The sequence below is a fragment of the Choloepus didactylus genome, chromosome 10, assembly GCF_015220235.1.
Source record: "Choloepus didactylus isolate mChoDid1 chromosome 10, mChoDid1.pri, whole genome shotgun sequence".
Lineage (NCBI taxonomy): Eukaryota > Metazoa > Chordata > Mammalia > Pilosa > Megalonychidae > Choloepus > Choloepus didactylus.
Genome location: NC_051316.1, coordinates 100069027 through 100210213, shown reverse-complemented (window position 1 = coordinate 100210213; position 141187 = coordinate 100069027). Strand labels below are relative to the sequence as shown.

The following is a 141187-nucleotide window of genomic DNA, read 5'->3' as shown; positions in this document are numbered from 1 at the left end:
TTTGTACATTTTATCACAATTGTTGAATACTCTAGATTTCACCAAGTTACACAGTCCCAGTCTTTATCTTTCCTCCTTTCTTCTGGTGTCTCACATGCTCCCCACCTTCCTCTCTCAACAGTATTCATAGTTATCTTCGTTCAGTGTACTTACATTGCTGTGCTACCATCTCCCAAAATTGTGTTCCAAACCACCCACTCCTGTCTTCTATCACTCTGTAGTGCTCCCTTTAGTATTTCCTGTAGGGCGGGTGTCTTGTTCACAAAGTCTCTCATTGTCTGTTTGTCAGAAAATATTTTGAGCTCTCCCTCATATTTGAAGGACAGCTTTGCTGGATATAGGATTCTTGGTTGGTGGTTTTTCTCTTTCAGTATCTTAAATATATCACACCACTTCCTTCTTGCCTCCATGGTTTCTGCTGAGAGATCCGCACATAGTCTTATTAAGCTTCCTTTGTGTGTAATGGATCGCTTTTCTCTTGCTGCTTTCAGGATTCTCTCATTGTCTTTGACATTTGATAATCTGATTATTAAGTGTCTTGGCATAGGCCTATTCAGATCTCTTCTGTTTGGAGTACGCTGCGCTTCTTGGATCTGTAATTTTATGTCTTTCATAAGAGATGGGAAATTTTCATTAATTATTTCCTCTATTATTGCTTCTGCCCCTTTTCCCTTCTCTTCTCCTTCTGGGACACCAATGATATGTACATTATTGTACTTTGTTTCATCCTTGAGTTCCTGGAGACGTTGCTCATATTTTTTCATTCTTTTCTCCATCTGCTCCTTGGTGTGTAGGTTTTCAGGTGTTTTGTTCTCCAGTTCCTGAGTGTTTTCTTCTGCCTCTTGAGATCTGCTGTTGTATGTTTCCATTGTGTCTTTCATCTTTCGTGTTGTGCCTTTCATTTCCACAGGTTCTACTAGTTGTTTTTTTTGAACTTTCGATTTCTGCCTTATATATGCCCAGTGTTTCCTTTACAACCTCTATCTCTTTTGCAATATCTTCTCTAAACTTTTTGAATTGATTTAGCATTAGTTGTTTAAATTCCGGTATCTCAGTTGAAGTGTACGTTTGTTCCTTTGACTGGGCCATAACTTTGTTTTTCTTAGTGTAGGTTGTAATTTTCTGTTGTCTAGGCATGGTTTCCTTGGTTATCCAAATCAGGTTTTCCCAGACCAGAACAGGCTCAGGTCCCAGAGGGAAGAAATATTCAGTATCTGGTTTCCCTGAGGGTGTGTCTTAGAAAATTGCTCCACCCTTTGATGCCTCAGGTCACTGTGCTTTTCTGCCCAGCAGGTGATGCCTGTTAGCCTGTAATTCTTGACTGGTGTGAGGAGGTATGGCTGTGTTCCCCCAGGCTCTGGGGTCTGGTTCTGAATGGAAAGGGCCCCACCCCTTTCCTCCTAGAGAAGACAGACCCGCCAGGTGGAGGTCATTAGCATTTCAATGGTCTCACTCTCTGCTTGTGCTGTCTCCACCCTTCTCTGAGTCACAGCCCTGGGAACTGAAAATGACTGGGGCTTTCTCCACTGAGCCAAAAAAGAAACAGAAAGTCCCCTTCAGACCTAGTACAAGGCAACCCTCCAGCTCTCCAAGGTCAGTCATCACCCAAAGCCTATGTCTGTTTTTTGGGGATTTGTACCTGTAATGAGCAGTTCACACTCACTACTTAAAACCCCAGTTGGAGCTCAGCTGTCAGTATTCATGGCCTCTGATTCTGTCTTGACCATGAAACAGAAATGTTTAACAAATAACTGCTAAAAAGTTTATGAAGGTGTAGGCTCAACAAAGGAATGTAAACAGCAACAACCACATGTGGAAAAAGGCATTTGAACTTTAACTGTAACTTGTTCCTTTAGGTTCATTTGATAAAGACAAAATCTACACTGAAACCTTTGCTTGGTGAGCTCAGTTTTTCTCACTCTCTGGTAATTCCCTTAAGTGTCCAATACAAATTTTTAACAACATGCTTAAAAGTCCTTTTAGTTAAAGGTTAATTGTGATCCTCATTGTAACATTTTACAAAATGCATTCCTTCCTTCCACACCTCCTCAAAAATTATCTCCATAGAGTACTGATAACTGGACTGTTATCCTGACAATTGGATCCACAATTGATGATTAATGTTATATCTAAAATTAGTTAAGTAAAATAATTCCAGAGTGCCACTAACAGAGATCATACAGAAATGAAATGAGGGACTTTCAGTGCTATCTTATGGAGAATAGATGGGTCTCCAAAGCATGAGAGTTCGAACAGGGGCCCTTTAAGTAGGTAGATTTTTAATGACTAATGTATTCAATGGGAGACCTGTAGGCAAAGACATTCAGTGATTAAGCAGCCTATATACAACTTACAGCTTTCCTCAAACTGTAAGAGAAAACCTATTTTAAAAGTCTCTTAAGTATTTTCAATGGTTTCTGAATTACCTGCAGGAAGCTCTGACTTCGTTGTATAGAGTTTGATATATGTGTCCAACAGTAAATCTAGATCATGTTTCATATCAAAATTTATGTTAAGCAAAGCAAAGTTGCTTGATCTTTGTTCTGTCAAAGTGTTCCTCAGGTATGCTTTGAGATGCTTTAGTCCATTTTCAGTGTCCATTCTCCACCTTCATCACGGGAAGAATGCATAAGACCTTCAACAAAGCATAAACATTAGGAAAAAACTTGATACCAGGCAAATGGAGGGCTTCATAAATGGTGGATGGAAGCTCTACTTCTTTCCCTCTTCATTTCCACGTGATTCTCCAACAATGAAGCTCAGCTAAGAGTGTACAAGGATTGGGTAAGTCACTTCTGTACATGACAGCATGGTGTTCCTTCGACGTACTGAATTTGAGCTGTCCCATGACAGAGGGTACCAGAGATAAGCATTTAAGAGTTTTGAGGTCTGTTCTGAAAATATTTAAGTTCCTGAATAATGTGCTACACCATTGGAACATTTAGGGTTTCTTTATAGTAACTCTCAGAGGTTGAGATTCCAGGTTACCTTGCTGAGCTCTGTGGAATTTGCCAGGGAGTTTCATGTGAATATCAAGTTTAGTTGCTGTGCTGGTTTATATATATTATGTCCCCCAGAAAATCCATATTCTTTAATGCAGTCTTATGGGCACAGACATATTAGTGTTGATTAGATTGGAACCTATTCGTTCAGTGTTTCCGTGGAGTTGTGACTCAATGAACTGTGGATGAGAACTTTCATTGGATTATTCTATGGAGGTGTTGCCCCACCCAGTCAGGGTAGGTCTTTATTGGATCACTGGAGTACTTAAAAAGAGCCACACAGGCCCAGATGCAGAGCAACTGAGAGTGACATTTTGGAAGAACTGCAGCTAAGAGAGGACAAAACACCCCAAGAACAACATTTGGAGAATGCAACCTTGGAGCAAGTGGATGCCAGCCACATGCCTTCCCAGCTAACAGAGGTTTTCCGGATGCTAGTGGCCTTTCTCCAGTGAAGGCACCTGTTGTTGATGCCTTACCTTGGACACATTATGGCCTTAAGACTGTAACTTTGTAACCAAATAGATCCCCTTTATAAAAGCCAATCCATTTCTGACATTTTGCATAATGGCAACATTAGCAAACCAGAACAGTTGCCAAATTTGTGGCTTCCTCAAACCAAAATTCATGAAAAACTTCAATATTTTCTATCACTTCATTTAGTGAATATAGCACTGCAGTCAATCTGCTGGCTGCAAAGAAGACATCAGAGGTTTGCCCCTGGAGATTTTCCCCAAAGGATCTTATAAAAGATAGGACATTCTTAAGAACAAGAATGGTAACAGTGAAATCAACTGCACAACAGAGTACAAATGCTCTGCCAGCTATAAAGTTATTCCATCTAATATTTGTGTCACTATTTATTCAATCTAAACATAAAACAAGTACTTGCTGGCATTCCAGCAAAATTTCAGAAGCATCATGCCTTCCTGTCCAGCGAGAATGGCAAGTTTCCTTCAGTTCATTACCCCTTTCTTCATCACTCTGAAAAAGGACCAAAATTACATTGTCAGGTTCTAAAAGTAGTTGCAGAGGTTGATAGAAAGAAGAAGAAATGTCTTCAATCGTTCCCAATGTAACAGATACTCCCATAATAGGCACTGATTTTGCAAACCACTTATTTAAGGCACAGGGAAACCAGAGTGTGTAGATAAGTTGGGGATATTTCTCTAGAAGTCTAGGTGCAACAAGTTTCATCTTGGAAGAAAATCCACCGGACACAATGTAAGCCTGTCCATGACAGTACTCCATATTTAGCCCCCACTTCTCAGTTATTATAGTGTGAAATTCCAGAGCCAAAATTTCTGCATCAGCTTCATAAGGCAGGAAGCCAAAAATTCCTCTCTCAGGTTATGAGATTCATCAGCAAACCTCAACAACACCAGCAGGTGCTCTTTCCCTGCTATGTCCACCATGTCATCAGTGATAATGGGAAAGAAGTGTGAGTTTCTCACTTCCCTGAGAGTTTCTTCCCAAATGCAGCTCTTGCATATCTCTAGCATCTGTTTCAGCTGTGTTTTTGAAGAGAACAATGTGTTAACTGCTGTTGCCTGAAAGCGCTTTCTCAGAACCTCTTTCCCAGAATTTATTCAGCAATCCAGCAGTGCTTGAAAATTATCAGGAGTAAAGAGACCTTCGGGGAGCTCATCAGCCTCATGTCCATCAGAGGTATGCTTTGTTTTCCCATAGGAATCAAAATTTCAAATAAAGACTAGGTATTCTTTTCCGTTTGTTCAAGGTTTCAAGGTAAAATATCTTCATCCTGTTCTTCACCCTCTGCTTCTGCCTTTGGGTTCTTAGCATTGCTGTTGTTTGTTTCTTTATGTTTTTGTTCCCGTTCAGAAGTTTCATCAATTTTTTTTCTGTTTCAGTGTCCTGATTCCATCTTCATTCAATTCTTTTATTTGTTTTCTGTGTCTACTATATGGATTGTTCGAATGACTGGTAAGATCAAATATTGTTGGTGTAGCATTATCTCAAAGAGCTGTCCTGTAAGGACTCTCCCCATGACTTCACAAGTACCTGCTTTAATTAACTTTGTGAAACAAAATAACCCAATCATTCTTTAGTTTTCTGATGCCTCTGCAAAATGTATAGTTCTACAGATCACAGAGGTCTCAAAGTGTTTGGCACATAGCCGACAATGTTTATTTAGCTGACCAGGTGTTTCATCTTCTAAGTTGCTCTCCTACAACTCTCCACCCACTTCTGGCATCTGGCTGGTCCCTATGGAACCTGAAGAAGGCCAGGACTGACCGCGTGCTGTTCTGCATGCAGTTGGGGGCAGCACAGAAGTTCAGCATTGTTGCCTACCTGCCGGCCAGCCCAGTCCTCCCCTCCCTGCTTCCTCAGGGCAGCCTGCCAGCCTGTCGGACTGGGGACAGGAGTCAGGCCAGCTGGCCAGTTCGGCAGGACTGGCATGGGTGTGGGGTGGGGGGACACGGTCCTTTTCCAGTATTCTGAGCTCAGCGGAATCCAAAAGCCTCTGTTTTTATTTATTTATGTATTTTTTTTCCATCAGCCCCGCCTCCTCTCTGCCAGGAGAAAGCGCTGGGTTCCTTTTCTGCTTGCTCCAGGTTAATCTGTGCTCATAGCATGTATTCAGTAGCCCAATTTGTTAATAAAAACCAATTGGAACTTGGTTGAGCTATATTCCCTTGCTCTTGGCAGGGACTGCTATTTTTTCCCACAGTGAAGTTTTCCAACTCAGCCTGCCATGCTGGTGGGGGACGGGTGCCAGCTCCACAGTTTGGGGAGCTTTACTTACAGTTCTATGCTATGAACTCAGCCATTCCACCCATTCTAGACTGGTGTATGATGTGCATTCAGTTGCAGATGTCCCCCATCAGTTGTTACAGACTATTTCCTAGTTATTCCTGGCTATTTACTAGTTGCACTTGACTTACTCTTAAGATGATTGATTGGATCCATGAGTTGTACATGGCAGAAAAATATATTTTATGAGGAAAAGAACCTAGAAGACTTGAATATCCATATTCATCAAAATAGAATTCTAGCCAGATCTTGCCCTATATACAAAATGGAACTCAGAATGAATAATACACATAAATGTAATACCCAAAACAACATTTCTAGAAGGAAATATATGAGAAAAACTGTATGATCCTAGGTTAAGCAAGATACCACTATACACTTGTTAGAATGTTAAAATTAATGAGAGCGACTACACCAAGTGTTGATGAGGATTAGAAGGGATTTGAACCATCACATACTGTTGTTGGGAAAAAACTATACAGCAACTTTGAAAAAATGTGCTGGAAGTTACAAAAATATTGATCAAACACTTACCATATGGCCAGCTATTCTACCCTTAGGTATATAAACAAGAGAAACCAAAGTACATAACCATTCAAAGCTGTTCAAAATGTTCACACCAGCTTTATTTCTAACAGTCCCAAATTGGACACAACCTAAATGTTCACCATCAACAACCTAAATGTTAACCAATTGCTGGAATTTGTTACTCAACAAAAATAAAGAATTGACTCTTAATAAAACACCGAACTGGATGACTCTCACAGTAGTTATGCTTAGGTAAAGAAGTCACATACAATGTAATACAAACTGTATGATCCCCCATTTACATAAAATTTTATTAGAACTCTTAAACTATCTCTAGTGATGGAGAGCAGATCAGTGGCTGGCTGGTTATATAGAAGAGGGTGTGAAGAAATTGTGGGAGGAATGGCTTACAAAATGCAATTCAGAAATCCTTAAAGGTTTAGGGTATTTTTGCTGACTTCATGTGATGATTTCCTGAGTGTATCCATATGTCAAAACTTATCGAATTGTACACTTTACCTATCTGCAATATATTGTATGTCAATTACATGTCAATATAGTTGAAAAAGCTAGTAGAGAAACAAGATATAAGGTAAGATGAACAATTTTACACCTATTAAATTTAATTTTTCATTAGAAACATTGCCAGAAATACCTCCAGGCAAAGATGGCCACTAGTAAATGTTATTCATCATTTGATGAAGAAATGATACCAATTCTATATCAACTCCTCTAAAACACTGAAGAGGAGTGAATACTTCCTGTGGTAGGTTGAATTATGGAGCCCAGTAAAAACCAGGTTCTTATTTTAATCTACAATGTGTGACCCCATTGTAAAGAGGAAATTTTAAAGAAGTTTTTTTTTTGTTAACATGTAAGAGGATGGGTCGTAATCTGGATTACTGGGGTATTTTACAAGCAGAGGAAATTTAGTAATAGAGTGAGACATCCAGGGGAGGAGAGGGAGCCAGAAGTCAAGAGGACCTGGAAGAGAAATAGGCGGATGTTACCATGAGACAGAGAAGACAGGGACCTCCAGGATCACCAGCAGCCAGCCCCAGAACACCATGGTCTCAGGGACAAGGCTTTGCCATGATAAAGCTCTCTCTCTTTTGGTCTTCTCTTAGCCACAAAACCAGGAGCCTCTACATTCCGATTGTTTAAGCCATCCCACTGCATGATATTTGCTTTAGCACTTGGGAAACTAAGACACTTCCCTACTCATTCTATGAGGCCAGCATTATCCTAATGCAAACACCAGCCATACACACTGCAATATAGGATACTAGCCACAAAAGACTCTCACATATGTGGATACAAGTATTCCTACACAATTTTAGCAAATTGAACACAATATAAAGGAGAACACTTAGACATTCTTGTTTTAATAAGCTTTTATATTTCAAAGGCTTTCTGTAAAACCCATCCCATAGGGTCTTCATGATAGCACTTAAGGAATACCTATGTATTTGAAAGTTAAGTGTCATGGACTGCTTTAGACTTCTTAAAATGCGTTCATTTTAATGAAATCTTTTTCATTTTCAATTACTGATGTGTCAGTATTTGGAATGGGAAATTTTCACTTTTTTACTGAATTTATCTGAGTTTTTTTCAAATCTTATTTCTGTTTCCCAATATATTAGGATGATTTTGCCAATTTTTCACATAGCATACTCACTACTTGTTAGTAGAATGTTAGTAAAACATTTACTGTGTGGATTGTTATTTCCTAGTACTTTATCACTTAACTTACATTTTAACATTTTCAAAGTATCTTGACTGTAGACTTGTATATGCAATTCATTTACTTTGAACTAATTGGCCTGGTTGTATGTAAATAAAATAGCACAGAGACACACTAAAATAGTGTCCTAAATCTCTATTAGTTCCCTCTTTCCCTCACACAGTAGGTCAGAGATGGAGAAATAAAATGCCCTGTGGGCTAGGCTGAGACTGAGAGGAGACTCCAGTGTTCTCTCTGGATGTCAGGGGCTGGTTTCAGAATCTTAGAGTTGATGTTCCCTACTGTGTGTGCAGACAGTGTTATTCTTTGAGTGATGAGGGAAGGGGAGGAGTAGAGCACACAATGTCTGTCCTAGTGGTGATTATAACTGCTTGAACCATGGGAAAGATATGTGTCCAAAATGGGGGGGTAGATTGTATATATGATTTTACCCAGAAGTTGGGGGCTGAGGACTGGGACAAGTGGAAAGGAGAGAACCACGAGACGGATCCTGTAAAAATGGCATTTCATAGAGTTAGAAAAGAGTATAGCTAGCGGTCCAGCCACTGTAGTTTCCAGTAAAATGTGTAAAACAAGGTGGAGTAAAATTGGATGGGTGTATCCACTGAAATCTCCATCACATAATGTGTTGGTATTTGTTGACAAGTTAGGTCTTTTAGGAATGGCATGTGTTGTTATTAAGTTTTGTAGATTTTAAAAAGGAATTGTCATTCATTCAATATCAATAATTACATATGTATATGTCTATATATAGAATTATTTTTTTGGCATATACAAAGATTATTATAATTAGAATTAATTTTATTGTGTACTTATGTGCTTTAGTATGCATTATCTCACTTAATTTTAATTATAACCTCATAGATGACAATACCATTATTGTCTGTACTTTTATCTACTGAAACAAGGCTGATAGAAGTTGCTTTCTTGCTCAGGACAATAATTAATTACTGGCATTGTTCAGACTCAATACCAGTTTTTTCTGACCTAGTACATGGGCTACATCAAAGTCGGATGATGTCTGAGCTATTCCTGCTTTCCATGGAACTCTGTGCAGGCAGATATAAGCCCTCTGTGTCCTTCGTACTTGAGACAATCTTTCTGGTGGCTCCACTAGTCCAGTCTCTGCACTGGCTCCTCCCCAGGGGCTGATGGGAAATTGGGTCCCATTAGCATGCTAAATTATGTCTTTGCCCAGGAGCTTAGGAACTTTTTCTGAGTTCTCACTGTTTGGTAAAAAGGAAACCTACTGCTCATTATTCTGGAGCTCAAGGTTATAAACAGAGAGTTCTAGATGTTGTGAGCTCACAATCTTTCACTTAATCTTTTGTTTCTGGTGTCAACAGAAGTGAACACTCAGGAAAGTGGATCGGAAGGTGTTTGAGGTCACCATGGATGGCACAGGTCCGAGTGAGCTGGAATTTTTCAGTTGTCAAGGTGTAACTGTATGATTACAAATCTGCAGATATATATCCAAAGATCTATGTTTATCTGTTTTGCAAGCGCAATATAGGTATATGCATATTTTCTTCAGTCTCTGCCTGTGGTGAGTGTGTGTGTGTGACTGATGGTGTGTGTGATATGTAACTGACTCACAGCCAGGTTTTTTGCCTCTTTGACCCCGATCATACAGCTCCTTATGGGCCCGATTAAAGAAGTGTACCACTTGTGTGCATGATTGGAGTCTCTTAATCAGTGTCATTGGTCCCAAATATTTGGCCTGTTATCCTTCAATAATTCCCACCTTTTCACCACTGGACTGATATCATAGCCAAGTAAATGAGTGTGTGGAATCTGGAGGAAGACTGATGTGCTCCCTAAGTGGAGCACTAGTTTTCTGACTTTTCCTATAACCATTATAAGAGAGAAGGCTTGAAGTCTCTACTTGGTGATGAGTGTAGAATCTCCTTTTTATGAGATACATTTGCCTGTATGAGATGTGTGTGTGTGTTTGTTGATGGTGTTTGTGTGCTTGCCATTCATTTATTTGTAAGAAGTGACTGTGACTGTGCCTGCGAGTAAGTGGGGCCCAAGTGACTCACACTGACGGCCTTCACTTCACTGAGTGTGTGGGGCTGGGAGGCCTCACCTGAAGTGAGGGTGTATGTGCATGACCATGTGAGTTGTTTGTTGCCTACATGTGAAGAGGCACATGTGTGCAATTGGTGTGTTTCATGTATGACTTGAGTGTGGTGCATGTGACATTTTGTTAGTTCACATATGCTGCCTCGTGTGTCTAGACACAGAGTATGTCATAAATATTTGATATGTGACTTGCATGTGTTCCTGGGTGTTTTACATTTCCCTTGTGTCCAAATATTTTTGTTTGTGTGTGATTGTGCTGTTTTTTGTGTCCTGTGTGTCCAATATTTGTGTGTATTATTTGTGTGTTATATTTATATGACTTGTGAGTAACTAAGCCACAGGTTTACTGTGTTGTCACAGGTGGCTAAAATTCCCAAACAAGAAAGTGTGTGTACATGTGTGTTTGTGTGTGCATAATTCAGATATGTGTTTTTGGGTTTCTGGTTGATTTTTATTAAAAAATATTTCTTACATTCTCTTCAAATGGTGGCCATATTTCTTCTAAGGGCTGACCAGTTCCTGTGCATTGCCTCCAGTGGCAGGGATCATATTCTCAGTTTCTTCCCTAAGTCAAATAGGGACTAATGTTCCAGCCCTTGTAAGTTTTGTGAACTTAGGGAGTGACTTCAGCTCTCCTAGATTCAGTTTCTTCATTGGCTCAATAGGGACAACTATTCATACCTCAAAATACCTCTCTGAGGGTTAAAGGAGAAAACACATACAAATTACTCAGCACAGGGACTGGCACATGGACATAGAGACTTTGCAATTTTTGTTCACTCTTCAGGGCTTAGTGCATTACTGGGATAAGGCTGTTATTCAATAAACATTGGTTGAATAAAGAAAAATATCTTCTACCCTCTTGATTATTGTGAGGTCTTAATGCATCATTAGAGCCAAAATGGGAGGTATTTGTGATTCATGTATCAATAGTGTGATAAATAAGCATGTGTACCTAAAAATCAATAATTTTATACTAAAAAGGACATTACTATAATATTATAGCCACATTCACAATTTTTAGGTCCTTGACATTTCCCACTTTTCTTAATTCTCAAGAAAGACAAAAGCAGCATGAGGACTGAGAACCAGAGCAGTGTGTCCAAACTCATTCTCCTCGGGCTCCCCATCCATCCAGAGCAGCAGGGTGTGTTCTTCTCCCTCTTTCTGGGCATGTACTTCACCACAGTGCTGGGGAACCTGCTCATCATTCTGCTCATCAGGCTGGACTCTCTCCTCCACACCCCCATATACTTCTTCCTCAGCCACCTGGCCTTCACTGATGTCTCCTTTTCTTCGGTCACTACCCCAAGGATGTTGACGGACATGCAGACTAATCAGAAATCCATCTTTTATGCAGAGCGCATTTCCCAGATGTACTTTTACATACTGTTTGCTTCTGTTGACAGTTTTCTTCTTGCAGTGATGGCATATGACAGGTATGTGGCCATCTGTCACCCACTGCACTACACTACCATCATGAGGGAGGAGCTGTGTGTCTTGTCGGTGGTTGGGTCCTAGTTCTTCTCTTGTGCCCATGCCCTGTTGCATACCCTGCTGTTGGTCCATCTGTCCTTCTGTGCTAATACCATCCCCCACTACTTCTGTGCTCTCACCACCCTCCTGAAGCTGACCTGCTCAGACACCTCTCTCAATGAGTTTGTAATTTTCACTGAGGCAGTAATATTTGTTCTCCTGACTGTGAGTCCTATTATTGGTTCTTATATCCACATTGGGGCCACTATTCTGAAGGTCCCATCCACTCAGGGTATTTGTAAAGCCTTTTCCACTTGTGGCTCCCACCTGTCTGTGGTGTTTCTGTATTATGGGACTCTTGCCATTGTGTACTTCTCTCCTTCCTCAAATAGTTCCAAAACTGAGGATGTAATTGCTTCAGTTATGTACACGGTGGTGACTCCCATGCTGAACCCCTTCATCTACAGTCTGAGGAACAGAGACATGAAATCGGCTTTGGGGTTGCCTCACAAAAGGGGGATTACTTTCCTCAAGTGATAGTTAGCTATTCATGTTCTTAATTCTCCACTGATGCCGCCTGTGATTTCTTTTTGAAAAATTGTGTAGGTGATTATGGTAGGCTGCAAAATAGCCACAAAACTGTGCAGCCCCTTCTTCACATTAAATCTTGATAGGGCTGGTGAATTGTTTTAACTAACATGTTATGGAAGTGATATTGCAAGAGGTCCATGCAAGACTTCCAACATCTTTGAAGATTCTGTTCCAGCAGCTCTTGGACCTTGAGACCACCATGTGAACAAGCCCAAGCTAGGCTGCTGAAGATAAGAGGCCAAATGAAGGAGAAAAGAAATGCCTAGGAAGCCATCAGCCAGTCACCAGGTGACTTGGTAGTAATTTCAGAGGCATTTGGCCCACTGCTTAGATCAGCTGAGCCTGGCCAGACCAGAAGCCCCATACAACTGAGCCCAGCCCCAGCCCAAAAGGCCAACCCACAACACTATGATATAAACAAATGCTTTTTGTTTAAGTGGTTAAGTTTTGAGATGGTGTGTTATGCAGCAAATTGCGTTGTGTGTCCTTGTCTGTGGTACACTTCAAACTATCCTTTTCAATGTTCCCTTCCTCTTTTTGTCCCTGCTTAAATTTTCTTCCTTGCCTATTTTTCTCGAATCCATAGAATTCAAAACCTACAGGTTCACTGATACTTTGTGATAATCTTCATAACTAATTGCCTTAGCTTTAGTATATTCATTGTTCCCCCTTTCTTTCATAACCCTCAGTGTCTGGCACAGCCAGTGACTCTCATTCTGTCAAGACAAGTGTGAGAATGAGATTCCTAACCATGTTAAGGTACTGCCTTAACTGTTGGAAGAAATGAATGACTTGCTGTGATACCGAAGGACGTAAGCCACCACTTGCTGAAGGAATACGGTACATCAAAAATACATGTTCCCTCTTTAAGAAGAGAAACAATTTTAGACTAAGATTAGAGGTCTGAATAATATTGTATCTCAAAAATTCCATTTTTTATTCTCCTTAAGTTACAGATATCATATTGATAAGATAAGAATTCTCAAAAGTGATATGATACTTTTATTTACATACAAAATAATTCTCATTTGGATCTTTACAGTTAAGTTACTTTCAAGATTTGTTGAATATTATTATATAAATATCATAAATATTGATTAATGTGAAATTTAATGATAAATCATATTGAGTATCTTTTATGTATATGAGATAGTTATTCGATTTTGGTTTCTCTTTCATTTTTAGTAAGCATGCCTCTATGTATTCAAAGCAACAGAGTTCAAAGTGGTTACCTTTTTCATGTGTTGCTAGTTAATACATTATCTGTTGTTTTATTAACATGTAAGTATATTACAAAGAGTTTGGCTCTAGTATCCTTAAATTCATTTGTGTTTGGGTTATGAAACCAAAAGAGAAGTCCAGGGCAGTCAATCCCACTGCTATGTTCCCAAACCATTGTATAATGTACTTTTTCTCATTGTAAGTGTTTCTTTTTGAGGAGAACTGGACTCTGCCTGCATAATTCTAGTTTGTGAACATGAATTATTTTTTATAGGCCAAACAGCAAAGGTGAATTTCAAGTAAGACAAAGCTAAATGTATGCAGGCCATTTATTCTTTTGACAAGTATTTTCTGTGCCCCTGGAAATTTCTAGAAATGAACAAATCCTAGACAAAATTTTTTACTTGTAGCACTCATTTGTCTACCACTGGAGTTATTCTTTGACACCATTTTTGAGAGGAGGAAACTTTCATTTATAGTCACATCTATAAGACCAAAGGGTCCTGACTGTAACCTTAAAACTAATAATCATGCTCCCTTTGCTCTATAGGAATATTATTAACAATTATTTATCTACACAGTTTAGCTGATCGTAAGGTGATGAAAATTTAGCTCCTGTCACTGATAGGTACCAGACATGCAAGGAAACCCTAAAGGAAACCCCTTCTATACCCTTCAGCCACAGGAAGGGGTATAAGGCTAATACTATCAGTAGTATTTCTTTGTAGAGCTATACAGGAACTCTTTCTTAATTTACTGAACTCCACCCAAGGTGAAATTCCTCCACAGTCACACAAATAAATATCAGATAATTGGTACTCACTAATCACAATCAGTAATGCAATTTTATCTCCTAATATGTAGCCCCAGACCTATTCTTAGGTAATCAAATGTCCTTCCTGTATGTACTGCATCAAAATGTAACTGGATCTTATAGTCATCTTTCTTTTCTGAATATTCAAAATATCCTCAGTTATTAATATTTTATTGAAAGTCAAATGTGGTAACTTAAGGGAGTAAGACACAGATTTTCACTGGTGTGTATAAGAATGCCTTTATCCTTTCTATTGTTTTCTCTTATAAACCTGTTTTGCCTTTTTCTCAATGACAGTTGTCTACTGAATGTTTATCCTTTGCCGATCGTAGTAAACCTTACTGTGCTTTAAAAGTAAATCATCTATCTGAGTTATTATTTGCCATCATTTTACAGAGAAGGAAACTGAGAAACAGAGATGTGAATTCACTTCTCTAGATCACAGAGTTAGTAAATTATGGAGCCAGAATTCATATTGGGCAATCTAGTTGTAGCTCCTGCAGTCTCATTACAAGAATACATTTCCAGGTCTTGGGCAAGATAGCGGCATAGAGAGGAGTGGAAGCTAAGTAGTCCCCCTGGAACAACTACAAAAAACCAGAAACAACTAGTAAATAATCCAGAATAACTGCGGGGGGAAAAAAAAGACCATCCACTCATCATACACCAACCCGAATTGGGAGGAATGCCCGAGAACACAGCATAAAATCTGTAAGTAAAACCTGCGGAACCAAGTCGTGAGACCCCCTCCCCCATAGCCCGAGCTGCAAAGCCTAGTGGTGCCAGAGAGAAGCTCTCTCCCAGCAAGCGAATATAGCTCAGCTGAGCTCCAACTGGAGTTTTAAGTAGCGAGTGTGAACTGCTCACTACAGGTACACATCCCCAAAAACAGACAGAGGCTTTGGGTGACGACTGACCTGGGAGAGCTGGAGGGTCGCCTTGGACTGGATCTGAAGGGGACTGTTTCTTTTTTGGCTCAGTGGAGAAAGCCCCAGTCATTTTCAGTTTCCAGGGCTGTGACTCGGGGAAGGGTGAAGACAGCACAAGCAGAGAGTGAGACCATTGAAATGCTAATGACCTCCACCTGAGGGGTCTGTCTTCTCTAGGAGGAAAGGGGTGGGGCCCTTTCCATTCAGAACCAGACCCCAGAGCCTGGTGGAACACGGCCATACCTCCTCACACCAGTCAAGAATTATAGGCTAACAGGCATCACCTGCTGGGCAGAAAAGCACAGTGACCCGAGGCATTAAAGGGTGGAGCAATTTTCTAAGACACACCCTCAGGGAAACCAGATACTGAATATTTCTTCCCTCTGGGACCTGAGCCTGTTCTGGTCTGGGAAAACGTGACTTGGATAACCAAGGAAACCATGCCTAGACAACAGAAAATTACAACCTACATTAAGAAAAACAAAGTTATGGCCCAGTCAAAGGAACAAATGTACACTTCAACTGAGATACAGGAATTTAAACAACTAATGCTAAATCAGTTCAAAAAGTTTAGAGAAGATATTGCAAAAGAGATAGAGGCTGTAAAGGAAGCACTGGACATGTATACGGCAGAAATCAAAAGTTCAAAAAAACAACTAGAAGAATCTATGGAAATGAAAGGCACAACACAAGAGATGAAAGACACAATGGAAACATACAACAGCAGATCTCAAGAGGCAGAAGAAAACACCCAGGAACTGGAGAACAAAACACCTGAAAGCCTACACGCAAAGGAGCAGATGGAGAAAAGAATGAAAAAATATGAGCAACATCTCCGGGAACTCAGGGATGAAACAAAGTACAATAATGTACATATCATTGGTGTCCCAGAAGGAGAAGAGAAGGGAAAGCGGGCAGAAGCAATAATAGAGGAAATAATTAATGAAAATTTCCCATCTCTTATGAAAGATATAAAATTACAGATCCAAGAAGCACAGCGTACTCCAAACAGAAGAGATCTGAATAGGCCTATGCCAAGACACTTAATAATCAGATTATCAAATGTCAAAGACAAAGAGAGAATCCTGAAAGCAGCAAGAGAAAAGCGATCCATTACATACAAAGGAAGCTTAATAAGACTATGTGCGGATCTCTCAGCAGAAACCATGGAGGCAAGAAGGAAGTGGTGTGATATATTTAAGATACTGAAAGAGAAAAAACACCAACCAAGAATCCTGTATCCAGCAAAGCTGTCCTTCAAATAGGAGGGAGAGCTCAAAATATTTTCTGACAAACAGACAATGAGAGACTTTGTGAACAAGACACCTGCCCTACAGGAAATACTAAGGGGAGCACTGCAGGGTGATAGAAGACAGGAGTGTGTGGTTTGGAACACAATTTTGGGAGATGGTAGCACAGCAACGTAAGTACACTGAACAAAGGTAACTATGGATACAGTTGAGAGAGGAAGGTTGGGAGCATGTGAGACACCAGAAGAAAGGAGGAAAGATAAAGTCTGGGACTGTGTAACTTGGTGAAATCTAGAGTATTCAACAATTGTGATAAAATGTACAAATATGTTCTTTCACGAGGGAGAACAAGCAAATGTCAACCTTGCAAGGTGTTAAAAATGGGGAGGCATTGGGGGAGGGATGCAATCAGCATAAACTAGAGACTGTAACTAATAGAATCTTTGTATTATGCTTCCTTTAATGTAACAAAGGTGATATACCAAGGTGAATGCAGATAAGAGGGGGGATAGGGGAGGCATGTTAGACACTTGACATTGGTGGTATTGTCTGATTCTTTATTCTACTTTGATTTAAGGTTATTTTTCCTTTTGCTGCTTCCTAGCTGTCATTTTTTTTCCTCTTTCTTTTGCCTCTCTACCTTCTTTGACTCTCCCTCCTGCCTTGTGGAAGAAATGTAGATGCTCTTATATAGATAGTGGTGAAGGTGGTGAACACATAAATGTATGACCAGGCAGAAAACCATCGATTATTTACTTGGGATGGAATGTATGGTGAGTGAACAAAACCATATTAAAAAAAAATGGGTTGATGACAAAACCTCGAGGGCAATATACTGAGTGAAATAAGCCAGACACATTAGGACAATTATTACAGGGTCTCACTGACAGGAACTAATTGTAATATGTAAACTCATAGACATGAAATATAAGGTACCAAGATATAGGACAAGGCTTAAGAATGGGGAGTGGTTGCTTAATATGAGGAGAATGTTGAATTAGGATGAACTCAAATGTTTGGAAATGAACAGGGGTGTTGGTAGCAAGATGTGAGAATAACTAACAGCGCCGAATGGTGTGTGAATGAGGTGGAAAGGGGAAGCTCAGAGTCATATATGTCACCAGAAGGAAAGTTGGAGGTCAAAAGATGGGAATGTATAAAACTGAATCCTATGGTGGACAATGTCCATGATCAACTGTACAAATACTAGAAATCACTTCATGAACCAGAACAAATGTATGACAATACAATTAGAAGTTAATAATAGAGGGGCATATAGGGAAGAACTATATACCTATTACAAACTATATACTACAGTTAGTAGTATTTCAACATTTTTTCATAAACAGTAACAAATGTACTATACCAATACTACGAGTCAACAATTGAGGGGGGTTGGTTAGGGATAGTGGAGGATTAGAGTTTCCTTTTCTTTTTTTCTTTTTTCATCTTTCACTTTATTTCTTGTCTGGAGTAATGAAAAGTTTCTAAAAATTGAACAAAAATTAAGTGTGATGGATGCACAGCTGTATGAGGGTACCGAGGGGCAAGTGATAGTACACTTTGGATCTTTGGATAATTGTATGGTATCTGAACAATCTCAATAAAAAAAAAAAAAGAATACATTTCCTAAACTTGTCTACACTTGCATTAAAATATATTGAACCAGATTTGAAATAAATCAGGCAGTGGGGTATTGGAATATTATTCCTCTGGAATAATGTGGATGTGTTTTCAATTTGTTTCACTAAAGGAATACTTGAAGCAAGAGTTTTCTTTTCATTGTAAGTTATCTAACTAAAAGTGTGATTTACTCAGATTAGTCTTAGGTTGTGAAAAGTTTTGGGTGGTTCAGATTGATCCTATTGGTACTGTATACTGAACAGAATTTTCATTAGGTGTGAGCAGGGAGGGTGTGCCATAAATGGCATGATTGGGAAAATATTAATAACTGTTAAAAATCAAGAAGTGGACGATTTCATGGTAAAATAAAACATTGATTAACAGTTTGGCATTGATGCTGCTATGAAACCTGACCATGAGGCAGTAACAGCTAACTTTGTTTCTAAAATTTGACTGAAACACTATATAACACACATAGCATTACATTTGGGAAACTCATATAACCCTACATTTGCATAGCTCTCAACAACATATATGTAATAACATCCTAAGAGGTTAGCAGTTAACTCAAAGGAAAATCAGATACGCATTCCCAGAATCTGGTATTGGAATAGATCTTGAACAAGTCTGAATCCAACTTAAAATTATTTCACATAAAAAATGTTCCTTAAAGGGGTTTCCAGTTCCCATTCCATGATGGAGTAACGATATCAGACTTAACCTCCCACATTAAGCAACTTGAAAACTGGACAAAGCATATGAAGCAACTCTTTCCAGATATTTGATTACAGAGAGTGCAGGGACAGATCCTTGTCAGCAGCAAAATAAATGAGGTAATTTCCACATTTGCTCAGTATTTCTTCCTGTGGCAGTTTCCAAACTGTCCCAGGTAGTCCAGTCCAAACAGAAAGCAGCAGATTTGCTAACAGATGAAACAGAGTTCAATATTCAGGATGGCTGAGGCATTTGAATTTGTGGGGCAGAGTATCAAAGCGGAGGAGGCTGTATAGGGAAGGAGCCAAAGGAACCTTCATAGAGGTTCCCTTCAGTGTTTGGCTGAGCACTAAGCTGCACAAGCATAGGGCAAGATTTTGCAAGGCCTAGCAGGGAACTGTAAACAAAACAGTGGAGTTTTAAATACGTGGAGTGGAGAGACTTTGTTACCAGGCTAGTTATCAAGTTGAAATTCCTGAAAAGGCCACAACTTACAAGAAGATTCACACAAACCCTAGAGCAAGGGCTACTTTAGATCTGCACTGTGAGAACCTAAAACCAAGCCTTGAAATATCAAGATGAGTGTCCATTAAATTAATTGCTCCTAAATGAAAACAATATAAAACTATTAAAAAAGAAACAAAACATTAGTTTAGAAGTGAAAAATGCAATAAATGAAATTTACAAGGGGCACTGGATGCCCCTCAATTACTAGTAAAGACCAGTGATTTTGACAATAGTTGAATGGAAACTAAAGTGAAGCACATAGAGGAAAAAAGTTGAAAGTTGGAAAAAGAATTATCAGAGTGCCTCAGTGGCATTTGGTGCATACCACTAGTGTAATATATGTTGAAACAGAGTCCAGAAAGAGAATGTGACAGAAAATATATCTTGAGAAATAATGACTGAAAAAATGACAAACTTGATAAATATAAACCCACAAATTCAAGAAGTTCAAAACACTGAAAACCAAAGGTAAAGAGAAAATCTGAAAAGCACCAAAAGTGGAAACATTCATTTACATGTAAAGCATAAAAGTTTTTAATTTTGATGAAGTCCCATAAATCTATTTTTTTCTTTTGTTGCTTATGCTTTGGGTATAATTTCTAACACAAACTGCCCAACACAAGTCCTGAAGATGCTTCCCTACATTTTCTTCTAGAAGTTTTATAGTTCTGGTTCTTATATTTAGGTCTTTGATCCATTTTGAGTTGATTTTTATAAATGGTGTGAGGTAAGGGTCCACCTTCATTCTTAGGCATATGGACATCCAGTTTTCCTGGCACCATTTACTGAAGAGACAGTTCTCAACATGAAAATTCTCCTCTATTCCTAGTTTTCTGAGTGTTTTTATCATGAAAGAAAAAGAAGAGAGGACTCAAATAACTAAATGGAAAGACATCTCCTGTTCTTGGAATGGAAGACTTAATATTAAGATGTCAGTTCTGCCAAAAGCAATATACAAATTCAGTGCAATCCGTATAAAAATTCTAGCTGATCCTCAATTCATGTAGAATTGTAAGGGGCCCTGGATAGCCAAAACAATCTTGAAAAAGAAGAAAGTTTGAGGACTCATACTTCCTGATTTCAAAACTTCCTCTAAAGTCATAGTAATTAAAACAATATGGCATTGGTATAATGATAGACATATAGACCAGCAGAATAGAATTGAAAGGCTGGAGGTAAACTCACTCTTGTATGGCCAGTTGATTTTCAACAAGGGTGCCAAGTTGATTTAATAAGGAAAGAATACTGTGGAGTCTTCAAAAACGGTGCTGGCACAACTGGAAATCCACATGAAAACGAATATTTGTGGACCTCTTCCTTTCACCATATACAAAAAATAATGAAAAATGGATTAATGACCTAAATATAAGGGCTAATACTTTAAAAATCTTACAGGAAACATAAAGATACATCTTCAGGACCTTGTAGTAGGCAATGGATTTTTGGATTTTTACATCAAAAGCATGAGCAACAAAAGAAGAAATAGATAAATGAGACTACATCAAAATTAAGAGCTTTTGTGAATCAAAAGCTGTTAGCAAGAAAGTGAAAAGACAAACTACAGAATAGGAGAAAATATTTGGAAACTATATATCTGATAAGGTTTTACTATCCACAAAGTATAAAGAACCACTACAATTCAACAACAAAAAGATAAACAACCCAATAAAAAATGGGCCTTAGATTTGAATAGATGTATTTCCAAAGAGGATATTCACATGACCAATATGTATTTGAAAAGATGCTCAACATCATTAGCCATTAGAGAAATGCAAATTAAAAGTACAGTGAGTTACAACTTCATATCCTCTAGGATAGCTATTATTAAGAAATCAGAAAATAACAAGTATTGGTGAGGATGTGGAGAAATAGGATCCCTTGTACATTGCTAGTAGGAATGTAAAGTATACCATTATGGAAAACAGTTTGGCAGTTTCTCAGAAAATTAAACACAGAATTACCATATGACTCAGCAATTCCACTCCTATGTTTATACCCAAAAGAACTGAAAGCAGGGACTTGGGCCGATACTTTTACACCAATGTTCATCCAGGATTATTCATGACAGCCAAATGGTTGAAGCAACCCAAGTGTCCATCAACAGATGAATGGATAAACAAATGGAATATCATTCACCTGTAAAAAGACATGATGTGCTGGTATATCCTACAACATGGATGAACCTTGAAAATGTCATACTGAGCAAAATAAGCCAGACACAAAAGAAAAAATATTGTATGATTTCTCTTACATGAAGTACTTAAAATAAGCAAATTCTTGGAGACAGAAATGAGAATATTGGATACAAGTGGTGGCAGATGGGAAAATAGGGAGTTATTTTTAAATGAGTATGAGTTTTGTTTTAGGATTATTAAACAAGTCTGGCAATAGTGGTGAAAGTTATGAAATAGTGACAGTATACTAATATCAAATCATTGCCAACTTAAAATGCTCATCTTTTTAGGATATATATGTCTTCCCAATTAAAAAATAAATAAATTTTAAAAAGGAGATATAAGAAAATATAAATTTATCCACTCATTTTAGTATAAAGAAACACAGAAAAAATAAACTGGAAACTAATGAGATTGTTACCTACAGAGGGTGTGTGGGAATAGGATGGAAGGAATGGGGAGATGAACCTATCCATTTGTATAGTTTTGACCATATTATCTTTTACCTAATAACATGGATAAACAAAAAAGATGGACAATAAAGCAAGGTAGAATGAAAACAAAATGAATGAATCTAACCATATTTCAAATAAATAAGGTAATTAGAATAAAATAACGTACCTTGGTGTCCTAGTTTGCTAATGCTGCAGAATGCAAAACACCAGAGATGGATAGGCTTTTATAAAATGCGGGTTTATTTCGCTACACAGTTACAGTCTTAAGGCCACAAAGCGTCCAAGGTAACACCTCAGCAATCGGGTACCTTCACCGGAGGATGGCCAACGGCGTCTGGAAAACCTCTGTTAGCTAGGAAGGCAGCCGGCGTCTGCTCCAAAGCTCCGGCCTCAAAACGGCTTTCTCCCAGGACGTTCCTCTCTAGCAAGCTTGCTCCTCTTCAAAACGCCACTCACAGCTGCACTCCGTTAGTTCCCTCCCCCTGGGTCAGCTCATTTATATAGCTCCACCGATCAAGGCCCACCCTGAATGGACGGGGCCACACCTCCATGGGAACATCTCATCAGAATCATCTCCCACAGCTGGATGGGGCACATTCCAAGCAAATCCAACGAGCACCAAAAACTTCTGCCCCACACAAGACCACAAAGATAATGGCATTTGGGGGAAACAATACACTCAAACTGGCACACTTGGTAATTCTTGCACACAATAGTTTGTCTGTATACCCCCACAATGAATACTGAAGTAACCTGTAAATAAATATTGAACTTCATTACTAGGTTTGTCATCCACAGCGTATGGATTCAGGATACTGACAATTACTTAACTTTTTTTGTAGGTTTCAGTTAATATGTACAAATATTTGGGTAAAGTGATGACTCCTTTTCACTATAGACACAGGTTTTACATATATGGAAGAGGGTAAGAATGGAAAGAACTCTGCAGTGTCAAAGTGTAATTGGAAGTACCAGCTTGAACTTATGGACACACACACACACATATATAATATAATATATAATATTACTATTGTGAAAACAAATGAAGAATACTCCAGTGGGAACAAAGGTTATTTATTCAGAACCTGCTAATGCCAGTGAATCAGCCACCATCACGTGTGTTTTCAGACTCAAAGGCCAGTGGAGATGTGGGAATGCTTTACAGTAGAAAAAGAGAAGACCTCAGATATGCCTTGATTGTAAGCTGTTGGCATGGGGAAGCTGGAGGTGGGCTAGCTAGAAGCATGGCATCCCATGTGATTAATATAGGGAAGTTTATTTGGGTTTCTCTGATTGTTTCAAATGTGGAAGCAGGGGCTAAAACTAGTGAAGGTGTCACTTATTTGTCAAGTCCTGGCTATGGGGTCGATTGCTATGAGGATTGTCGTTTGGCTTCTTGGACTGGTTGCTGTAGACAGTGGCCAGCTTCCTGGACTGATTGCTACAGGTAGTAGAACAGTTTCCTGGTCATTATCCATTTGTATATTCAATGTTTCAATATTCTATATTGTTCTCATCCACATACTTTCCACGTTATTCCAGCTCATACCCTATTGGAAACTATTCCTGTTAGTTTGTTAGTTTCTATTTTATACTTCCTGCATTTGTATATATATAGCTGTCCTCTGAGATGATGTAGAAACTTTTGAAGCAATGGGCACACCTAATATCAAATTTGCTCTCTAAATATCAATCTTCTAAAAAGACTGAGTTACTTGGAGAAATGGCTGACACCATTGTTTGGGCCAGGAAAATTTTGCTGAGCAGAGATTAAGGAAGGGCTCAATGAACCATGGGGACAAGGAAGCCAGCATGAAAGCAAAATGCTACTGGCCAAATCTGGCATAATATGAGTTTCAAAATGGATAACAACAGTATTGGGATAGGACTAAGAATAAGCAAGAATCTGTAAGTTCATACTGATATAATAGATTAATGAAAAAATAAATGCATGTAGGTAAAGGGAAACTTCCTTCTTACAGGAGAATCCAAGTAATAAATGTAGGTGGAATGATGGAATTAGAAAATCACCATTTGGCCCCCACAACTGCAATGATTATTTTAAGCAGGAATCACTAAATGGAAGTTTAATATACTGGGTAAAATTTTAACAAGAAAAACCATGGTTCTGTAGTCTCCATGCTTATTGATTACATAGATACAAATAGTACAAAACAGTACATAGATATCCTTTCAAAATAAAAAGCTAAAAATACCCTGAGTCCCAGTTGGAGCCATGATCAGGAAGAAAGGAGTGTAAGACATTCCTGGCTCAGGAACCCCATCCCCTGTGGCTCCAGTGATTTGAGCGCTCTGGCTCCTGAACTTTCTGCTCCCCAACGTGCTATGACAAATTAGCCAATAAGCCCATGCTGGCTCCTCCCTTATTCAGAAGCTTGGGGAGTTTATCTCAGTCCTTTCAATTAAATTGTTGTGTTTCTGTTCATTGCTCTGGAACTTGGTAAGGAACATGAAAGTCTATAGAAATCTTGGTGCCACAGATATTTCTCCTTGTCTGGATACCAAGTTTCCTGAATAGAATCTGAGAATTTGGTCAACAGTCTGGAGCAGATATTGAACATTCCAAAGACAAGCACAGGTCAGAGGGAGCTGGAATTCCCCACTTGGGAATGGGAGTTTGGTATGTGTGTGTCTGTGTGCATCGTGATGCTTGTGCATGTGTTGCTTGATGGTTGCGTGGGAGTCTGTGTCCTATGTATCTGGCTCACAGCCCGATTCTTTTCTTCAGTTACACCCAAACCAGGGTCTGTTATAGCACGTGCATATTATCAGCTTCCTCAGCATGTGATTTAGGGACTCCTCATCCGTGCCTGTGATCGTATGTGTTTGCCTCAGCGTTGGTAAGAATGCCTGCGTTTCCTCCACTGGGCAGGCACAGCAGCTGAGAGCATGAGAGCTCAGCATCTGGAGGAAGACTCCTGTGCTCCACTCCCGGAGAGATGCCTGAACTCACCAAGAAATACAGGTCAGTGAGGGCTCAAGTCCCTGCTCAGCAGTGTGTGCTGAGTGTACATATGAGTTATGTTTGTGGAGACACAGGTCTGTGAGGAAGGGACGTGTACTTGTTTTTTGTTAGATGTGTGTCAATTACCATGTGTATGTTACCATGTGCATTGGTCATTAGTAGTGGATTAATGACTGTGCCAGGGACTAATAGGTTTAACTGTCTTTTGTTGAATGTCTTCACTCAGGAAGGGTTTAAGTAAGAAGGGGCTTAAACACCTTTCTGTGTAATGGGAGTGTGTGTGTGCTTGTGTGTAGGACCGTGTGTGTGGCTTATTTATGGTTAGTATACGGCTGGGTGTGTGTGTGTTGTGTGTTCCTTGTAAGATTTTTTAATTGCATGTGACTGTGTTCTTGGTGATGCATGTATATAGTGTGTGAGTTATGGACCTGCGGTATGTGAATACATTTTACCAGGTCTGTCATGTTTGTGTCAGTGGTACATTCTGAGTGTGCCTGTGGGTGGTTTGGTTTGTCCACTGTGTATTTGGTTTGAAGTTTGTCCATTTGGTTTGAAGTTGTGTATGTCTTCCCCAGAGTATTATTTGTATATAGGTGTGTATGAACTGACCCACATAGTAGCTATCCTTTCTTTTGGATGGGAATTGGTTGAGGGTGGCTGGAACCCCCAAATCAGCAGTGTGAGTATGTGAGCTTGTGTGTGTGTGTGTGTGTGTTTGTGTGTGTGTGTTTTGTTTATATTTTTTAGGGCTTCTGATTTGCCCCTCTGACCTAAAATATTTCCTTAAGTTCCCTCTTTCCATGGCACATTCAACTGAGATGACAATGGACCAAGCAACTCCAGAAATGGATCTGCTGTCATTTTCATAAACCTGTGTGTGTGACTGAGACACAGAGTTCTGTAATCCTTCATTTTAACTTAACGTTCAGGCAAGGAAATGCTAGGCAGAGTGCAGAATCACCAGCAAACAGCCGTGAGAACTTGGGAAAATCACATACCCTCTGGCCGCACTTTGCAGAGCTATAAAATTGAAGGACTTATACTTGCCTTTTGAACCATTATAGGGCCTTTGCAATTACTTATGGCTTGAATAGGAGATAACTTACGTGAGAGCTTTTTTCATTTGGAGCATATGGTAAATATGAATGAGTGAAATTATTTAAGGAGGGAAAGCAGAGTATTTTGGACAGCTGGCCTCCTTGAAGCTTTAAAATAACTTGGGGATCCTGATGCCCCTGCCAAATGAAGGGGGAAACATCTATGTGCAGTGGTTAAAAGGATGGGCTCTGATCACATTGATATATTTCATTGAAATGCATGAAGTATCTGAGATTTGATAACTTTAACTTTCAAAAAATGGCAATTACATATAATTGCACACACACACATGAACACAACATATCTGTCCTCTACTGTTGCCTGCCTATGGAATTAATATCATTTATGCTTCTGTTTCCTAACGGCTGCAATGAGGGAAAGAAAACCTAATTCTTAGTGCAACTGTGAAGGTTTTAGCTGGGAATGTACGGCTGATATATGGATTTAATTAGGAAATGTATGTCAAGCCATTAGCACAGGGCTTGGCATATAGTATATACCCCACTACGTTCACAATGAGTAAGAAAGATAGTTCATTCCTTTCTTCCAGTTTCCAATAAGAATTGTAAGATATTACATTAAGCCCTCATGTGCAGCTGCCTCAAGGCCGTCAGGTTTCTACAGTCTTTTTTTTTCTTTTTCTTTTTTTCAAGTCAGGTTTACTGATGTGTAATTCACACAGAGTAAAATTCACTTTTAAAAGTGTACAGTTCAATGAGTTTTGAGCCACAATCAAGATACAAAACATTTCTATTACTCTCAAAATTCCCTCATGCCCCTTGGCAGTTAGTCCCAACCCCAATCCCATCCCCTTGGTAATCACTAATTTGTCTCAATTTGATTCATGTCCCTACAGTTTTGCCTTCTCCAGAATGTTGCATATATGTAATCTTACAATATATAGCCATTGAATTCTGGCTTATTTCACTTAACATGCTGTTTCTGAGACTCCTCCATGTTGATGCATGTATCCATATTTGTTCCTGTTTATTGCTGAGTGGGATTCCACTACATGGATGCACCACAATTTGTCTGTCCATTTACTGGTTGATGGATGTTTGGGCTGTTTCCTGTTTTTGGTTATTGTGAATGAAGCTTCTATGAACAATCAAAAAAAAAAAAAAAAAGAAAGATAGTTCATTAACTATTTTAGTTTAGGATGTATTCTATTGGCAAGGGATTTTAAGGGATTTTAAATGACCACCCATTTCTAGAGTGTCAATGAGTTTACAGTTCTTGGTCAAAAAGGTCCCAACCTATTTCACAGGAAATGTGTGGCAATGTTTCAACAACTCGACCTCACACCTGGGAATTTCACATTCTTTTAAGGCAGAAAAAACTAATACCTATTTGCTGAGACCCAGATATATTTCTGCCATAGTGAATTATTGTGGTTTGGCTCTGTCTTGATATAGTAAATCATCCTTCTATACACAAGGAGATCTAAACTCATAGAAGGCAGGAATCTTGCTTTTCTTGTTCACTGCTGCAATTTCAGCCTTAGTAGAGGTCTGGGTTTATACTTAATGTTCAGTAAATTGAATGAAGCAGTGAACACCCTCCTATTTAGGTCCAGTGAGATCTGTTTGGCTGTTTTCGGTTTTACTGCTTTCTCTGGAGCCAGACTGGGGATAGAGTGAACATACATGTATCCACAGGTATGAGAAATTAATAGGAGTGTAGTTAAAAGTTCATTGTTTTCTAAGAATTACACTATGGAATATGATGGGTCTGCTTATCCTTTCCAGGTTCCCAAGGTTTCCAATGCTCCTTCTTCCTTGGCATATAGAAGAGCAGTATGAGGCCTGAGAACCGGAGCCGTGTGTCCGAATTCCTCCTCCTGGGGATCCCCATGCAACCAGAACATCGGGCCATGTACTTCTCTGTGTTCCTGGGCATGTACCTCACCACAGTGCTGGGGAACCTGCTCATCATCCTGCTCATCAGGCTGGACTCTCACCTCCACACCCCCATGTACTTCTTCCTCAGCCACTTGGCCTTCACTGATGTTTCCTTTTCCTCTGTCACTGTCCCAAAGATGCTGATGAACATGCAGACTCAATGCCAATCCATCTCTTACATGGGGTGCCTTTCACAGGTGTATTTTTTAATATTTTTTGGCTGCCTTGATAGCTTTCTTCTCACAGTTATGGCATATGATCGGTATGTGGCCATCTGTCACTGTCTCCACTATACCACCATCATGAGGGGTGAGCTGTGTGTTTTTCTAGTAATTGGGTCCTGGATCCTTTCCTGTGCCATTGCCCTCTCTCACACTCTCTTTTTAGTCCCTCTGTCCTTCTGTGATAATAGGACCATTCCCCATTTCCTATGTGACCTTGCTGTCCTTCTTAGGCTGTCCTGCTCAGACACCTCCCTCAATGAGCTGGCTATCTTCACTATAGGGGGAATGGCTACAATCCTGCCATTGAATGGCATATTGTTCTCATATGTCCGTATTGGGATCTCGATTCTAAGGGCACCCTCTACCAAAGGGTTATATAAAGCCTTGTCCACGTGTGGCTCCCATCTCTCTGTGATTTTAATATTCTATGGAACAATTTTTGGACTGTATTTTTTCCCATCATCTAGCAATTCAAACAACAATATTATTGCTTCCTTTGTGTACATGGTAGTCACTCCCATGCTGAACCCCTTTATCTATAGCCTCAAGAACAAGGACATGAAAAGAGCTCTGGGAAGACTTATCAAGAGTGTGAACTCTTCTTGTAAGTGATAATTACTCAGCCTAATTATTAATCCACCCAATGACTCTGTTAAATCAATTTCCTTGACATATTGTGTGGTAACTATCCCTGTCATTCAAAACTTCCCAGTACTCCTGTCAGTTTTATTATCTCTGTCACCTGCGTAGATACTTTCCCCACCTCCTTGTATTCATATTCAATTGTCCTACAGGAAAACTCCAGGCATATAAAATCCCTATGTTATTCACTGTCACTCAGTGAGGTTTAGAGCACTGTTGCTTGGATTTTTGGAGGTTTGCTTTTCCCTCTTATTGTCTGCATCATCTTCCAGAGTGTTTTAATTTCCTTGGCTGCTCTAAGCAGATAAAATCTGTTTTAGTTTCTTAGGCTGCTCCAAGCAAATACCATGAAATGGTTAGGCTTAAACAATGGCAGTTTATTCACTTATGGTTAGAGTCTGGGAAAATGTTCAAATGAAGGCATCATCAAGGCAATGCTTTCTTCCTGAAGACCAACCAGCTCCCAGTGCTCTTTGGCTCCTCTGCCACATGATAAGGAACATGGCAGCACCTGCTGGTCTCTCTCTTCTCTTCTGGGTTTCGTTGTTTACAGCTTCTTGCTTCCTGTCATTTTTTTCTCTTTCTGTAGTCATTCCATTCATAAAGGACTCCGGTAATGGGACTAAGACCCATCCTGATGGAGCTGGGACACTACTTAGCTGAAGTAACCTTATCAAAAGGTCTTACTCACAATGGGTTTACACTCACAGAAAGGGATTAGATTAAGAACATGTTTTTCTGGGGTACATGTGGCTTTAAACCACCACACAGAGGAAGTAAGAGTAGCAACCATTTTTATTATTCTTTAAGCCCTTATATACATTAGCTCATTTAATTCTTGCCACAACCCTATAAAGTAGGTGCTTATGCTTTCCATTTTATAGATGATGAAAGCAAAACAATTATATGACTGCACCAGAATTCAAACACAGATCTGTTTGATTAAAATTCATGCTTTTAACTTAAACAATTTTGCTTCTTGAAAGAGACCTCATGATCCCCGTCTTCTCTTCCACCTCTTCTTCAGCTTACCATCATGACAGTCTCTAAGAAATGACTTCTTTACAAAAAATTTGTATCCTGCACCTAGCTTAGGGCTTTGTGCATAATTAGGATGCCATGAATATGTATTGGTAATTTAATTATTTTCCCTTCCTCTCCTTTCCTTCTTTCAGTTCTTTATTCCTTTCTTCCACAAATATTTACTGAGTTATAACTTGGTACAATGCATTACATTGGGTCTTAAGAATTGAGTGACAAACAAGAGAACATACACTTTGCTCTTTGCTCCTTTTTTTTTTTTTTTTAAACTGGTGGATCTAAAATGTGTATTTCTGATGAACAATGCTGCCAGATCCTCTATAAAGGCAAAGTGCAAAGTGCATGTTGTTGTTTAGTGCCCTCATATTTTATATTAAAGATGAGAAATTAAAGCCACTCATAACCAACCAAGGCTAGTTTGAGAGCAACTCTACTGTTGGGGGAAAAATCTAATTGAAATATGCAATAGACTTTTTCATGCTGATTGACCATCCTTCCCTTTCATTGTTTCCTACTCAAAATCTACCATAAAGCTCCATCTTTTTCAATTTACTGGGAAGAGTCAGCAAGGATTACAGGATATAGGTGACTTGAATAGTACTTCATCAATTAAAGAAATTTGGTTTTTATTTAAATCTTGTCACAAAGGAATCTCCAGGCCTAGATGGCTTCACTGCTGAATTTTATCAAACATTTAAGGAAGAAATAGTATCAATTCTACACATACCCTTCAAGAAAATATGAGGGGGGATGACTATGATGCCAGTATTGTTGTGATACAAATACCAGACAGACACAAGAAAAGGAAACTATCAACCAGTATCTCTCACATACACATACACAAGCCAATATTCTTACCAAAATTTTAGCAAGTTGAATACAACAACATATAAAAAGAGAAATACATTATGATGATGTATAATAATGGTCAAAACAGCCAAAGGAAGTCACTAAACTGCCCAAATGGACAAGAGAGTAAGCCAGAAACAGTGCTACTTACTTCTGGTGTGGATTGGCAGACACTCATGCCACCTTGAAGTCTGAAGGCCCCTGGGAGAAGGCAATGAAAGTAATTTGCAATCCTGCCCAGGTCCACATGAAATTCTTTTGAGCATCTTTCCTGATGAACAATTAAAAGAACACATTGGCCATGTCAATGGCCAAGTACCAGGCGTTATAGAATGTGTTGATTTATTCTAGTAAGTATGTCACATCCAGCACAGTTGTTGTAGTTGGGGCTTATATTTAGTAAATTTTATAATATCCCACTATCAGTTGCCATGAGCTATATGATTTTTATAGAATCCAGGCTTATGAATTAAATGGGTACACTTTGGGGGACCACCACTCCACCAAATCAGTGAAGATTTTAAGAAGATTTTAAGAAGATTTTAAGGTCATACCGGAGCAAACCTTCTAAAATAAAGGACAAGTTATTGTACCTTGCATCTCCCACCACTAAAAACAAAATAACACAACTCACAGTGCAGTGCTTTGCATCTTGGAATCACAATACCAATCTTGGTAATATTTCTTTGACCCATTTATTAGGCCACTTGGAAGTCAGGTTTTGATAGGTTCTACAGCAAAAGTGGTCTCTGCAGTTGGTCCAGACTGTGTTGCAAACTTTTCTGCCACATGGTTCATTTGGCCTGGCAAATCCAATTGTACAAGAGTAACCTGTGGTTTAGAAGGAAGCTATCTGCAGTCTATGACAAGCCTTAACAGTCGAATTGCATCAGAGGACTCTAGGTTTAGAAGATACTCCTTACATGACATTGGGTCCTAGTTTAGACTATCTGACCATGGCACATCAAAGACTTATGTGACTGGAGATACCCATCATGAGAACTGTCAGATTCACTGGAGCTGCAAATATGTATATTGCCTTACCATCCAAATCATCAGTCTAGGTGAGTGCAGCAGCAATCCATTATATGATGTATATGTATATTCATCATACATTTGGATTTGGAATTGAGGGAGTCCAGAAAACAAAATAAGTTAAATGAACAGATATCCTAGGCCCCATGTCACTCATTTCTGTTGCACTGACTCTCTCCTTCAGCTCACATCTGTGGACTCATGAGGAGTTCCTTATGGCTATATGATGGGGGAGGAAAACTTGGTCCTGATTCACAGATAAGTTGGGTAGATACGTTAGTGTGAGCTGAATATGAGCTATAGCCCACTCAGAGGTGGCCCTGAAAGACAATGTTGAAAAGAAACCTTTCTTTTGTGCAGAACTTCAAACAGCGCTTAGTTATCTCCTTTTTATTGAGATGAAAGTGGTCTTAGGTGAGAATATATATTCACCTTTGGGCAGCTGCTAATGACTTGATTGGTTGGTAAAGACACTGTAAGGAGCAAGATTAGAAGAGTGGAGATTGGGTAGTAAGGGCAGTAAGGGCAGTATGGAGTGTTCTAGTGTTTCTACAATGGTCCCAGGAACACAGTAACCATAGTGGCTCTTATGGGACTATGCATAGGTCCAACAGTATAGATTACTCACCAAGGCTGATCTAGCTATTCTTGAGTCTGAATGACAGTCATGTCCTTAGCAGAGCTGGGCACTGAGCCCTTGATATGGTACCATTCTTCATTTTGTGGCAAACTGATTATGTCAGACCTCTTCTACCCAGAAGGGGAAGATTCATCTGTGGTGGGATGGATACATCTAAAACACAGGTTTGCCTTCCATGTTCATGTCCATTTTCCAACACTACTATATGAGATAGTAACATAAGATTTGCTGACATGGGATTGCAAACAACATTGCTTTGGTTCAAATGGCCTATTTTATAGCCAAGGAAGTAAGATAATATGCATTCAAATCCAGGATTTGCTTGCCAATAATCAAATCATCTGGATGCTCATGGTCTGATAAAACATTGGAACAGCTGTAATAGGCCAGAAACAGTGCTAGCTTGATGATGCTTTGGAGGAATGGGGCATTGTCCTCCAGATTGGAACATATAATGTTGAATTTTGGCCATTTTATGATGCTGTGTCCATAGTACACATCTCTAGGGACTAAGGTGTGGAAGTTGGATTGAGTCTTCTACAGTCATTCTGGTGGCAGCTGAAACACAGAAATCCAAACACAGTGTGTTCCCTCCTATGGGTCTTTCATCCCCTGGGTACTTCCTGTCCTGGCAATTTCAGGCTCTGTGGGTTCAGAAGACTTGGTCTATGATTGAGAGGGGGCAGAGAACACAGGAGGAGTTCCCCTTATCTTCAAATATGAAGATGGTCTGGTAATTTTAGTTAGGTTCCTCCTGCTGGTTGACATTATCAAAGAAGGAGTCACTTTTTAAAATTAAATTCAGTTTTATTGAGATATATTCACATACCATACAGTCATCCATGGTGTACAATCATCTGTTCACAGTACCATCATACAGTTGTGCATTCACCACCCCAATCTATTTTTGAATATTTTCCTTACACCAGAAAGAATAAGAATAAGAATAAAAAATAAAAGCAAAAAGAACACCCAAATCATCCCCCTGATCCCACCCTATTTTTCATTTAGTTTTTGTCCTCATTTTTCTACTCATCCATCCATCCACTGGATAAAGGGAGTGGGATCCACAAGGTTTTCACAATCACACTGTCATCCCTTGTAAGCTACATTGTTATATGATCGCCTTCAAGAGTTAAGGCTACTGGGTTGCAGTTTGATAGTTTCAGGTATTTACCTCTAGCTATTCCAATACATTAAAACCTAAAAAGGGTTACCTATATAGTGCATAAGAATGCCCACCAGAGTAGCCTCTCGACTCCATTTGAAATCTCTTAGCCTGTGAAACTTGATTTCATTTCATTTCGCATCCCCCTTTCAGTCAAGAAGATGTTCTCACTCACACAATGCTTGGTCCAGATTCATCCCCGGGAGTCATATCCTGCATTGCCAGGGAGATTTACACCCCTGGGTGTTAAGGAGGGCAGAAGGAGTCACTTTTAAGTTCAGGAGTAATTGACCCTGATTATCACCCAGAGTGCTTCCTGCCTGGTGATAATATTAAAGTGACAGTTGCAGTATCTACCCCATGACAGGTAACAAAGAGTTCTAAGCCCTCAAGGATGAAGGTCTAGGTCACTCCACCAGGCAAGCAATCTGGAATAGAGGATGTATTGGATGAGGGTAAAGAAAATCAATATGGATGGTAGAGGAAGGAAATGATGAATTTCTATTACAGTCCTGGAATCAGCTGTAGCAGCAAGGAATATAGTATGCTCTACTAATCTTTCCACTTATATTCTTCTTTTAGAGATTGTGACTGCTACCATACTCTGGGCTCAGTGTGGGGCATGACTGGATGTGAGCAGTGCCTGGCGTGGACTGTAGCTGATGCCTTGCCCCATATCCCCTCAGCCCACCTGAGTTCACTGGACACTGTATTAGATGGTTTGCAGCAATCTGAGAGCTTCCTTCATGAGGTGCGTGTGTGTTTCTTCTTTTCTTCCTAAGGGCTTTCTCTCACACCATGGGGGTTTGCTTGTCTGCAAGCAGGTGAGCCTGGTAGTGCAGGGGAATTGACCCCCAGGGGACTGGACCTTCAAGATTTCAGAGATGGTTGTAGGTGGTCAAAGTCCCAACCTCCTGTCCTCTAATGAGATATTTCTGGGACACATTTCCACACTTCCTTTGAGAGAACACAGTGGGATCCAGTCCTTGTTGCCCACAGCAGTAATCTGCCCATAAGGCATGATGTTTTATTGATTTTTCTGCTTTCCTTGCACCACTTTCCCCAATTCTTCAGTTATGCTTTCTGGGATCCCAAATAATTAATTGCACCCATGCAATGGTACTAAGATGCTCTCAGGTGGAAAGCCGATTTTTTTTTTTAACAAGCCACAGCTATGGTGATCAACCATCCTGGTTTGCCCAGGACTGTCCTGGTTTTAGCACTAAAAGTCCTGCTTTTGGAAAACCCCTAAGATCCAGGCACTCTGGGACAGTTCTTTACCCTATAGAGCAACCGATGCATATAACCGTTTATAGATGGAATCAGCTTGAAAATGTAAAATCTTTGAAAGTAATGGAAAGGAAGATGCCTGAAGCAATTACTACATTGAACTGTATGATCAGTACCTCTAATTCAGAAGCATATTAACCATGAATATGAAGTGATAAAAGAAGAAACAAAAATATATTGCTAAAATACCCTGAGAATTCTGAAAGATGTATCAAGTACAGGAGCAACAATATCACCCTAAAATTAGGCTGCTTATTATAGCAAACAACACAAGGATGATGTGGTTCTTGAGAAATTGGCAAATTAGTCCCAAGTATGATTAAATGACCAATTCTGTTTTTACCAAATTTCTGCTTTACAAATATATTTTGCTTTTATCATTTCATAAGTTTATTGAAATATTGTTTAGCAGGTTTTGAATATTTAAAAATCTTTTAAAAATACCTTTCTTTAGTAATGTATTCTAAAATTGATTGTGTTGATAAATGCACAACTATAGGATGATACCATGAGCCATTGACTGTATACTTTGGATGGATTAAACGGCATGTGAGTATATCTCAATAAAATTGCATAAAAATCTTTTAGTAAACACACACACACACACACATACATACACGCACATTCACCTTCCTTTTAGTTCATGGTGGCCTTTAAGGAATGTTTAATTTTTTGAAATCTAGGAGTCATGGAATGCTTTAGACTTATAAATTCATTTACTTCTATGAAATTTATTTTTAATAATCAATTACCAATGTTTCCATATTTGGAATATACTAATTTCATCTGAATTTTTCAACTCTCTCTTTTTTTTTTTACAATATATTAGGAAGTTGCCAATTTCTCAAGTGATACATTCAAACTTCTCAAATAATTTATCCACTCAATTTATGTTTAGTAATTAGTAGAAACGTTATCACGTGACTATTATTTCCTAGTTAATTTCTTGTTTTATTACTGTCTTAGTTTCTCAGGGCTGCTGTAACAAAGCACCACTAATTGAGTGGCTTAGAACAACAGAAATGTGTGGTCTCAGAGTTCTGGAGGCTGGAAGTCCAAATCAGGGTGTAGGCAGGGCCATGACTCCACTTGAACCTGCAGGGGAGAAGCTGTTCCATGCTGCTCTCTCTTGGCTTCTGCAGTGGCCTGGTGGCAATCCACAGTTCCCTGCCCCAGTTGAATGTGATATTCCTCCCTCTGTCTCTGTTGGTTTCAAATTTCCTCTTGTCATAGGGACAGCTGCCCTATTCAATTAGAGCTCTCACAGTCCAATTTGGCCTCATATTGGCCACATTGGATCACATGTATAGGACCAGGGGTTAAGACTTGAATATATCTTTTGGGGGAACACAATTCAATCCATAACAACTAATTTAAGCATTTGGGTTGACCATTTGCAGAACTGGTCATTCTACTAAATTATTTTCCATGAGTTGGTCTGGTTCTATGTAAATAAAGTATTACGGAGGCTCATACTAAGAAATATCCTTATACCCTATTAGTGCCCTCTTTCCCTCACATGGAATTTAAAAGATGGGGAAAGAAAAGTACCTGCCGGTTTAGCCTTGACTTGGGGGTAACTTCAGTGGTTTCTGCATGAATGAAAGAGGATGAATCTGGCATTTAAAGGGGCCCTACTGTGTGTTCAAACCCATGCTACATTCTAAGTGATGGGAGAGAGGGGAGAAAAAATACACAACCTCTGTCTTAGAGCTGTTTATGACTTTGGGGAAAGATTATGTCCCAAATAGTAAGGCAAATTGTGTGTATGATAAAATCTGTGGCATGGGGGTGGACAACTGGGCCAGGGGAGGAGAGAACCTTGGAAGGAATTCTGTAAAAATGGCCATTTTCTGGAGAGTAAAATCCCAGGCTGTATTCAGCCAGTGGAGGTGTTGATTAACATGTGTTAAACAAAGGGGAAGTAAAGGAGCATTGGCTGATCTACTGAAATTGGAATTGCATAATCTAAGACAACTTAGATCTCCATTAAGTCATTATTAAGTTGTGAAGTATTCATTAATCAATTAATTCATTCATATAATAGCAATAAATACACCAATATATTAGATATAATTACCTTCAATTAGAAGATTCAAATATGATGATAGTAAGAGCTAATATTTATTGTATATTTATTACATGCTTTCCATGCACTGTCTCAGTTAATTTTAATACCTTTATGATGACAATAATATTTATTATCTGTACTTTACAGTTGATGAAACAAGTCTAAGAGAATTTGTTTTACTGGCTGAGGGCCAACTAATGATTGGCATAGCTTACCCTAATTCTGTCTCAGTAATGAATCTATGTTCTCCATCTCCCCATTCTACCATCTTTAAGAAAATGCATTCCTCATATCCTGTAGGGTCTCCAAGTAGAGAAAACAGACTGGCAAGATGTGAAGTTAAAGCAAAGCTTATGCTCTGATAGTAATAAGTATAAATGATGTGGGAGTTTGCAGAAGCCAGACTTTCTATACCTGGACCATAATGTGCTATTGGGAGAGGATGACCAAGTGTGTTGGCATCATCAGCGTGGAGGAGGACTAAGCCACCCTTGGTTCCCAGCTGCAGTGAGGAGTACAGAGTATCCCTTGTATCTGTGTCTCTAATACCCCAGCCCATCTAGTCTCTGCAGAGGGTTTGATAGTCCCCCAGGTCTGATAGGAAATTGGAGGCAATTAGTTTAATTTGATTCTTTCCTTAACCAGGAGCTTAGGGATATTTTCTGAGTCCTCCCTATGGTTGGTAATGCCTAATTATCTGGAGCTCAAGGAAAGACATAGAAAGCTCTAGAGGTTGTAGATTAAAAATATTCCTCTTTCTCCTATGATACTGATATGCTTAACCGAAGCTGAGGACTAAGGAAACTGGATCAGAAAGTACCTGAGCTCACCAAGGACTGGCACAGGTAAGGGTGAGCTGGAAATTTTTCAATGGGCAAGGTGTGTCTCTGTCTGACTCTAGGTCTGCATATATATTTCAGGTGGGTCTCTGTGGTAATTTTTTAAGTGAAATGTTGATATATGTTTCCTTTGTCAGTTTTATCTGAAATGAAGGTGAACGCTTGTAACCATGTGTATGTTTATTGCCTGAATGTGAAGAGGTATGTGTGTGTATAATTGATGTGTTTCTAGTAAGATTTTGGTGTGATGTGCTTTCATTGTGTTGAATGTGTGCCAGCATGTATGAGTCTAGACTCAGAGTATGAGTTACCTACATATGATATATGATTTGTGTGTGTATCTTGGTGTTTTATGTTTGTGTTGAGACTACAAGTATTTGAGTTTGCATGTGATTTTGTTGGGTATTTGTGTGTTGTAGTTGTGTTCAATCATGTGAATTATTTGAGAGTTGCATTTATATCTGTGAGAAACTGAACCACAAATTACTATCCTTTTTAGGTTTGATATAGGTCAAAGGTGGCTAAAAATTCCCAGTCAGCAATTTGTGTGTGTGTGTGTGTGTGTGTGTGTGTGTGTGTGTGTATGTGTGAGATTCATGTGTGTGTTTTAGGAGGTTCTGATTAGCCCCTCTGAACTCAACTATTTCCTTTCTTGTTTTTCTACAGTGACAATATTTCTGAATTAGGCAAGTTTGTGTGCATCTCCACCACTGGGCAGAGGTGGTATTCAGGTGCATAAGAGCTCAGTGTCCTCAGTAAGTCAACCTTGGGCCCAATCCTCCTTCTGGCCCTTACATTTCTTTGTGACCTTGGAAAGTGACTCTCAGCTCTCTGAGATTCTTTTTTCTCACTGGTAAAAGAGAGCTAACTATCCCTACTTCAAAACGCTATTTTGAAGACTAAATGAGGCAACACATACCAATTATTCAGCACAATGCCTGGAGTATAATTGGTTCTCAGTAAAAAGGAAGAATTTTTATTCTCTCTCTAAATACTCTGTGTGTGTGTCATGGAGTTTCCTTATTTCACCTTGTCTGGAGATGACTATGTACAAGTCAGAGCAATAAGCTCATCCAAGGCTCCCTCCCACACCTCGAGGCCACGGCCTGACCTCCTGTATCTGAGTACCAACCCAGCTACATTCTTCATGTAAGGTCCTGCCTGAATCCACAGAGACCCCTAAGCTTGTGGTCAAGGCTGACATAGCATATGCCAGAGGGCATCCGGACCCAGGCATATGGTCAGGTCACTGTCCTCCAGGTGCCATGAACTGACACACCAGTACCCCTGAGAAACAATGTGGCCCTTTAGGTGACTTGCTGTCATATTCTTATCTTTGAGGAGAATGTCAGTCCTTATTTGCTTGTCAGGGATGTGTTTGGTTACTCTTACCTCTAACGCAACTTCTGAGGTAAAAAAACCTTGGATCTGGAATCTATAGTCAAACAGCTAAGCTACCTTGGTTAAGTCATTTATCTCTTTGGTCTAAGTTGTTATATTTCAAAAATGAAGGACATAATATATACCTTGTGTACCAAGCAGTCCTTAAATACATACTTATTGTTTGGACAGAAGTTAAATCATGAGCAAACTCTGTGTAAATCATATGATATATAAGCGTGAGTGGTAAAATTTTGTAAGCAGGTAGCTAAGGACATTTTGCACAAAGGTAATGACATAACACAGTGTGCCTGTTTATTCTAAGTGATGAGAGGTACGGTATCTATCAGAGTGGTTAAGAGCATGGGTTCTGGTCAAACAGACATATATTGAGATTCCATCTTCTGTACTTATGAACTGTGTGCCTTTTCATACTAAAATAACAGATGCATTTACTTTCTCATAGTTAAAATGTATAATAATACCTATTTCTTAAGGCTATAGTGAGGATTTAATTAGAAAAAACAAGTAAAACCCTTGGTTGGTGTAGTGCCTAGCATAGTGTATTTTAATGATAAATATCTGACACTACTATTAATGTTGATTTTCAAAAGTAAATTGGACCCTTCTGTTACAGGGAATGTTAAATGACTCAGATCAGCTAGGACACAACCAATTTCACTGTAAGTCTGTGACAAAGCTTTAGTAATTCTATTCCAACTTAGTGAGTTACTCACCCCTTTTAGGAGGAAATAACTGATCCCTCTTACATGGTGCCCATTTCACATTTAAGGCATGGTAAATTAAACTGAGCTTTAAATCTGCTGTGCTAAAAGAATTTAAATTCCTTGAATGTAGAGGCTTTGCCTTTCTTGTTCACTACTATGTTAGTGTAGTGCTTGGGTTTGATGTAGTATGGGAGCTAGAATGAACAGACATTTGTGATTAAAAAAACAGAAGTGTAACTAAAATTAATAATTTTCACACTAAAAAGTATATTACTATAATTTTATGGCCATGTTCACTATTTCAAGGTTTCTGACCTGCCTCACTTTCCTTAATTCCCAGCATTGACAAAACAGCAGCATGAAGAAGGAGAACCAGAGCAGCGTGTCTGAATTCCTCCTCCTGGGGCTCCCCATCCGTCCAGAGCAGCAGGGCGCATTCTTTACCCTCTTCCTGGTCATGTACCTCACCACGGTGCTTGGGAACCTGCTCATCATCCTGCTCATCAGGCTGGACTCTCGCCTCCACACCCGCATGTACTTCTTCCTCAGTCAGTTGGCCCTCACTGATGTCTCTTTCTCATCTGTCACTGTCCCAAAGATATTGAAGGACATCCAGACTAAGCAGAAATCCATTCCCCATGCAGGATGCATTTCACAGATATATTTTTACATACTGTTTGCTTCTGTTGACAGTTTTCTTCTTGCAGTGATGGCATATGACAGGTATGTGGCCATCTGTCACCCACTGCACTACACCACCATCATGAGGGAGGAGCTGTGTGTCTTGTTGGTGGCTGGGTCCTGGTTCTTCTCTTGTGCCCATGCCCTGTTGCACACCCTGCTGTTGGTCCATCTGTCCTTCTGTGCTGATAATACCATCCCCCACTATTTCTGTGCTCTCACAGCTCTCCTGAAGCTGACCTGCTCAGACACCTCCCTCAATGAGCTAGTCATTTTCACTGAAGGGGGAATGCTTTTCATCCTGTCTTTGTGTAGTATCTTGGGCTCTTATATTTGCATTGGGTCCACTGTTCTGAGGGTCCCCTCCACCAAGAGATTCTTCAAAGTATTTTCTACCTGTGGCTTTCATCTCTTTGTAGTGTCTTTATACTATGGGACCCTTGCAGGTGTGTACTTTTTCTCCTCATCAAGCAACTCCAATGGCAAGGACATAATTGCTTCTGTGATGTACACAGTAGTTACCCCCATGCTGAACCCCTTCATATACAGTTTAAGGGACAGAGATATGAAACAAGCCCTAGGAATATTTGTCAACAGGAATAACTTCTTTAAATGACAACCACTCAATTTTGTTTTTTCAGTCATTAACACTGCCAGATATATCTCCTTTGAATATTATATAGTTGGCAATTCCATATAACTTGAAGTGACTATAGATTCCCTTGCTGGGTACATTGTCCTTAATATGTCAACTAGATTGAGTTCGTTACTTGGGTTTTTAGATCTTCTTTATTCTTATCTTATTTTTGGCTGCTTTTTCTATCTCCATATAAGATTTGTTCAATCTCTCCCATTATGATTGTGGATTCTTCTATTTCTTCTTTTAGATATGCCAATGTTTATGGATTTTGAAACTGTGTTATTGAGGACACCGATTTAGTATTGTGATTTACGACTGAGGGACTGACTCTCTGTGCAGTGATATGCTGAAGTTAGCTTGCCTTATCTTGCAACTTGAATGTACACATCTCTTTGCAACAGCAGACTCAATGACATCACATTTGTTGATTGAAATTTGCCACAGTAGGTCTGATAGGTAGATTTATGTCCCCCCCAAAAAAGCATGTTCTCAATGTTAATACATTCCTGTGGATGTGAACCCACTGTAAATGGAACCTCTTTTGAAGATGTTATTTTTGGTTAAGGTGTAGCCCAATGAATGAGGATGGGCCTTAATACTATTACTGGAGGTTCCATGAAGAAAAAGGCCATGGGAAGTAGAGAGAAGCTGGAACTAAATGGAACCTGGAAGAACAAGGAGAAGGCTTCACCAATGTGACAGGAAAGCCAAGGAACCCCAATTGCCAGCCCTCCAAAATGTTACCAAATCCAGGAGGAAGTAAGTCTTTTAGCTTCTGAAACTGTAAGCCAATAAATTCTTGTTGTTAAGTCAACCCATTTCATAGTACATGTGATTGCAGCTGGGAAACTGAGACAATATACAATCTTATGCTTTTTCTGGAATATTTAGTCTATGTACATTTAATGTAATCTATCTAATTGATTTATACTTTCCATATTAGTGTATGTTTTCCATTGGACACATCTTTAAAATAGTTTTCTCTCATTTATTTCCCACTTTTGATTAATTATATACTTCTGTTAGTCATTTTGCCCATTTATTAACTTAGTCATGCATTTTTACTATTCTTTTTTTGTGCTTACTCTAGAGAGTACATCTTGCATTCTTGATTTGTATACTATCTAATGCAACTTATTACCTTTACCCCTCTTTAGTAATGCTTGAACTGCAAGACACTCTGTCTCTATTAAATACCCTCCTGCAATTTTTAATTTTATTTATTTTAATTTTTCTATGCTTAAAGTTCCACAATACGTTCATTTAACTTTTTTGCATTCAATATTCATTTTACTAAAAATTTCTCTTCCTGGATCTTGTTATATCTTTTGCATTTCTTTGTTTCTGTTGGATAATTTTCGTTTTGCCTGAAGAACTTCCTAATATTTGTTTTATGGCAGGTCTATTGATGATAAATTCCTTTATATAAATTCTTTTAAATTACTTCAGATAAATGCGTTTATTTCTCTTTATTTTTGAGTGTATTTTCAGTGGTTATTTTGCAGGTATATTTTTTATGCTTTTAAATATTTTATTCCATTGTCTTTGGATTCCACTCTTCACATTAAGATGTCAGATATCAGGAATATTGTTGCTTGTTTGAAGGAAATATGTATATTTTTCTAGCTATTGTAAAGATCTTCTTTGTCTTTGGTTTTCAGCAGTTTTACTATGGTGTGTTAAAGTGTGATTTTCTGTATATGTATCCTGATAGTTTCATGCAGTTTCTTGTCTATGTGGGTTGCCTTTCAACAGGTTTTGGAAAAGTCTCAGCCATTATCTAATAAAATATTGCTTCTAATTTAGTTTCTCTCTCCTCTCTTTCTGGGCTAAAATTTCATATATATTCCATCTTTTGACTATGTTCCACAATTGTCTTATGCTCATTTGAATTTTCCATTCTTTCTTACCATGAATCAATTTACCTATCCTCTAAAAACTGTCCTCCAGCTCAAGAATTCTTTATCTCCAATATTGTATCAGACAGAGTACGATCAGGAGAGAGAAACCACACAGTAGTTTGAACAAGGAAATAAAGTCTTTGAAGGAGGGAATTTTTCAAGTCCCTAATTATCACAGTGAAAAGGAGCAGGAAAATGCAGGTTACTTTTTGCACATACTTATTAAGCGTTTGCTGATAAAATAAGAAAATAGCTAGATCAAGGAGCAGAAGATTATCTCACTTTTTTTTTTCCCAAAGAAATGGACTTCAGTATTTAGAAAGGGAATTAGGAATATATGGTTTTGTTTGACTTGGTTTTGATTTTTGATTGATATTTGTTTGCTTATTTGTTTGAATGTTTGCTCATAAATATGATAACATCATTATAAGACCCCTCAGTGACTTTGAGGGCTAACTCTCAGGATTAATTAAGAATCTTTAGAATGACTGTCTTCTAACTACTCAAGAGCAAATATCCCTTGAGCATGTTCTCCAACTGTCTTTTTATTTGAAAACAAAACAAAATCCAAAATCCTTGCAATAATGTATTTGAAAACCAACTTGAACAAAAAGAGAAACCCAAAGGATTGCATTCATACTATATAAAAGTGCAAGTAACCTGCCAAAACTTTGAAGGAGTACTCCTAAATATGGCTCACACTGAACACAATTTAAGGGAATGACTGAAGGCTGCCTCATTATCCACTGTGAAAGTGAGGGCAGGAGAACTCCACAGTTTCAGCCCCACCCAGTCAGATGGGGGCTCCAGGAGGTAATTCAGCCCCACACGGTCAGACACAGCATGGGCACCAAGAGGAATACAGCCCAGCCTAGCCGTACTCAGTCTGGGCTCCAACAGTTAATTCAGCCCCACCCAGCCAGACATAGCTGAGGCTACAAGAGAAAATTCACCCCACCCAGTCAGATTTAGCTTCTTGGTTCCAGGAGGTAACTCAGCCTACCGGGTCAGAACCAGCCCAGGCTCCAACAGGTAATTCAGCCCGGCTTGATCTGACACAGCTTGGATTCCAGGAGATAATTCAGCCCTGCCTGGTCAGATGCAGCCTCATATCCAGAAGGTAAACATCTTCTGAGAAGGATTAATCCACTGATTTGTGCAATCTGCTGGGCAGACTGGAAGATGCAAGGGATTTGCAGGACTTCATAGAACCTTTCCAGACCTTATCTCAAGACCACTGAAGCTGGTCTACACCCCCTGAATAGGAACATGGCCCTGTTTGAGCTGAGAAATATGAACAAACCTATGGTTTAAGCAGTGCTCTAAATAAACACAGGGCGTACTGGCCAGCAAAAAACAGAGCACTACTGGGAGCCAGCAAACTTCATTTTTCCCACACAAAGAGACCTTGCTGTGGTGCCCAGTGCCAACCCTCTAGAGGCAGGCTGCTGTAGTTGCCTGATTTTGGGATAAGACTTGGGGGCAGAGCTAATCTGACAACTGGCCAGTGAGAGAGACAAAAACAGATAGAGATCAAGGCCAACGAACAAGAAAATTCTAGGCAAAAGAGAGAAAATGACCTCCAGAATAAACTAATTAAGAAAATCAGATACCTAGATAGCAAAGAATAATGATTCATACTTCAATAGGAAGCATGAAGATAAGGACAAGCAAAAGGAACAAACTAACATTTCAATGGAGAAACAGGAGTAGAAACAACTAATTAAAGATGTTCAGACAAACCTCCTAAATCAAATCAATGAATTGAAAGCAAATGTGGGGGCAAGATGGCAGACTGGTGAGCTGTATGTTTTAGCTACTCCTCCAGGAAAGGAGGTAGAAAGCCAGGAACTGCGTGGACTGGACACCACAGAGCAATCTGACTTTGGGCATACTTCATACAACACTCATGAAAACGTGGAACTGCTGAGATCAGCGAAATCTGTAAGTTTTTGTGGCCAGGGGACCCGCGCCCCTCCCTGCCAGGCTCAGTTCCGTGGGAGGAGGGGCTGTCAGCTCCGGGAAGGAGAAGGGAGAACTGCAGTGGCAGCCCTTATCGGAAACTCATTCTGCCGATCCAAACTCCAACCATAGATAGACAGAGACCAGACACCAGAGAATCTGAGAGGAGCCAGCCCAGCAGAGAGGAGACAGGCATAGAAAAAAAACAACACGAAAAACTCCAAAATAAAAGCGGAGGATTTTTGGAGTTCTGGTGAGCGTGGAAGGGGGAAGGGCAGAGCTCAGGCCCCAGCTCGGGCCCTGAGGCGCATATGCAAATCCCGAAGAAAAGCTGATCTCTCTGCCCTGTGGACCTTTCCTTAATGGCCCTGGTTGCTTTGTCTCTTAGTATTTCAATAACCCATTAGATCTCTGAGGAGGGCCCTTTTTTTTTTTTTTTTTTTTTTTTTTTTAATCCTTTTTTCTTTTTCTAAAACAATTACTCTAAGAAGCCCAATACAGAAAGCTTCAAAGACCTGCAATTTGGGCAGGTCAAGTCAAGAGCAGAACTAGGAGAGCTCTGAGACAAAACGCAATAATCCAGTGGCTGAGAAAATTCACTAAACACCACAACTTCCCAAGAAAAGGGGGGTGTCCACTCACAGCCATCATCCTGGTGGACAGGAAACACTCCTGCCCATCGACAGCCCCATAGCCCAGAACTGCCCCAGACAACCCAGTGTGACGGAAGTGCTTCAAATAACAGGCACACACCACAAAACTGGGCGTGGACATTAGCCTTCCCTGCAACCTCAGCTGATTGTCCCAGAGTTGGGAAGGTAGAGCAGTGTGAATTAACAAAGCCCCATTCAGCCATCATTTCAGCAGACTGGGAGCCTCCCTACACAGCCCAGCAGCCCAGAACTGCCCTGGGGGGACGGCACTCACCTGTGACATAGCACAGTCATCCCACAACAGAGGACCAGGGGGTGCACGGCCTGGAAGAGGGGCCCACTTGCAAGTCTCAGGAGCCATACGCCAATACCAAGGACTTGTGGGTCAGTGGCAGAGACAAACTGTGGCAGGACTGAACTGAAGGATTAGACTATTGCAGCAGCCTTAAAACTCTAGGATCACCAGGGAGATTTGATTGTTAGAGCCACCCCCCCTCCCTGACTGCCCAGAAACACGACCCATATACAGGGCAGGCAACACCAAATACACACGCAATCTTGGTACACCAATTGGACCCCACAAGACTCACTCCCCCACTCACCAAAAAGGCTAAGCAGGGGAGAACTGGCTTGTGGAGAACAGGTGGCTCGTGGACGCCACCTGCTGGTTAGTTAGAGACAGTGTACTCCACGAAGCTGTAGATCTCATAAATTAGAGATAAGGACTTCAATTGGTCTACAAATCCTAAAAGAACCCTATCAAGTTCAGCAAATGCCATGAGGCCAAAAACAACAGAAAATTATAAAGCATATGAAAAAACCAGACGATATGGATAACCCAAGCCCAAGCACCCAAATCAAAAGACCAGAAGAGACACAGCACCTAGAGCAGCTACTCAAAGAACTAAAGATGAACAATGAGACCATAGTACTGGAGACAAAGGAAATCAAGAAGACCCTAGAAGAGCATAAAGAAGACATTGCAAGACTAAATAAAAAAATGGATGATCTTATGGAAATTAAAGAAACTGTTGACCAAATTAAAAAGATTCTGGACACTCATAGTACAAGACTAGAGGAAGTTGAACAACGAATCAGTGACCTCGAAGATGACAGAATGGAAAATGAAAGCATAAAAGAAAGAATGAGGAAAAAAATTGAAAAAATCGAAATGGACCTTAGGGATATGATAGATAATATGAAACGTCCAAATATAAGACTCATTGGTGTCCCAGAAGGGGAAGAAAAGGGTAAAGGTCTAGGAAGAGTATTCAAAGAAATTGTTGGGGAAAACTTCCCAAATCTTCTAAACAACATAAATACACAAATCATAAATGCTCAGCGAACTCCAAATAGAATAAATCCAAATAAACTCACTCCGAGACATATACGGATCACACTGTCAAACACAGAAGAGAAGGAGCAAGTTCTGAAAGCAGCAAGAGAAAAGCAATTCACCACATACAAAGGAAACAGCATAAGACTAAGTAGTGACTACTCAGCAGCCACCATGGAGGCAAGAAGGCAGTGGCACGATATATTTAAAATTCTGAGTGAGAAAAATTTCCAGCCAAGAATACTTTATCCAGCAAAGCTCTCCTTCAAATTTGAGGGAGAGCTTAAATTTTTCACAGACAAACAAATGCTGAGAGAATATGCTAACAAGAGACCTGCCCTACTGGAGATACTAAAGGGAGCCCTACAGACAGAGAAACAAAGAAAGGACAGAGAGACTTGGAGAAAGGTTCAGTACTAAAGAGATTCAGTATGGGTACAATAAAGGATATTAATAGACAGAGGGGAAAAATATGACAAACATAAACCAAAGGATAAGATGGCTGATTCAAGAAATGCCTTCACGGTTATAACGTTGAATGTAAATGGATTAAACTCCCCAATTAAAAGATATAGATTTGCAGAATGGATCAAAAAAAATGAACCATCAATATGTTGCATACAAGAGACTCATCTTAGACACAGGGACACAAAGAAACTGAAAGTGAAAGGATGGAAAAAAATATTTCATGCAAGCTACAGCCAAAAGAAATCAGGTGTAGCAATATTAATCTCAGATAAAATAGACTTCAAATGCAGGGATGTTTTGAGAGACAAAGAAGGCCACTACGCACTAATAAAAGGGGCAATTCAGCAAGAAGAAATAACAATCATAAATGTCTATGCACCCAATCAAGGTGCCACAAAATACATGAGAGAAACACTGGCAAAACTAAAGGAAGCAATTGATGTTTCCACAATAATTGTGGGAGACTTCAACACATCACTCTCTCCTATAGATAGATCAACCAGACAGAAGACCAATAAGGAAATTGAAAACCTAAACAATCTGATAAATGAATTAGATTTAACAGACATATACAGGACATTACATCCCAAATCACCAGGATACACATACTTTTTTAGTGCTCATGGAACTTTCTCCAGAATAGATCATATGCTGGGACATAAAACAAGCCTCAATAAATTTAAAAAGATTGAAATTATTCAAAGCACATTCTCTGACCACAATGGAATACAGTTAGAAGTCAATAACCATCAGAGACTTAGAAAATTCACAAATACCTTGAGGTTAAACAACATACTCCTAAACAATCAGTGGGTTAAAGAAGAAATAGCAAGAGAAATTGCTAAATATATAGAGACGAATGAAAATGAGAACACAACATACCAAAACCTATGGGATGCAGCTAAAGCAGTGCTCAGGGGGAAATTTATAGCACTAAACGCATATATTAAAAAGGAAGAAAGAGCCAAAATCAAAGAACTAATGGATCAACTGAAGAAGCTAGAAAATGAACAGCAAACCAATCCTAAACCAAGTAGAAGAAAAGAAATCACAAGGATTAAAGCAGAAATAAATGACATAGAGAACAAAAAAACAATAGAGAGGATAAATATCACCAAAAGTTGGTTCTTTGAGAAGATCAACAAGATTGACAAGCCCCTAACTAGACTGACAAAATCAAAAAGAGAGAAGACCCATATAAACAAAATAATGAAGGAAAAAGGTGACATAACTGCAGATCCTGAAGAAATTAAAAAAATTATAAGAGGATATTATGAACAACTGTATGGCAACAAACTGGATAATGTAGAGGAAATGGACAATTTCCTGGAAACATATGAACAACCTAGACTGACCAGAGAAGAAATAGAAGACCTCAACCAACCCATCACAAGCAAAGAGATCCAATCAGTCATCAAAAATCTTCCCACAAATAAATGCTCAGGGCCAGATGGCTTCACAGGGGAATTCTACCAAACATTCCAGAAAGAACTGACACCAATCTTACTCAAACTCTTTCAAAACATTGAAGAAAATGGAACATTACCTAACTCATTTTATGAAGCTAACATCAATCCAATACCAAAACCAGGCAAAGATGCTACAAAAAAGGAAAACTACCGGCCAATCTCCCTAATGAATATAGATGCAAAAATCCTCAACAAAATACTTGCAAATCGAATCCAAAGACACATTAAAAAAATCATACACCATGACCAAGTGGGGTTTATTCCAGGCATGCAAGGCTGGTTCAACATAAGAAAATCAATCAATGTATTACAACACATTAACAAGTCAAAAGGGAAAAATCAATTGATCATCTCAATAGATACTGAAAAAGCATTTGACAAAATCCAACATCCGTTTTTGATAAAAACACTTCAAAAGGTAGGAATTGAAGGAAACTTCCTCAACATGATAAAGAGCATATATGAAAAACCCACAGCCAGCATAGTACTCAATGGTGAGAGACTGAAAGCCTTCCCTCTAAGATCAGGAACAAGACAAGGATGCCCGCTGTCACCACTCTTATTCAACATTGTGCTGGAAGTGCTAGCCAGGGCAATCCGGCAAGACAAAGAAATAAAAGGCATCCAAATTGGAAAAGAAGAAGTAAAACTGTCATTGTTTGCAGATGATATGATCTTATATCGAGAAAACCCTGAGAAATCGACGATACAGCTACTAGAGCTAATAAACAAATTTAGCAAAGTAGCGGGATACAAGGTTAATGCACATAGGTCAGTAATGTTTCTATATGCTAGAAATGAACAAACTGAAGAGACACTCAAGAAAAAGATACCATTTTCAATAGCAACTAAAAAAATCAAGTACCTAGGAATAAACTTAACCAAAGATGTAAAAGACCTATACAAATAAAACTACATAACTCTACTAAAAGAAATAGAAGGGGACCTTAAAAGATGGAAAAATATTCCATGTTCATGGATAGGAAGACTAAATGTCATTAAGATGTCAATTCTACCCAAACTCATCTACAGATTCAATGCAATCCCAATCAAAATTCCAACAACCTACTTTGCAGACTTGGAAAAGGTAGTTATCAAATTTATTTGGAAAGGGAAGATGCCTCAAATTGCTAAAGACACTCTAAAAAAGAAAAACGAAGTGGGAGGACTTACACTCCCTGACTTTGAAGCTTATTATAAAGCCACAGTTGCCAAAACAGCATGGTACTGGCACAAAGATAGACATATAGATCAACGGAATCGAATTGAGAATTCAGAGATAGACCCTCAGATCTATGGCCGACTGATCTTTGATAAGGCCCCCAAAGTCACTGAACTGAGTCATAATGGTCTTTTCAAGAAATGGGGCTGGGAGAGTTGGATATCCATATCCAAAAGAATGAAAGAGGACCCCTACCTCACCCCCTACACAAAAATTAACTCAAAATGGACCAAAGATCTCAATATAAAAGAAAGTACCATAAAACTCCTAGAAGATAATGTAGGAAAACTTCTTCAAGACCTTGTATTAGGCGGCCACTTCCTAGACTTTACACCCAAAGCACAAGCAACAAAAGAGAAAATAGATAAATGGGAACTCCTCAAGCTTAGAAGTTTCTGCACCTCAAAGGAATTTCTCAAAAAGGTAAAGAGGCAGCCAACTCAATGGGAAAAAATTTTTGGAAACCATGTATCTGACAAAAGACTGATATCCTGCATATATAAAGAAATCCTACAACTCAATGACAATAGTACAGTCGGCCCAATTATAAAATGTGCAAAAGATATGAAAAGACAGTTCTCTGAAGAGGAAATACAAATGGCCAAGAAACACATGAAAAAATGTTCAGCTTCACTAGCTATTAGAGAGATGCAAATTAAGACCACAATGAGATACCATCTAACACCGGTTAGAATGGCTGCCATTAAACAAACAGGAAACTACAAATGCTGGAGGGGATGTGGAGAAATTGGAACTCTTATTCATTGTTGGTGGGACTGTATAATGGCTCAGCCACTCTGGAAGTCAGTCTGGCAGTTCCTTAGAAAACTAGATATAGAGTTACCATTCGATCCAGTGATTGCACTTCTTGGTATATACCTGGAAGATCGGAAAGCAGTGACACGAACAGATATCTGCACGCCAATGTTCATAGCAGCATTATTCACAATTGCCAAGAGATGGAAACAACCCAAATGTCCTTCAACAGATGAGTGGATAAATAAAATATGGTATATACACATGATGGAATACTACGCGGCAGTAAGAAGGAACGATCTCGTGAAACATATGAGAACATGGATGAACCTTGAAGACATAATGCTGAGCGAAATAAGCCAGGCACAAAAAGAGAAATATTATATGCTACCACTAATGTGAACTTTGAAAAATGTAAAACAAATGGTTTATAATGTAGAATGTAGGGGAACTAGCAATAGAGAGCAATTAAGGAAGGGGGAACAATAATCCAAGAAGAACAGATAAGCTATTTAACGTTCTGGGGATGCCCAGGAATGACTATGGTCTGTTAATTTCTGATGGATATAGTAGGAGCAAGTTCACAGAAATGTTGCTATATTAGGTAACTTTCTTGGGGTAAAGTAGGAACATGTTGGAAGTTAAGCAGTTATCTTAGGTTAGTTGTCTTTTTCTTACTCCCTTGTTATGGTCTCTTTGAAATGTTCTTTTATTGTATGTTTGTTTTCTTTTTAACTTTTTTTTTCATACAGTTGATTTAAAAAAGAAGGGAAAGTTAAAAAAAAAAGAAAAAAGAAAAACAAGGAAAAAAAAAAAAGATGTAGTGCCCCCTTGAGGAGCCTGTGGAGAATGCAGGGGTATTCGCCTACCCCACCTCCATGGTTGCTAACATGACCACAGACATAGGGGACTGGTGGTTTGATGGGTTGAGCCCTCTACCACAGGTTTTACCCTTGGGAAGACGGTTGCTGCAAAGGAGAGGCTAGGCCTCCCTATGGTTGTGCCTAAGAGCCTCCTCCTGAATGCCTCTTTGTTGCTCAGATGTGGCCCTGTCTCTCTAGCTAAGCCAACTTGAAAGGTGAAATCACTGCCCTCCCCCCTACGTGGGATCAGACACCCAGGGGAGTGAATCTCCCTGGCAACGTGGAATACAACTCCCGGGGAGGAATGTAGACTTGGCATCATGGGACGGAGAACATCTTCTTGACCAAAAGGGGGATGTGAAAGGAAATGAAATAAGCTTCAGTGGCAGAGAGATTCCAAAAGGAGCTGAGAGGTCACTCTGGTGGGCACTCTTACGCACACTTTAGACAACCCTTTTTAGGTTCTAAGGAATTGGGGTAGCTGGTGGTGGATACCTGATACTATCAAACTACAACCCAGAACCCATGAATCTCGAAGACAGTTGTATAAAAATGTAGCTTATGAGGGGTGACAATGGGATTGGGAAAGCCATAAGTACCACACTCCACTTTGTCTAGTTTAGGGATGGATGAGTAGAAAAATAGGGGAAGGAAACAAACAGACAAAGGTACCCAGTGTTCTTTTTTACTTCAATTGCTCTTTTTCACTCTAATTATTATTCTTGTTATTTTTGTGTGTGTGCTAATGAAAGTGTCAGGGATTGATTTGGGTGATGAATGTACCACTATGTAATGGTACTGTAAACAATCGAAAGTACGATTTGTTTTGTATGACTGCGTGGTATGTGAATATATCTCAATAAAATGAAGATTAAAAAAAAATGTGACAAGAGATGAAGGATATAAAGGAGATGTAGGGTGTCCATACAGAAGAATTTGAAAGCATGAAAAAACAAATGACAGAATTTATGAGAATGAAAGGGACAATAGAAGAGATGAAAAACATAATGGTGACATACAACAGCAAGTTGAAGAGGCAGAATAAAAGATTAGTGAATTAGAGAACAAGTCATCTGAAATTCTACACACAAAAGAACAGATAGGGAAAAGAATGGAAAAATATGGTCAGTGGTGTCAAGGAATTGAATGACAACATGAAGCATATGAATATATGTGTTATAGGTGTCCCAGAAGAAGAAAGGAAGGGGAAAGTGGTAGAAAGAATAATTGAAGAAATAGTCAATGAAAATTTCCCATTCTTTTGAAAGACAAAAATTTACAGTTCCAAGAAGTGCAGAATACCCCAAACAGAACTGAACCAAATAGACCTACTCCAAGACAATTTCTAATCAGATTGTTGAATGTTAAAAATAAAGAGAGAATTCTATAATCAGCAAGAGAAAAACAATTGATCACATACAAGAGAAGCTTGATAAGACTAAGTGCGGATCTCTAAGCAGAAAGCATAGAGGTGAGAAGGCAGTGTTATGATATATTCAAGATACTGAAAGAGAAAATCTGCCAACCAAGAATTCTATAGCCAGCAAAACTGTATTTCAAAAATGAGGGAGAATTTAAATATTTACAGATATACAGACACCAAGAGTGTTTGTGAACAGGAGACCTGTTCTACAAGAAATACTACAGGGAGTGCTAACCACAGATAGGAAAGGACAGGAGAGAGAGGTTTGGAGAAGAAATGAAGATTAACAGTAAGGGTAACTAAACACAAAAAGAGAGAAAAAAATAAGATATGACATATACAATCGAAAAGGAAAAAATTGTTGAAGAAAGTAATGCCTTTACAATAATCACATTAAATGTTAACGGATTAAACTCCCAAATCAAAAGACAAAAATTGGCAGAGTGGATAAAAAAACAGCATCCATCAATATGCTATCTACAAGAGCCTCACTTAAGACCCAAGGGAAAAAACAGGTTCAAAGTGAAAGGTTGGATAAAGGTATTTCACACAAACAACCAGAAAAGAACGGGAGTAGTTATACTAATACCAGACAAAGTAGACGTCAAATGTAAAACAATTAAAAGAGACACTATGTATTAATAAATGGGACAATCCATCAAGAGACATAACAACTATAAATATCTATGCAATGCATCAGAGTGCCCCAAAATACATAAGGCAAATACTGAAAAGACTGAAGGGAGAAGTAGACACTTCTACAATAGCAGTGGAAGACTTCAACACACCACTCCCATCAATGGACAGAACATCTAGACAGAAGATCAATAAGGAATCAGAGATTTTGAATAAAATGATGTGACCTAGACATAAGAGACATTTACAGAACATTGTACATAACAACAGCAGGATATATATTTTTCTCCAGTGCTCATGGATCATTGTCCAGGAAAGACTACATGCTGGTTCTATGTCTCAGTAAATTTATAAAGAACAAAATTATACAAAACACTTTTTCAGATCATAATGAAATGAAGTCAGAAAGCAATAACAGGAAGAAGGCAGGAAAATTCACAAATATATGGAGGCTAAACAACACAGTCTTAAACAAACAGTGGGTCAAGGAAGAAATTACAAGAGAAATCAGTAAATATCTTGAGGCAAATGAAAATGAGAACACATGTCAAAACTTATGGGATGTATCAAAGGGAGTGCCGAGAGGGAAATGTATCACCCTATGTTCTGGTTTGCTAATGCTGCCTTCTTGCAAAATACCAGAAATTGATTGGCTTTTATTAAGGGTTTATTTGGTTAAAAAGTTACAGTCTTAAGGCCATAAAGTTGTCCAAGGTAAGGCATCAAGAGGGTATTTTCACTGAAGGATGGCCACTGGCATCCAGAAAACCTCTGTTAGCTCGGAAGCCAAGTGGCTGGTGTCCACTTGCTCCCAGGTTGCATTTCAAAATGGTGTTCTCCAAAATGTTGCTCTTGGGGTGTTTTGTCCTCTCTTAGCTGCAGCTCCTCTTCAAAATGTCACTCTCAGTTGCTCTCAGTCCCTCTGTCTGCGAATTCCTTTATACAACTCCAGTGATCCAATTAACACCCACCTTGAATGAGCAACACCTCCATGGAAATTATCCAATTAAACATTTCACTCACAGGTGATTGAGTCACATCTCCACAGAATCAGTCAATCAAAGGATTCCAATCTAATCAACACTAATACATCTCCTCCCACAAGATTGCATCAAAGATAATGGCATTTTCAGGGACATAATACATCCAAACTGGCACACCCTAAACATCTATGTTAAAAAGGAGAAAGAGCAAAAATTGAGGACCTCGCTGCTCACCTGGAGGAACTTTATAAAGAAGAGCAAACTAACACTAAACAAACAGAAGGAAAGAAATAACAAAGATTAGAGCAGAAATAAATGAAATTCAGAACATGAAAACAATATAGAGAATCAACAAAACCAGAAGTTGGTTCTTTGATAAAATCAATAATAGATAGACCCTTAGCCAGGCTGACAAAGAAAAACAGAGAGAGGATGTAAATAAAATCAGAAATGGGAGGGGGGACATAACTACTGACCCTGCATAAATAAAGGAGATAATGAGAAGATACTATGAATAACTATATGCTACCAAACTAGACAACTTAGAGGAAATGGACAACTTCCTGGTGGAGCATAAACAACAAACATTAACTCAAGAAGAAATAGAAGATATCAACAAACTAATCATAAGAAAACAGATTGAATCAGTCAACAAAAAATCTCCCCAAAAAAGAAAAGTTGAGGACCAGATGGCTTCACATGTGAATTCTACCAAGCATTCAAGAAAGAATTAGTACCAATTCTGCTGTAACTCTTCAAAAAAATGGAAGAGAAAGGAAAGCTACCTAAGTCATCCTATGAAGCTGACATCATCTTGATACCAAAGCCAGACAAAGATATTACAAGAAAATAAAATTACAGACTAATCTTTTTAATGAATATAGATGCAAAAATCCTCAACAAAATAATTGCAAATTGAACCAGCAGCACATTAAAATAATTATACACCACGGCCAAGTGGGTTTTATTCCAAGTATGCAAGGGTGGTTCAACAGAAGAAAATCAATTAACTTAATAAACCCATCTATAAATGATTGAGGAAAAACCACATGTTCATCTCAATTGATGCAGAAAAGACATCTGACAAAATTCAGCATCCTTTCTTGATGAAAACACTTCAAAGCATAGAAATAGAGGAAACTTCCTCAACATGACAAAGGGAATATATGAAAAACCCATAGGTAACATCATACTCAATGGGGAAGACTGAAAGATTTTCCTCTAAGATCAGGAACAAGACAAGGATGCCCACTGTCACTATGGTTATTCAACATTGTGCTGAAGTTCTCGCTATAGCAATTAGACAAGAAAAAGAAATAAAAAGCATCCAAATTGGAAAGGAAGAAGTAAAACTTGCAGATGACATGATCCTATATGTAGAAAATCCTGAAAAATCTACAGTAAAACTACTAGAGCTAATAAACAAGTACAGCAAAGAGGGAGCATACAAAATGAAAGCACAAAATTGAGTAATACACTGTAAAGGAGCAATCTGAGGAGGAAATCAAGAAAAAAATTCCATTTACAATAGCAACCAAAAGAATAAAATATTTAGGAACAAATTTAACCAAAGACATAAAAGACCTAGACACAGAAAACTACAAAAAATTGCTAAAAGAAATCAAGGAAGACCTAAATACATGGAAGGATATACTGTGTATGTTCATTGGAAGGCTAAATATAGTTATGATGTTGGTATTACCCAAATTGATTTATAGATTTAATGGAATTCCAATCAGCATCCCAACAACTTACTCTGCAGAAATAGAAAAACCAATAATCAAATTTATTTGGAAAGGCAGAGTTCCCCAAATAGCTAAAAATATTTTGAGAAAGAAAAATGAAGTGGGTAGTCACACTACCCGACTTTAAAGCATATTACAAAGCTACAGTGGTCAAATCAGCATGGTACTGGCATCAAGATAGGTATAGTGACTAATGGAATTAAACTGAGTGTTCAGAAATAGACCCTCTAATCTATGGACAACTGACCTTCAATAAGGTGGTCAAGTTGACTCAACTGGGACAGAGCAGCATCTTCAACAAATGGTGCTTGGAAAACTGGATATCCATATCCAGAAGAATGAAAGAGGACCCCTATTTCATACTTCATACAAAAATTAACTCAAAATGGATCAAATACCTAAACATTAGAATTAAGGTCATAAAACTTTTAGAAGAAAATATAGGAAAATATCTTAAAGACCTTCTGATAGGAGGTGGTTTCGTAGACCTTACACCCAAAGCACAAGCAATGAAAGAAGAGACAGATAAATCAGATCTCCTCAAAACTGAAAACTTTTGCACATCAAAGGACTTTGTCAGGAAAGTAAAAAGGCAGCCTACACAATGGGAGACAATATTTGGAAAACATACATTAGATAAGGGTTTAATATCCAGAAAATATAATGAGACCCTACAACACACAACAAAAAGACAACCCAATTTAAAAACGGGCAAAAGACATGGACAATTTTCCTAAGAGGAAATACAAATGGCTCAAAAACATATGAAAAGATGCTCAACTTCACTAGCTATTGGGAAATGCAAATCAAAACCACAAGGAGATATCATGTCATACCTATTAGAATGGCCATTATCAATAAAACAGAAAATTACAAATGCCAGAGAGTATGTGGAGAAAGAGTCACTATTGGTGGAATGTAGAATGGTGCAACCACTCTGGAAGGCAGTTTGGCAGTTCCTCAGGAAGCTAAGTACAGAATTGCCATGAGGTCCAGCAATCCTATTACTTGGTATATACTCAGAGAAACGGAAGGCAGGCGCGGGGTGGGGGCGGCACGAGCGCGGCCCTTTGTACACTGATGTTTATATCAGCATTATGCATGATTGCCAAGAGATGGAAACAGTCCAAATGTACATCAACAGATGAATGAATAAACAAACTGTGGTGTATATATATATATATATATATATATATATAATGGAACATTACACAGCTGTAAGACAGAATAAAGTCATGACACATGCAACAATGTGGTTGAATCTTGAGCACATTATGTTGAGCGAAATTAGCCAGAAACAAAAGGAAAATACTGTACGATCTCACTAATATGAACTAACTTCGATGAGCAAACTCTGAGAGTTCAAGTTAAGAACACAGGTTATCACAGGTAGAAAGATGATAGAGATTGGGCATTTGATGCTGAAGGAGCATATAATTTCAACAGGACTGATTCCAAAGATCCAGAAATGGATAGCACAATACTATGTGCTGGTAACACAATACTGTAAGTGTAATGAACAAAGCTGAGTGTGAGTATGGTTGAAAGAGGAAGGCTAGGGGCAGGTATGACACTGGAAGGAAAGAGAGAGGATAAAACTGTGACTGTATAACATAGCAAAAACTAGAGTGGACAATGATGTTGATTAAACATAGAAGTATAAGAAATTTTTTACATGAGAGAGAACCAGTGAATGTCAGCATTGTAAGGTGTTGCAAAAGAAATGGTATATGAGAAAAAATACAATCAATGAAAACCAGGGTCTATAATTAACAATACCATTGCAATATTCTTCCATTAATTGTAACAAAGGTAATACACCAAAGCTAATGTCATCAGAGGGGGATATAAGGGAGGGTTATGGGATTCTTGTTGTTGTTGTTTCTCCTTTTTTCTCTTATTTTTACTCTTTATTCTTTTATTTTTTTTCTTTTTTTCTTCCTCTTTTGTGGAAGAAATGGAAATGTTCTCATATAGATTGTTACAGTGAAAGCATAATTATGATTATACCAGGCGTTACTGATTGTTCACTCAGGATGGATTGCATCGTGTGTGAATAACAGTGTTTAAAAAATAAACAGAAAGATACAAGTGCTGGAGAAGATGTGGAGAGTGAGATATACCTATTCACTGTTAGTAGGTAAGTAGAAATGGTGCAGCCCCTCTGGAGTGCAGTGTGGTGGTTTCACAGGAGGCTAAGTATAGGGCTAAGTCAGGGATAAAGAGAGACATTATATAATGAAAAAGGCTCAATTCTCCAAGGAGATATAATCTTGTATGTATGAACCTAATAATAGGGTGTCAAAATATATGAGGCAAAAGCTGATCAAATTGCAAGGAGAAATAGATAAATCTGCTATTAAAGTTGGAGAACTTCATCAACCCCTCTTTCAGTAATTCACAAATCCTGCAGGCAGAAAATGAGAAAGGATATACTTGAACTGAGCAGCATAATAAATCAACTTGATCTAATTGACATTTATCAACTACTTCAGCAGAATACACATACATCTCAACTTCACATGGAACATTTACCAAGATAGAAAAAAGTACTAGGCCATAAAACACACTTTAATACATTTAAGAGAATAGAAATCATGCAAAGTATACTCTCTCTTCCAAAACAGAAAGCACCAGGCCCAGATTGATTCACTAATAAATTATACCAAACATTTGAAGAAGAAATGAAACCAATTCTCTACAACCTCTTCTAGAAAATTAAGCAAACTCATTTATGAGGCCAGCATTACCCTTATATTAAAACCAGACAAAGACATTATAGGGAAGCAAAATTACAGGCCAATATCTCTCATGAACATAGATGCAAAACTCCTCTACAAAATGTTAGCAAATCAAACCCAACAACATATAGAAAGAATTATACACCACTACAAAGTGGGATTTATTCCAGGTATTCAAATCTTATTCAACATTTAAAAATCAATTAATGTAATTCATCATAACAAAAAGCTAAAGAAGAAAAGTTATCTGATCATATCAATAGATGCAGAAAAAGCATCTGACAAAATCTAACACCTACTCATAATAAAAACTCTCAGCAAAATAGGAGTAGAGGGGGAATTCCTCAACTTGATAAAGAGTACCTACAGAAAACTACAGCCAACATCACATTTAATGGTAAGAAACAAGATGCTTTCCTTCTAAGATTGGGAACAACACAAGGATGTCCCCTATCACCATGTGTATTCAACATCATACTGGAAGACCTAGCTAATCAAATTAGAGAAGAACAGGAAGAAAAAGAAATAAAAGGTATACAGATTGGTAAGGAACTATCTCAGTTAAAAGATGATTTGATTCTCTGTGTAGAAATTCCAAAAGGACAGATAACAAACAACAAACAATAACGATGACAACAAAAAAACCAACTCTTGGAAATAATAAGCAATTATAGTGAAGTTGCAGGATACAAGGTTAATATATCATGAAAGGATGTTAGATTTTGTCAAATGCTTTTTAGGCATTGATTGAGATGAACATGTGGTATTTGTCCTTTATTATATTGATAAGGTGATTATTTTCATTGATTTTAAGAAGATATGGTTAAATTTATACCTTCCATTTTTTATATGCCTCATGTCTTTTTTGCTTCTCTTGTTTCTCCTTTACTGCCTTCTTTTTGTGTTAAATAGGTATTTTAAGGTGTAACATTTTAACTCTTTTTGGATTTTTTACAAGTTATTTTCTTATTGGTTGCTCTGGGGATTATACATTCATTTTATTTCATACAATTTACTTCTGATTGGTATTAACTTAATTCTAGTAAGATGTAGAAAATTTGTTCCAAATAGCTCCTGTTCTTCCCTTCTCTTTGTGTTATTATTGTCACACATTGATATGTTTACATATTTGTATTGTGATGGAGGTCAGTGCAGGCAAATCAGAACCCATGGGAGTCAGGCTTTACCCCTCCCAGGCCATTCTGTGGTCTACACAGTGGCTGACTCCATTATTTGGATACTTCTGACACCAAGAATGACTCCAAGCCCCTCACTCCCACCACTGCCATATCAGAATAGATGTCATAATGGACAGGAGAGCACAGGGTGTCACATACATCAGTGACACTCTCACCTGTGATTTCCATGACTCTATGCCTTGTGTTCCTATAGAGGTTCCTGTACATGCCCCTCTCCTTGGATCATAGGAAATTCAGCAATTAGCCCATGTTGGCTTCTCTCCTAACAATGCTGGCTTCTCATACTATCTTGGCTTCTTCTCTAGCTATAGATAAATTTTATTGAGTTCTGTTCCAGGCATTTAGGGAGATAAAATAAGTTAACTTCATGACCTCTGCCCTGAAATGCATGTAACTCTTGGGGTATAGGAAACAGACTCCAATGTTGGGGCAGATGTTTAGTTGACAGGAGTTGGGAATATTTTGGGACTGGAGCAACATGGGGAGGTTTAAGAGAGTCTTGAGCAAGATCCAGAAATGTTTAGTGAGAGAAGCAGAAAGGATCTGAGGAAGCCATCCCAGTAGGGTGGTTGGTGGTGCACCATTAATATAGTTTAAACAAAGGTGATGTCTGATGCAGTATGATAGAATCAATAAGATTAGCTCTTTTGTGGGGTAGTAAAGATCTATGTGGAGAGAGAGATGGTCCTCTCAGAAACTGAAAAGCAAGTCAACTATAACCTAAATGAGACCTTTCCTAACCAACCATTTAAAATTTAACTCCCCTCTACTCTCTCTATATTGCTTCACTGTTTTATTTTACTATATTACACTTAACACCATTTTACATACTGTTCAAAACTTATTTTTTAATTGTGTACCTTAAAAGAGAATGTATTGTATTGTTTTTAGAACCTAACACAATGTCTCACATATTCGATAAATCTAAAAATATTTTTGTTCAAGAAGAATAAAGGAAGAAGGGAAGGTGTGAATGAACTTAGTGTTTTGTAGAATATTTACCAAAATAGTGTAAGCACTTGGTAAATATTATGTATGATCCTTGGGGATAAAAATATTAATCATTAACACTTATCGGGCATTGATAATGTGTTAAACATCTGTGCTGAGTGCTTTAAAATGAACTATCTCATTGAACAACCTCATGTACTGGATAAAGCTGTTATCAACACTTTTCAGTTAAGGGAACTGAGCATCAGCTAAGCACCTGCTTAGGAACACCTGGTGAGGAAGTGGCAGAGCAGGTACTGATCTGCAGGGCATCCTAAGGGAGTACAGAGACCTGCAAGTGCTCAGGTGGTCATGGAATTTGTGCTCTACTGGAGGTTGGGGTCTGTGGTGTGGGTGTCTGCAAGGGCAAGGCTTTGCTCTATCTGGGCCATTCTATGATGTACGGAGAGGCTGATTCCAATGCTGTGGGTTTTTCATAAGCCAAGGATATTCTTGGCCATTCCTGTTTCTCATGACCAACATGTCACTGACATTACAGATACCTTCCCTTGTGAGTCCTGTGGATCAGCCCTGTTGGCCCCTGCACAGAATCCATCTCAAGAGGAAGGCAGGAAATTGGGCAATTAGCCCTGTTGGCTCCTTCTTTAACCAGAAACTTGGAGTTGTTTTCCCCTGGGTTTTAGTCCTGCTGGTAAAAGGGATCTTCCTGCCCATTGTTCTGCTGCTTGTAAACAGGCAGGTGAGATACTAAAGATCCTTAGGCCAAGGATTATTTTGCTTAAGAAAAAAAGGTGGGGACAGGTAGCACCTTGACCACCAAGGATTGATATATATCAGGGCAAGGTAGGGAACCATCACTTGGCCTAGAAATGTGTGTTTATGTGAGGACCTGAAGGATGTGTGTGCTTGTGTGCATGTGTGCTTGTGCTGCTTGTTTAACCACGTGTTTTAAAGTGTGCAACAGACTCACACCCTATTTTCTCCTTGGAAAGGTTTAGATCTGCACTGTCCAATATGATAGTCACTATGTGGTCATATAAATTAAAATTAAAATTAGTTAAAATTAAATGAATTAAATATTGGTTCCTCAGTTAAACTAGCCACATTTTACATGCTCAATAGTCACATGAGGCTGGTGGGTGCTGAATTGGACAGTGCAGAGATAAAGAACAATTCCATTATTGCAGAGAGTATTATTGGAGTGCTGGCCTAGACCACCGAGGCTTGGAATCTTCTGCTAATGCAAGTGTATGCTCTTGTAGATGCTTGTGTTGGTGTGTGTGTGTACTGCTTCTTTTTATGTTATATGTGTGCTGTATTCAACTGTATGTGATTCTTTGTTTAGTGGAGTTTGTGTGTGTGTGTGTGTGGTTTGTGAGTTTGCTGAGTGACCAGCAAGCTGTTTTTTGAATTGCATGGGACACTGTTTCATTTCACAGATATGTATAACTCAGTTGGAAATTCATGTAAACATCTATACTTTTCAAATAGGATGGGTATAGATCAAAGAGAACTGAAAAACAGCACCTTGGATTTGTTTGTTTCTGTAACCCTGTGTATAAAACATTCACATTCAGATTCTGTTCACCTTGAATGCATGTAGAAGAAAGGGGGATAAATGTGATCCACTGAAAGAGACTCTGAAATATAAACAGGCAGCTCCAAGCAGAGTCCACTAGCTAAGTTGGCAGCAATTTACCTATGTAGGTTGAAGGCCACTGAAGTTCTTCAGAACCCACAATAAATTCCTCATTCATCTTTCTTGAGAACATGGTGTAGTTAGTTTTATAGCCTGGTCGAGTTAATCAGATGACCATGAATTCTGATATAACTTCTCAGTCCTATGGCATCTGCAAAGTCTTGGTTCTCTGGGGAAGTCAATGGGAAAGTTCTTAGTGCACTTACTGCATATGTGTGCTCAGGAATCAGCCTTTTTGGGAAGTACTGGAGATGGAAGGGGAGAAAGAGCAGTGGCAGATATGAAGAAAGTTATGTATTGGCAAATTAAGTGCAGTAAGTCAAAGGCCATGGTTGTATCAATTCTCAGGGGCCATGGTTTTGATCTCACAGTTTCCCTGAATGTGAGAGAGAGACCACATAGGTATACATGGAGCTGTTTGATTGTGTTTAATGACTTCTCATATTTCTATCATTTTTAATTTCTGAAGTGTGATCTTGGCCACTCACCTGCCAAAACAATAAAAGCTAATGCTTTGAGCACCACTTTGCATAAGACATATTCTAAGCATATTACATGTATTAGCTCATTTCATCCTTTCAATAATGCTAAAAGTGGGTCATGTGTGTATGTATGTATGTGAAAGTGCGATAGAGATGGATGTGGATAGAGAATGAATAAGGAATTGGTATAATTTCATATCACTAGGAAATTGTGAAGGCAAGATTCAGACACAAGCACACAAGCAGCCTGGCTGAAGAGACAGGCTTTTAATCAATTCTCTATTAGACTGTTCACCAGAATGTGAGTCCCCCAAAGGAAGGGACTTTGTCTGATCTTATTCACTACTCTCTCTCCAGTGCCTATCATAGTGTCTTCACATGTTTGAAAAAGAAAAAAGAATTGTCCCTGGTTTTCACTAGAGGATTTACTGTCCTTCTATGACCAGGCTGGATGAGGTGATAATATGGGAATGAAATGCAATAAGGTGTGTGTGTATACTGACACAGTCACCCGGAGAATGTATGTGACCACACAATAATGACTATGCTTGGCATTGCGAAGTTCCTGACATTTCCCATTTGCTTCATCATCAGCAGAGAGAGAGAGAGCAAGCAGCATGAGGTGGGAGAACCAGAGCAGCGTGTCTGAATTCCTCCTCCTGGGGCTCCCCATCCATCCAGAGCAGCAGGGTATGTTCTTCTTCCTCTTCCTGGGCATGTACCTCACCACGGTGCTGGGGAACCTGCTCATCATCCTGCTCATCAGGCTGGACTCTCGCCTCCACACCCCCATGTACTTCTTCCTCAGCCACCTGGCCTTCACTGATGTCTCCTTCTCATCAGTCACAATCCCAAAGATGCTGATGAACATGCAGACTCGGAACCGATCCATATACTACAAAGGGTGCATTTCACAGATGTATTTTTATATACTTTTTGGTTGTGTTGACAACCTCCTTCTTGCGGTGATGGCCTATGACAGGTATGTGGCCATTTGTTACCCTCTACACTACACCACCATCATGAGACAGGAGCTGTGTGTCCTGCTGGTGGCTGGCTCCTGGACTCTCTCCTGTGGCAGTGCCCTCTTGCACACCCTCCTTCTGGCCCGGCTGTCCTTCTGTGCTGACAACAGCATCCCCCACTTTTTCTGCAGTCTCCCCAACCTGCTCAGGTTGTCCTGCTCAAGCACCTCTCTCAACAAGCTGGTTATATTCACTGCAGGGGCTGCACTTGTCATCCTTCCATTGAGTGGCATCCTTGTCTCTTACAGCTGCATTGGGGCCTCGATCTTGAGGGTCCCCTCCACCAAGGGTATCTGCAAAGCCTTGTCCACCTGTGGCTCCCACCTCTCCGTGGTGTCTTTATTCTATGGAACAATTATGGCACTGTACTTTACCCCCTCATTGAACAACTCCAATAACACAGAGATGATTGCCTCACTGATGTATACAGTGGTGACCCCCATGTTGAACCCCTTCATATACAGCTTAAGAAACAAAGATATGAAATTGGCTCTGGGGTTACTTTTCAGAAGTGATATCATTTTCTCCAAGTGAAAAATCTCCTAATCATATTCTTGTTTCACCTGCTGACCCTGTCAGAGATGCTTTCTTGAAAACTGTGTGTTGAGAAACTTTGTTTCCAGCACCACCCCAACTCTCCTTTAAAATGGGAAGTTATGCTCTGGAAACTGAAACTTTTCACTGTTGTTATATATATATAACTATATAACCCTAAATACGGCATTGTTTGAAACACATATTCATCTTTGTGAGTTTCAAAGTACAAAACTTTTTATTAGTCAGCTGTGTGTTTGATCATTCTAAATAGGTTAGACTTTTGTCTTCCTGAAGAGCTTTGGAAAGTTTGCTAAGATTGCAAAATTCACTAGCTACTTCTCTCAACAGCAAAATATGACAACAGCATTTTATGCATCCTCTTTACAAAGGGAAAACCAGTTTTTCTGTCTGGAAGCTTTAAGCTAAGATTAGAGGGGCAGAATGTGACCGGATTTTAAACTAAGCTGTACTTCCTCACTCCTTGAGTTTCTGATCCTCATGTGGCAGATGGTAAGAATTCTCATGTGTGATATGGTACTTTATCTCAAATGAAATGAACAACTGGACAGCTTAAGTCTTGTGGAACACTGTTTTGTTAGTTTAAAGACAAAAACTCAACAATAGATACTATGGTTTTTAATAACTTGGAGTTTCTATCTGTTGAAGTAAATGAAATAGCAATCAACTCCTTAGTTTCTCTTTTTTTTTCTACTGCTTTCCAGAGCTACAAATAGTCAGTAAAGTTCCTGAGGTTTAATTTTAGTAAAGAACAGAATGCTTACTTTCTTAATGCAGTAGCTAGGTACTAAAGCGCATTTGATGGTTTTCTAAAAGCTCAATAAGTTTAATTTGACTATGCCTCTGACAAGAACTTAATAGGGGAGCACAGAGCAGCCAATCCCATTAACAAATTTCCCTGTCCTAGGAAGACGGTAATTTTTTCTCTAAGTTGGATTTACAGTTGCAGTGAGAGCAGGCTATATGGCTGATTAATGCTGATTAGGGAAAATGAGAGTTTTCTCTTGCTTCCAAACTGAGTATCCCACTTCTGATGGGAAAAGCCAAATGCAGGCATTCATAATTCATGCATACAAAACAGTTATTGCATGTCTAGGCATATTATTTAAGTTCTGGGCATACAAGTTAACCAAATTTACAAACGTCACCCTCATGTACAGTTTACATTCCAGCAGTCCTGATACCCCTCCTCGTGCTCCTTTTCTCCATAGCAATTTTTAAACTTCTAACACACCCTACACTTTCCTATTATTTCGTTTATTGTGATTGTCTCTTTGCTCTGTAAGGAAATGTTTTTTTTGTGTGTGTCTAAATAAATAATTACGTTCTGAGTTTGGTTTTGCTAAAAACTGCTATGCAGAAAGGGAAAATAAAAAGAGGGTGCAAGAGTGTTGGGCATGGAAGGTGTAATCTCAGATTGTGTGCCGGGTAGTGCTCACTGGATATCTTACATTTGAGCAGACTTGAACGAGGACAGGAACGCAAGCCATGGGGACATCTAGGAGAAAAACCTTCCGGGCCCGAGGAACTGCAAACACTGTCAGGTCAGAGAGTGCCTGAGCTGTCCCCGAAACACAAAGGGGGACCCCGCTGCTGGACAGGGCTGAGGGAGAGAGGGATAGTAGGAGGTAAGTTTAGAGATATTGGGGAACCAATTTGTAGGATATTTAAGGCCATAGTAAGGTTTTTCTTTTTAATTCTGAGTGATTTGGGAAGCCATCCCAAGGTATTCGGTAGAGGAATGACGTGATCATACTTTTATTTATTTTTTGTAGCCACTTAAGCACGTATTTAAAGTGTATAATTGGATGAATTCTGACATATGTATACTCCCATGAAACTCCACCACAAATAATCAAGATGATGCTGTTGCCTCATGCTTCCTCTCCTGCCCTTTCAACCTCCTCCACCCATCCCCAGGGAACAAATGATCTGCTTTCTGTCACATAGTTTGTATCTTCTAAAATTGTATTTAAATGGAACCATATAGTGTGTACTCTTTGGTTTCTGCTTTCTTTCACCCAGCATAAGTATTTTGACATTCATCCATATTGCAGTGTGTTCCAGTAGTTCATTCTTTTTACTGTTGAATAGTACTCCATTATATGGATTTACCACATTTTTTATCCATTTACCTGTTGATAGACATTCAGGTTGTTTCCGGTCTGTGCCTATTAAATTAAATTAAATGATGCTGCTATGAACATTTCTGTACCAGTCTTTTATAGATGCATATGCTTTCTTCTTCTTTGGGCAAAAACTGAGAAGTGGATCATATGTTAGGTATTTGCTTAACATTTAAAGAAGCTGCCAAATTGTTTTTCAGACTCGTACCATTTTACATTTCCACCAGCAGTGTCCAAAAGTTTCTGTTCACCACTGGAACACTTGATACGATCTGCCTTTTTAATTTTAGCCATTCTGATAGGCTTGTAGTGGTAACTTATTGCAGTTTTAATTTGCATTTTTCTAATGAATAATGATATTGAGCATTTTTTCATGTGCTTATTTGTCATGCATATATCTTCTTTGGTGAAGTATCTGCTCAAATCTTTCTCTTATTTTAAAACTGGATTATTTGTTTAAGTTTTGTAAAATTTATATATTCTGTATACAAGTTCTTTATAAGAGATGTGATTTGCAAATATTCTACCACCCTATGATTTATCTTCTCATGTTCTTAGTAGTGTCTTTCACAGTGAAGATACTTTAATTTTTATGAAGCCCATTTTATCAATTTACTTCTTTATGGATCATGATTTTGGTATATCTAAAAAGTCTTCACCTAACCCAATGGCACAAAGATTTTTTTCCAAATTTTTTCCCTAAATATTATGTCAGTGGCATTCCACAAATTTTGATATGTTGTGCTTTTATTTTCATTCAGTTAAAAATGCATTCTAACTTCCCTTTTTTTTTCAATTTGACCCAAAAGTTATTTAGAAATATGTTATTTAGTTACTGAACATTTGGGAATTTTCTAGCTATCTTTCTTTATTGGTTTCTGATTTACTTCATGCTTAGAGAGCATATATTGTGTGATTTAAATTTGTTTAAATTTATTGAAAGTTGTTTTGTGGCCTCCCAAATTTAGCTTATCTTGGTAAATGTTCCATGTGTCCTCAAAAAAAGAACGTGTATTCTGCTCTTGTTGGGTTAAGTGTTCTATAAATGTCAACTAGGTCAACTTGGCTGACAGTGTTGCTTAAATGTTCTTTATCCTTACAAATATTCTCTCTACTTGTTCCATCAATTATTGAGAGAAAGGTATTGAAATCTCCAACTATTACTCTGAATTTATCTATTTCTTCAAATAATCAGGTTTTAGCTTCATGTATTTTGAAGTCCCGTTACTAATTACATAAAACATTTAGAACTGTTTAGATGTGTTGATGAATTGACTCCTTTATCTGTATGAAATGACATTCTTTACTCCTGGTAATATTGTTTACTCTGAACTCTACTTTGTCTGATATTAATATGGTCAGTCTAGCTTTCTTTTGGTTAGGGTTAGCATGCTTTTTTCCCCATCCTCTTAGTTTTTTAAACTTTTAATTTCATTCTTTATTTTTAATGTGTTTAAAGTGTGTTTCTTGTAGGAAAAATATAGTTGGGTCTTGCTTTATTATCCAATATGACAAACTCTGCCTTTCAGTTGTGTTATTTAGATCATTTACAGTTAATGTGATTAAGTATAGAGTTTGGCTTAAGTCTCTCATATTGCTATTTGTTTTCTCTTTGTCCCATCTATTCTTTGTTCCATTTTTCCTCTTGCTCTGCCTATCTGTTTCATATCATGTTAACCTTTTCACTCCTTTTCCATTTTCCTTCAGTCTATTTTCACCAAATGATATATTTTTTGTAATTATTGTAATTTTAATTAAATGTACAATTGAAAGTACTTTGAACACTAAGCATTTTCTTGTTAAAAAAGTGGGCAAGTCCTGAGCACAAGAAATAAATTATGTTGGTTTCCTTTTCAGTTACCCATAAAACAGCCACTGATGTGTTTGATATTCTAGCAAAGCAAAATATTCTACACTGGTAAATTATGCACTGTTTTTTTTTCTATTCCAGGCCATGCTGATTACCAATTTTAGGTCTTAGAGTTCTTAGATATTAAAATGTCTATAATAACTTCATAGGAAGAAGTTGCCTTGCAAATGGATGCCTAATTTCCTGAAGACCCCTCCTCCCCATAAGAACAGCTTGATTTCCGAATAGCCCAGGAAGAGAACAGCAATGTCTGCTCCAGGAATAGTCAGCATATAGAACAAAGTAATTACAAGACCTTGCTAATTTGTGTTGACAAGAAACTAGACTGTCCATGTGGGAGTATATTCAAAGGTATTAGACAAAAGGGGATAAAATAAAAGGTTGCATCAGGCCAAAATTATTGATCTGAGTGAACTTAACTGAAATGCTAGATTTTAGGTGGTTCTACAGTACCAAAAATTGGCTTTATAAATTTCCTTGTCAATTGACTGAAACCTGGATTTACCAATGATCTACTTTTAATAATGTCAAGATATCCATAACTTCCCTGACAATTATGGAGGAAGCAATCTACAGGCTTAGAGAAATGGACATTTTGGGAGTATATTTATTATGTGAAACCTGTTGGCCCACTCCCAACTACATCTCCAGGAAATGCCTGGAGGATACATTCTTCACTAAGGCATTGAGAAATTCATTGGTAGCAACAGTGTCTTTGAGATCTGGTAGCTAGTGACTGATACTGCCATTGAAATGAGCTCCTTGATTTCAGTGGGGTTAATGGGACTTGGCTTAACCAACAGAAACTTGACCAGTTGCTCAAGGTGTCACTGACATTAGGGGCACTCTCTCCTGTGACTCCAGGAGCAGCTCCATCCCTCTGGATCCTATATGCGCTACTTCCCAAGGGGCCAGGAGAAACTTGGGCAATTAGCCCAAGCTGTTTGCTTCTCTAATCAGGGGTTTGGGGGCTGTTTTCCCCTAGGACCTATTTATGGTTGGCGAAAGGTCTTTCTGCCTATTGTTTTGAAGCTGGTGAACAGACAAGAAAGTCTGTAAAGGTCCTTGGGCACTGAGGTTTCCTCTTTTACTGTGGATCCTGGGTTTTCTGGGCAGAAAGTGGGGATTCAGGTAACAATATGAAACAGAAAGCATCTGAACTCATATAAATGGCAGAGATCAGAAGGGGTCCCCAAATCTCTATAGCCATGTGTGTGTGGAACTATCAGAGAAGTTACATGTGTTTTTGCATGTGTGTCAGTGTTCTTTGGTTCTGTCTGTGTATGTATAACTGACTAACACATTGAATACCTTCACCTATGACATATATGTCAGAACAAGCTGGAAATTTCCTTTCAGCAATATGTGTGCTTATTGTACTTGCATTTATTTTATTTGTAGGCTATATGTAAGACATCATTTGTTGCTTGTGATTTGAATATATGGCTGCCTGACTATAATTCATGTGGCATGTATTTGTATAGGATACGTGATAGTTCTCTGTGTATAGCTGCATAATGCACATGAGAGTACATACTTTTATGAATTTTACATGACTTTGTGTGAGCTGATTCACACCCTGACTGAATTTACCTAGATTGAGTATAAGTCAGAGAAGTCTGTAAATCACCTTTTGGCAATGTCGTATCTGTGATAGTGTGTTTAAATGTGTTGAGTGTACAAATGCACACCTTGTGTAGGACAGAGAAGGCTTAAAACCAAGATACTAACATTTGTGTGTACGTCTGTGTGTCTGCTTAACATTCTCACATTGTGATTCTCCACTTGCCGGAGAGCAGAACCCACAGAGGCTGCTCCAAATTGGGCCCACTTTGAAGATCAATTGGGACCATTTCTATATGTGAATTGAATACTACAGCAGGGTCCCTGGATGATCAATATTTTTTACTCTAACCTTCAATTTTGGTAACATAGTTTAGTAATCAAATGCTCATTTCTAGCATCACATGCATCTCCATTCAATCTTTTTCATTTTTCCACGTAATAGCTTTGTGGTTTCTGGTTTGATCTCTCTGATGTTTATAACCTTCACTGTAAAATGGAAATAATAATAACTTCTACAAGATATGGTCTCGAAGGTGCTTACGAAAGTACTAATTATATAATAAGCACTTAGTAATTTGTAGCCTCATGGAGGTGGAAACATCTAATGCTCCTTTTCTTGACTGCATGGGAGAGAATATTTGGTATGAAGCTATGAAAACTGGGTCCATCCAAAGGCTCTCTTCCAACCTTCCAGGTCACAGCCTCTCCTTTTCATTTCTGAGCCACTTCTTTCACACAAGTTGCAGACCGAATGTACCAGTCCTGCATTATTCCCTTCCCTTAAAGGTGCAGCTCCATGGATTTATGAGGTGTTGAGGGCTCCTCCAGAAGATGTTTGAGTTCCTGGGTTAAGTCTGACCTAGCAACTGTTTGTGAGAAGCTAGTCCTCAGCAGAAGAGTGAAGTCTCTGCCACCTCCTGGCGTCCCATGAACTTAGACATGAATTAATGACACCAAGCAACTCCCTGGTCTGGAACAAATATCTACTATCAGATACTTACACAACAGTGTTAACATCATATTCCTCTCCCAGCATAAGGGTATTTTAACATTTATCTTTAGTTTAGTCTTCCCAGCCCCCACGGACAGCAATGGAAGATTCTCCAGTAAAAAGATCATCAGAAAAACCTACTTTTGAGATCAGGCTTCAACATGCAATATCTATGTGACCTTGTTTAAATTATTTCACTTTTCACATTCGTAGAATGAAAGAAAAAATCATTGTGTCTACAACACAAATAAGTGATTGATTTGGTGAAACTGAAGGCATGTGATTGCTATTTGCAAACTGTAAGAGGCTGTAGGAATATGAATGAAGACAGTTATCTAAGCAGGAGGCCTTCTTTAAGCCCTGATATAGTATCTCAAAGATCCTGACTCTTCTTCCAATTACAGAGAAGGAGAAACAGTAGGGTCATAAGAGTAGAAAAGAAAACCTCATGAGAGAATTGTGTCTACAGCAGTCACTGACAGAGTGAAAAATCCTCATTTCTTAATCCTCCTGAGTATGTATATAATGGAGTGTTAATAATGCCCATCTCCCAAGACTGTTGAGAAAAATAAATGGGGCAATAGTGCAAAAATATTTTTTTCTGGTGTCAGTGCTCATTACATGTAAATTTTTATTAGTGTTAAAATCAATACTGGGAAATAATTTTGGTTAATCAGGTAACTCTGAATTCTAATAGATACCCCCAATCCTACAGTATCTACCAGTTCTCAGGTTCCAGGAAGATATTCAGGGGTGTTACTGAATCTGAAAACTCAGCTCTGAGCCAGTTTGAGGCACTGGATGCATATGGAGATAGATGGAGATAGATGAATTGAGTAATCTTAGTTCTTGGCAAATTTATGACTGTGCATTAAGATAAGTTCCATCAGGCAATTCACCCCTGTGGTCAGGATCTGGACCCAGAAACTTCTTTGACAGTGTGAGAGCTCAGATAAGTTAACACAACTTTTAGGTCAGCATCCCGATCTTTTGGATGCCTATCATGTGATCCTGTTTTATTGAATTCTTAAATTTGATCCTGGTTTGATTTAGATACTTATCCTGTCATAAAAACAATAGTTAAAATATTTGTGAACTTATTTTATGCAGGACACTGTTATAATATATCAATGTTTACTGAATCAGTCAATCCTCCTAATATGCATATGAATATGTAATATTGGTATCTTCACATTACAGAAGCACGAAATGAGGCCAAGGAAAATTTAGCCACTCAAGTCAGAGAGGTGCAAAGTGGTGGGTCTAGAGTCACAATGCAAGGAATCTGCAACAGATTCACACCTTTAGTCAGTCCTGTGCTAGTTGCTCCCTAGAGGGTCAGCACCCCAAAAGAAGAAATTTTGTACGTGTGTTTTTATTCTTTAATCTTCAACTAAAGCCATAGTACCTAGAATACTGAATAAAAGAAGAAGAAAGAATTCATTCTGGGTTCCAGTGAAAGGAATCATGTTGGTGTTGGGGATGTTCCTTGCTTTGGCAAGACAAAGTGATAATAGGAATTCACACACTCATATTTCCCAGGAGAAAATAAAAGACCCTACTGCGATAGTCATAATCACACTTTCACGGTCTCTGACATTTCCCACTTCCCTTCATCCCAGCAGAGAAAAGAGCAGCATGATGTGGGAGAACCAGAGCAGCGTGTCTGAATTCCTCCTGCTGGGGATCTCCATCCGCCCAGAGCAGCAGGGCGTGTTCTTTGCCCTCTTCCTGGGCATGTACCTCACCACAGTGCTGGGGAACCTGCTCATCATCCTGCTCATCAGGCTGGACTCTCGCCTCCACACCCCCATGTACTTCTTCCTCAGCCAGCTGGCCTTCACTGATGTCTCCTTTTCATCTGTCACCATCCCTAAGATGTTGAGAAACCTGCATACTCAGGATCAATCCATCTCTTATGTGGGGTGTGTAACGCAGATGTTTTTTTTTATATTTTTTGGTTGTATTGATAACCTTCTTCTTGGAGTGATGGCATATGACAGGTATGTGGCCATCTGCCACCCTCTATACTACACCACCATCATGAAAGAAAGCCTATGTTTTTCACTAGTGGGTGGGTCCTGGTTATTCTCATGTAGCAGTGCAATGTCCCACACTCTCTCCCTGTCCCTGCTTTCTTTCTGTGCTGTTAACACTATCCCTCATTTCTTTTGTGATCTTGCTACTCTGCTCAAACTCTCCTGCTCGGACACCTCCCTCAATGAGCTGGTCATCCTCACTGTGGGGGCGTTGGGGATTCTCATACCACTGATTGGCATTCTGGTCTCCTATGCCCGTATTGGGATCTCCATCCTGAGGGTTCCCTCCACCAAAGGGATCTGCAAAGCTTTGTCCACCTGTGGCTCCCATCTCTCTGTGGTATTTCTATTTTATGGGACAATTATGGTACTGTACATCTTCCCATCATCAAACAACTCCAATGACAAAGACATAATTGCTTCCATGATGTACACAGTGGTCACCCCTATGCTCAACCCCTTTATCTACAGCCTGAGGAACAGAGATGTAAAAGGAGCCCTGGGGAGACTTCTCAGGAGGGACATATTTTTCTCCAGGTGACAGTCACCCCATCCTCTCAGTTCTTATTTCACCAAATGGCACTGTCAGAGAGTCCTCCTTGAAAAACTGTGGGTGACCTCGTTTTTGCTGGTACTTATCCCACTTCCCTGTTTCTGGTCACTTGCTTGGACTGGTCCTCCTGTCTCCTCCTCTCCATCCTGTGAGTTCATCCAGACCTCCAGGCACTGACACAATAGAAGGATGTTTTTTGTAACCATCTGTGTTCTTTGAATCAACTTCTTTTTGCTTTAGCTTTATTTTATGGCTCTTTATTTTACCATAAGCCTCAAGATCTGTCACATACAATTATCTCAGTTGTCTTCAAAGCACCAAACATCTTGTATGCCAGCAGTGTGAATTATCATTCTTAACAATTACAGTATTGCCTTATAAACATGAAAAGACCAAAAAAATTGCTTGCTTTGTTATATGTTTTCCCTTTTAGGAAAATGAAATTCTGACTGCAAATTTCTTTGCTATCTGTATTGTTTGGCATTTTTTGTAAGCTGTATCTTTTCATCCTTTAAGTTTCTGATGCCTTCACTGAAGAATATTAGAACTGTCAAATGTGATGTGGTTTGAAGATGGTAACTGTCTTTAGTAGTGTTTATGTGGACTGCATATGAAGTTGTTTTAATGTTTGTGAAACCTAGTGGTAGAGGTAATTAGGACACTCATAAAATATCTGTGTGATAATTAATAACAATCCATACTTTATCAATCAGCTCCTTAGTTTCTATCTCACATTTTAAAACATTTTATCAGATCTACAAATCTCAATGTCACTCTTCGAATTTAAGTTAAGGAAATTCAGAATACTATCTTACCTATGGAGTAGCTGGTTAATGATGAGATTGGGTTTCTTATGTTTTCTTGAAATCTAAATGCAATGCAGCACTTTAGCTGGTGATTTTAACATGGGGCCTGGGATGATAACACTTGGAGTAAGTGATTAAGAGCAACAGGTAATGCAAACATTAATCAAGATGCATATCTGAAAATAAACATCGACACGCGTTCCGGTTTGCTAATGGTGCCGGAATGCAAAGTACCAGAAATGGATTGGCTTTTATAAAGAAGGTTTATTTCATTACAAAGTTACAGTCTTAAGGCCATAAGTGTCCAAGGTAAGGTGTCAACCATATGGTACCTTCACTGAAGGATTGCCGTTGGCATCCAGAAAACCTCTGTTAGCTTGGAAGGCATGTGGCTGGCGTCTGCTTGCTCCTAGGTTGCGTTTCAAAATGACATTCTCCAAAATGTTGCTCTTGGGCATTTTGTCCTCTCTTAGCTGCAGCTCCTCTTCAAAATGTTACTCTCAGTTGCTCCGAGGTCCTCTGTCTGTGAACTCCTTTATAGGACTCCAGTGATCCAATTAACACCCACCCTGAAGGGGCGGGGTAACACCTCCATGGAAATTATCCAATCAGACATTTCACTCACAGTTGACTGAGTCACATCCCCATGGAAACACTCAATCAAAGAATTCCAATCTAATCAACACTAATACATCTGCCTCCATAAAGCTGCATCAAAGATAATGGCGTTTTGGGGGACATAATACATCCAAACCGGCACAACACCTAAACTCAGAATTGTGGCAGGAAATGTGATATGGTTGCCAACATTTTGCAACACAACTGAAAGAACCTCTTATCCTTGGAAGCTCTGTAGAAAATGAAATTTAGATCAAAGATAAAGATTTATCTCTTGGTGAGTAACTGAAAGTGGGCAGTTATAACTCAGCCCATCCTGTAGCTCATGACTGAGTAAAAAAATCTCATTCTCCCAAAGGAAGCTGCTCTGAAAAATTAAGAAGGAAAAACAATTCATTCCATGTAAAATTTTGCCATGAAATACATTTCTATGTAAAAATCTTCCCTGGTGTGAAAATTGTGATAATTAAGATAATGAGAGAGAAGTCTCAATGGAAATGCCTCTGTCATCCAAGAGGACTTTTGTTCATTTTTTTTCTTTTAGTTCATTTGATTATAATAGACAGTTTTAAAGTGTACAATTTGATGTGTTTTGAAACATGCATATACCTGTGAAACTATCGCCACAATCCAGATAATGAATATTTAGGATTTGTATGTTCTCTTGATGAATTGACCCCTACAACCAAGAAATGACAGTCTTTATTCCTGTCTAATAGCTTCTAAATTGGCAATTTCCAATTCTAATTTATTATTTTCTTAGCTCCTTTTACCAGGTATAAGACTAGCTACACAAGGAAACCATAAGACTCATTTTAGTTTGGCTATTGTGTCTACCCAGAATATTGTTTGGATGTTTGCTGATGTCTATATTTAAGTTTCTTATTGATGTATGTTTATTTTGTTTGTACTTTTCAATATTTATCCATTCAGCCCTTAATGAAAAGGCTTATGAAAAGGCCTTTTATAGTGCACTCCCTACTTTTCTTGACCTCTCAAGGCGAATTTTGCATCGTACACAGCTTAGTTATTTAAATCTTTTCCTTGTCTTTCACACCTGCTGCTTTTGCTCATTTATCCTAGGCTGAGGGGCTAACAAGTATGTGAGCTAGTTGGCACAGATTTGGTAGTCTGAATCAGTAAGTATCCAATAAACTCTGATTTCTGCATCAAAGTTTTGTCTTTTTTCTTGAGGTTTAGGAATATTCTTAATTATGTGTCAAGCTGGCTCTAGCCAGGGTTTAAATTCAACTTTCATATATATGCCTTTTGATCTAGAAATCTTAAGGAGGTGTTATACAATAGGATTTCTTGTTTTTTTCCTGAGGAAAACTCTAAGAAAAGGAAGTTCAATCTGGAAGGAAGGTAAAGAAGTAGAAGGAATAGAAGTGGTGTAAGTGGACAGTAAAGAGAAAGCTGGGTAGGGAGACATACAAGAATGGTGGGTTTCAGAAAATTTGAGTTGAAGTGAATTCTTTTATTTGACTTTTGAAGACTGTGGGAAGATGGTGCTGTAGGGAGTTCCAAGACTCAGTCCTTCCACCAGAACAACTATTAAACAGGCAGGAGCTGTCTGAAATGATTATTTTGAAACTCCGGAGGTCAGCAGAACACTGTACAGCATTCAGGGAAGAGCAGAAGGAAGAGGCTGGTAAATTACAGTAAAGATCAGTAAATTGCTTCTCTGCGCAGTGGTTACAAGCACTCATCTTTAACTCTTCCTGCAGGCCACCATGGGGTTCAGTCCTTGGATAGCTTGCTGGTGAAAGAAAGGGACATAAAGTTCCTCTTCCCCAAGACCACGGTGGGCATGATGAATTACTGATCGAGGCTTTTGATTAGCAACATTGGATCACTGGGGGCCAAGCTCTGAGAGAGGCCATTGTTCCAATATGCCCCAAACAAAGGTGGCAGCGGAGGAGACTTAGAGATGCTATGCTTCCTCAGGGCTGCGGGGACAGTTAGTCAAAGGGCCTTTGGGGAGCTATGGAAGAAGCTCTTGGCACCCTTCCTGATCCTCTATCCAGGGCACTTTGGAGCCAATCTGTGCCCTCTCCATGGGTCCCTGGCCCTGTTTCTGGTGGGAAAGACTGACTTGGGAAACACCTCTTCGGAATATCTACACCTACCCCCCCCCCCACCAGAATTTGCCCTCCAGGCGAAAGCAGCTTGAAACAACAAAAGGGATATGAGATGCTATAGAGGCTGAGAGTCTATGGCAAAAGCTTGTCTGCTTTAAATACCCAGGAGAGGGAGGTCTTTCTCCTGGAAAATAGAGGGGACATTCAAACTCCTGTAAATGGTGATCTCCAACTAACAAGCACAAGCCCAGGACAAGACACAGGCTCAGGAAAAACAAGGAGGACCCTAGACACTGCATTGCCTTGGGCAGACCTTCCTGAGAGGAGGGCTGAAGCTCAAGAAAATCTGTCTTATAACCAGCTGGTGACAAAACCAAGAAACAGACATCCTAGGGAGTAAATCCCAGAGTTAACATTTTAAAATATTAAAATGTACAGTGTGCAACAAAAGAGTACAAGACAAAGAAACAGGAAATGATGGCCCATCCAAAGGAAGAGGATACAAATATAGAAAACATCAATGAAGAAGACAAGAATGTGGATACAACAAACAAAGCCTTTAAAAAAGCGATCTTCAAAATCTCAAGGAAACACTGGGACTGTATAACTTAGTGAAACCTGGAGTGGACAATGATGGGGATTAAATGCACAAATATAAGAAAGTTTTTACATGAGGAAGAACAAAGGAATGTCACCATTACAAGGTGTTAAGAGTGGGATGTTATATGGAAAAAACACACTTAATGCAAACTAGTGTCTATAGTTAAAAATAACGTTGTAATATTCTTTCATTAATTATACCAAAGGCAATATAGCAAAGCTAAATGTCAATAAGAGGGGGATATAAGGGAGGGGTATGCAATTTTTGTTGCTGTTTTTCTCTCTCTTTTATGTTTTTTCTCATCTTCTGTCTTGGTTAAAATAAAAAGAAATGGAAATGTTCTCATATAGATTGTGGTAGTGAATGCATAACTATGTGATTAAACCAGGAGCCATTGACCTAGGATGGATTGTATGGTGTGTGAATAAAACTATTTAAAAAATAAACAGAAAGGTACAAGTTCTGGAGAACAGGTGAAGAGAAGAAGGTACCTGTTTGCTGTTTGTAGGGAAGTAGAACGGTGCAGCCCCTCTGGAGGGCAGTGTGGTTGTTCCACAGGAGGCTAAGTCTAGAGCTGCCATATGATCCAGCAACCCTGTTATTTGGTATATACTTGGAAGAACTGAAAGCAGGAACATGAATAGACATTTACGCACTGGTGCTTATGGCAGCAAATTCACGATGTGCAACGGAAGGACGTGGCCTAAGGATACATTGACTGATGAACAGAAGGGTGAACTGTGGTGTATGCATACAATGGAATATTTAGCGGCTGCAGAAAGAAATGAAGTTGTGAGGCATGCAACTAGGTGAATGAACCTTGAGGACAATATATTGAGTGAAACGGGCCAATAAAGAAAGGACAAATATTGTATGGTCTCACTAATATAAACTAACAATAACAAGCAAACTCTGAGAGCATAGGTTATCAGGAGATAGAAAGTGGGCAGAGATTGGGCAATTGATGAATAAGGAGAATGGAATGTTCAATAAGGTTCATTGTAAAAGTTCCTAGCTTCCAAGCTCTTACAGCAGTCACATTTATTCCTGAGTTTTAACTGTTATTGCTAAATTCTGATTTGCTGTGCTCTTTGCGTATAACCTGGTTGTTTCCTGGAACTTTAGACATCTGTGACACCTGAGACTCAGAGTTCAAGTTCTGCAGCTCTGAAAGTCAGCATTACTCCATATAGCAACTATTAAAGAAGCTGAAAAAGAGATCAGACTTCAATTAGAGATATGAATGAAGTGGTTCTGGTTAGGACCAAGGTAAATCAGAATACAGGGTAAAGTATGAGACCAAAGGAAGTATGAGCCCAAAGGAAGAGATGTTATTTTGTTCAAAATTTAAATTTTCTGTAGCACGCTATCTAGCTTAACCTGTCTGGCCAGGTTATTTAAGCAAACTAATTACATGGAGCCTAGAATAGGGAATGAGATCTTGTTATTCTGTATAGCTTAATGTAATACCCTGATACATTCTGGAGTATTTTTAGAGGCAGAAAATAAAAACAGTATTTGCAAAGGCCTTTGAGGAACTGGAGAAAAAGTATGGAACTATTGAACTTCCCCACTTGGGGAATTCCTGATATTCTCTCAAGCTTTAGGGCCTCCCAATTTAACAAGCCAAGACCTCAATCTTGAGGCTTGCCCTATGAAACTTTTTCTACAATGGCAAAGCTAAGCCTACTTATAATTATAACTGAGAGTGACCACCAGAGAACCTCTTTTGTTGCTTAGATGTGGCCTCTTTATCTCAGCCAACTCTGCAAATAAGCTCATTACCTTTCCCCTACTACATGGGATATGACTCCCAGGTGAGTGAGTCTCCATGGCAACACGGGACATGAGTCCCAGGGATGAGCCTGGCCCTGGCATTGTGGGTTTGAGTGCGGGTAGCTGAGCTTGTACCTCGGCTTGCCAGGCCTGGGCCAGGGGACCTGATCACCCCCTGGGGAGGGTAGTAGGTACGGGCGTGAGTGCCCTCTGCAGCCCCCCCGAGCCTGGGGAGCGAGGTCAAGGCAGCTCCCTTTTCCTCACCCAAAATGTCACGGGCAGGGGAGGCTTGCCGGAGGAAACCGCCTTTCTCCCAACTGCCCTTTCCCCACTTCCTTATCTTACCCACTCACTCCCTGGTGCCAAGGCCACTCCTGCCACCGCCAGCGCGCATGCACCGTGGCCAGAACAACCCCCGCCCGCTGCAACGGCTCCTGCGTCCTCTCAGAACCAATCCTAGCCCCTCTCCCTTCAATATTGCCATTTTAGGCTACTTCACCCCCTTTCCAGCCCTGCCCTTCTTACCAGCCTATATAACCTGTGATCACCCCTGAATAAATCTCTTTGGCGCATACTCCTACTGGATGAAGAGTGTCTTGTCCTTATCGCCGCCCTCCACACCTTGCACGCCTCTCGCCGAGGACCCGGCCAAGTCCTCCGCCTCTCCCTCGCCTCCGGGAAAGAGCCCCCGCCGCCGGTACCCTTTAAGCAGCCCCGAGAGCTGAGGGCTCGGCTACCGGCCGCCCCTCCCCCCAGAAGCAGTAACCCCGACCGCAACTGGTGCCCCGTGTGAGGAACGTCTCCACACGACAGTTCGGCAGGTCGCCCGCTCGCCCGGACGCCTCTCCAGCTTCCCGTTTCCTCGCCTGCAAGGTAAGGGCCGCCTCTCCTTCGCCGCTTCCGGAGCCGTGGGAGGTTCCTTGCTCCGAAGCCGCTCCTCCCTTCCCCCACGCTCTCTTCATCCAGTAGGAGTATCCCCCACGCTCTCTTCGTCCTCTTGTATGCGCACTTCTATGACCCCCGTTCCTCCTAACGCTCTCCCTCTTCCCCTCCATTACTTTGCTGTAGTTCTTTGTATCTTTATTTCCTCATTTGGCACCGTGTGCCTCTTTGCAACCGCCCCCCCCGACTGCTCCCGTTGCCAAAGGGCACTGCTTTCCGCTCTCGCCGTCTCCTTCGGCCTTGCGGCCACAGTTTATCTCATTCTCTCTGCTCGGTAAACAAACCCCCCTCCTCTCCCCTCAGCTATGGGTAATCGTATATCTACATGTCAGGCACCTCAAGTTCGTGCTCTAGCGGGTCTCCTAGACACGCATCGCTGTAAAGTGTCTGTCCGGCAGCTGCAGATATACTGGGACCTCCTGCTGCCCTTTAACCCATGGCTCACCACTTGCCATCTTTGGGACCCTGTTATTTATGATCGTCTTATTGATCGAGTCACCAACGCCATGGAACATGAGAGCAAGCGCTTCCCTCCCGGCTTGCTCCCCACCTTGATAACCATCCGCTCCTGCCTTCAAGGCTCCCTCCCCCCTGATCGAGGCCCCGTTAAATCCAAGGAGGCCCTATCAACCCAGCCAACAGATTCAGATAGCGATACTAATTCAAATCATGACTCGGACACGGAGTCCTTAGTCGAGCAGATTAACAACGCGCTCGAGGTGACTCCCAAAAAGCAAAATAACACTGCGCCACGCCAAGATGGCGAACTTCCTCCTTCTTCTTCCATCGAGGGGAGGAAATGCTCTGGCGATGACATCAGCCCTAAGCTGGGCCGGAAACCGCATATGCTTTACCCCGCCCTTCCACAGGGCGGAGCTAGTCCACCATCTTGTGCCTTGGACCCCGCCCTTTCACAGGGCGGGGCTGGTCCGCCATCTTGTGTCTTAGCCACGCCCACCGCGCCGCCATCTTGCGACGCTTGGGGCCTCCCACTCCCGCCTCTCCCTTCGGCGAGCTCCCCCTCGGAGCCGCTACCGGCAGCTGCCGCCGCTCCTTCCACCCTGCCGACTAACAACCCCTGGCTGCCTTCTGCACCTCAAGGCAACCCTTGGGGCAACGCTCCCCCTACCCCCACTCCCGCGCCAAGCCCTCTGCAAGCGCGCCCTCCTTTCTCTCGTGCTTTTCGCTGCTTTCCTCTTAACCTTGCCCCCACCCCACAGAAACCGCATGACTGGTATCCCATTGACTTAGATACTATCAAGCAGCTTCGCAGGGCCGTCAAGGAGGACGGGTTAGGTAGCCCATATGCTTCCCAAATACTGCAGGATCTCGCCATGAACTATTGCCTCCCCCAAGACTGGGCCTCGCTTGCCCGTTCAATTTTTAACCCCGGTCAGTTTGTTGACTGGCGTGCTCACTTCCAGGCAGAAGCAGCTAAGCAAAGTGAGCAAGACGCAGCCCTTGAAGTCTATCATCCCCCCGAAGCCTATATGGGCACTGGAGCGTTTCTAAATGCGTCTGCTTATATTAATGCACCTGCCACCTTTTGGCCTATCCTTTGGGGAATCGCCTTACGAGCATTTGCCAATTGCTCTGCCTGTCGGCCTAATAAATTCACCAAGCTCTTCCAGGAGCCGAGTAAGCCTTTCACCACCTTTGTCTCCAGAGTCGAAGAATCCTGCGCTCGAAAGGTAAGTGATCCCCAGGCCCAATATTACATGTGCCCATCCTCAAATCCTGGAAAATCGTACTGTAATTCCCGCAACGAGTACTACTGTGTATACTGGGGGTATGAAACATTAGCCACTAATTGGAAGCCTCCTGTTCCTAATCATTACCTTACCTTAAAGTGAGCCCCTACAGGGTGCAAACTCCCTACAATTAACTGGCTCGGCCAAGAAAGCGAGGGATCCTGCACACATCTTAATCTTACAGTGCAGCTCCCCACTGATCCCTCCTGGTTACTCGGTCAAACTTGAGGCTTCAGAATCTATGAGAAAGGAACCGACCGAGGATCACTTATTCTAATAAAAAAGGAGGCTGTAAACCAATCATGCCAAAATACTGCTTTAAAAAAGCCCTTTAACATTGGTCCCAATAAAGCCATTAACCCCCTTTTTCCACAGCTCTCCAGCCGCACCTCAGCTCCAACCAGCCGCACCTCAGCTACAAACAGCGCATCTCAAACCCCACCACCCCAGCTTCCTCTGCCCCCCTTCTCGTTACTCCTCTCCCCTCCTCAGCCTCATCCAAGCCGCCTTTGCCTCAGTGAACTCCTCCAACCCCAATTTTACCTCCTCCTGCTGGCTCTGCCTCTCCACCTCTTCCTCACTGTACGAGCCCGTTGCCTCCAACCTCTCCTTTTCAGAAAGCACAGAAGACAGCCCCTCGAAATGCAATTGGAATACCTCTGCCGTCCCCCTGACCTTTCATTCAGTCTCCTATACGGGAAAGTGCGTCCGCCCTCGCTCCAGTAACTCTCCCGACCTCACTGCCTGTGCCAGCTACTCATCTCCCAGCAGCTCGGCAAAATTTCTCATTCCTCATAACTCCTCCCAATGGCTCTGCTCCTCTACAGGACTTACCCCCTGTCTCAGCACGAATATCATCAGTGAATATAAAGAAACTTGCCTCCTAATTGTCCTTATCCCTAGGGTCTTATACCACAGCGAAGAAGACTTCTTCCTCCGTCTGGAAAGAACTGCAGCTCCTGCCCTTCTACAAAAGCGAGAGCCCATCACCGTCCTCACAATTGCCTCCCTCCTAGGTCTTGCCGGCACTGGCACCGGAATCGCTGCACTAGCCAGTCAAGGCTCCGCCCTAACTCACCTCAGGGCGGCTGTTGACGAGGACATTCGTCACTTACAAAACGCTATTTACCATCTAAAAAATTCTGTCAATTCCCTCTCTGAGGTAGTGCTCCAAAACCGCCGAGGTCTTGACCTTCTCCTCCTCAAAGAAGGAGGCCTCTGCGCTGCCCTAGGAGAAGAGTGCTGTGTATATGCCAATTCCACAGGTCTCGTCGAGGACAGCCTAAAAAGAGTCCGAAAAGGACTGGAAAAGCGTAAAAGAGATCGTGAAGCCACCAGTTATTGGTCCAGTTTTTTCACTCCCATCCTCCTATACATCCTTCCTTTTCTTGGCCCCCTATTAATAATTATTCTAGCTCTCATCTTAGGACCCTGCCTCATCCGCAAAATTGTCCAGCTTGTAAGGAAACAAACGGATGCCATTTTTTCCTCGTTCGTGCAAATCCAGTATCAGCAACTCGCCACCTCTGACGCCCCCCACTCCAAGATAACAGCCAACCCTCCGCGACCTCAACGCCACCGGTCAACCCGCCGACCGCGAGGCCCTTCCCAATCACCTGAACATCGCTCTCGCCTCGAGTTCCAGCTTCTCTGAACCCCTGAACTTTAAACCCCTCACCTTCGCCCAGCCCGCTGCAGCGAAGCCATTGTCAAGCGCCCGGGCACCACACCTACACTGAACTCCAGCCTCACCGAGCCACCGTCAACCCCTTTTTCCCTTCCCTAACCTCCCCCTCCCCTCACCCTTAGCGGGCCTCTCCGGTAAAGCCTCTTCCTCTAATTAGAAAAGAAAGGGGAATTGCGGGTAGCTGAGCTTGTACCTCGGCTTGCCAGGCCTGGGCCAGGGGACCTGATCACCCCCTGGGGAGGGTAGTAGGTACGGGCGTGAGTGCCCTCTGCAGCCCCCCCGAGCCTGGGGAGCGAGGTCAAGGCAGCTCCCTTTTCCTCACCCAAAATGTCACGGGCAGGGGAGGCTTGCCGGAGGAAACCGCCTTTCTCCCAACTGCCCTTTCCCCACTTCCTTATCTTACCCACTCACTCCCTGGTGCCAAGGCCACTCCTGCCACCGCCAGCGCGCATGCACCGTGGCCAGAACAACCCCCGCCCGCTGCAACAGCTCCTGCGTCCTCTCAGAACCAATCCTAGCCCCTCTCCCTTCAATATTGCCATTTTAGGCTACTTCACCCCCTTTCCAGCCCTGCCCTTCTTACCAGCCTATATAACCTGTGATCACCCCTGAATAAATCTCTTTGGCGCATACTCCTACTGGATGAAGAGTGTCTTGTCCTTATCGCCGCCCTCCACACCTTGCACGCCTCTCGCCGAGGACCCGGCCAAGTCCTCCGCCTCTCCCTCACCTCCGGGAAAGAGCCCCCGCCGCCGGTACCCTTTAAGCAGCCCCGAGAGCTGAGGGCTCGGCTACCGGCCGCCCCTCCCCCCAGAAGCAGTAACCCCGACCGCATTTGAGAATGCCTTCTTGACCTAAAGTGGAAACGAAATGAAACAAAATAAAGTTTCAGTGGCTAAGAGAGTTCAAATAGAGTTGAGAGGTCATTCTGGAGGTTACTCTTACGCAAGCTTCAGGCAGATATTGCAAATTGCCACAGTATGCTAATCCCCCAAAAAAGGGTATGCTAAGACTCCATAAAAGTTACTTAGCAAGTTTATTTTTTTCAGAAACTTAAGGCCTCTAGATTGTTCCTATGACAGATAAGCCCTGAAACCCAGAGGTACCAGTCTCTTGAAGAACATTAATCAGGTTCATGCCTCTGTCCCATAAGGGTGACACCCCTTTCCAGCATGAATAAGTTAAAATGGCCATTGCCCAGATATCTCTGAAAATTGAGAGAAGGATCAAATGAGAGGGAGGAGGTATAACTGAGAAATTAGGATTTAGCAAATGATTTATGACTACTGAATCATCATATGATGTTTCTTTTTAGTTGCTAGTGTATTGTAATAGCCAGAAGGAAATACATGAAATTGTTGAACTGTAATCCAGTAGCCTTGATCTTTATTAACTATTGTATAACTATATAGATTTTATTGTGTGACAGTGTGATTATAAAAACCTTGTGACAGACAGTCCCTTTATCCAGTGTATGGTTAGATGAATAAGAATATAAAGACATGCCTGAAAAGAATAATAGGTCAGGAATATGGGACAAATACCCCTATGTAAACTATGGACAATAGTTATAGTATTACTTTAAATATTGCATCAATTATAACAAATGTAAAATAGTAGAATTACAAAAAGAAAGTGTTATTAACTGTAAAAAATTTTCCACACCTGTGCAAGTGTTGGTGGTGGGGTGGTGTATGGGAATCCTGTATTTTATGCGTGAGTGTTCTGTAAACCCACAACTTCTCTAATAAAAAAAAAAAAAATCCTCAAGGAGATAAAGAAAAATACCAAGAAAGAACTAGAGGATATGAGGAAAACAATGAATGAGCAAAATGAGAATGTTAGTACAGAAATACAACCAAACAAAACAACTGGAGTTTTGCTGAGGGTTGCAGACATCAATTTGTGACTTTTGCAAACTATTTTTGCTCCCAAATGGGGAACAGAAAGAGAAAAGAGAAAAGAAAAAAAAAAAAAAAAATAGGGGCTGCCATTGTAAGACTCCTTTACCACTTTTCCCTGAGGGAGGTTGTAACAATGGTCATCCTCAGAGCCAGCCTCCAGCTCTCTGAAGTAGTGATGGGTGATCAGGTCACATGCCCACAGAATTTGGAGGATTAGGCCCTTGTAACCCACCCTGGCAGCAGCAGGCTGCACCAGGAGCCTGGGCCGCACTCCCCACAGCTGCTGGCCACGTGTCTGGGAGATGGGGGGGTCATAGCCACTGCTTGTCACATGGTGAAGCACATGGCAGTGTCTCCTGGTCTCTCCCTTCTCTTCTGGGTTCCACTGATTTCACCTTTGGGCTGTTCTGTCATTTTCTCTCTCTCTGTCTGAATTTCATTCTCTTATGAGGGACTCTAGAAATAGGATTAAGACCCACCCTGATTAAGGTGGGTCACACCTTAACTAAAGTAGCCTCATTGAAGGTCCTACTTACAATGTTGCACCCACAAGTATGGATTAACTTTAAGAAATACTGTTCTGGAGTACATACACCTTCAAACTACCACACTAGACCCTCCACCCAAAAGGGATGTTCTTTTTATATGCAAATGTATTCATTCCATCACAATATCCCCAAAGCCTTAAGTCATCTCAGAAACAATGTTTATTACAAAGTCTCATCAAAATTGACTGTGGGTGTGGCCTGTCCTGGGGCACAGTTCCCCTCTGTCTGTGGACCTGTGAAATCCAGAGAACAAGTTATCTGCTTCCAATATACAATGGAGGGGCAGGCATGGGATAACTATTTCCATTCCCAAAGGGAGAAATTGGAAGGAAAATAGAGGTCATGGCTCCTAAATAATTCTGAAACCCAGCAGGGCATACTCTATTAGATTTCAAAGTCTGAAAGTCATCTATGGAACAGTGTTTTGTCCCTTTGTGCCTGAGGAAATGGTAGCCCCACTCCTTCCAAGTGCTTGCCCAGTGACCATGCTCTCCTTGAACACTGGGGTGCAGGATCCACCCTCCCCAAGCATTTGGGATGGTGACTAGGCTCTCCAAAAATGTCAGGGTCTAGGCTCCACCCTATCAGAGCATTGGGGTTGCAGCCAGACTTTCCACAATCCCTGGAGCTCAGGGTCTCCCTGCTCAGGGCAGTGGCAGCACTCTTCATGAATAGCAGGTTGGAAGGTCTGCCCTTTCGAAGCACCGGGGCAGAGCCATGCTTTCCACACACATGGGTGGGCCTGCTCTCTTGGCCAAAGAAGATGTCTTCAGTCCAGACCTTGGATTCTGTGGTTTTGCCCTTGAAGTGATTTTTCCTTCAATTTGTCCCTTCTCTGTCCCTTTTAGTCCAGGCTGGCAGTAGTTCTTTTCATACAAATATTGGAAAAAACTTGTCAATTGTTCATGTAATACACAGGGATCAAAACCATCAGACAGTAGGACTTTCCACAGATTCTTCCTGGATCCTGACTCCAGTCTTGACTTGCATGGAAATTACTGATGGGATCCACATTCAGTTAAATCCTCACATGAACACTATTCTCTGGGGACTCATTTTCTGTAAGCTCAGAATTTTCCAAACCATCAATTCTGGTTTCTTTGGGCCAGGAGTTCAGTTATCAGCTCTTCCCTTCCCTCTCTTATTCTACCATCAGTAGCAAGGAGAAACAAGTCTGCACTGTCCACACTTGGTTTGGAAATTTCCTCAGGCAAATACCAAGTTCATCACCTTGAATTTCTGCCTTGAAAGAGACATCAGACATCAGAACACAATTTTGCCAAGTTCTCTGCCACTTTATAACAAGGATTGCCTTTCCTCCAATTTCCAATAACACATTCATTATTTCCTTCTAAGTCCTCATAGGAAGTAACTTTAGCATCCATATTTCTACCAACAGTCTCTTTAAAGCCATCTAGTCCTTTTCACTCAACCTCCTCATAAATCTGTCAAACTCTGCCCATTACCCAATTACAAAGCTGTTTCCACATTTTTGGTATTTGCAATAGCTGCACCCTACTCTCCAATTACCAAAATCTGTTTTAGTTACCTAGGGTGCTGTAGCACATACTACAGAATGGGTCAGGTCAGACAATGGGAATTTATTCACTCACAGTTTTGAGGTTGGGAAAAAGTCCAAATCAAGGCACCATCAGGGCAATGCTTTCCCCCCAAAGACTGTGGTATTCTGGGGCTGGCTGCTGGTGATCCTTGGTTCCTCTTTCACATGGCAAGCTCACAGCAGTTTCTTCTGGTCTTTTCCTTGTCTTCCAGGTTCCACTTCAGCTTCTTACTTTCTGTGGCTTTCTCTCTCTCATGTCTGAATTCATTATAAAGGTCTCCAAAGTAATAAGATTAAGACCTATCCTGACGTGGCTGGTCCACACATGCCCGAACTGAATTAACTTCATAAAATCTGTTACTTACAATGAGTTCACCCCAGAGGAATGGATTAGATTTAAGAACATGTTTTTTTGGGGGTACATACGGCATCAAACACCAGAGATGTAAGGGCTTGTACACAGAAAACTACAAAACATTGCTGAAAGAAATCAAAGAAAGATTAAATAAATGAAAGGACTTTCCATTCTCATGGACCAGAAGACTAAATATTATGAAGATGTCAATCGGACCCAAAGTGATTTATAGATTCAACACAATCCCAATCAAAATTCCAACAACCTTCTTTGAACAAATTGAAAAGCCAATCATCAAATTTATATGGAAGGGTAAAGAGCCCCAAATAGCCAAAGCCATCTTCAAAAAGAAGAATGAAGTAGAAGGACTCACACTTCGTGATCTTGAAACTTAAAAAGCCACAGTAATACAAACATGGTACTGGCAGAGGATAGATAAATAGACCAATGGAATCTGATTGAGAGCTCAGAAATCAACCCTCACATTTATGGCTACCTGATTTTTGACAAGGGGGCAAAGACCACTCAATTGGGAAAGAATAGTCTTCAAAAAATAGTGCTGGGAAAACTAGATCTTAATATAAAAAAAGAAAAAAAGGAAGACCCCTTTGTCACACCTTATACAAAAGTCAACTCAAAATGGATCACAGAACTAAATATAAGGAGCAGAAATATCAAACTCATAGAAGAAAACATAAGGAAGCTTCTTCAGGACCTTGAGTTAGGCAATGGTTTCCTAGACTTTACACTGAAAGCACAAGCATCAACAGAAAAAAACAGACAAATGGGACCTCATCAAAATTACAAACTTTCGTGCGTCAAAGGACTTTATCATGAAACTAAAATGACAATTTCTTCTTTAGGTTGTCCTCTGATTTGCCAATATTTTGAGGTTTGAGGAGCCAGTTTTCAAGCACCATATTGACTTCAACATGCTATGTCTGGTGATATATAACCAAATTTCATTATTCAGTATGGTTGCTCCTATTGCTGCAATTCTATAATTATTTTACCCATATTTCAATGTTACAAAGATTGTTTGACAATGCAGTCATTCTGGCAACTGATTTTCCCATCAATTTTTTGTCTTCCTTTAGTAAAATACCTGGTATATATTCAATAAATGGCAACTATAATTGTTTACGAACATTTTGATCAGAAAATAAATTCAGGGTTTTAGTCCATAAGCCAACTTGTGCTTTGAAAACTCTATCATCTAAAGTAAAAGAACCCAGTCCAGAGCCTGACACAAAGTTTATGCATAAACTATGAGCTATTTCTTCCACAACTTGGATGAAGGGGGATGAGGAAAGACAGGTGCCTGTGTGATTACTTCCTGCCAATGAATGGCCCACAGACCAGGGCTGGAACCTTTGTTTTAGACTCAGATGTTTTTTCTCCTTTGTTCGTAGGAAGGGAGGTATTGACCTTTCTATGTGCCCAGGTCTAGGTGAGGCAGTTGGAGGAAGCTAAAAGTAAACCAAATCCCTCTTCATCTGACATGCTTACAACTTTTTAGAGTAGAGTAAGTCAGCCTCATTAGTGTTTCAAAGGTGGTTAAGGATCTTGAAATAGGAGAGAGATCCTTGCAAAGGACACAAAACATCATGCATCTTTGAGAAGCTGAGAGTTATCTGAGACATCTGTCCCAGAAATTATGTTGGTGGCAAGCTATGACTATGGGTGAACATTGCAGAATGATATGGCAAAATGTAAATCTCATATATCAGTCATTTTTCTGTGGGTTTAATAAGTTCTTTATGTTAGTGTGAGTTTTCCATCTCACACAATGAAAAGTTAGTTAAAACATCTCCATTCTAATAAATTGCTTTTTTATTTAAACCTCACCATCTCATGACACCTACCTACTTTGACCATCCTATTTAAACTTGAATTGTTCCTTGACAATCCTTAGCCCCTTTCCTACTCTGTTTTACTCCATGATACTTTTCACTAATTATCATGTCATTCATTTTACTGTTTTGATTTTTGTGTTTTTGTTTGGTTGTGTAATGGTTTGTTTGTTTTGTTTTTTATTTGCTTCCTCTGCTTAAAATGTAAACTATACCAGATGAAGTATTTTTGTCTATTTTATTCACTGCTGTCTCCCACAGTCTAGATTAGTGTCACATTTATGAAGTCCTTAATAAATATTTATTGAAAAGAAAAAAAGAAAAAAGAATGAATAAATTCATTTATTAATTGTCAAATACTTATTAGGAGTCCTGAGATTTAAAAAATTATTGGTGATAATCCCTAACATTTATTGAGCATTTGCATGTATCAGACACTGATGAGAACTTTCATATGGATTTTCTCATTTAATCCTCACAACAACCTCATGAGGAGGGTTCTATTATTATTCCCACTTTATACTTAAAGAATCTGGACATTGTCAGGTGAATTAAATTGCTTAGGAGCTTACAGTTAGTAAGTGGCAAGACTGAACTCAATTCAAGAGGTATCTTTTTCAAGATCTCATGGCGTTTTCCCCTCCTTTCTTCTATTTTCTGAACAAGGCAGAGTCCCTGCCCTTCAGGGCTTCTCTTGGCAGTGGGGAAACCTGCAAGCTTTAGAGGAGGTATGGGAGCCTTGCTCTGTAGAATAGTGATAGGCTTCCTCTACTACTGTGGATGCTTAAGAGGCCAAGAGGGACTCTGGCCCCTCCTGCCACCGACCTGAAACCACACGCAGGCAGCAAAGAGCCCAGGGTGTCCCTGACTTCAGAGACACTTTCCCCAAGGACCTCATGGGCTCAGCCCCTTTGGCCCCTGCAAGGCTCCTCCCTGAGACCAGCAGGGGTTTGTTCAAAAGGCCTATGCTGGCTGTTGCTTTGTCATGGATCTTGGGTGCCTTTCCCCCTGTGTCTTCTTTCAATCTGTAAAATGAAAACCTCCTGCCTGATATTCTGTTTCTGGTAAACAGACATGCAAATCTGTAAAGGTCCTCAGGCCACAGAGGCTGCATCTTGTTCTTTGGATCCCAAGTCTCTTGGACAGGAAGAGAGGACTCAGGTAACAGGTGGAGCAGAAGGTACCTGAGCTTATTAAGGACTAATATAGGTCAGAAGGGCCAGGATCCTGCTTGAATAAATCAGAGCGTGTGCAAATAAGAGACAGGTGTGTGTGTTATGTGCCTCTCTACATGTGTGTCTCACCGACTCACATATGGAACATCTCTACCTGGATGTGAGTGATCAGGTGAGGCTAGAAATCTCTTTTGAACAATGCATGTGCTTTAGTGGTTATGTCCACATTTTTTGTGTATTGTTTGTGTGATTCTGTGCATTATGATTTGAATATTTGTGACTGTCTATGAGTGCCATATACATATGCTGTTTGTCAGTTATTTGTGTTACTCTTTATGTATCGTGTTTTGAGTATGACAGTATGTTTATTTAGGAATTTTGTCTGGATTTCTGTGAAACAGATTTACACCCTGACTAATTTCATTGGGTATGCATATGACATACAGAATGGAAAATCACCCTCAACAATGTCTCTGTGTGTGTGTGTGTGTGTGTGTGTGTGTGAGAGAGAGAGAGAGAGAGAGAGAGAGAGGGAAACTACAGGTGTACAAGTGTACACGTGTCTGTATTGTGTGTACCAAACTCACACATTGATTACATTCACCTAGAAGGAAAAGCAGGAAAGTGAGGGCTTGAAATAAAGCAATATGTGTGTGGCTGCCTGTGTACAGAACACCTCATTTTCTGACACCTCTCTTAATTCAGACCAGAACCCAGTCAGGAATCTTCAAATTGGCTCCTCCTTAAGTGTTGTTCAGGCCATTGGACTATGTAAGTTGAATGTTCCAATAGTGCCCCTAAGGCCATAAATATTTCTCACTCTGGCCTTTAATATTGCTCATATTCGCACTCTGGAAACATGGTAGACTGGTTTAGTATCCAGGTTGTGGTGTCCTCACACATCTGGTGGTTGCCATGCAATGGTTTTGTGGCCTTACAATTGATCTCTCTGAGGCTAGCAGCCTAACATATAAAAGAGGAACACAATACCTGCTGTAAGATATTGTCTGCAAGGGTTTTAATCTATTACTTGCACAAAATAGGCATCCAGTCAGTGATAACCACTGTGTAATTACCACCCCATGGAGGCTGAGTCACCTGACCCTCCATTTGCCTCCAAACTCTTCCTAGGTGAAGGTGTGTCAGGATGGAACAACAAGCCCACCTGAAGATCCTCTCTGAAACCTCAGGTCACAGCTTTGTTACTGAGCACCCATAATGCTGCCATTTACACACAGCACCAAGGCAATGTCAGGTTTTCTGGTCCTCCCCTCTGGCAGAAAAGTTAGAGCTCCTGCTTGAAGTCTGACCCAGCAATTGTCACCACCCTCTTCCTAGTGCCACAGTGTCCCTGAGAATCACCCTGGCCTGGAACAAGCATTTACTATCAGATATAGACATCAAGTGTTAATGTAAGTTTCCTTTCCCAGGCATATGGGTATTTTAACTCTGTTAGCCACAGACGCCGCCACCACCACCACCAGAGAAAGGGAAGTGTCTGTGTCTAAAAAGAGCCTAAGAAGACCTACCTTTGAGATCAGGTTTCACCAAATACATTGTACGAATGACTTCATGTCTCGAGTTAGTGGAATGAAAGTGAAAAGTCACTTCTTTCAGCCCCAGATACAAAATCAATATTGACTGAATATAACTGAAAGCATGAGAGAGCCATTTACAATTGTAAAAGGTTGTAGGACTGGGGGGATGGGCAGATAGATGAGCTTCGTTTTGGGGTAATATTGGGGATAGAAATCCTCTTTCAAAAACTGAAATATCATGTCTCAAAATCCTGACACTTCTGCTTAAAGAAGTGGAGGAAGAGTACACTCAGTAGAAGCAGAGGCTTAGTAAAAAGACAAGAGTAAAGAAAAGTGACTCCAACAATTACTCCAATCAGCCATGGGCTGATTTTTAACATTGTTGCACTTCAGCACACACATACACACCAGATAAATACACACATACAAACACACACACAAATTCCTACATGGTAGAATAAATGTTTCATAAATATCAATTATATTAGGACTGATATTGGGAAATAGGCATGCTAGTCAGGTAACTGTGAAATCTAACAGGCCCCATCAATCCTACATCATCAATCAGCTTTCATGTTCCAGGACCAATTTTCAGGTGCTTCACTGCATACGGATACTCAGTTCTGAGTCAATTTGATTCATGGACAATAGATGTGGAGAAATGGACAACAGTGGAGATAGGTGAAGTGTAATTTGTTTCTTTCCAAACTAAATAGTATTCATCAAACTAAATTCAAGTAGGAAATTAACCATCTTCCTTGAGATTGTGAGAGACCACATAGGTTAATAGAACTTCTAGGTCACCCACCTGAATTATCTAATGCCCAGCTTATATTTCTGGTATACTGGATTCCTAAAGATTAATCTAGGATTTATCTGGACACTTACAATGGAATAATGATATAACATTTCTGTGTCTTACTATGTGAAAAACTCTGACCTAAGATCATAAATCACATTGAATCATTTAACTCTTTCAAGTCTTATTTGTGTAGACTTATTTGCGTAGACTTATTTTGTAGATGTGAAAAATAGGGCTGGGAGAGAGTAAATTGTTGAGACCAGCTATAAAGTGGTGGAGCCAGAACCCACAAGAAGTCAGCAGCAGATAGATACCCTGCTCTGAACCAGTAGCTGAAGGTGAGCTGTCTGAAGGAAGAGTGTTTTCTCTCTTGTCTGCAGGGAAAAGCATGGTGTCTGACACATAGTCGAGCAAATAAATAAATTTCCCCTGGGTTAATAAAAAATTCCCTTGGTTTAAGCACCATTCAATTGATGGTGATTGGAGGTCTGATGGCTCCCTCTGGCTCCACTGGGTGAGGATAGGATTCAGGCAAAAGAATGTGCAGAATAGTTTGAACAATTCTCTAGTACAATAAAGATAACTTCTGTGATTGCCATTAACACTATTTGTCATCTGTGGCGTTTCCAATATCTATTCATTCCCAGAAAAGAGAAGAGAAGCATGAGGTGGGAGAACCACAGCAGTGTGACCGAATTCCTTCTCCTGGGGCTCCCCATCCGGCCAGAGAAGCAAGGCATGTTGTTTGCCCTCTTCCTGGGCATGTACCTCACCACGGTGCTGGGGAATCTGCTCATCATCCTGCTCATCAGGCTGGACTCTCACCTCCACACCCCAATGTACTTCTTCCTCAGCCACTTGGCCCTCACTGATGTCTCCTTTTCATCTGTCACTGTCCCTAAGATGCTGATAAACATGCATACTCAGGATCAATCCATCCCATATGCACAATGTGTAACACAGACGTATTTTTTTATATTCTTTGGTTGTATCGATAACCTTCTTCTTGCAGTGATGGCATACGACAGGTATGTGGCCATCTGCCACCCTCTACACTACACCACCATCATGCGGGATGAGCTTTGTATATTTCTGTTGGTGGGATCCTGGTTCCTCTCATTTGCCAGTGCCCTGTCCCACACTCTTCTCCTGGCTCGACTGACCTTCTGCGCTGACAATGTCATTTCCCACTTCTTCTGTGACCTAGCTGCCCTGCTTAAGCTATCCTGCTCAGATACCTCCCTCAATGATATTTTCATCTTTGCTGTTGGGGGATTGGTCATCATCCTGTCATTTATTGGTGTTCTAGTCTCTTATGGCCACATTGGGGCCACCATCCTGAGGTTTCCCTCAATCAAGGGGATCTATAAAGCCCTGTCCACTTGTGGCTCTCACCTCTCTGTGGTTTTTCTATTTTATGGGACAATTATGACATTGTATTTTTTCCCATCATCAAGCAGCTCCAAAGACAAGGACATAATTGCTTTGGTGATGTACACAGTGGTCACTCCTGTGCTCAACCAGTTCATCTACAGCCTGAGGAACAGAGACATGAACGGGGCTATGGGGAAACTTCTCCAAAGGGAGATCTTTTTCTCCAAGTCACAGTCATCTACTCTTGTTCTTACCTGATCCATTGACCGTGTCAGAGAAATCACCTTCAAAAATGTGTTGGTAGATGGTCAAACTTATAGCTTGCACTCTACCCACTCCCCTTTTTATGGTATCTCCTGTTTTTTGGTCCCCAGTACTCCTTGGAATTAGAAGTGTGAACTATAATTGCTGGTGGTATCTTATCACTCTAAATCTTGACTCTCAAATTGGAGATTAGAACTGTCAAATGTAATGTGCCTATGAGATGGTACTTTTAATATATAGAGTGATACGTACATTTGACCCCTTCTTTGAGTTAGTTTTAATCTTTACAAAATGTTATTTGAGATAAAGTGTTTATAAAAATGGTTAAATGAAAATTAATAATCTATGTTTTAGTTTGTTATTTTCTTCTACAGCTATAAAAACATGGTAGAGTTCCTAGTTTTTAAGGCAAGGAAGTTCAGGGGCTTGTATTTCTAATGCATTACTGATTAATAACTTTTTTTACACTTTCCTAAAATGTAAACAAATTGCAAAGCTTTTGTCATTAATAGCTAATTTTATTGTGCTCATGGTGGGAAGAACTCAAAGAGACCTCTAGGTTAATTTCCATGTTAACAAATTTCCTAATTCTAAGTAAGTGTTTTTCCTCAATGAGATTTTTTTTTTGATGGAATAGTTTGTATCCATTTGCTTACTTGTGTTTGGAATAACTACATTTATCTCTTTCTGCCCCGAGACAATCCATTTCTTGTTGAAGCAAAGATAAACATATGCAGGTTTATCAGTCATTAATAAATTTGTGTTCCATCCCTTCTGTGGCACTTTTTTATACAAGTGAATAAAAACTTTTCTCCATGAGGAATTTACATTTTAAAGGGGGAAAGAATGTCAATAAACATAATAAAGACATAAATTATATTATGTGTTATTAGATTATAAATTCTATATTATGAACAACAACAAGAAGCAGGGTGAGGGGGATCAGGAACTCTGGGGGTTGGCCTTCAATTTTAGGTAGTCTAGTGGTCAAGGTAGACTTCCTTAAGAAGGAAGGATTTGAGTAAAAAGATTAAAGAAAGCAGGGATATAAAATATTGTTTGTATCTGAGGGGAAGAACATTCCAAATTGGAGGAGTAGAAATAGCAAAGGGTCCCAGATAGAAGAATGCTCAGCATTTTAAAGAAACAGAGGAACCTAGTATGGCTAGCAGTGAGTGAGCAGGGAGGGGTGGGGAAGATGGGGTTGGATAGTAGTGTAGAAGAGAAAAGGTTAGAGACAAGAAATATTTTTGTGTAACGTCTTTTAGGCAATTATAAGGTCTTGGTTTAACTGTGAATGAGTTGGGAAACCAGTAGAAAATTGTCAGGAGAGGAGTGGCATTATCTGGTTTAAGTTTAAAAGTACCCTTCTGGCTCTTTTTTTGGGACTCTACCAAAAGAAAGCAAGTGTGAAAGCAGGGATACCAACCAGGATGCTTTGAAATAATACAGACAAGGAATTTTGGTCTCTAATGCAATTATGGTAGCATTATAAGCCATGTTAAATGAATGAATTCTCGTTATATAACAGGTCTCAGTAAATTTAAAATGATATAAATCACACAAAGAGTGTCCTCTGATCACAGAGTAATTAAATTATAAATCAATAAAAAATAATATCTGGGAAATCTCCAAACATTTGGAAGCTAAATAATGCATTTCAAAATAACCCATGCATGTAAGAAGAAATCAAAAGTGAAATTATGAAGAATTTTGAACAGTATGAATGAAAACACAACATAACAACTTTCGGAATACCACTAAACTAGTGCTAAAAGGGAAATTTATAGCACTAAACATCTATGTTAGAGAAAAAGCAAATTGAACACCAAATAAGCAGAAATCAAAAAGCAGTAAAGACAATGACATAATTAATAAGATAGAAAACAGAAAAATAATAGAGAAATTTAAACTAAAAAATCATTCTTTTAGAAAACAATAAAATCAATAAGCCTTTAGCAAGACTAATCAGGAAAAAAAACAGAAGACACATATTACCACTATGTAAGAGCAGTGACACAGATTCTACAGATATTCAGGAATAGTAAATGTTATGAACAATTTTAGGTGAATAAATTTCACAACTTTGATGAAACAAATTCTTTGAACAGCAAAATAAACAAACAAACAAAAAACACCCTAAAGTTTATGCAAGAACCACATGAAGAACAACCCTATATTCATTAAAGATATTGAATTTGTAGTTTAAAATGATCCCATAAAGAAGACTAAAGACACAGATTCACTCACATATGAGTTCTACCAAACATTTAAGAAGAAATAATACCATGTCTCCACAAACTCTTCTAGAGTTTCTAAGAAGTCAGCATGGTCCCATGTCAACTTCTCAAAAAAAGATAACACCAAAAATAAAACCACAGACCAGTATCTCTCATAAACACTCATGCTAAAAATCATTGACAGAATTTTATCAAATCAATTCCAACAATATATAAAAGAGATAACACATCATGACCAAGTAGGTTTCATCTCAGCAATGCCTTGTGCATATAGCATTTGAAATCAATCATTGTAATTCACCATTTTAATTGACAAATGAAGAAAATCCATATTTTCACCTCAGATATGCAGAAAAAAGCACTTGACAAAATGCAGCATCCATTCTTGAGTTTTTTAAAAATCAGAAAACTAGGAATAGAGGACTTTTCTTAAGCCAAAAAAGAATATCTGTGAAAACCTTAAAGTGAACATCATATTTAATAGCGGAAGATTGAAGAATGTCAATTACACCTTTTTTATTAAAATTGTACTGGAGCTCTTAGCCAATGCAACAAGTCAAGAAAAAGAAAATCATCTATATGAAAGACAAGACTCACAGTCATCTATCAATATAGAATATCCTACATAAATATGTAGGATATGTAGATATATAGAATTGCTACTCAATCTATCTAAAGTAGTAAGTGACTTTATCAGGGTTTCAGGATACAAGATCAATTTAAAAATCAATGTATTTCTATATATTAGAAAAAAATAGCAAAATTTTATTTCAGTTAGACAGGAAATTGAAATAAAAATCAATGTTATTTAGAATACCATCAAAAGTAGGAAATATCTAGGGAAAAGTCACAAAACTGACACAAAACTAGTGCACTGAAAACTACTGAGAGTAATTTAAAAAGACCTAAATTTCCATAGAGATATAATTGCTTACGGATTGGAAGACTCAGTGTTATGAAGACAATATTCTTAATTAATTGACAAATTCAGTGTATTCCTAATCAAAATCCCAGGAGGTATTTTGTAGAAACTGGTAAGATGATTCTAAAATTTACATGAAAAAAAGAACTTAGAATAGATGAACAATTTTGAAAAAAAAAGAACAAAATTGGAGAAATTACACTATGTGATTTGAAGACCTACTTAAAGTTAAAATAATCAAGACAGTATGGTATATATGTAAAGATAAACCAATCAATCTGTGTATCACAATAGAGTCCAGACATAACCTCACAGTTGCACAGTGTGTTGATTTTTGACAAAGTATCAGGCACTCCAAAAGGGACAGGATAATATTTTCAACAGATGGTGCTAGGACAATTGGATAATATGCAAAAATATAAACTCTCACCTCACACCATACAGAAAAATGTACTCAAAATGGGTCAAAAATTTAAGAAACAAAATTACAAATATTCTGAAGAAAACCAGTAGAATATTTTAGTGACTTTGGCTTTTGTTAGGACTTCTTAAAAATGACACAGGAACAAACTCTAAATGCAAAAGATCAATAACACGGATTTCATCAAAATAAAAATAAAATGTTGATCTTCAAAAAACACAAAGAAGAAATTGAAGTGCCCATTAATAGTCTTGTAGAAAATGTTGGGAGAAAAAAAATCACATGAATGCTTACCAACAATAAGAATCACAAAACAACCCAATTGAAAACTGGCAAACAATTTGAACAATTGGCCAACACCTTGATTTAAGCCCACTGAGACCCATTGTGGTCTTTTGACCTCCAGAACTGTAAGATAATAAATTTATGTTGTTTTAAGCACTCAAAGATGTGGTAATTTGTTATAGCAGCAATAGGAAACTAATACAGGACCACAATGATATACAAGTGCTTGAAAAGAGAGAGCCACAGTAAAATGGAAAGAAAACTGACACTTATTGCTATGTGCCAATTATTGTAATAAGTATTTTCATATTCTTTATCTTATTTAATTCTCACCATATGTGCTGAGAGAAAAATCAGCTTAAGAGATTTTGAGCAATTCCTCAAGTCCCAGAGCTGGTAATATAAAGCAGAAGGGATTCATTTTTCTATGTTGGTAGAAAGCCAAATTTCCCCACAAATTTTACTATCACATTACAAATTTCTGAGGTAGCACATTGAACTTATATTATTTCTTGCAATGAGACTGAAAATTAATATGTGCTACGGTTTCTCTTATTATATTTCCTACTCTACTTATTGGTCAATTTTTTTCCTTCTGTAAAATACTTTTAGGTAAACTGGCTTTGGGAAAATTAAGTTCAGCATATTTTTCCATTTCCTGTCCATCTGATCCTAACACTTCGTAAATGTTTAATGAAAGGAAACTGTAAAATATGCTGTTACTTACCTGCCTGTGATATATAGTGTGCTGGTTTGAATCTATTATGTCTCCCACAAGAGCCATGTTTTTAATGCAGTCTTGTGGGGGCAGACTTAGTCTTTCAATTAGGGAGGAACATTTGGTTAGATTGTTTCTATGGAGATATGACCCACCTAACTGTAGCTGAGACCTTTTGATTAGATCAGTTCCGTGGAGGTGTGACCCCGTCCATCTAGTGATTAGTTTGCTGGAGTACTTTAAGAGAGCTCACAGAGGGGAGAAGGTCAGAGAAGTTGAGACACTTTGGAGAGAAGCTAAGATATGCAATCCGGAGTTTGCCTCTGGGAGAAGCTGAGAGCCAACAGACCCAGACAGTTGGAAATACAGGCAGAAAGATGTTTGGAGATTCCAAGCTAACAGATGAAGCCCACAGTTTTCCCTGGAGAAGCTAAGAGAGGATCCCCAGATGCTTAGAGAGAAACACCCTGGGAGAACAAGCATGATGCACAGGAACAGAGAGAGACAGAGACAGAGACAGAGACAGAGACAGAGATGCTAAGAGAGACAGAAGCCCAGAGAGATTTTGGAGAAAGCCATTCTGAAACCAGAACCCAGGAGCAAAGGATCAGCAGATGCCAGTCATGTGCCTTCCCAGCTGACAGGTTTTATAGATGCCACTGGCCTTTCTTATGTGAAGGCATCCTCTTGTTGATGCCTTAGTTTGGACACTTTTATGGCCTTAGAACTGTAAATTTATAACCTAATAAATCCTCTTTATAAAAGCCAATCCATTTCTGGTATTTTTCATAATGACAGCATTAGCAAACCAGAACAGATTGCAAAAAAGTCATAATTTTTTTTACATCTCCTGCTACCAAAAGTTACAGTCTATTTCTCCATCCCCTGAGTCTAGCCTGGTGTTGGAACTCATTTTTGCCATTGAGATATTAGTAAGCATTAATAAAACAAAGATTTTGAAAGCACCAGTGCTTTCTCTTTCTTACAGGTAGGAACCCTGAGACTTCTATGAGAAGAATCCAGGGCTTGCCTAATGAAGAATGAAGAGAGGCTACAGTTGCCCCAACTGACTAAGCTATCCCAGATACATACATAAGACACAAAAGTATCCCAAACTATGCAGCCACAGATAACCTAGCAAAGCTCAGAATTATTCAGCTGACTCTTATAATTGTGGGCAAATAAAATGGTTGTTATTTTATATCACTATGTTTTGGGCTAGTTTGCGTTATAGCTGAAGCTAGCATGCATCAGTCAGATGTCCATGGCATTCACAACTCCTCTCAGGCTGATGAATTCCTATGGACAGTGCTCATGACTCAGTGTCTACAGACATTCTCTTGCAACAGGGGTACATGGGTCCACCCAGATAAGGTAGGAATTTAATGGCCCCAGGAGCATGTTCTAACCAATGACAGGTAGAAGTTGGTGGGTAAATGCCTTAGCTTCCTTCCACCATGGATGGGATATCCAGGCATGTCCTCAGAGGACTAATTCTCAGAGGCCCTGCATTGGGACCAAGCCTCAGTTGTGTTCAGTGGTAACTTGTTCATAAGAACACCCTGTAATGACCACCTTGCAAAGACTGCCTTCCCCTCATCTCTCCTATTCCCCCTCCTCTACAGATTCTTCCTGGAATTATGTCCCTTGTAAACTACTTGTACTCAAATACTTTTCTCAGTACCGTATTGTGTAGGAGTCTAACTTGAGATACCAAGTTCTAGAAGTTGTTCTGAGACCCTCAGGATTGGATTTCTGATTTTGAATCACTTGCTGGCCAGAGAGCAATGGAACCTATTGCTGGTGTTAGGTAGGATGGTGATGACCCTGGAGTGGAGAAGCATCATAATTACTATGGCTTGGGTTGATGTACAGGTAGAGGGGTAAGCACTGCCCTGTGCAATCAATATAGCACTTTGAAAGATTTTATAAGGACCGAGGAGGTGGTTGGCTATTATTAATGACCATAGAAGCTCAAATGAAAAAGAAGAATAGGCTCAGGTCAGTAGCAACTCAGGATTGTTGAGTTTACATAATATTTAAAGAGATCCTCACTTCCTGTTATTGGTAGGTGGACTGTGCAAAAAATCAGCCATAAGTTTAGTTAAGTTTAGTTAAATGAGTGGCAGAATTATGCTTCATAAATATTTTGTCAGTGATCATAATTTGGGTGAGAAAAGACTCTGGTAGGTGCTGCCAAGATCCCTTGGTTCTCACTACTTATGAATATGGCAGTGACTTCTGACTGTAAGTACCAGCAACCCTCTGCCTGAGGGATTTTTCTGTTTGGAAAAATGTATTTGGCTGATGCCTTGGGTAGGCTGGAAGTGCTGAGGAATCACCACCTTTGGGGAAAGCCCTTAGTCTATGATGGATGGAGTTGACGGATATATATCCCACCTTCCTCTCCCCTTTGTAAAACAATTTGAGGTATGTCCTTTACTGATTCCAAAACATCTCTTGGAGGGTTGGACCCCAGGTGCTCACAGTGGTATCCTACTCAATAACATCCTTTAATGGCTGCCTTCCTTCTCTGTCTCACTCCCCACTTCGCTAGGGTGTATTCTGGATCCCTCCAAAATAAACTAATTGCACTCAAATAGTTTTCTTGGGTTTGCGTTCATCTCTGGGGATAACTGAGCTATTTGTGTGAGGGTCTGGGGTCCTTCTTGGATTCTGAAGCACTGGTGTGTGCCAGGATGTGGACTGGTTGATAAGACCTGCTGACACAGAGACACAGCTTAAAATTGCTAACATTTGAACCAGCTGCTTTGTTTAAATCTTAAAGGTATGTTATCTCATTTAGTTCTGACAGCAATCTTACATGGAAGATATATTATTTTTATTTGCATTTTATAGAGGCAAAGGTAAGTTTTGGAGAAGTTAAATAATTTGTGCAAAAGCATACAGTCACTATGTGGGCAGATCACAGATCTATAAAACCCAGGTATATCTCAATCTAGCTTCTATAGGCTCAACCTACCCACTCTACCATCTCCTGAACATGGCACGGTACCTTCCATGGTGGTGGAGGGACGTGCAAGCTATTATACAGCAGTGGGATTTTGCTCCCAGGTGGCATTTGGCAGTCTGGAAATATTTTCAGTTGTTACACCTTGGGGGAGTGCTACTGCCATCTAGTGGGTAGAGGCCAGTGATGTTGCTGAACATCCTATATTTCAAAGGGCATCACCCCATACTCCACCTCAAATAAAGAATTTTTAGGCCTGACCTGAGAAAACCTGCTTTAAGCAGATGACTGTAACTTCTTGGATGACTGGGAAATGGCTAGTTTATACGTGCTGTCCCTGAGTAATTATTCTCAATGACCCATTTCACTTTCTAAAGCACTCCACTTGAGGCAACAAATTATATGGTCTATATGGTCACTTTAGCTATAAGGCATAGGCTTCTCACTGATATGTAAACTCTAAGGGGAGCTTTGGAGTCTATTATTTTCCTCTTTATCCCAGTGGGTAGCTCAGGCCAGCCATAGCTGAAGAAGTGACTTCCACAGAATACAATCCGTTTGATCCTCAGTGTCTTATATCTCCTTATTGCTAGACTGAATTCACACTCCTTTTCATACTGAACATTGAAGAAGAAAAATGTGCAGATAAAGCACTGATGCTTGGAAATTCACACATTCCCCCAAAGAACCATAATTACTTCACTTGCTAGTGATAATCCATTTCTCAGTCCCTGATATTTTCCAATCTTCTTCATGCAGAGCAGAAAAGATGGTCATGGAAAGAATCAGAGAAGGTTTATTAATTCTGCCCCTTGGAGTTCCCATCTGGCTAAAGCAACAAGACAAATTATTCTTCCTGATCCTGGGGGAAGCTCACCACTCTGCCAGAGAATCTGCTCAGCATCCTGCTCAACATGCAGGACTTTTACCTCCAGATCCCCATGTCATGTGGCCTTCCTTGATGTTTTCTTATATGTCACCATTCCTAAGATGCTGATGAACATGCAGACTCAATGCCAATCCATCTTTTATATAGGGTGGTTTTGCAGTGGTATTTCTAAAATAATCTTTGGTTGTGATTATACTTTCTTACTCAAGGTGTTCCGTTCAGAGTACTACCTCATTGAGTTGATCATTGCAATTGCAGTAAGACTATTATTTGTCTTGCAATTTATTGGCATCATAGTCTCATATGGCTACATTGGGGCCACTACATTCAGTGTGTCCTCCACTGAGTATATGCAAAGTCTTGTCCAGCTGTGGATCCCACCTCTCTGTGTTTCTCTATATGATGGGAAAATTATGGGATGGTACTTTTTCTCCTTATCAAAGAATTCCAATTAAAATTACATTGTAGCTTATGTGATGCTCACAGGGATCATGCCATAGTGAATTGCCTCATCTATTCTGTAAGGAACAGAGACATGAAAGGGGTCGAGTGAGAACTTAGTTTTAACAGCTTTATTGAGATATGGCTCATATACCATTCAATTTGCTCACTTGAAAGATACAATGCAATAGTTTTTACTATATTCACAGATATGGACAATGATCACCATACAATTTTAGAGCGTTTTCATAACGCCAAAAGAGAAACCTGTATAACTTTAGCTATCAGTCTTCCCCTAGGACTCCCCTCCCCAACACTAGTTATAGGCAACCACTAATCTCCTTTCTATATCTATGAATTTCCCAGTAATTGGCATTTCTTATAAATGTAATCATATAGTATGTGGTCTCTTTTACGTCTTTCACTTTGTGAATTGTTTAGGGTTCAGACCTATTACAGAATGTATCAGTACTTCATTAATTTTTATGACTGAATTATATCCCATTGTACTCATGTATTTGATTTATCCATTCAGCAGCTGATGGATATTTGGGTTGTTTCCACCTTTCAGCATTAGGAATTATGCTGCTATAAGTATTCGTGTACAAATGTCTGTATGCACATATGTTTTCATTTCTCATGAGTAGATATCTAGGAGTGGAATTTCTGGGTTATATGGCAACTCTATGTTTAATCATTTGAAGAACTGACATTTTGTTTTCCAAAGTCGGTGAACCATTTACATCCTCACCAGCAGTGTATGAGGGTTTCAGTTTCTCCACTTTCTAGAAAATGTTTGTTATTATCTGACTTTTTTATTCTAGCCATCCAGTGGGTATGAAATGGTATCTAATCATTGCTTTGGTTTGCATTAACTTGATAACTAATGACATTGAGCATCTTTTTATATGCTTATTCATCAATCATATATCTTCCTTGGAGAAATGTATATCCATATCCTTTGCCCATATTATAATTGCATTAGTTCTCTATTTATGATTGAGTTGAAGGATTCTTTAAATATTCTGGATATAAGTCCTCTTTCTCTATTTCTTTGGAAGAGTTTGTGAGGAATTGGTATTAATTCTTCTTTAAATGTTTGGTAGAATTTAGGGTGAAGCCGTATGGAACTGGGCTTTTATTTGTGAGTGTGTTTTGATTATTATTTCACCTCTTCACTTATTATAGTTCTATTCAGATGGTCTGTTTCTTTTTGAATCAGTTTCAATAGGGTGTGTATTTTCTGGGAGAATTTATAGGGGGTAAGATCTTTTTCTCAAAATAAAATAACACACTTGTATTTAGAGCTAAATAATTTATGCTAGCAACAATGATTTCTTGAAAAATTTTGCAAATAACCATCTGGGCTCTTTGCATAACTATAAGTTCCCCTTTGATGTTCCTTTCCAGTTTGTTCCATCTACTGTCCTCTCCACATACTAATTTTGTACCTGGGATCCAAATGCAAAATTCCAGCTACATAGAATAGTCTTTAGTGTATATTACCATCATCAGTCTTGGAGTTTACTTTGTTAGGACTCTTAAGAACTGAAACAAATAGCAATAAGTGTTTAAATCAGTAGTCTCTAAAGCATTAAATTTATTTTCCAATTATAAGGATTTATTATTCCAAATGGGAAAACACTCCCTAACTTCCTTAGTTTTCTATGGAAAATAAAATAAATAAGGCCCTCCTTTCTCAACACACATAAGATGTAAGAAATTGGTATTTCCCCTAACATATGAAGCTACCCAGTTTTATTTATTGGTGTGCTGGTTAAGCTGACATGTCAGCTTGGCCAAGATATAGTGCCCAGTTTTTTGACCAAGCAAGCACTGGCCTCATTGTCATTGTGAGGACATTTGGTGGATATGAAATCATCAGTACGCTGATTGCATCTATGACAGATTGCATCTAAAATCAACTAAGGAGATTGTCTTCAACAATGAGAGAAGTCTCCTCCAATCAGTCAAAAGCTTTAAAAGGAGAAATGATTATTTCAGCAGTCAGAAGAGAGAACTTCTGTCTCTACTTCAGCCGGCCAGCTTCTCCTGAGGAATTCACTGAAAGCCTTCATTGCAGTTCCCAGCCAAATCCCTATGGAATGTGGACTTGCCCATCCCCACAGTGGCATGAGAGAATTCTTATAAAAATATCATAATATTTACAGATATGTTCTGTCAGTTCTGTTTCCCTAGAGAACCTTCATAATACAGCTTTGGCACCAGGAATGAGGTGCTGCTATTGCAAATACCAAAAATGTTGAAATGGTTTTGGATTTGGGTAATGGGCAGAGGCTGCAGACTTGTGAGGTGCTTGAGAAAAAAGGACGATTGCTTTGAAGAGACTGTTGGTAGAAATATGGATGCTAAACTTACTTCCTATGAGGTCTTAGAAGGAAATGACAAATGTGTTATTGGAAACTGGAAGAAAGACAATCCTTGTTTTAAAGTGGCAGGGAACTTATCAAAATTGAGTTCTGATGTCAAATGGAAGGCATATTCTGAAAGAGAAGAGATTGGATATTTAGCTGAGGCGATTTCCAAATTAATGTTGAAAGTGCAGCCTGGTTTCTCCTTGTTGCTGATAATAAAATATGAGAGGCAAGGGGTGAGCTGAGAATTGAAACCATGGGCCCAAAGAAACCAGAAATTGATAGTTTGGAAAATGCTGAGATTCCAGAATATGATTCCCTAGAATATAGTGCAATATGTGAGGGTTAAACTGAATGTGGATCCAGTCAGCCATTTTACCACAAGTCAGGATTGGAGACATAGTTAACCAGGAAGGATGTGTGGAAAGTTTTTGCTAGGTCTGCATGAGCAGAACCAATGCCAGCCTGGACTAAAATGGACAGAACAGAGACAAACTGAAGGAAAATCTCTTCAAGCATGGAAGCTGAGGTCTGTACCAAAGACATTTTCTTCAGACAAGAGAGCAGACCCACCCATGTGTGTGGAAAGGTTCAGTCCGACCTGGCACTTGGAGGAGGCAGGCCTTCCCCCTGTCGTTCAGGAAGAGCACTACCACCCCAGTGTTCTCAGAGTTTGGAGCCTGTCCCCCGGGAATTGCAGAGAGTCTGATCACCACCCCAGTGTTTAGAGAGGGTTCACATTGTGCCCTGGGGATTGAGGAAAGTCTGGCCATCACTCCAATTCTTGGAGAGGGTGGAGCCTTCACCCCAGTGACCAGAAAAGCATGGCCACTGCACAAGCACCTTGAAAGGGTGGGGCTGCCAATCCATAAGGCCCAGAGTACAAGACATCATTCCATGGATGACTCTCAGACCTTGAAGTCGATTGGAGTTTGCCCTGAAGAGTTTCAGAATTGTTTTTGGACATGGGACTCCTGTTTTCCTTTGAATTTGACCCTGTGGTGATGGAAATACTTATCCCATGCCTGTCCCTCCTTTGTATACTGGAACCAGATAACTTGTTTTCTAGGTTTCACAAGTCCACAGTCAGAGGGAAACTGTTCCCCAGGATAAATTTTGTACTTAGAATTGTTTCGGAAATGACTTAAGTCTTTTGGGATATTGTGATGGAATGAATATATTTTGCATGTAGAAATAACATGTGTTTTTGGGTACCAGAGGGTGGAGTGTTGTGGTTTGAAGCTGTATGTACACCAGAAAACATGTTCTTAAAGTTAATCCATTCCTGTGGGAGTAAACCCATTGTAGAAAGGACCTTTTGATGAGGCTGCTCAGTTAAGGTAAGACCCATCTGAGTTAGGATGGGTCTTAATTCTAGTACTGGAGTCCTTTATAAATGGAATGATTGCAGAGAGACAGTCATGTGCCATGAAAACCAAAAGCTGAAATCAACAAAACCCAGAGGAGAGAAGACAGACCAGGAGTGTTCCCATGTGCCTTGTCATGTGGGCAGAGGAGTCAAGGATCCACTAGCAGCCAGATTTTTGGAAGAAAGCACTGCCGTGATAATGCCTTGATTTGGACACTTCCTTGGCCTTAAAACTGTAAATTAGCATAATTCCTGCTGTTTAAGCCAACCCATTTTATGGTATTTGATTGAGCAGTCTAGGAAACTAAAATAGTTGGCTTATTTCTTTTTTGCTTTGTTTTGTTGTTTTGATTGGTTCTATGTAGCAGGATCAGTGAAGTCAAGATTAAATGACTTAAATCATATTTGATTTTGGATAACCTTCTCACTCTGTAAGATGCTAATATATAACGTGAGGAAGACTGGAACCCACCAAAGTGTTTTAATGGTTATCTTTGTTATGAAATATATATTAGAACTACTTTAGAGTGAGTTCAGCTAAAGGTTTAGGAAATATTTTTAAAGATAATTACACAAAATCATAAAGCAATGGCTAATATGAAAAATCATGATGCTCCATAAAGTGGTAGTCTCAGAGCTCACTATGTCCAGAGACAGTGCTTTTGCCCAACATCAAGAGTGGGATATCTTATAATTCAGGAGGCATCAGCTAGAGTACCAAGATGTCCTGCCCCAGTAATGGAGAAAATTGACTCTAGAGAAAATGCAGCCCTTATCTCACCTAACAAAGCTTAAATATAATACCCCAAAAGATTAAACTTTTTCTGATTAACATATTGCATCTCAGAGAAAGCTGAGAATATTTATATGAATACAAAAATATCCAGCAACCAACAAGGTAGATTTCACAGTGTATGCCAGTCAATAAAATAATCACCAGGGATCCAAAGATGCAGGAAAATACAACCTGGAATAAAGAGAAAATCAGTCAATTGAAACTGATCCAGAAATGATGCAGATGATAAAATTAGTAGATGAGGATCTTAAAACAATTATTATATGTAAAAGGATAAAAGAAACGTTTGGAAAAGAAGTAAAATTCTAACACTAGTCAATAGAGAGCTGGAGAGACTATATTATATGTAAAAAAAAAAAGTAGATTTTAAAGCAAATAAGATCATCATTAAATGATAAAGGGGTAAATTCTTTAAGACAAGGTAGAAATTCCAAATCAATATATCTAATAACAATAGCTTCAAATAAAAAGCATAATCTAAGATAATTGCATGTAGAAATAGAGAAACCCACAATTATAGTGGAGTTTTCACTCCAAGGCAAACTTTATTCTAAGCCATAAAACAAGTCTCAAAAAATTGAAAAGGATTCCAGTAATATAAAGTATATATTCTGACCACCATGCAATTAAATTAGAAATCAATAACAAAAAGATCTCTGGAAAATCCTCCCAAATAATTGAAAACAAGATAAAATAACTTAAAAGTATCCCATAGGTCAAAAAAATAATTAAAAGGAAAATTAGAAATTATTAGAACTGGATGAAAATAAAAATACAACATATCAAAACATATGGGATACACCATGAAAGTAATACTTAGGGGAGATTATATACCACTTATTTTGCTTTCCTAGGGCTCCCACAACAAATTATCACAAATTGGTTGGTTTACTTAAAACAGCAAATATTTACAGTCTCACTGTTCTAAAGACTAGAAGTCTAAAATAAAAGTGTTAAAAGGGTCATGCTCCCTCTGAGTCTTTGGGGGAAGAATCTGTTTCTAGCCTCTCTCTATCTTCTGGCAGTTACTGGTAATACTTGGGCTCTAATCTCTGCCATGGGCATCACATCGTGCTCTCCCCTATGTCCAATTCGCCCCTTCTTAGGGCCTACCCTAATCCAGTTTGGCCTCATCTTAACTAATAATATCTTCAAAGACCCTGTTTCCAACTAAGGTCACAAGCACAGTATTGGAGGTTAGGACTTCAACACGTCTTTCTGGGGGCACAATTCAACCCAGAACACCACTTAATTATGCCTATATTAGTAAAGAAGAAACATTTATAATCAATGACCTCATATTCCATTTTAAGATGAGATGAAGAACAAATTACATCCAAGTAAACAGAAGAAAGGCAATAATAAAGATGAGAACAGAAATCAACAAATTAGAAAAGAGAAAAACAATAAAGCAACCTAAATGAAACAAAATATCTTCTTTGAGATCAGTGAAATTGATAAACCTCTAATATGACTGATTAGGAAAAAAAGCGAGAAGACACAAATTATTATCAGGAGTAAGAGCAGTATTACCACTACAGATACCACAGATATCAATGGGCTAATAAGGGAATATAAGAAAGAGCTGTATGCCAATAAATTCAATATCTTAGATGATATTAATTTCTTTGGATATATATTTTATTGACTTTAGATATTCTTTATTCATATATACATAAATATATATATCTTCCAGTTCATATACACCATTGCCAACAAAAAGTAGTCTCAGATCTAATTTGTCTAATCAATTGATATGCAATCAGATCTTAATGAAGTTTTAATTTGTCTTTCTCTGATTTCTATTGAGGTTGAGTGTCCTTTTTATGATTATTAGCTCATTTGCATTTCCTTTTTGGGAAATCCTTATTATGTGCCCATTTTTCAATTTCATTGTGCGTGCAAATATTCATGTATTTTTCTTGGAAAATTACAAGTTATTATGGGGAGCAAGTTTTTAAGAGGGCCCAGAAAGATGAGTGGGAGTTGGAGTAGCAGAGGATAAAATGAAAATGTCCCAGGAATTGGGATATGGTACTTGGAGGAAGTAGTAATGTCATTTGTTATCTCAAAGAGACCGAGATTCTCATACTGTTTAATTAAATAAGAAATTGAACACAGTCAAAGATTTTAGTTTTGTCTACACGCATGTAGGGAAAGAAGGATTTGTCAATGATCTTCTGGTGTGAGAAGGAAATCTTGTCAAATCTCAACTTTTTTGAAAAATAGGCAGGTCAATTGTTACAGTATAATCAGGGCAACTATGATTCACATGACTCAGCAACAATTTCTGAAGTCCAAATACCATACAAACTTCTTCATTCAAATAATACATACAAGGACAGATTGATTTTAACACAAAGCAGAACAAAATTTATAACACTTTTGTTATATTTATGAATATTTACACTTCATTTGTTACATTTATGAATATTTACACTTCACATTGAAAAACTGGTGTGACTTACACCTTCTACATGGCATTGAAGAAATGGACCTGGAGACATATGGAATTAATTTGGAATCAATTATGTAAGGGGTTTATTGGAAGCCATCTCTTGCATGTCATTCTGTATTATTGTGAGAAACTTGATCTATACATGTTGACTCTACAGTTGGGAACAGGAGCACCAAGATTTACAAAAACTCTATCTTACTCCCTCTGAGGTCCTTCCCTCAAATAGCAAAAGTGGTAGTCGGTCTGTTGTTCTTGAAGAAACATGGGCTTTGGAAACAAAAGACCTGGGTTAACATAGACAACTTCCAGCTTGAGTGGACTCTGAATTGCATTTTTTTCCAAGATGAAAAGCCTTGTGAGTCACCAAATCCCTAGAAGTAGTTTTTGTGGTTATTATCACTATTCTTCAAAGGGTGAACTCCGCTGCTACCTGCTAATGACAAACCATTCTTCCCTCAAGGGAAAATGAAGCAATTATTTGCTGTTTGTCTTTAATTCAGGGCTTGGGGATTCTTGTGCTCCTGGGTCCTGTCCATGGTTTACAAAGTTAGATCCCATGCCCATTGCTCAGGAGCTGTGAACAAGAGTGTGAATATATCTTCTTTGTTTGCTTGCAAACTGGTGACTCTTCTGCCTGTTGTAATAACTCTTTGAAATCCTTAGACTTACCTGCTTTACTGGATTCTGGGTCTTCCAGAGAGAAATGCAAGAACTGTCTCATGCCTTGAGGCTGAAGGTATCTGTGCTTTTCACCTAAGGGATCATGTCAGAGCAGGAGTTGAATTCACATTCAGCCATATGAGTATATGGGTTTGTGTGTTTATGTGTGCATGTATCCAGGGTGTGATTCTGATTTCTAGCATGACTCTACCCCTCCTCAAACCAGAGTATGACAGGCCACTCCATCTAAAATGAATAATCTGGAATTGATCATCTATCCACAATTTGAAAGAACAGGGCAAAAACCTATCTCCTCTCACTTATCTTTAATCCACTTTTGAGTCTTGTTGGATTTTCCTCCATACATTGCCCCAATTCTCTTCAATTGTCTTCATCTCTGTTGCCACAATCCTCATATACACTGCTATTACTTTGAACCTGAACTACTGCAATAGCCCCCAGTTAAGATTCCTGCTGTAACCCTTGACTTCTTATAATCTCCTCTTCACCCAGTATTCAGAATGATCTTTAAAATGTTTAAATTACTCTCTTAAATCCTTTAATGGGTTTCTACTGACTTTCATTATGATTTAAAATAACTTACATGATCTGCCTCCTAGATGATTCCAGGATCTCCTATCTTTCCATTGCTCCCTGTGATCCTTAATTTTCTCTGTTCCTCAATCATACCTAGCCCTTTTGTCTCTCAAGTTCTTACACTCACTGTTGCTTCTACAAAGAATGCTCATTTCTAGAAACTTCATGTGGCAGGCTCTTCCTTATTATTCAGGATTCATTTTATGGACCCTACCAGAATGCATTTCCTTACCACATTAGCCTCTTTTAATTTAACAATATCTATCAAGGCTGTGAATGTACATACCCTGCAATTCCATTTCTAGGTATTTATCCTTCAGATATATTTGCCCATGTGGAAAATGACATATTAGTATTGCTATTTATTATAATTTTGTTGGAAATAGAAAAATATTAGAAATAACCTAAATGTCTATCAAACAGCTAAATAGCACTTTATTGTGATAAACTAATTGATATTAATATGCTAATGAAAGGCAAAGCTCAATATAATTCTTAGACAATAACATAAAATAACAGGAATTGTAACATAGTGAACTGAATAACTTAGGAATTTTTGAAAGAGATTCTCTCTCTCAAATTGGAGAATTTGTCATTACTGGAAAAGCTAGTTAATCCCTAAGATGAGTGATGGCTCTTATAATGAGGCACCTTCTCAGCTCACAAAGAGAAAGACTTTAGGGTTGGGAAATAGTTTTTAAATATTACCATGAATTACATTTTTAATGGGTGAAACTATCATATTCTCCCTTACTATTTTGTGAATGTCTACAAGATTAAGTCTAAGACTTACTGACTGAAGAAAAAGGAGACAGGAATGACTGTACTGGCAGAGAATAAGGAGTGTTAGAAATATAACAAGAAAAATATGTAGTATGAGTCACTGGCAAAACACCTAGGTATTCTGAGGATTTGAGCAAGAGTGATCTGTTTTGAATTGAGGGAATAATTAAAGCAGAAACTTTGAAGAGAAACTAGACTTTGTTCTCCGTCTTCCCTAAACATTCCTTTAGAAAGAGGGATAGAAGGAGTTTTATTAAAAGAAAGGGCAGCTTTATTACAAAGTAGTCACTAGATCTTTTATGTTATCCACATAGATTCCATTAGTGTCCTTGCCTTGACTAGATTCACGTGTTTTTTTTTTTTTACCAAGTCTCCAAATGCTGATTTCTGGAAGAATCAGAGCAACCATCGGAATATTTTATGTTTATCCAATCCAGGAAATAAAGCATTAACCAAAGAGAGTGAGGGAGGAATAGGGAAGGTTAAGAGAGAGTAAGAGACCAATTGAGAGTCTCTACTAGTCTTTCTAAAAACTGGTAATTGATGTAACCCTGGACCTGATATCCTACACTCAGATTTTTGTCTTGAACTCCTGGAATCCTCAAATTTGAACCTGGTACGATCTCACAAAATAATTCTGATGTTCATTGTTTCTCCAAAAGAGGTTGCTTTGGTTTCTAGGTAGACACATAATAACCTGAGGCCAGATTGTTACTGAATGCCATTAATAGGGTAAAAAGTATGAGACCTATCAGGTTAAAATTCACATACTGACTAGTTCAAAATGATGTTGTCATTATGTGATAGTTGTGATGATTTCTAATTCTTTCATATCTCCATCTCTCTTTTCATCTCCAGCAAAAAAGAACAGTATGAGGAAAGATAATCAGAGCAGTGTGTCCGAATTCCTTCTCCTGGGGCTCCCGGTCAGGCCAGAGGAGCAGAGCATGTACTACGCTGTGTTCCTGGGCATGTACCTCACCACGGTGCTGGGGAACCTGCTCATCATCCTGCTCATCAGGCTGGACTTTTGCCTCCACACCCCCATGTACTTCTTCCTTAGCCACTTGGCCCTCACTGACATCTCTTTCTCATCTGTCACAGCTCCAAAGATGCTGATGAACATGCTGACAAAGAATCAATCCATCTCCTATGCTGGGTGCATTTCCCAGGTATATTTTTTCTTATTTTTTGGTGATCTTGACAGCTTTCTTCTCACCTCAATGGCCTATGACAGGTATGTGGCCATCTGTCATCCCCTTCACTACACCACCATCATGAGTCAGAGGTTGTGTTTCTTGCTCGTAATTGTGTCCTGGGCCCTATCCTGTGCCAGTGCCCTGGTGCACACCCTCCTCCTGGTCCATCTCTCCTTCTGTGGAGACAACACCATTCCCCACTTCTTCTGTGACCTCTCTGCCTTACTTAAGTTGTCCAGCTCTGACACCACAGTCAATGATCTGGTTATCCTCACTGTGGGGTCGGTAGTCATTATGCTCCCATTCATTTGCATCCTTGTGTCATATGGCCACATCGGGGCCACCATCCTGAGGGTCCGCTCAACCAATGGAATATACAAAGCTTTGTCCACCTGTGGCTCTCACCTGTCTGTGGTGTCTCTGTACTATGGGGCAATAATTGGACTGTATTTTTTCCCCTCATCCAGTAACTCCAATGACAAGGATGTCATAGTGGCTGTATTGTATACTCTGGTCACTCCCATGCTAAATCCTTTTATCTACAGTCTGAGGAATCGGGATATGAAAGGAGCTCTGGGAAATATTCTCAGTAAAGGAACACGTTCATCATGACGGGCACTGTTTTCCTCACAACTTGGATGCAAGATGTGCTCTGCCTGCACATGCAATGTGAGCGCCTTTTCCTCTCTGAATAGCTTTTTCTTATTGAGTCTTGATGTGGCTCTCTTCCTACAGCCACTCTTTCATTTTGATCTTAGTTTTTTCTCTGTTTAGTTTTTGTGTTCCTTTTCAATTATTAAAACTTATTCCTGCCCCAAAACATTTCCTAGAAGTTTTTTGTTGTTTATATAGAATATTTCTTCTGCTACAATTCTAAATATCTTTTGTAATCACAGCTTCTCACTTTTTGTTTTTACAGTTCACATCCTTTATCTAACCGAGCTTTTCCCTTCTCAAGAAAACAAAAATATTTCTTTCATAATTTCATTTTTGTGTTTAATGCAGTAATACTTTTGGAATTTATGTTTGAATGGCATTAATTAGTGATCCAGTTTTACTTTTGTTTCAAATTTTGTATCCATTTCCATATTTTGGTTTTCAGTTGTGAGCACAGAGTGATGGTGAAATGTGCATTAGCGTTTTTTGTACTTGTTTTTTTTTAAGTGAGGTGGTAATGAGGTATAATGAGGTGGTTCCCTGCAAAAAGCCAGGAAACATTCAAGATAGAATTGGTATAGTCCCAGGTAGTGAACTCCAACTTATCTGGAAACCTCTGTGTTTCCTACAATGGCCAACTGGGAGTAAGGCATGGCAGTGAGAATACAGACAGTAAAGCGATTCTTTAGATAGTGATATTATTATGGGTGATCAGTCCATTCTGATAAGGAAGTTCAGCCTTTCAGAGAATAGGATTGAGAATTCCTGGGCATGATATCAGGAAATCCACGCAACTTGAATTGAATTCAGGGCAGGACCTAGGTGTAGTTTAATCCAAATAGATCTGAAATACAGTTTTCCTAGAAAATGTTAAAGTTTTGTCTTTAGTCCATGAGAAACTAACTGCCTCAGCTCAAGGCAAAAGTAACCAAATTCATTGCTATATTCCAGTTACTTTGACAGGTATTTTCATAGCAATTCTTTAATTTATTCGCAACAATTGGTATAAAGAAGGGAATTCCAAATAAGAGAGGTTTAGCAGCTAGCTTAGTGTCATCAAACCAGCATTATTTAGTGGAGGTGGTACTCAAAAGTACCATATGTGTGAGGTCAAAGTCTATGCTTTTTAAATCCCTTCAGCGTTTTTCAGACTTAAGCAATCTTTTAACCCCTTTTACTGGAAATTTTATTTTAAACTTTAAAACAGCATAGAAACAAAGGAGCATATATATACACAGTTTAAATACAGTATGTTGTCTATATATATGTTTATATATATATATGACTTAGAAAACTAACAATATTGTTGAAACCCCTTGTGTGTCTGCTTTAATTGTATCTTCTTCCCTTCTTAAAGGTATCCAGTATCTTGCATATTTTCAATATTCCATTACTTTTATATGTATGGACCTTCATATACGGTCGTCTTCTATATGGACCCTTCAATATTCATGTTAAAACTGCATGCAAATGAAATAATACTGCATTTTTTCTACATTTTGCTTTTGTCATCTAATATTGTCTTTGTAAAATTCATGCTATCTAATATTCCATTCTGAGTATATAATTCATTTATCTCTTCTATTTTCTAGGAACATTTCTTTTCAGCATGTTGCTATTATGAACAATGCTGCTGTGAACATTCTTGTACATGCAGCCAGTGCAGGTATGCAAGAGACCCTGTAAATTATATACCCAGAAGAACAATTACTGGACTGTAGGCCATGAGTATGCTCCAGTTAATTATGCCTGGTAAATGCTCATCTAAAATTGTTATACTAATTTAAAACCCCATTACCAGAGTATGAAGCCTTAATATCTTACCTTTTTACCAACACTTGGTAATAGTAGCATTTTAATTTTTGCAGAGGAATAGGAAGTTGTATCTCCTTGGGCTTTACTTTCTATTTCCTTAGTTTTTAATATAGAGCACAATGGCCTATATTTATTGGATAGTTGTGGGAGTGATAGCTGGTTTTCCACCAAAATTTCATGACCTCCTTCCCATTTTATAGACAATAAGGAAGAGATATGAAATCAGGAAAGGAGCAGAGGCTAAGGAAGGATGCACTCAGATTTCCTTTCTATTGCACTTGCATAGATAGCTGAAGAGCAGAATTCAGTTGGTTGATGAGGTACTGTAGTGTCAGTGTCAAGGTAAATGCCCCTTGCACTCAAAAGCATTAATACCAATTCAACGCATACACACACACTTATACCAAAACTGTATAACTAGTGGCTGTTATGGGCAAAACATTGTCCAGAATTAGAGAGAAGTTTGTGACCCTGGAAAATAGAAGCCAGTTGAGTTCCTAGAGTGAAAGTCGTGCCCCTATCCTAATTAATACCGTGGGGCTAAAAATCTGCACTAGGGACGATTAGGAGTTAGCATAATCGAATATCAGTAGGAAATGCTTTGATAACAATTCAACAGAACTCAGTTATTATAGCACTTGGAGATTTATATCCCATGATATATTTTTGAACTGGCATTGACTACTAAATGATGTGATTCTGCATTGTGATTTAAGCCAAATATATCTGAATTTGAAGAAGAAAAAAAATATTCCCCTGTCCCAAGTGCACAAAAATAACATCCTCTATTTTCATGTAAAATATTAAAATTTGCCTTCAGTCCTTGAAAGTCTGAATACATTACATGGATTGTTTTTAATGTGGTGTGAGATAAAGATTAATTTAAATCATTTTTCATGTTAATAAAGGACTTTAAAATTATTTTAATAATTCATCTTTTCTCCACTACTCTGGCAAGGTCAACTGATAATTTTTCTGATTTCTGTATCTGCATAAGTTGTTACTTGGTCCCTATTCCATAGGTTTATTTTTTATCTATGCATCATTACCCTAAAAATGGTCTATACCTCAACTGACTGATCATTTCATTAGCATATAAAAAAGAAGAAATACAAAAAGATGGGAAGTTAAAATGTGTGGGCTTAAGCAAGTATTTATAAGTTATGCTGCAATAAAAAATTAAGTAATAAGCTTCTATATAATGAATTTGTCAAAAAGAAATCACAATAGAAATCAGAAATTGTTTTCCTAATAAATGATACGAAATATTAGACTTGTGGGGTTCAGGTAAAGTGGTGCATAAATAGAAATTTAAAGATTTAAATACATATATCATAAAAGAAAAGAGGCATAAAATGAATTACCTAGCTTGTATTTCCATTGATGACAGAGTAAGTGATACCAGACTTTCCTTCTCACAGCAAATAAAAAATTGGATAAATATATAACAAAACAGTTTGTAGGTGTTAAACAACAGGCAGAGAAGATCTGTGATTCTTGAAAAAAGAAAGATACATTAAATATAATTTACTTTTGCCCTGGGGCACTTTCTAGACAATAACTCAAGCTCAGAGCACTGGTCTTGGAATTGAGGGTCAGAGATTGGAATTTGGGGCTGCTGAAGCAACTGGAATTAGTGCTATACAAAACTCAGAAGTATACAGGGGGTTATATATGGATACTCAGCCAAAGACTGGGAAGAGAATGCACAGGGCAAGACCTACCAGAGACCTCTGCTACAGAGGCCATGGAGGGGTGATAGTACCACTAGTGTCCTGGTCCATCCAGGGTGGAGAGACCTTACTGAGCACCTCAGATATTGAGCTGAGATCCAAGGAAAGCTCTGCCTTAGGAGTATGACCATGTCCTAGAGAGAGGGACATATCCAAGAACTAAGGACAAAGTTGAAATATGCCTGGGATAACAAAGAATAAAACAAACTCAGAAAACATTAAAGGGATCTACCAATAATTTAACTACCTGCCAGAATAAAAGCCAACACATTTAAAAGAATTCAACATAAACCACACTCCCTACAAAATGCGCCATCCAGAATTCCCAGAAAACACTGGAAAATTTCTTAATACATGAAAAAGTGGGTAAAAAGTGCACCACTGTCAAGAAAGGGGCAGTGAATAGCAATAGACTGCAAGAAAACATAGATTTTGGAACTGGCCCAAAGCAAGCAACAACACAAAATACTTAGAAGCAGTCATCCTAGGTATGTTTAATGACAGAAAGGAAAAGATGGATAAGATGAGTGAACAGATGGAGAATTTCAGCAGAAAAAAATGGAAACACTAATAAAAGTACAAAAGTAGATTCTAGATTAAAACATTAAATATCTGAAAGGAAAAATCATTTTCAGAAGGAAAGAGTATGTGTACTTTAATGATCAAAAGAAATTGTCCACTCTGAGGAAAAGAGAAATAAATGAATGCAAAATATGCACAGAAAGTCAGTGGCTTCTGGTATAATAGCAAGTTGCATAAAATATGTACAATTTGAGTCATGGAAGGAAAAGTACAAGAGATAATGGGGCTGAAAATATATGTGAAGAAATAAAAGCGTAACATTTCTCAAATTTGGTGAAAAGCAACAACTTACAACAACTGAGCAAATCCAAAGAAAGATACATTAAACACAGACACACACACACACACACACACACACACACACACACCCACCTAGGCTCATCATAATCAAATTGCTGAAATCCAAAGATAGAGAGAAAACCTTCAAAGACTCCAGATAAAAAAGACACAATACTTCCAGGGGAAGACCACTTAAGACACAATTTGACAGGGCTAGGATTAGGGTGAAACAAGTGAGGCTTAGTTGTACAAGCAGAGGATTGGATCTGTCTGTATTTAAAATCTTGATGTTTGTTCATCAAGATTTTGCACTCATTTTTATTTCGTAAAATACTGCATTAAAATATTATTTAACTTAATGAGTTTTGGGTACCCCTTAAATTTTGCACAAGACACATTTTTCAAATGTGCTTCACTCACCTCATCCTTATCACACCTTGAAAGGCAGTACTTTTTAAAATTTGGTACTTTTTAAAATGCTTAACTGGTATTTAAGTACTACAACAGCTTTCTTCCAAAATTACTTATGCTATCAAAATAACCTAAAATACTGTAGGTTAACTTCTCCAGGTGTTTTAAAGACAGGGTGATAGCCAAGCGAGCTTTGGAAAGGTGTGGAGATGTTTACGGTTAGTCCAATGACAGGGTGATAGCCAAGCGAGCTTTGGAAAGGTGTGGAGATGTTTACGGTTAGTCCAATGACTGGAGCTGGTTCTAGAATTTAGTAGTCAGTGTTCAGGGTTACTCCATGTCTTGAAAGACACAGGTCATTCTGCAGAACAAATGATTATCACATCCAAAATTTCAAGAATATTCCCACTGAAAAATGCTCATATCCAAACATGCAAACATTTTTTCCATTTTCCAAATATTTTTTCATGGTGTTGAATATCACTTTCTCTCTACATACATATCTTATTATCACTTTTAACATTTCTTACTTCTTTTACATACCTGATGCAGTGAATTATTAACAATATTCATAAAAAATCTCAAAAACAACATAAAAATTAAATTATGACTTATTCTAAGAGCTTGATGAGCAAGATTGCTCTGGAATTTGTGTGTGTGTATTTACAAAGTTCCAAGCTCAAAATTAGTAGTTATATAAAGAGAGCATAATATGCTTAAAATCATTTAAGGTCACTGAAATGAAAACAAAACACTGAAAAACTTCTCAGAAACACTGAAGTACCTGATACTGACTCTCCAGGAGCAACTAACATCCTGCATTCTGTGAATGTAGTTGATAAGGTTGTTCTCTTTCCTGTCACAAATTTATTTCCACAGATAGCCACTGTACTTTTGCTTCCACTATTAGAACTCTAATTTCTGTAGTTAAGGAACTAACTATGGTTAAAATAAAAAGATTCTAGAAAGTTAATATCTTAAACAATACTTGATCACTAATAAACCTGTTAATTTTCCAAATCCTCTATTCTGTAACAATTCATGAAAAACAGAATTGAAGAAATTAAGATATAGAGATAAAAGGAATGGCAAGGTAAAGACCTCTGAAAATCCTCTCTTCCACAAAAATAATGAGAACGATAACAAAAATGGTCAAATCAACGTTTTCTGGAAATTAACCAGTCTTGCATCAACCTGGAGAGTGTTTATTCAAGAAAAATAGCTGAATCTCAGCAAGAGTAGCATGTTTATGGAGTTTAAACTTTACCTAATCTTGCTTCTATCCCCACACCTGTGGAAGAATTGAAAATCACTAGCCATACCATTCCATTGAAAACCTGTAATCTCTGGAAAGGACAGAATGGAAATAGATTGCCTACAAAGACCAATTTCCAGATAATTGTTATGATTTGACCTCTCTATAAGATCCCTGGAAAATCCTACTTGCAAGGCCTGTGTTGATTTGACCTGAATCAGAGCTCAGCTGTTGTGAACAGCCTTCCCACAGTGGCATCTGTTGAAAAGACGCAGCAGCAATTGTTAGACACCACAGTGGATTAAGGCAGCACCAAAAGCGAGGGCAAATAAAAGGCAGATCCAAAGCTTAAAAGGAAAATCTGGGAATGAGTGGCCCCCAGGGGGATTTGAAAAGGTCCAAGATATTCCTATGAAGCTAGAAAGCTATGCACATGCATGGGGTTGTGCACATGCCCAGGAAAGACCTGATGTATTAGTTTCCCAGGGCTGCCACAATGTGGGTGACTTAAAGAACCAAAATTCTCCTTTAGCTGCTTCAGTGGGAACATATCCCTGTGAACCCCATGATTTTAGGCTCTGGCCTCCAGAATTGTGAGATAATAAATTTCTGGTTATCTCTTTAGGGAACTAATAAACAGACTTCACATAGTTAGTTCAGAGAAGTCACTAAACAAACAAACAACAGCAACACCACCAACAACAAACAGCAGCAAAAAACCCTTGAGGTTTCCAGTTTACATATTACCATGTTATATACATTACCGAAAATCTCCAATTTCCAACAAAAAACTGTAAGACATGAAAGAAACAAGAAAGTCTGATTTATACACAGGCATAAAAACTGTGAATAAAAACTGCCTTCCATCTTCCAGACACTGGACTTACCATACAAAGGGTTTAAATCAGCTACTCTAAATTTTTCAAAGGTCTAAAGAAAACTATTTCTAAAGAACTAAAGGAAAGTATGAGAACAATGCTTAACCAGAGTGAGAAAATGTGAGGATTCAGGTAACTGCATGAAGCAGAAAGTATCTGAACTCACATAACTGGCAAAGGTAAGGAGCCCCCAAATCTCTTAACTGTGTGTGCGTATATTTGTGTGAGAGACTATCAGAGAAGTTACTCATGTTTGTGTGTGTGTATTGAGTGTTGTGTACTTTGGCTTTGTCTGTGTACGTGTAACTGACTAATACACCAAATACCTTCACTTAGGATAAATATATAGGTCAGAGTAAGTTGGAAATTTGCTTTCAGCAATATATATGCTTCTCTCACTTGAATTTATGTTGTTTATATGCTATACGTAAGACTTCACCCATTGCTTGTGATTTGAACATGTATAACTTCCTGACTACAATTCATGTGGTATGTATTTGTATAGGATATGGGATAGTTCTCTGTATAGCTGTGTTTGCATGACTTTGTGTGAACTGATTCACACCCTGACTTATTTAGCTAGGTTAAGTATAAGTCACAAAAGTTTGTAAATCACCTTTTGGGAATGTGTATCTTGTATTTTCAGTTAATATCATAGGGACTGGAATACTGTTTCTTAAAAAAAAAAAAGAAGAAGAAGAAGAAAGAATTCATTCTGGTTTCCATTGAAAGGAATCATGTTGGGTGTTGGGGATGTTGCTTGTTTTGGCATGACTATAATGGGAATTCAGACATTCTTATTTCCCAGGAGAAAATAAAAGACCATACTCTGGTGACTGTAATCACACTTTCATGGTCTCTGACATTTCCCTTTTCCCTTCATCCCAGCATAGAAAAGAGCAGCATGAGGACTGAGAATCAGAGTAGTGTGTTGGAATCCATCCTCCTGGGGCTTCCCATCCGTCCACAGTAGCAGGGCACGTTCTTCAGCCTCTTCCTGGGCATGTACTTTACCAGGGTCCTGAGGCACCTGCTCATCAGGCTGGAGTGTCATCTACACATCCCGAAGAACTTCTTTCTCTGCCACTTGGCCCTCACTGATGTTTCCTTTTCACCTGTCACTGTCCCTAAGATGCTGATAAGCATGCATAATCAGGATCAATCCATGTCCTATGCAGGGTGTGGAACACAGATGTATTTTTGAAAAATATTTTTTGTTTGTATTGATAACCTTCTTCTTGGAGTGATGGCATATGATAGGTACATGGCCATCTGTCACCCTCTACACTACATCATAGTTCTGGTTTGCTAATGCTGCTGTTATGCAAAATACCAGAAATGCATTGGCTTTTCTAAAGGAGATTTACTAGGTCCTAGATTTAGAGTTCTACAGCCATAAAAGTGTCCAAACTAAGGCATCAACAAGAGGATAACTTCAACTGAAGAATGGCCGATGGCTTCTGGAAAATGCCTGTCAGCTGGGAATGCACATAGCTAGCATCTGCTAGTCCCAGGTTGTGTTTCAAAAATGGCATTATCCAAAATGTCTCTGGGTTTTTCTTAGCTTAACATCTCCAAATGTCCTTCTTGCCACAACTTCAAGCATCTCTGAGCATCTGTGTCAGCTCCCAAGCACTTCTCTAAAAGTCTCTCTCAGCTGCTCTTGGGGCCTTTTGTCCTCTCTTAGCTTCTCTGGAGCAAACTCTGGGCTAGCATCTCAAAGTGTCAGCCAGTGTCTGGGTCTGGTCTGGCTCTTTTAAACAACTCCAGTAAACTAATGAAGACCCATGCAGAATGGGCAAGGCCACACCTCCATGGAAATAATCTAATCAAGAGTATTGCCTACAGTTGAGTGAATCACATCTCCAAGGAAACAACCTAATGGAAATATCCCACAAGATTGGATTAAAACATGGCTTTTGGGGAAATATAATATATCCAAACCGGCACAACCACCATCATGAGAGAAAGCCTGTGGTGCTCACTAGTTGGTGGGTCCTGGTTATTCTCATGTAGCAGTGAAATGTCCCACACTCACCCCTTGGCCCTGCCATTCTTCTGTGCTGTTAACAATATCCCTCATTTCTTTTGTGATCTTGCTGCTCTGCACAAACTGTCCTGCTTGAGCTGGTCATCCTCACTGTGGGGGCGCTGGGGATCCTCATACCACTGATTGGCATTCTGGTCTCCTATGTCCGTATTGGGATCTCCATCCTGAGGGTTCCCTCCACCAAAGAAATCTGCAAAGTTTTGTCCTCCTGTGGTTCCCATCTCTCTATGGTATTTCTATTCTATGGGACAATTATGGTCCTGTACGTCTTTCTATCATCAAACAAGTCCAATGACAAAGACAAAACTGCTTCTGTGATGTACACAGTGGTCACCCCTTCATCCACAGCCTGAGGAATAGAGACACGAAAGGGGCCCTGGGGAGACTTCTCAGGAGGGATATATTTTTCTGCAGGTGACAGTTACCCCATCTTCTCAGTTCTTATTTCACCAAATGGCACTGTCAGAGAGTCCTCCTTGAAAAACTCTGTGGGTGACCTTTTTGCTGGTACTTATCCCACTTCCATGTTTCTGGTTACTTGCTTGGACTGGTCTGCCTGTCTCCTCCCCTCCACCTTGTGAGTTCATCCAGACCTCAAGTCACTGACACAATGGAAGGATACTTGCTGTAACCATCTGTGTCCCCTGCACCAACTTCCCTTTGCTTTAACTTTATTTTATGGCTCTTTATTTTACAATAAGCCTCAAGATCTGGCACATGCAATTATCTCAGTGATCTTCAAAGCACCAAACATCTTGTATGCCAGGAGTGTGAATTATCATTCTTAACATTTACACTATTGCCTTATGTACATGAAAAGCCAGAAAGGAGCTTGCTTTGTTATATGTTTTCCTTTCAGGAAACAGAAATTCTAACTGCAATTTCTTTGCTATCTGGATTGTTAGGCATTTTTTGTAAGTTGTATCTTCTCATTGTTTAAGATTTGATGCCTTCATTAAAGAATAATAGAACTCCCAAATGTGATGTTGTTTGGACATGGCAACAGTCTTTAGTAGCATTTATGTGGACTGCATATGAATTTGTATCAATGTTTGTGAAACTTAGCTGTATAGATAATTAAGACACTCATAAAATGTCTGTGTGAAAATTAATGATAACCCATAGTTTAGCAAGCAGCCCCTTAGTTTCTCTCTCAATTTATAAAATATTTTTTCAGAGCTACAAATCTCAATGTCACTCCTTGAATTTAGAGAAGGAAATTCAGAATTCTGGCTTACCTAATAGAGTAGCTGATTAATTATGAGCTTGTGTCTCCTATGGTTTCTTAAAATCTAAACACAATGCAAGACTTTGGCAGGTGATTCTGACGTGGAGCCTGGGGAGAGAACAATTGGACTAAGTCATTAAGAGCAACACATGTAATGCAAACATGAGTTAAGATGCATATCCTGAAAATAAAGATCTACATCTAAACTGAGACTTGCTATAGGTAATTGATATGGTAAGAACCAGGAGGAAAATTCTGCCAAATTTTGCAACGCAACTGAAAGAACCTCTTATCCATGGAAGCTCTGTCGAAAATGAAATTTACACCAAAGATAAAGATGCATCCCTTTGTAAGTAATTGAAAGTGGGAAGATGTAACTTAGCCCTTATGCAGCTAGTGACTGGAACACTAGTCTCTGGGGACTCATTTTCTGGAAGCTCAGAATTCTCCAAACCATCAATTTCTGGTTTCTTTGTGCCAGGAGTTAAGATCTCAGCTCATACCTTCCCTCTTTTATTCTCCTATCAGCTGCAAGGAGAAACAAGGCTGCTCTTTACACATGTACCTTGGAAATTTCCTCAGCCAAACATCCAAGTTCATCTCTTTCAAATTCTGCCTTGAAAAGACATCAGATATCAGAACAAAATTTTGCCAAGTTCTCTGACACTTTAAAACAAGGATTGCCTTTCCTCCAATTTCCAGTAACACATTCATCATTTCCTTCTAAGGCCTCATAGGAAGTACATTTAGCATCCATATTTCTACCAACAATCTCTCCAAAGAAATCTAGTCTTTTTCACTCAAACTCCTCACAGATCTTCCAGCCTCTGCCCGTTTCCCGATTTCAAAGCCGTTACAACATTTTTGGTATTTGCAATGGCAGTACCCCATTTTCCAGTTACCAAAACCTGTTTTAGTTTCCTAAGATGCTGTAGCACACACCATGAAGTGGGCTACTTTGGGGCCACTACATTCAGTGTGTCCTCCACTGAGTATATGCAAAGTCTTGTCCACCTGTGGATTCCACCTCTCTGTACAATGGGAAAATTATGGGACTGTACTTTTTCTCATCAAAGAATTCCAATTAAAATTACATAGTTGCTTATGTGATGTTCACAGGGATCACCCTAGGCTGAACCTCTTCATCTATTCTGTAAGGAACAGAGATATGAAAGGGGTCTGGTGATAACTTATATTTAACAGCTTTATTGAGATATGGTTCTCATACCATACAATTTGCCCATTTGAAATGCATGATGCAATAGTTTTTAGTATATTCACAGATATGGACAACAATCACCATACTCAATTTTAGAGCAATTTCATAACCCCTAAAGAAAAATCTGTATAACTTTAGCTATCAGCTGTCCCCTAGGAATCCCGCCAGCTGCAGGCAACCAGTAATCCACTTTGTATTTCCACGAATTTTCTTGTACTGGACACTTCACATAAATAGAATCATACAGTATATGGTCTTTTACTGACTTCTTCCACTCAGCAAATTGCTCTCAAGGTTTAGCCATGTTGTAGAATGTATCGGTACTTCAATAGTTTTTATGGCCAAATAATGTTCTATTGTATGCAGTTTGTTTATCCATTCATTAGTTGATGAACATTTGGGTGCTTTCCACCTTTCAGCATTATAAATTATGATGCTGTAAGTATTCATGTACAAATTTCTGTAGGTATATATATTTTCATTTCTCATGAGTGTAGACAGAGTGGAATTGCTGGGTCATATGGCAACTCTATGTTTAATCATTTGAAGAACTGACAGACTGTTTTCCAACGTGACTGAACCATTTATATCCCCCACCAGCAGTGTATGAGTGTTTCAGTTTCTTCACTTCCTAGAAAACGTTTGTTATGATCTGAATTTTTTTACTCTAGCCATCCCAATGGGTATGAAGTGGTATCTAATAATGGCTTTGATTTGCATTAACCTAAAAAACTAATGATATTGAGCATCTTTTTATGTGTTTATTCATAATTTGTATATCTTCCATGAAGAAATGTCTATCCACATCTTTTGCCCATACTATAATTGCATTATTTCTCTTTTTTTTCATTTTTATTGAGATTGTTCAGATAACATGGAATTACCGAAAGATCCAAAGTGTACAATCACTTGCCCCTAGGTACTCTCATATAGCTGTGCATCCATCACACTTAATTTTTGTTCAATTTTTAGAAACTTTTCATTACTCCAGGCAAGAAATAAAGTGAAAGATGAAAAAAGAAAAAAAGAAAAGGAAACTCTAATCCTCCCCATCCCTAACCAACCCCCCTCAATTGTTGACTCATAGTATTGATATAGTACATTTGTTACTGTTTATGAAAAAATGTTGAAATACTACGAACTGTAGTATATAGTTTGTAATAGGTATATAGTTCTTCCCTATATGCCCCTCTATTATTAACTTCTAATTGTATTGTCATACATTTGTTCTGGTTCATGGAAGCAATTTCTAGTATTTGTACAGTTGATCATGGACATTGCCCACCATAGGATTCAGTTTTATACATTTCCATCTTTTGACCTCCAACTTTCCTCCTGGTGACATATATGACTCTGAGCTTCCCCTTTCCACCTCATTCACACACCATTCGGCGCTGTTAGCTATTCTCACATCTTGCTACCAACACCCCTGTTCATTTCCAAACATTTAAGTTCATCCTAATTGAACATTCTGCTCATACTAAGCAACCACTCCCCATTCTTAAGCCTCATCCTATATCTTGGTACCTTATATTTCATGTCTGTGAGTTTACATATTATAATTAGTTCCTATCAGTGAGACCCTGCAATAATTGTCCTTATGTGTCTGGCTTATTTCACTCAGTATATCGCCCTCGAGGTTTTGTCATCAACCCATTTTTTTTTTTTAATATGGTTTTGTTCACTCACCATACATTCCATCCCAAGTGTTCTAGTTTGCTAATGCTGCAGAATGCAAAACACCAGAGATGGATAGGCTTTTATAAAACGGGGGTTTATTTCACTACACAGTTACAGTCTTAAGGCCACAAAGCATCCAAGGTAACACCTCAGCAATTGGGTACCTTCACCAGAGGATGGCCAATGGTGTCCGGAAAACCTCTGTTAGCTGGGAAGGCAGCAGGCATCTGCTCCACAGCTCCAGCCTCAAAACGGTTTTCTCCCAGGACGTTCCTCTCTAGCAAGCTTGCTCCTCTTCAAAACATCACTCCCAGCTGCACTCCCTGAGTTCCCTCTCTCTGAGTCAGCTCATTTATATGGCTCCACTGATCAAGGCCCACCCCGAATGGACGGGGCCACGCCTCCATGGGAACATCTCATCAAAATCATCACCCACAGCTGAGTGGGGCACATTCCAAACAAATCTAACCAGCACCAAAACGTCTCCTCACAAGACCACAAAGATAATGGCATTTGGGGGACACAATACATTCAAACTGGCACACCAAGTAAATAATCGATGGTTCTCTGCATGGTCATACATTTATGTGTTCACCACCTTCACCACTGTCTATATAAGGGCATCTGCATTTCTTCCACAAGGCAGGAGGGAGAGTCAAAGAAGGTAGAGAGGCAAAAGAAAGAGGAAAAAAAAATGACAGCTAGGAAGCAGCAAAAGGAAAAATAACCTTAAATCAAAGTAGAATAAAGAATCATACAATACCACCAATGTCAAGTGTCTAACATGCCTCCCCTATCCCCCCCTCTTATCTGCATTTACCTTGGTATATCACCTTTGTTACATTAAAGGAAGCATAATACAATGATTCTATTAGTTACAGTCTCTAGTTTATGCTGATTGCATCCCGCCCCCAATGCCTCCCCATTTTTAACACCTTGCAAGGTTGACATTTGCTTGTTCTCCCTTGTAAAAGAACATATTTGTACATTTTATCACAATTGTTGAATATTCTAGATTTCACCAAGTTACACAGTCCCAGTCTTTATCTTTCCTCCTTTCTTCTGGTGTCTCACATGCTCCCCACCTTCCTCTCTCAACCGTATTCATAGTTACCTTTGTTCAGTGTACTTACATTGTTGTGCTACCATCTCCCCAAATTGTGTTCCAAACCACACACTCCTGTCTTCTATCACCCTGTAGTGCTCCCTTTAGTATTTCCTGTAGGGCGGGTGTCTTGTTCACAAAGTCTCTCATTGTCTGTTTATCAGAAAATATTTTGAGCTCTCCCTCATATTTGAAGGACAGCTTTGCTGGATATAGGATTCTTGGTTGGTGGTTTTTCTCTTTCAGTATCTTAAATATATCACACCACTTCCTTCTTGCCTCCATGGTTTCTGCTGAGAGATCTGCACATAGTCTTATTAAGCTTCCTTTGTATGTAATGGGTAGCTTTTCTCTTGCTGCTTTCAGGATTCTCTCTTTGTGTTTGACATTTGATAATCTAATTATTAAGTGTCTTGGCATAGGCCTATTCAGATCTCTTCTGTTTGGAGTATGCTGTGCTTCTTGGATCTGTAATTTTACGTCTTTCATAAGAGATGGGAAATTTTCATTAGTTATTTCCTCTATTATTGCTTCTGCCCCCTTTCCCTTCTCTTCTCCTTCTGGGACACCAATGATGCGTACATTATTGTACTTTGTTTCATCCTTGAGTTCCCAGAGACATAGCTCATATTTTTTCGTTCTTTTCTCCATCTGCTCCTTGGTGTGTAGGCTTTCAGGTGTTTTGTTCTCCAGTTCCTGAGTGTTTTCTTCTGCCTCTTGAGATCTGGTGTTGTATGTTTTCATTGTGTCTTTCATCTCCTGTGTTGTGCCCTTCATTTCCATAGATTCTACTAGTTGTTTTTTTGAACTTTTGATTTCTGCCATATATATGCCCAGTGTTTCCTTTACAGCCTCTAACTCTTTTGCAATTATCTTCTCTAAACTTTTTGATCTGATTTAGCATTAGTTGTTTAAATTCCTGTATCTCAGTTGAAGTGTACGTTTGTTCCTTTGACTGGGCCATAAGTTTGTTTTTCTTAGTGTAGGTTGTAATTTTCTGCTGTCTAGGCATGGTTTCCTTGGTTATCCAAATCACGTTTTCCCAGACCAGAACAGGCTCAGGTCCCAGAGGAAAGAAATATTCAGTATCTGGTTTCCCTGAGGGTGTGTCTTAGAAAATTGCTCCACCCTTTGATGCCTCAGGTCACTGTGCTTTTCTGCCCAGCAGGTGATGCCTGTTAGCCTATAATTCTTGACTGGTGTGAGGAGGTATGGCTGTGTTCCCCCAGGCTCTGGGGTCTGGTTCTGAATGGAAAGGGCCCCACCCCTTTCCTCCTAGAGAAGACAGACCCCCCAGGTGGAGGTCATTAGCATTTCAATGGTCTCGCTCTCTGCTTGTGCTGTCTCCACCCTTCCCCGAGTCACAGCCCTGGAAAGTGAAAATGACTGGGGTTTTCTCCATGGAGCCGAAAAAGAAACAGATAGTCCCTTTCAGACCCAGTCCAAGGTGACCCTCCGGCTCTCCAAGGTCAGTCGTCACCCAAAGCCTATGTGTGTTTTTTGGGGATGAGTACCTGTAGTGAGCAGTTCACACTTGGTACTTAAAACCACAGTTGGAGCTCAGCTGAGCTATATTCCCTTGCTGGGAGAGCACTTCTCTCTGGCACCACGAGGCTTTGCAGCTCGGGCTATGGGGGAGGGGGTCTCACGACTTGGATCCGCAGGTTTTACTTACAGATTTTATGCTGTGTTCTCAGGCATTCCTCCCCATTCTGGTTGGTGTATGATGAGTGGATGGTCTCGTTTGTCCCCCCGCAGTTATTCTGGATTATTTACTAGTTGTTTCTGTTTTTTTTTTGTAGTTGTTCCAGGGGGACTACTTAGCTTCCACTCCTCTCTATGCTGCCATCTTGCCCCCTCCTCATTATTTCTCTGTTTATGAATGAATTTAAGAATTCTTTAAATAGTCTGGATACAAGCCCTTTCTTCTATCTCTTTGGAAGAGTTTGTGAAAAATTGGTATTAATTCTTCTTTAAATATTTGGTAGAATTAAGAGTGAAGTCATCTGGAGCTGGGCTTTTATTTGTGGGCAGTGTTTTGATTATTATTTCACTCACTTTACTTGTTATAGGTCTATTCAGATTGTCTAATTTTTTTTTAAGTCAGTTTCAGAAGTTTGTGTATTTCCTGGGGAGAATTTACAGGGTTAAGATCTTTTTCTCAAAATAAAATAAAACACTTGTATTTATAGCTGAATCAGTTATACTGTCAACATTGGTTTCTTGAAAAATTGTGCAAATATGAGTCCTTGTTATTTACATCTTTCCAAGATTCCTCTTAAGGTTCCTTTCTAGTCTGTGTCATCTACCATTGTCTCCACTTACTAGTTTTGTATCTGGATCCAAAAGCAAAATTAGAGCTACAAAGAAAAGTCTATTGTGTTTATTACCATCATCAGTCTTGAAGTGTTACTTTGTTAGGACTCTATGGACTAAAATGAACAGCAATAAATGTTTAAATCAGTAGTCTTTAAAACACTAAATTTATTTTCCAAGTATAAGAAAGCACTATTTCAAATAGAGAAAGAACTTCTTTACTTCCATAGCTTGCTATGGAAAACAAAAAACTTCAGGCCCTCCTTTCATGGTACACATATTTTATAAGAAATTGATGTTTTCCCTAACTTAAAGAAGAGATTAAGTTTTATTTGTTGGTGTGATGGTTATGTTCATGTGGGCAACTTGGCCAGGTTATGATATCCAGTTGTTTGGTCAAGCAAACACTGGTCAGGTTGTTATTGTGAGGGCATTTCGTGAACGTAAATCATTAGCATGTTGATTGCATCTATGACTGATTACTTCTACAATCAGCTGAGGAGATTGCCTTCAACAATGAGAGAAGTCTCATCCAATCATTTAAAGTCTTTAAAAGGAGAAGTGATGATTTCATTAGTCAGAAGAGAGAATTTCCATCTCTGCATCAGCCGGCCAACTTCTCTGAGGGAATTCGTCAAAAATCTTCATTAGAGTTTCCAGCTTGTGACCTGCCTTATAGAATTTGGACTTGGGCAACCCACAGTCAAATGAGATAATTACTATAAAAATATCAGAATATTTTCAGATATCTCCTGTCGGTTCTGTTTCCCTAGAAAACAGACTAATACAGCTTTGGTACCAGGAGTCACATGCTGCTACTGCAAATATGAGGATGTGGAAACAGCTCTGGAACTGAGAAATGGGTAGAGGCTGGAAGAACTGTGAGGCACTTGATAGAAAAGCATAGATTGCTTTGAAGAGACTGTTGGTAGAAATACGGTTGGTAAAGTTACTTCAGGTGGGGCCTTAGGAGAAAATGACAAATGTGTTATTGGAAACTGGAGGAGAGTGATCCTTGTTTTAAAGTGGCAGATACTTGGCAAAATTGAGTTCTGATGTTGGATGGAAGAGAGAATTTGAAAGCAATCAGCTAGGATATTTAGCTGAGGAGATTTCCAAGTTATGTGTGGAAAGTGCAGCCTCATTTCTCCTTACAGCTGATAGTAAAATGTTAGAGGAAGGGTTTAAGTTGAGAACAAAACTCCTAGGCACAAAGAAAGCAGAATGGATGGCTTGGAAAATTCTGAGTTTCCAGAAAGTGAGTCCCCATGAGGGTTTAAATGAACAAGGATCCAGTCAGGCATTTTAGTGCAAGTCAGGATTGAAGATGCAGTTATCCAGGAAGGATGTGTGGAAAGTTCTTTTGTCTGAAGGTTTGCACCCTTGTGTACTACCTGCAAAACCAAGAAATGTTTTGCTAGGAGTGTATGAACAGAATGACTTCCAGCTGGACTGAAAAGGACAGAAAAGGGGCAGACTAAAGGAAAAATGACTTCAAGGGGAGAACATGGAAGCTGAGGTCTGGATTGAAGACATTTCCTCAGGATATAGCAGGCCCATCCAGGTATGTGGAAAGGTTGAGTCTGACATGGCACTTGGAGAGGGCAGGCCTTCCACCCTGTTGTTCAGGAAGGGTGCCACCACCCCAGTGTTTTCAGACATTGGAGCCTATGCCCTGGGGATTGATCAGAGTATGGTCACCACCCCAGTGTTCTGAGAGTGTTAAGCTTGTGCCCTTGGAATTGAGGAGAGTCTGGCTATCACTCCAGGGTGTGGAGAGGGTTGTGCCTTCACCCCAGTGATGGGGAAGAGGATGGCCACTGTGCAGGCACTTGGAAAGGGTTGGACTACTGCTCCATCAGGCCCAGAGGACAAAACATCATTCCATAGATGAGTCTCAGACCTTGAAATCTAATGGAATATGCCCTGCAGGGTTTCAGAATTGTTTGGGGCTCGGGACTTCTGTTTTCCTTCCAATTTCCTCTAGAGGAATGGAAAGATTTATCCTTTGCTCATTCCTCCTTTGAATTTTGGAAGCAGGTAACTTGTTCTCTAGGTTTCACAGGTCCACAGACAGAAGGGAACTGTGCCACAGCCTTAATTAGTTTGATGAGACTTTGTTCTTAGAATTGTTTCCGAAATGACTTAAGCCTTTTGCAATATTGTGAGGGAATGAATGTGTCTGCACTTAGGAAAAAACATGTTTCGGGGGTATAGAGGGTAGACTGTGGTTGTTTGAAGCTGTACATACCCCAGAAAAACATGTTTTCAGAGTGAATCCAACCTTATTGGTGTAAACCCATTTGAAGTAGGAGCTTGTGATGAGGCACTTCAGTTAAGGTGTGACTCTTCTCATTCAGGACGGGCCTTACCCTTATAACTGGAGTCCTTTTAAAAAGGAATGAAAACAGAGAAATAGAAAGCCACAGAAGCAAAAAGCTGAAATCAATGAAACCCAGAGGCAAAAGGAGAGACCAGGAGATGCTGCCATGTGACTTGCAGAGGACCCAAGGATAGCTGGCAGCCAGACTTCGGGGAGCAAGAATTGCCTTGAAGTCTTGATATGGACACTTTCTTGGACTTCAAAATGTAAAAGCCAATAAATTCCCATTGTTTAAGCCAATTCATTTCTTGGTGATTGATGAAGTAGCCTAGGAAACTAAAACAGTTAATTTGTTGCTTTTGCGCTTTTTTTTTTTTTTTTTGCTGTTTTGATTGTGTCTATGTAGCTGGTTCAGTGAGGTCAAGATTAAAAGACAAATCAGATTTTATTTTACTATAACATTCTCATTTCATAAAACTCTAACACATCAGATGAGGAAGATTGGAACTCACCAAATATTTTAATGATTACCTTTATCTGTTATGAAATATATATTGGAACTATTTAGAGTGACTTCAGCTAAAGGTTTGGGAAATATTTGTAAAGATAATTTCACAAAATCATAAAACAATATTATAGGAATGAAACCAGATGATAGAGATGAAAAGGAATAGTCACCAATTATACTGAAACATAACAATGTTAAGAAATCAGGTATTCTGTTAAGATTATTACCAGCATAATAAAATATTTCCACCTGGATCTTTTCAAGTCTGAAAGTGACCACATTAAAAACTTGGGTTACAAGGGACCAGAGTATGAACCAGAATTCTGTTTTCCTTCTAAGACCTCAAGGGAACGGTATTTGGAATGAGTTTCCTTTGGCAAAGACTAGCAGGAAGCAGGGAAAACCCTGGCCATTCTCAAAAGGTACTGGGGTGTCTCTGGAGGCAACTGCACTGGAACTAAACTCCAGTAGGGACAAGATCATGTCCACTCCCAAATTCAGACCACATACGCAGAAGGAACAAGGTCTGCTTGGTTCCCAGTACTCTGATGGTGTGACAGGACCACCTGGTTAGAAGCAACACCTGAGGGTGGGAAAGGCAAATCTCAACTGTGGTTTTGTTTTTTTAGCTCTATGATATTAAGGAAAAGGAGTTCTAAGGGGTTTTAGAAACACCTCCGTACATCTTCCCATAAGTAAAGCTTTATAAAATGTATATTAATAAAAATCCAAAAGACACTCCACAATGAATTCTAAATAATGAAACCACCACCTGAGAATGTGAAATGAATAGCCCAGATGCTTTGGAAACAAAGATCTACTAAAACTACCTTCTCTCTACACATAGAAAGAGAGAGGGAAGAGAGGGACAAGAAGAGAAAACCAAGAACTCTCAAGTCACTCAACAGTAGGGCTAGAAATGGGCTCAAATTAAGACATTTTGCAGCTCTTTTTCTACAATGACATTTAACTGTCCAGTCCTAGCACTCCAAACCTCAAGGCATGATGCTTATGAGAAATGAGTTCCTTGGTACCCCCAGCATTTCCTCAACAACACTTGTGACCAATGGAATATGAGATTTCAGAAAAGGAAGGGAGAAGGTGCTAGAGGCTGTTGGTCCTGCCTGACTTCTCCAATCCCACCCGAAACCTAATGTACCACTTCACTAAATTCTGTTCACCCTGGCTACTGCAAGAATTAGTTTAGGGACTTGCAACCCAAGCCATGCTAACCAAGTTCCATAAGCTAAAATGTTTAACACTATCTACTTAATATTATTTTATCCTTTTTAAGGTTTTTGTAAAGAAAGACAAAAGAATCCATATAAAACAGTGAATAGTAGGCTGCATTCATTGGGTGGCCATTGTCTTAACCCTCTAAAACTTTCCTGGCTACTCTAGGGGGACCAAGGAATACCTCCACAAATTCCAGCCCTCAAAGCGCATACTGCTTTCAGGAAAACAAAACACCAGCCTCCAATCCAATAAAGTATTTGCATAGAAAACCAAAACTGGAGTGCTTGGGGAAAGTGTGGATTTTGTTGCTTTCCCCAAACACATACTAAAGTGGTGTGTTCTACCTGGCAGGGTAGAGGACCTTACAGTCCAAAGCAGGGAATAGAATCAATGGGGCCCCTTTCCCCACATCTTTTAATTTTGGTGCATCTATGTGTGGCAAAAGTCTCCTGAGACTTCACCATCAGCACCATTCTTAGCTCAGATAAGCTGAAATAAGGTCACTTATAATGCCTTAAAGATGCATACTCCCTGACTAGCCCCCTTTGTCCATCACCATTCATTGGTTCCTATTAACTTAGGATGCTCTCCTTTAAAACAAAGACTATAGGAAAAAAGTGCCCTAGTCAAACCTAACAAAGCTTAAATGTAATACCCCCAAAATTAAACTTTTTCCAAGTAACATACTTCATCTCAGAAAAAGTTAAGAATATTTATATGAATACAAAAATATCCAGCAACCAACAAGGTAAAATTCAGTGTATGCCAGTCAATAAAATAATTACCAGTGATCCAAAGATGCAGGAAAATACAACCCAGAAGAAAGAGAAAATCAGTCAATTGAAACTGTCCCAGAAAGGATGCAGATGATAAAATTAGTAGATGAAGATTTTAAAATAATTACTATACCTAAAAGGATAGAAGTCAAAGTTTCAAAAAGAAGTATAATTCTAACACTAGTCAATAGAGAGCTAAAGAAGCTATACTCATTGTAAAAGAAAAGTAGGTTTTAAAGCAAATAATATTATCATTAAATGATAAAGTGATAAATTCATTATGTCAAGCTGGCAATTCCAAGTTCAATGCATCTAATCACAATAGCTTCAAATACAAAGCAAATCCTAACAGAAGAGCAAGGAGAAATATAGAAACCCACAATTACAGTTAGAGTTTTCACTCCAAGACAGACTGCATGCTGGGCCATAAAATAAGTCTCAATACATTTAAAACAATTCCAGTAATACATAGTATGTATTCTGACCATGATGCAATTAAATTAGAAATCAATATCAAAAAGATCTCTAGAAAATCCCCTCAAATAATTGAAAACAAAATAACATACTTTCAAGTATCCCATAGGTCAAGAAAGAAGTTAAAAGGGAAATTAGAAATTATTTGAACTGCGTGAAGACTAATTCACAACATATCAAAACTTGTGGGATACCATGTTTTCTGATTTGCTAATGCTGCCATTATGCAAAATATCAGAAATGGATTGCCTTTTATGAAGGGGATTTTTTAGAACACAAGTTTACAGTTCTAAGGCCATAAAAATGTCCAAACTAAGGCATCTACAAGAGGGTATTTTCACTGAAGAATGGACAATGCCATTAAGAACACCTCTGCCAGCTGGGAAGGCATGTGGCTGGTGTCTGCTGGTCCTTTGCTCCCAGGATGTGTTTCAAAATGGCTTTCTCCAAAATGTCTTTAGGCATCTCTCTCAGCTCCTCTGTATCCTTGCTTCTTTCTCCCAGGGAATTTCTCTCTAAGCATCTAGGGACCCTCTCTTAACTTCAAAGGGGCAAACTCTGGGCTTCATCTCTTGGCTTAGTATCTCCAAAATCCTTCTGTCTGCATGTCTAAGTATCAGCATCTGTGTTGGCTCTTGAGGGCTCCTAAATACTCCAGTGAACTAATCAAAACCCATCCTGAATGGGCAGACTCTCCATCTCCATGGAATTAATCCAATCAAAGTACTCACCCAGAGTTGGGTGAGTTACATCTCCATAGAAACACTCAATCAAAGGGTTCCACTCAACAAGATTGGGTTAAAAGATCATGGGCCTTCTGTGGGACAGAATATATCCAAACTGGCACACCGTAAAAGCAGTACTTAGGGGAAATTACACAGCACTGAGTTTAGTTTACTAGGGCTGCCATAACAAAGAATCACAAATTTGATGGTTTACTTGAAACAGCAGAAATTTACTGTCTCACAGTTCTGAATGCTAGAAGTTGAAAATCAAAGTGTCAAAAAGGCCATGCTCCCCTTGAGTCTTTGGGGGAAGAATCTGTTTCATGTCTCTGTCTTATCTTCTGGCATTTGCTGGTAATATTGGGCTTCAATCTCTGTCACAAGCATCACATGGCACTCTCCCCTGTGTATGTCTCTCTCTGTCCAACCCCCCCTTCTTATAAGCACACCAGCCATATTGGATTAGGACCAACCCTAATCTAGTTTGGCCTCATCTTAACATTTTCAAAGATCCTGTTTCCAAGTAAGGTCACAAGCACAGTATTGGAGGTTAGAACTTCAACACATCTTTCTGGGGGACACAATTCTACCCAGAACACCACTTAAATATGCCTATATTAGAAAAGAAGAAAGATTTATAATCAAGGACAATATATTCCATTTTAAGATTAGATGAAGACCAAATTAGATCCAAAGAAAACAGAAGAAAAGAAATAATAAAGATGAGAACAGAAGTCAACAAATTAGAAAAGAGAAAAACAATAAAGAAACCTAAATGAAACAGAAAATCTTCTTTGAGAAGATCAGTGAAACTGATAAACCTCTAGGGTGACTGATTAGGAAAAAAAGAGATAAGACACAAATTACCAGTATCAAAGGTTAAGAGCTGTGTCTTCACTACAGATACCACAGATATCAATGGTCTAGTAATGGAATGTAAGAAAGAGCAGTATGTCAATAAATTCAGTGACTTAGATGAAAATAGTGCCTTTTGACATATATAGTATTAAATTTAGATGTTCTTCATACACATATACATAAATATACCTATCTTCCAGTTGATATACACCATTGTCAACAAAAAGTAGTCTAACTACTAATTTGTCTAATCAATTGATTGAAAATTGAATCTTGTCACCTGCTCATGACCTGTCCACTCCTTCCATTTGTGTTCCTTTCCCTAACATGTATGTCCAGCACCAGCATTCCTGTTTTGGGCCAGTCTTGCTGAGGGACCCTGTGCTGGTTTGGATATATTATGTCCTCCCAAACATCATTATCTTTGATAAAATCTTGTGTGGGCAGACTATTGGTGTTAATTGGATTATGATTTTTTAATTGAGTGTTTCCATGTAGATGTGACATACTCAACTGTAGGTGATAACTCTGATTGGATGATTTCCATGGAAGTGTGGCCCCACCCCTTTGGCATGGGCTTTGATTGGTTTACTGGGGCACTATATAGGCTCAGGAAGAGGGAGAGCGCTTGCTACAGCCAAGAGGGACACTTTGAAGAATGTAGAGGAGCTGAGGGAGGAGCTGCAGATGAGAGACAGTTTGAATATGGCCGTTGAAAGCAGACTCTTGCTCCTGAGAAGCTAAGAGAGGACAAATGCCCCAAGAACAACTGAGAGTGACATTTGAAGAGGAGCTACAGCCAAGAGAGGAACTTCCAGGGAGAAAGCCATTTTCAAACCAGAACTTGCAGCAGATACCACCTATGTGCCTTCCCAGCTAACAGAGGTTTTCCAGATGCCATTGACCATCAACCAGTGAAGGTACCCAACTGCTGATGTGCTATGTTGGACACTTTACGGCCTTAAGAGTATAACTGTGTAACCAAATAAACCCCCTTTATAAAAGCCAATCCATTTCTGGTATTTTGCATCCCAGCAGCATTGGCAAAGTGGAATAGGCCTGTTCGAGGCTGGTTTCAGGGGCTCCAGGCTGTGGGAAGCTGCCCTCATGGAAGTGAGGTCCTGCACCTATGGAGCCAGAAGTGAGGCCTGGGTGCCAGCCCTACACCAAACTGCGAGTGCATGAGCCAGCAATGGCCCAGGGACTTCTATGAGCATCCACATCAGCATTTGAGAACTTGGCAGCAATCTTGAAGACAGCACCAACATTCCCAGTATGGATTCCTCGTGCTGGAAGAAGCAGAGCAGACTTTCCTTCTCAAAGAATTGTAGTTGGTTCTTTTGGCTCATATTCTGGCACTTTGAAGGAGGCTGTCTTTATTTCACCTGACTTTGGACTCTCCCAAGATAGAAGTGATTCCCTGAGAGGCATTTTTCAAAAATATTTAAAAGCAAATGTATTAGCCACTGCCACATGGGACAAGGAAAACAGAAGACACCAAAAAGCCTGGAAAGAAAGGTTAGGGATTTAAAAACTTTGAAGAATAAAGGCTTTTAAAAGCTCCCCACTTAAATATTGTGAATCTAAAAGGCCATGTGCATGCCCAGAATGGAGCACATGCTAACAAAAGACCTGAGAAGGCTCTAAGTCCTCACCTTTGACTGTCCTCCCAGCTCTGTGCTAGCAGCAAGTGAAGGCTGAGGCAAGGTTGAAAGCTGCCTAGCTAAGTATTGAAGGAGTGCCCAAACAATGAGCCACTGGCAAAGACTGGGAGGTTTTGATTGTTGCTTTTTAGTTCCAGGAGTTTTAAGGGAATAATCAAATTACTAGATGATCATTAAGCTAACCAAACAGAGAATTCAGTGATCACACAAAACAAAGAAGGCAGACCTTAAAATATTAGTTCAAAAAAGTCACTAAACAAACAACAGCCACCACAACAGGCAGTGATGGCAAACTGAGGAGTGGGAAGACTGTTGTTCCAGAGTTTACACATTTGTAATA

The 141187-nt window shown here is 39.4% G+C and overlaps 5 protein-coding genes and 1 pseudogene across 6 annotated transcripts; all 6 read left to right on the top strand.

Moving 5' to 3' along the window:
- The first annotated feature begins 27770 nt into the window (after positions 1-27770).
- On the top strand, positions 27771-28709 carry LOC119545315 (olfactory receptor 1J2-like). The gene has a single exon (XM_037850813.1). It carries the CDS (start codon positions 27771-27773, stop codon positions 28707-28709), a length of 939 nt encoding a protein of 312 aa, XP_037706741.1.
- Positions 28710-36190: 7481 nt separating this feature from the next.
- On the top strand, positions 36191-65149 carry LOC119504705 (olfactory receptor 1J4-like). 2 transcript variants are annotated; one of them, XM_037797156.1, is made up of 2 exons: positions 36191-36198; positions 40138-41077. In XM_037797156.1, the coding sequence occupies exons 1-2, from the start codon at positions 36191-36193 to the stop codon at positions 41075-41077; spliced, it is 948 nt and encodes a 315-aa protein (XP_037653084.1). The 2 variants fall into 2 exon arrangements, with proteins under 2 accessions (XP_037653084.1, XP_037653083.1); XM_037797155.1 differs by lacking the exon at positions 36191-36198 and adding an exon at positions 64207-65149 and having other exon boundaries at positions 40139-40635.
- Positions 65150-73361: 8212 nt separating this feature from the next.
- LOC119504706 (olfactory receptor 1J4-like) lies at positions 73362-74303 on the top strand. Its single transcript, XM_037797157.1, has one exon. The coding sequence runs from the start codon at positions 73362-73364 to the stop codon at positions 74301-74303; it is 942 nt and encodes a 313-aa protein (XP_037653085.1).
- Positions 74304-94976: 20673 nt separating this feature from the next.
- On the top strand, positions 94977-95945 carry LOC119545314 (olfactory receptor 1J4-like). The gene has a single exon (XM_037850811.1). The coding sequence runs from the start codon at positions 94977-94979 to the stop codon at positions 95943-95945; it is 969 nt and encodes a 322-aa protein (XP_037706739.1).
- An 18803-nt stretch (positions 95946-114748) lies between these two features.
- LOC119504714 (olfactory receptor 50-like) lies at positions 114749-115687 on the top strand. The gene has a single exon (XM_037797169.1). It carries the CDS (start codon positions 114749-114751, stop codon positions 115685-115687), a length of 939 nt encoding a protein of 312 aa, XP_037653097.1.
- A 7902-nt stretch (positions 115688-123589) lies between these two features.
- On the top strand, positions 123590-125153 carry LOC119545313 (annotated as a pseudogene).
- The last annotated feature ends 16034 nt before the right edge of the window (positions 125154-141187 follow it).

What these genes read in the sequence shown, in the direction of transcription:
- LOC119504706 (XM_037797157.1), top strand. Translation starts at nt 73,362, where the DNA reads ATGATGTGGGAGAACCAGAGCAGCGTGTCTGAATTCCTCCTGCTGGGG.
- LOC119504714 (XM_037797169.1), top strand. Translation starts at nt 114,749, where the DNA reads ATGAGGAAAGATAATCAGAGCAGTGTGTCCGAATTCCTTCTCCTGGGG.
- LOC119545314 (XM_037850811.1), top strand. Translation starts at nt 94,977, where the DNA reads ATGAGGTGGGAGAACCACAGCAGTGTGACCGAATTCCTTCTCCTGGGG.
- LOC119545315 (XM_037850813.1), top strand. Translation starts at nt 27,771, where the DNA reads ATGAGGCCTGAGAACCGGAGCCGTGTGTCCGAATTCCTCCTCCTGGGG.
- LOC119504705 (XM_037797155.1), top strand. Translation starts at nt 40,139, where the DNA reads ATGAAGAAGGAGAACCAGAGCAGCGTGTCTGAATTCCTCCTCCTGGGG. An exon ending in ACCCTGCTGTTGGTCCATCT is followed by an intron (nt 40,636 to 64,206) that starts GTCCTTCTGTGC and finishes GAGAGCAAGCAG; the next exon opens with CATGAGGTGGGAGAACCAGA.